The following is a 144,179-nucleotide window of genomic DNA, read 5'->3' on the forward strand; positions in this document are numbered from 1 at the left end:
CATGTGCAAAGGCAACTTCATATCTCAAAAGATGATTGATATAAAGCAAATCGAATTTATCGCTAACGCTAAAATAATGCTTTACACATCCGCCGGTCAAAAACTGATACTTTGATTCAATCACAAGTTCATATGAAGACTCTTGAGAATGTTTAGTACACAAATCTGAGGAAAAGTTGACTGTAACATGAAAAGTCGATTTTATGTGAATATTTGAAACATGCATGCTTGGCTAATTGCTAACGAAATTTTCAATGAAATGTCTCCCCTGCTCTTCAGCGCGCGCGCTCCACATTCTCACACACTCAGCCTTTCCCTTGACACACGCGCGGGCTTGGCGAGACGCATACACAACATTTCAGGCAATTGTGGGCTGACCAAGCCCCCACTCATTCCTTGGCTTGAAGTGAAGGCCCTTGTGGATCTTGATGGTAATGCATTTTAGAAAAAGTTCTCAAAATCCTGAAACATTGATAGTATAGGCCAGGAGTAACTACCACACCACAAATGACGCACCATTATCCATAGGTGGCGCTACGGCCAAGCCCCAATTTTCCATTTACAAAGTGATGCCATTCGCATCCCATTTGTCCCAAAATTCTGAAATTCATTAGATATGCCTTATTTCTCATGAGGAACAAAAAAGCCTCAATAACCTATAACGGCCGCCATATTGGATGTTTTTGTACAATAAAGATTTAGGAAACACGTTTTTTTGCTACTTCTCCTACAATTCTTGTCCAATCTTCCCCAGAATTGGCAGGTATCATCGTCAGAGCAACCCTCACTGAATTCTTTAACAGATTTTTGAATTTCAAAACCGTTTGTCCGGTACAGCCAATCAAAATCGTCAACAAAGCAACCAAACAGGAAGTTGGATCAAATCTCAGCAAATCTTTGAAATATCAACACCAAACTTGGTAAGATGACTCGGAACCGTCTTCTGAGGATGTCCAATCAATTTGGTGTCATGTGATCGTGTCATGTGATCGGCGTGGCCGCAGGAACCAAAAATGTTTTTTGGCCAATAACTGTTGATTTGTTTGCCTTTAGTTCATGAAAACTCTTGAGAATGTTTAGTACACAAATCTCAGAAAAAGTTGACTGTAAGATGAAAAGTTGAATTTTGGTGAATATTTGAAAAATGCATGCTTGGCTAATTGTTAAGGAAATTTCCAATGAAACGTCTCCCTCTGCTCCTCAGCGCGCGCGCTACACATTCTCACACACTCAGCCTTTCCCTTGACACACGCGCAAGCTTGACGAGACGCATACACAACATTTCAGGCAATTGTGGGCTGACCAAGCCCCCACTCATTGCTTGGTCTTTAGCAAAGGCCCATGTGGATCTTGATGGTATTGCATTTCCGATTTTGTATGCAATGGTAAAAGTTCTCAAAATCCTGAAACATTTATAGTATAGGCCAAGAGTAACTACCACACCACAAATGGCCCAATATCACCCATAAGTGACGCTACAGGCCACGCCCTGATACACAAAGATACAAGGCTTTCTGGAATGGGTAGGCTCAACCAAGCCCCCTCCCTTCACTCCTTGGCTTTAAATAAAAGCCCTTGTGGATCTTGATGGTATTGCATTTCATATTTGGTATCCCATTGGTAAGTCTGCGGCATGGAATTTTACAGTGACTATTTGTAAAGAATATACATTTTTCAGTGGTTTGCAATGTTTGGAGGAATCCGCCATTGCTGCTTGCAGTTATATTTAGGATTCCTCCGTAAGGAGGAAACCTATTGTTATTGTTAGTTTTATTATTATTATTATTATTCTAGTTCCATGGGAGTCAATGGCAGCCCCTAGAACCCTTGGATAACTTTTTGTTAAATTTGGCACACTCATTAAGGACAGTTCCTTCTATACCTACACCAAGTTTCATGTATCCCATCAGACCACTCTAGCGCCACCAATGGGTCAAAGTTGGACTTGTGTTTACACACGCAACTTTTGAACCGTATGACTGATTTACAAAAATGAGGTACCATTGGATTCCCTGGATGAAGACGAGTTCAACGCACCCTATGACGTCAATTTCCGGTTGTATAGATTTTCCGCTATTTCCGGTTGTATCAAAAACCTTTGAAAGCCTACTCCTCCTACAATTATTGTCATATCTTCTTCAAAATGACCATAGATGATCTTCAGACCAAGCCTCACAAAAGTTATCCCATGGCGTTTTGATTTTCTAAACCGTTTGTCCGGCACAACCAATCAAAATCAGCAAAAAAGTAACCAAACAGGAACTTGGGTCAAATCTCAGCAAATCTTTGAGATATCAACACTAAACTTGGTATATCGGTGGACGACACTACAACATGTTACCATGTGCAAAGGCAACTTCATATCTCAAAAGATGATTGATATAAAGCAAATCGAATTTATCGCTAACGCTAAAATAATGCTTTACACATCCGCCGGTCAAAAACTGATACTTTGATTCAATCACAAGTTCATATGAAGACTCTTGAGAATGTTTAGTACACAAATCTGAGGAAAAGTTGACTGTAACATGAAAAGTCGATTTTATGTGAATATTTGAAACATGCATGCTTGGCTAATTGCTAACGAAATTTTCAATGAAATGTCTCCCCTGCTCTTCAGCGCGCGCGTGCTCCACATTCTCACACACTCAGCCTTTCCCTTGACACACGCGCGGGCTTGGCGAGACGCATACACAACATTTCAGGCAATTGTGGGCTGACCAAGCCCCCACTCATTCCTTGGCTTGAAGTGAAGGCCCTTGTGGATCTTGATGGTAATGCATTTTAGAAAAAGTTCTCAAAATCCTGAAACATTGATAGTATAGGCCAGGAGTAACTACCACACCACAAATGACGCACCATTATCCATAGGTGGCGCTACGGCCAAGCCCCAATTTTCCATTTACAAAGTGATGCCATTCGCATCCCATTTGTCCCAAAATTCTGAAATTCATTAGATATGCCTTATTTCTCATGAGGAACAAAAAAGCCTCAATAACCTATAACGGCCGCCATATTGGATGTTTTTGTACAATAAAGATTTAGGAAACACGTTTTTTTGCTACTTCTCCTACAATTCTTGTCCAATCTTCCCCAGAATTGGCAGGTATCATCGTCAGAGCAACCCTCACTGAATTCTTTAACAGATTTTTGAATTTCAAAACCGTTTGTCCGGTACAGCCAATCAAAATCGTCAACAAAGCAACCAAACAGGAAGTTGGATCAAATCTCAGCAAATCTTTGAAATATCAACACCAAACTTGGTAAGATGACTCGGAACCGTCTTCTGAGGATGTCCAATCAATTTGGTGTCATGTGATCGTGTCATGTGATCGGCGTGGCCGCAGGAACCAAAAATGTTTTTTGGCCAATAACTGTTGATTTGTTTGCCTTTAGTTCATGAAAACTCTTGAGAATGTTTAGTACACAAATCTCAGAAAAAGTTGACTGTAAGATGAAAAGTTGAATTTTGGTGAATATTTGAAAAATGCATGCTTGGCTAATTGTTAAGGAAATTTCCAATGAAACGTCTCCCTCTGCTCCTCAGCGCGCGCGCTACACATTCTCACACACTCAGCCTTTCCCTTGACACACGCGCAAGCTTGACGAGACGCATACACAACATTTCAGGCAATTGTGGGCTGACCAAGCCCCCACTCATTGCTTGGTCTTTAGCAAAGGCCCATGTGGATCTTGATGGTATTGCATTTCCGATTTTGTATGCAATGGTAAAAGTTCTCAAAATCCTGAAACATTTATAGTATAGGCCAAGAGTAACTACCACACCACAAATGGCCCAATATCACCCATAAGTGACGCTACAGGCCACGCCCTGATACACAAAGATACAAGGCTTTCTGGAATGGGTAGGCTCAACCAAGCCCCCTCCCTTCACTCCTTGGCTTTAAATAAAAGCCCTTGTGGATCTTGATGGTATTGCATTTCATATTTGGTATCCCATTGGTAAGTCTGCGGCATGGAATTTTACAGTGACTATTTGTAAAGAATATACATTTTTCAGTGGTTTGCAATGTTTGGAGGAATCCGCCATTGCTGCTTGCAGTTATATTTAGGATTCCTCCGTAAGGAGGAAACCTATTGTTATTGTTAGTTTTATTATTAGGATTCCTCCGTAAGGAGGAAACCTATTGTTATTGTTAGTTTTATTATTATTATTATTATTATTATTATTATTATTCTAGTTCCATGGGAGTCAATGGCAGCCCCTAGACCCCTTGGATAACTTTTTGACAAATTTGGCACACTCATTAAGGACAGTTCCTTCTATACCTACACCAAGTTTCATGTATCCCATCAGACCACTCTAGCGCCACCAATGGGTCAAAGTTGGACTTGTGTTTACACACGCAACTTTTGAACCGTATGACTGATTTTCAAAAATGAGGTACCATTGGATTCCCTGGATCAAGACGAGTTCAACGCACCATATGACGTCAATTTCCGGTTATATAGATTTTCCGCTATTTCCGGTTGTATCAAAAACCTTTGAAAGCCTACTCCTCCTACAATTTTTGTCATATCTTCTTCAAAATGACCAGAGATGATCTTCAGACCAAGCCTCACAAAAGTTATCCCATGGCGTTTTGATTTTCTAAACCGTTTGTCCGGCACAGCCAATCAAAATCAGCAAAAAAGTAACCAAACAGGAACTTGGGTCAAATCTCAGCAAATCTTTGAGATATCAACACGTAACTTGGTATGTCACAAGGAAGACACTACAACATGTTACCATGTGCAAAGGCTATTTCATATCTCCAGAAATGGTTGATTTAAAGCAAATTGAATTTATCGCTAACGCAAAAATAATGCTTTACACATCCGCCGGTCAAAAACTGATACTTTGATTCAATCACAAGTTCATATGAAGACTCTTGAGAATGTTTAGTACACAAATCTGAGGAAAAGTTGACTGTAACATGAAAAGTCGATTTGTGGTGAATATTTGAAAAATGCATGCTTGGCTAATTGCTAACGAAATTTTCAATGAAATGTCTCCCCTGCTCTTCAGCGCGCGCGTGCTCCACATTCTCACACACTCAGCCTTTCCCTTGACACACACGCGGGCTTGGCGAGACGCATACACAACATTTCAGGCAATTGTGGGCTGACAAAGCCCCCACTCATTCCTTGGCTTGAAGTGAAGGCCCTTGTGGATCTTGATGGTAATGCATTTTAGAAAAAGTTCTCAAAATCCTGAAACATTGATAGTATTGGCCAGGAGTAACTACCACACCACAAATGACGCACCATTATCCATAGGTGGCGCTACGGCCAAGCCCCAATTGTCTATTTACAAAGTGATGCCATTCTCATCCCATTTGTCCCAAAATTCTGAAATTCAATTAGATATGCCTTATTTCTCACGAGGAACAAAAAAGCCTCAATAACCTATAACGGCCGCCATATTGGATTTTTTTGTACAATAAAGATTTAGGAAACACGTTTTTTCGCTACTTCTATTACAATTTTTGTCCAATCTTCCCCAGAATTGCCAGGTATCATCGTCAGATTAACCCTCACTGAAATCTTCAACAGATTTTTGAATTTCAAAACCGTTTGTCCGGTACAGCCAATCAAAATCGTCAACAGAGCAACCAAACAGGAAGTTGGATCAAATCTCAGCAAATCTTTGAAATATCAACACCAAACTTGGTGTGTCACGTGAAAGACACTACGTCATGTTCCCATGTGAGAAGTCAAATTAATATCTTAAAAAATGATTGAAATAAAGGAAATCTTTTTTATTTCTAACGCTAAAATAATGCTTTACACATCCGCCAGTCAAAAACTGATACTCTGATTCAATCACAAGTTCATGAAGACTCTTGAGAATGTTTAGTACACAAATCTCAGAAAAAGTTGACTGTAAAATGAAAAGTTGATTTTTGGTGAATATAAAAAAAATGCATGCTTGGCTAATTGTTAAGGACATTTCCAATGAAATGTCTCCCCTGCTCCTCAGCGCGCGCGCTCCACATTCTCACACACTCAGCCTTTCCCTTGACACACGCGCAAGCTTGACGAGACGCATACACAACATTTCAGGCAATTGTGGGCTGACCAAGCCCCCACTCATTGCTTGGTCTTTAGCAAAGGCCCATGTGGATCTTGATGGTATTGCATTTCCGATTTTGTATGCAATGGTAAAAAGTTCTCAAAATCCTGAAACATTGATAGTATAGGCCAAGAGTAACTACCACACCACAAATGGCCCAATATCACCCATAAGTGACGCTACAGGCCACGCCCTGATACACAAAGATACAAGGCTTTCTGGAATGGGTCGGCTCACCAAGCCCCCTCCCTTCACTCCTTGGCTTGAAATAAAAGCCCTTGTGGATCTTGATGGTATTGCATTTCAGATTTGGTATCCCATTGGTAAGTCTGCAGCATGGAATTTTACAGTGACAATTTGTAAAGAATATACATTTTTCAGTGGTTTGCAATGTTTGGAGGAATCCGCCATTGCTGCTTGCAGCTATATTTAGGATTCCTCCGTAAGGAGGAAACCTATTGTTATTGTTAGTTTTATTATTATTATTATTATTATTATTATTATTATTCTAGTTCCATGGGAGTCAATGGCAGCCCCTAGAACCCTTGGATAACTTTTTGTTAAATTTGGCACACTCATTAAGGACAGTTCCTTCTATACCTACACCAAGTTTCATGTATCCCATCAGACCACTCTAGCGCCACCAATGGGTCAAAGTTGGACTTGTGTTTACACACGCAACTTTTGAACCGTATGACTGATTTACAAAAATGAGGTACCATTGGATTCCCTGGATGAAGACGAGTTCAACGCACCCTATGACGTCAATTTCCGGTTATATAGATTTTCCGCTATTTCCGGTTGTATCAAAAACCTTTGAAAGCCTACTCCTCCTACAATTATTGTCATATCTTCTTCAAAATGACCATAGATGATCTTCAGACCAAGCCTCACAAAAGTTATCCCATGGCGTTTTGATTTTCTAAACCGTTTGTCCGGCACAACCAATCAAAATCAGCAAAAAAGTAACCAAACAGGAACTTGGGTCAAATCTCAGCAAATCTTTGAGATATCAACACTAAACTTGGTATATCGGTGGACGACACTACAACATGTTACCATGTGCAAAGGCAACTTCATATCTCAAAAGATGATTGATATAAAGCAAATCGAATTTATCGCTAACGCTAAAATAATGCTTTACACATCCGCCGGTCAAAAACTGATACTTTGATTCAATCACAAGTTCATATGAAGACTCTTGAGAATGTTTAGTACACAAATCTGAGGAAAAGTTGACTGTAACATGAAAAGTCGATTTTATGTGAATATTTGAAACATGCATGCTTGGCTAATTGCTAACGAAATTTTCAATGAAATGTCTCCCCTGCTCTTCAGCGCGCGCGTGCTCCACATTCTCACACACTCAGCCTTTCCCTTGACACACGCGCGGGCTTGGCGAGACGCATACACAACATTTCAGGCAATTGTGGGCTGACCAAGCCCCCACTCATTCCTTGGCTTGAAGTGAAGGCCCTTGTGGATCTTGATGGTAATGCATTTTAGAAAAAGTTCTCAAAATCCTGAAACATTGATAGTATAGGCCAGGAGTAACTACCACACCACAAATGACGCACCATTATCCATAGGTGGCGCTACGGCCAAGCCCCAATTTTCCATTTACAAAGTGATGCCATTCGCATCCCATTTGTCCCAAAATTCTGAAATTCATTAGATATGCCTTATTTCTCATGAGGAACAAAAAAGCCTCAATAACCTATAACGGCCGCCATATTGGATGTTTTTGTACAATAAAGATTTAGGAAACACGTTTTTTTGCTACTTCTCCTACAATTCTTGTCCAATCTTCCCCAGAATTGGCAGGTATCATCGTCAGAGCAACCCTCACTGAATTCTTTAACAGATTTTTGAATTTCAAAACCGTTTGTCCGGTACAGCCAATCAAAATCGTCAACAAAGCAACCAAACAGGAAGTTGGATCAAATCTCAGCAAATCTTTGAAATATCAACACCAAACTTGGTAAGATGACTCGGAACCGTCTTCTGAGGATGTCCAATCAATTTGGTGTCATGTGATCGTGTCATGTGATCGGCGTGGCCGCAGGAACCAAAAATGTTTTTTGGCCAATAACTGTTGATTTGTTTGCCTTTAGTTCATGAAAACTCTTGAGAATGTTTAGTACACAAATCTCAGAAAAAGTTGACTGTAAGATGAAAAGTTGAATTTTGGTGAATATTTGAAAAATGCATGCTTGGCTAATTGTTAAGGAAATTTCCAATGAAACGTCTCCCTCTGCTCCTCAGCGCGCGCGCTACACATTCTCACACACTCAGCCTTTCCCTTGACACACGCGCAAGCTTGACGAGACGCATACACAACATTTCAGGCAATTGTGGGCTGACCAAGCCCCCACTCATTGCTTGGTCTTTAGCAAAGGCCCATGTGGATCTTGATGGTATTGCATTTCCGATTTTGTATGCAATGGTAAAAGTTCTCAAAATCCTGAAACATTTATAGTATAGGCCAAGAGTAACTACCACACCACAAATGGCCCAATATCACCCATAAGTGACGCTACAGGCCACGCCCTGATACACAAAGATACAAGGCTTTCTGGAATGGGTAGGCTCAACCAAGCCCCCTCCCTTCACTCCTTGGCTTTAAATAAAAGCCCTTGTGGATCTTGATGGTATTGCATTTCATATTTGGTATCCCATTGGTAAGTCTGCGGCATGGAATTTTACAGTGACTATTTGTAAAGAATATACATTTTTCAGTGGTTTGCAATGTTTGGAGGAATCCGCCATTGCTGCTTGCAGTTATATTTAGGATTCCTCCGTAAGGAGGAAACCTATTGTTATTGTTAGTTTTATTATTATTATTATTATTATTCTAGTTCCATGGGAGTCAATGGCAGCCCCTAGAACCCTTGGATAACTTTTTGTGAAATTTGGCACACTCATTAAGGACAGTTCCTTCTATACCTACACCAAGTTTCATGTATCCCATCAGACCACTCTAGCGCCACCAATGGGTCAAAGTTAGACTTGTGTTTACACACGCAACTTTTGAACCGTATGACTGATTTTCAAAAATGAGGTGCCATTGGATTCCCTGGATCAAGACGAGTTCAACGCACCCTATGACGTCAATTTCCGGTTATATTGATCTTCCGCTATTTCCGGTTGTATCAAAAACCTTTGAAAGCCTACTCCTCCTACATTTTTTGTCATTTCTTCTTCAAAATGACCAGAGATGATCTTCAGACCAAGCCTAACAAAAGTTATCCCATGGCGTTTTGATTTTCTAAACCGTTTGTCCAGCACAGCCAATCAAAATCAGCAAAAAAGTAACCAAACAGGAACTTGGGTCAAATCTCAGCAAATCTTTGAGATATCAACACTAAACTTGGTATATCGGTAGACGACACTACAACATGTTACCATGTGCAAAGGCAACTTCATATCTCAAAAAATGATTGATATAAAGCAAATCGAATTTATCGCTCACGCTAAAATAATACTTTACACATCCGCCGGTAAAAAACTGATACTCTGATTCAATCACAAGTTCATATGAAGACTCTTGAGAATGTTTAGTACACAAATCTGAGAAAAGTTGACTGTGAGATGAAAAGTAGATTTTTGGTGAATATTTGAAACATGCATGCTTGGCTAATTGCTGACGAAATTTCCAATGAAATGTCTCCCCTGCTCCTCAGCGCGCGCGCGCTCCACATTCTCACACACTCAGCCTTTCCCTTGACACACGCGCGGGCTTGGCGAGACGCATACACAACATTTCAGGCAATTGTGGGCTGACCAAGCCCCCACTCATTCCTTGGCTTGAAGTGAAGGCCCTTGTGGATCTTGATGGTAATGCATTTTAGAAAAAGTTCTCAAAATCCTGAAACATTGATAGTATAGGCCAGGAGTAACTACCTTACCACAAATGACGCACCATTATCCATAGGTGGCGCTACGGCCAAGACCCAATTGTTCATTTACAAAGTGATGCCATTCGCATCCCATTTGTCCCAAAATTCTGAAATTCATTAGATATGCCTTATTTCTCATGAGGAACAAAAAAGCCTCAATAACCTATGGCGGCCGCCATATTGGATTTTTTTGTACAATAAAGATTTAGGAAACACGTTTTTTCGCTACTTCTCCGACAATTTTTGTCCAATATTCCCCAGAATTGGCAGGTATCATCGTCAGAGCAACCCTCACTGAATTCTTCAACAGATTTTTGAATTTCAAAACCGTTTGTCCGGTACAGCCAATCAAAATCGTCAACAAAGCAACCAAACAGGAAGTTGGATCAAATCTCAGCAAATCTTTGAAATATCAACACCAAACTTGGTAGGATGACTCGGAACCCTCTTCTGAGGATGTCCAATCAATTTGGTGTCATGTGATCGTGTCATGTGATCGGCGTGGCCGCAGGAACCAAAAATGTGTTTTGGCCAATAACTGTTGATTTGTTTGCCTTTAGTTCATGAAAACTCTTGAGAATGTTTAGTACACAAATCTCAGAAAAAGTTGACTGTAACATGAAAAGTTGAAATTTGGTGAATATTTGAAAAATGCATGCTTGGCTAATTGTTAAGGAAATTTCCAATGAAATGTCTCCCCTGCTCCTCAGCGCGCGCGCTCCACATTCTCACACACTCAGCCTTTCCCTTGACACACGCGCAAGCTTGACGAGACGCATACACAACATTTCAGGCAATTGTGGGCTGACCAAGCCCCCACTCATTCCTTGGCTTGAAGTGAAGGCCCTTGTGGATCTTGATGGTAATGCATTTTAGAAAAAGTTCTCAAAATCCTGAAACATTGATAGTATAGGCCAGGAGTAACTACCACACCACAAATGACGCACCATTATGCATAGGTGGCGCTACGGCCAAGCCCCAATTTTCCATTTACAAAGTGATGCCATTCGCATCCCATTTGTCCCAAAATTCTGAAATTCATTAGATATGCCTTATTTCTCATGAGGAACAAAAAAGCCTCAATAACCTATAACGGCCGCCATATTGGATTTTTTTGTACAATAAAGATTTAGGAAACACGTTTTTTTGCTACTTCTCCTACAAATTTTGTCCAATCTTCCCCAGAATTGGCAGGCATCATCGTCAGAGCAAAAACACTGAATTCTTCAACAGATTTTTGAATTTCAAAACCGTTTGTCCGGTACAGCCAATCAAAATCGTCAACAAAGCAACCAAACAGGAAGTTGGATCAAATCTCAGCAAATCTTTGAAATATCACCAACAAACTTGGTGTGTCACGTGAAAGACACTACATCATGTTCCCAAGTGAGAAGGCAAATTAATATCTTAAGAAATGATTGAAATAAAGGAAATCTAATTTATTTCTATCTAACGCTAAAATAATGCTTTACACATCCGCCAGTCAAAAAACTCTGATTAAATCACATGTTCATAAAGACTCTTGAGAATGTTTAGTACACAAATCTCAGAAGAAGTTGACTGTAACATGAAAAGTTGAAATTTGGTGAATATTTGAAAAATGCATGCTTGGCTAATTGTTAAGGAAATTTCCAATGAAATGTCTCCCCTGCTCCTCAGCGCGCGCGCTCCACATTCTCACACACTCAGCCTTTCCCTTGACACACGCGCAAGCTTGACGAGACGCATACACAACATTTCAGGCAATTGTGGGCTGACCAAGCCCCCACTCATTCCTTGGCTTGAAGTGAAGGCCCTTGTGGATCTTGATGGTAATGCATTTTAGAAAAAGTTCTCAAAATCCTGAAACATTGATAGTATAGGCCAGGAGTAACTACCACACCACAAATGACGCACCATTATGCATAGGTGGCGCTACGGCCAAGCCCCAATTTTCCATTTACAAAGTGATGCCATTCGCATCCCATTTGTCCCAAAATTCTGAAATTCATTAGATATGCCTTATTTCTCATGAGGAACAAAAAAGCCTCAATAACCTATAACGGCCGCCATATTGGATGTTTTTGTACAATAAAGATTTAGGAAACACGTTTTTTTGCTACTTCTCCTACAATTCTTGTCCAATCTTCCCCAGAATTGGCAGGTATCATCGTCAGAGCAACCCTCACTGAATTCTTTAACAGATTTTTGAATTTCAAAACCGTTTGTCCGGTACAGCCAATCAAAATCGTCAACAAAGCAACCAAACAGGAAGTTGGATCAAATCTCAGCAAATCTTTGAAATATCAACACCAAACTTGGTGTGTCACGTGAAAGACACTACGTCATGTTCCCATGTAGGAAGGCAAATTAATATCTTCAAAAATGATTGAAATGAAGGAAATCAAATTTATTTCTAACGCTAAAATAATGCTTTACACATCCGCCAGTCAAAAAACTCTGATTCAATCACAAGTTCATGAAGACTTTTGAGAATGTTTAGTACACAAATCTCAGAAAAAGTTGACTGTAAGATGAAAAGTTGAATTTAGGTGAATATTTGAAAAATGCATGCTTGGCTAATTGTTAAGGAAATTTCCAATGAAATGTCTCCCCTGCTCCTCAGCACGCGCGCTCCACATTCTCACACACTCAGCCTTTCCCTTGACACACGCACAAGCTTGGCGAGACGCATACACAACATTTCAGGCAATTGTGGGCTGACCAAGCCCCACTCATTGCTTGGTCTTTAGCAAAGGACCATGTGGATCTTGATGGTATTGCATTTCCGATTTTGTATGCAATGGTAAAAAGTTCTCAAAATCCTGAAACATTGATAGTATAGGCCAAGAGTAACTACCACACCACAAATGGCCCAATATCACCCATAAGTGACGCTACAGGCCACGCCCTGGTACACAAAGATACAAGGCTTTCTGGAATGGGTAGGCTCACCAAGCCCCCTCCCTTCACTCCTTGGCTTGAAATAAAAGCCCTTGTGGATCTTGATGGTATTGCATTTCAGATTTGGTATCCCATTGGTAAGTCTGCAGCATGGATTTTTACAGTGACAATTTGTGAAGAATATAAATTTTTCAGTGGTTTGCAATGTTTGGAGGAATCCGCCATTGCTGCTTGCAGTTATATTTATTATTATTATTATTATTCTAGTTCCATGGGAGTCAATGGCAGCCCCTAGAACCCTTGGATAACTTTTTGTGAAATTTGGCACACTCATTAAGGACAGTTCCTTCTATACCTACACCAAGTTTCATGTATCCCATCAGACCACTCTAGCGCCACCAATGGGTCAAAGTTGGACTTGTGTTTACACACGCAACTTTTGAACCGTATGCCTTATTTTCAAAAATTAGGTACCATTGGATTCCCTGGATCAAGACGAGTTCAACGCACCCTATGACGTAAATTTCCGGTTATATAGATTTTCCGCTATTTCCGGTTGTATCAAAAACCTTTGAAAGCCTACTCCTCCTACAATTTTTGTCATATCTTCTTCAAAATGACCAGAGATGATCTTCAGACCAAGCCTCACAAAAGTTATCCCATGGCGTTTTGATTTTCTAAACCGTTTGTCCGGCACAGCCAATCAAAATCAGCAAAAAAGTAACCAAACAGGAACTGGGTCAAATCTCAGCAAATCTTTGAGATATCAACACTAAACTTGGTATATCGGTGGACGACACTACAACATGTTACCATGTGCAAAGGCAACTTCATATCTCAAAAAATGATTGATATAAAGCAAATCGAATTTATCGCTAACGCTAAAATAATGCTTTACACATCCGCCGGTCAAAAACTGATACTTTGATTCAATCACAAGTTCATATGAAGACTCTTGAGAATGTTTAGTACACAAATCTGAGGAAAAGTTGACTGTAACATGAAAAGTCGATTTGTGGTGAATATTTGAAACATGCATGCTTTTCAAATTGCTAACGAAATTTTCAATGAAATGTCTCCCCTGCTCTTCAGCGCGCGCGTGCTCCACATTCTCACACACTCAGCCTTTCCCTTGACACACGCGCGGGCTTGGCGAGACGCATACACAACATTTCAGGAAATTGTGGACTGACCAAGCCCCCACTCATTCCTTGGCTTGAAGTGAAGGCCCTTGTGGATCTTGATAGTAATGCATTTTAGAAAAAGTTCTCAAAATCCTGAAACATTGATAGTATAGGCCAGGAGTAACTACCACACCACAAATGACGCACCATTATCCATAGGTGGCGCTACGGCCAAGCCCCAATTTTCCATTTACAAAGTGATGCCATTCGCATCCCATTTGTCCCAAAATTCTGAAATTCATTAGATATACCTTGTGTCTCATGAGGAACAAAAAAGCCTCAATAACCTATAACGGCCGCCATATTGGATTTTTTTGTACAATAAAGATTTAGGAAACACGTTTTTTTGCTACTTCTCCTACAATTTTTGTCCAATCTTCCCCAGAATTGGCAGGTATCATCGTCAGAGCAACCCTCACTGAATTCTTCAACAGATTTTTGAATTTCAAAACCGTTTGTCCGGTACAGCCAATCAAAATCGTCAACAAAGCAACCAAACAGGAAGTTGGATCAAATCTCAGCAAATCTTTGAAATATCACCACCAAACTTGGTGTGTCACGTGAAAGACACTACATCATGTTCCCATGTGAGAAGGCAAATTAATATCTTCAAAAATGATTGAAATAAAGGAAATCTAATTTATTTCTAACGCTAAAATAATGCTTTACACATTCGCCGGTGCAAAACTGATACTCTGATACAATCACAAGTTCATGAAGACTCTTGAGAATGTTTAGTACACAAATCTCAGAAAAAGTTGACTGTAAGGTGAAAAGTTGAATTTTGGTGAATATTTGAAAAATGCATGCTTGGCTAATTGTTAAGGAAATTTCTAATTAAATGTCTCCCCTGCTCCTCAGTGCGCGCGCTCCACATTCTCACACACTCAGCCTTTCCCTTGACACACGCGCAAGCTTAGCGAGACGCATACACAACATTTCAGGCAATTGTGGGCTGACCAAGCCCCCACTCATTGCTTGGTCTTTAGCAAAGGCCCATGTGGATCTTGATGGTATTGCATTTCCGATTTTGTATGCAATGGTAAAAAGTTCTCAAAACCCTAAAACATTGATAGTATAGGCCAAGAGTAACTACCACACCACAAATGGCCCAATATCACCAATAGTTGACGCTACAGGCCACACCCTGATGCACAAAGATACAAGGCTTTCTGGAATGGGTAGGCTCACCATAGACCCTGAAGCCGACGCCAAGTGCCACCAAGCGGTGCCATTTGAGTTTCAGCCAAAGCCAGCTAATATTTTGTAAGCCAAATTGAGCCACCATCTGATATTTTTTGGCTTAGCAAGATGAAATTATTTGCGTCAAACAATAATTATATCTATCACATAGAGACATACACACACAAAAAATCAATGATAAACTAAATCAATTTTGCACACCGGATTCGCCACAGTCTTGTGCTCGTTGCTATGATACACAGGACTCACAGTGAATTGATGACCAATTAAAATTGTGCGTTTTCCGATAGTGATGATCATAGACATAGACAGTAAAAGAAGCAATGCGTTTTTCTCTCACGCTGAGCTGAAATGGCGGAAACAACTAGAAAAGGTAATTGTGTTGTTCTCACATACTTTCTTAATTTCTATGTTGCATACTCAGACGTTTGTTAGATCTTCCGTTTTTGGAAGTAAGAATGCCGTTTTGTCAGGACTAGGGTTTTGTCGATATTTTTGTACTCTTTTAAAACTTGGAAATATTGAGATCTAGTAAATCAGTATAACATAAACATCTGTAGACATGAAGTGGCAGCTTCAGGCATTTGTAGCTATTAACATTTTGGCGGCTGCAGCAGCCATTTAGGTTTTGGCTGAGCTGGCTAGCCAGCCAATAACTTCATCAGCCAGCCATTATTCTCAAAACAAATGGCTTCGGGGTCTAGCTCACCAAGCCCCCTCCCTTCACTCCCTGGCTTGAAATAAAAGCCCTTGTGGATCTTGATGGTATTGCATTTCAGATTTGGTATCCCATTGGTAAGTCTACAGCATGGATGTTTCTTTACAGTGACAATTTGTGAAGAATATACATTTTTCAATGGTTCGCAATGTTAGGAGGAATCCGCCATTGCTGCTTGCAGCTATATTTTACAGTTGTTTTTGCATCCTTTTTCATCTGTAAAAACTATCACAATGCATAACAATGACAGATATACTTATAACATTTTTTAAAGCACATACCTCTTTTAAACATTTTGTAAAACCTTCTTCACTATTCAAGCCATCCAAAACAATCGTTTCGACTGCTTTCAGCAAACACACACATTTTCTTCAGGAAATGTACCTTTCTAGTTTTGTTTAGCACTTTAAACTTTAATACCTTAAAAACTTTAAAAGTTATCAATGAGAAAAGTAATAGCACACTAGAGCAGTTCAGACTTTATCAGTTTGAACGGTGTTTCTAGCTTAAACGGTGTGAAAGGAGTAGGCGATTTTTTTTTTTAAATAAGTATGCAGAATAACAATAGTGTTTTTGCTTGCAGCAAACAAACTAATAAAGATTCAAAGAACAATACTTGGAATGCTGAAGCAGCATTCCAACAATAAAGATTCAAAGAACAATACTTGGAATGCTGAAGCAGCATTCCAACCATAAAGAGAAACAGGAAAACAATAGTGAGATTCTCACAATCATATATATGTGAGAGAACAAAGGTTGTGCCCTTGCCGAAGGCAAAGCACACCCAATAATAAAGAATAAGCGCAGCTAGTTCAGGCAGAGCAATCGGGCAGCGCACGTCATCTGCTCATTACAACACCTGTGTTTGCCAGCACAAGCCCATTGGGCCATGTCCGATAAGACAGCATTAAAAGGCTGTCTTATCTTACCCCCATGCTGTTTGTATGTTCTATCCATCAGGGGGATTATATCTCTACCTGCCTCATATGTCATGTATGTATGTGTTGCATCGAAGAGGCAGGGAGTGCTTCCCTTAGATCATCCACTCCCCAAAGTCAAACCTACATGTCAATGTCATGTAACAATAAATGCTCAAATCTAATATGTGATTGTTTTGACTGAAATACAGTTAGGTCCATAAATATTTGGACATTGACACAATTTTCATCATTTTGGCTCTGTATACCACCACAATGGATTTGAAATGAAACAATCAAGATTTGCTTTAAGTGCAGACTTTCAGCTTTAATTTCAGGGTATTTACATCCAAATCAGGTGAACGGTGTAGGAATTACAACACATTTGATATGTGGCCCCCCCCTTTTTAAGGGACCAAAAGTAATTGGACAATTGGCTGCTCAGCTGTTCCATGGCCAGGTGTATGTTATTCCCTCATGGGAGTTCGTTATTTCATTGACAAGGAGCAGATAAAAGGTCTAGAGTTCATTTCAAGTATGGTATTTGTGTTTGGAATCTGTTGCTGTCAACTCGCAATATGAAGTCCAAAGAGCTGTCACCATCAGTGAAGCAAGCCATCGTTAGGCTGAAAAATCAAAACAAACCTATCAGAGAGATAGCAAAAACATTAGGTGTGGCCAAATCAACTGTTTGGTACATTCTTAAAAAGAAAGAACGCACTGGTGAGCTCAGCAACACCAAAAGACCCGGAAGACCACGGAAAACAACTGTGGTGGATGACAGAAGAATTCTTTCCCTGGTGAAGAAAAACCCCTTCACAACAGTTGGCCAGATCAAGAACACTCTCCAGGGGCCTGTTGCACAAAACTAGGATAAGGGATTAAGCCAGGATATCTTGGTGATCCTGGCTCAATTGATCCGTAATCCGGTTGCACTAAAGATGGATAGGGGGCAGGAGGATATGTTATGGTATAAATTACCATGGAGATTTATTCTGTGGAGCTAGCCTGCTCCAGACCAGGCTAAATTCCAGGATCTATTTAATCTCATCCCTAATGTCAGTCAGCAGTCACCACAAATGGAAACCAATAGTTATTTCACTGCTCACTATACATTGTTATCACATATAACTAGACCCACTGTCATTATTTAAACGTTTGTGATCATTAATTTCAATGATTTTGGATAAAAAATGATTTTTAGATGATGTTGCTATCATTAGATAATTTACAGTTTCCCATAGACTATAAGGCTATATATAAAATGATAGAATATTAGGGCCACAGAGGGGAAAAAAACACAAGTCATAATATTGTAACCAGTTGTTTTAAAGGAGGACAGTTGTTAAAATGACAGATGTGGGGCATTTCGTGAAATTGTACTTCAGTATGGTTTCATAAACAAAGACATGCTGATGTGCCAGAATATTAAGTATCACATTGTCATAAGTATCAAAACTGTAAAAACAATATGTAGCTTTTCTGCAGAAAGAACCAGCCTCATAAATTTATGACTTTATCCTTTTTCTTCAGTGTGGCCCTAGTACTCTGTCATATAAACAAATACACATTCCATATGAATATAAAAACACAATGTGTAACATTATGTTCCTTTATTGAATAAGGACAAAACAAAGCAGGTAAACCATCAGCTCCTTTCGAAACTGAAGTCACAGTGACTCTACAAGATGGAAAGCACAGAATCCAAGCATATTATACAAAATGATACATACACATTCAAAGGTCTGTATATAACACACCCTGCATGTCTGCACACTAAAATAAATGCAGGACAAATCCATACACATCAACTGAACAGACAAATGAATGGATGCAGTAGCCTCCCTGCAGCCTTGTATTACACACAGTATACCGCACAAACATCATAAGAGGCCAAATTCGTAAAAAAACGAACCCAAAAAAACCCAAATTCCTCTGCCACCGCAGGACATATTTAACCAAAATTGAAAGCACACATACTAACTAAAATAATTCAACACATATTGGTCCCTCAGCAGCCGACCACTGTCGTCATCAGGGAAGATTGCCGGATTGTCCCAGTCCATGGCTGGTGGCACTCTGGGGGCCCTCTCCTTCCTCAGGCAGGCCACATTGTGGAGGACAGCACAAGCCACAGTAATATCACATGCCCTAACAGGGCTGACCCTTAATTTGTGAAGGCAGTGAAAGCGTGCCTTCAGGAGGCCAAAGGTCATTTCAACTCTGGCCCTGGTCCTGGCATGGGCATGGTTGTAGGCCTGCTGTGCTTCCTGGGGGTCTGTGAAAGGTGTCAGGAGAAAACGCTGGCAGCCATACCCCCTGTCTCCCAGCAACACACCAGAGAATTCACCTGTCAACACAAAATCTCATCATTACTACCTCATAAACACAGTGATATTCTTGACACAGCCATGATGGTTATAAATAGGGGTTGTGTGGCTTACCTTGTGATAGGCACTGATAGATTTCAGAGGCCCGAAAGATTCTGGAGTCATGGACTGAGCCAGGCCATTTTGCCACAACATTGCTGATCACACAGTCAGCATTGCAGACCATCTGAAATCATAAGATGAGGAATATTACACCAATCAATGCACATCACTGGCAATGCAGAGTGTTCGTCAATGGACAATATCAAAAAGTTATGTTCACCTGAACATTAATGCTGTGAAAGGATTTCCTATTCACAAAATCGGCCTCATGGGCACCTGAGGGGGCTTTTATCCTTATGTGTGTGCAGTCCACTGCACCAATGACATTGGGGAAACCTGTCACACAAAGTAATGAGTATCCTACTATGTGTTAACAGTTGTCCTGTAATTTGTAGATCCTCTTACCTGCAATCCTATAGAACTCCTCTTTGATGTCACAGAGTCTTCTGTGGCCAGGGAAGGAGATGAAGACATCTGCTAATGCTTTGATAGCCAGACACACACTCCTTATTGTGCGGCAAATTGTGGCCTTGTTCAGCTGTTCTGCATCCCCCACTGAGTACAGGAAGGCTCCACTAGCAAAAAAGCGCAAGGCCACACAAACCATTTGCTCCACACTCAGTGCATGGCTCCGTGCAGTGCGGTGCTTAATCCTGGGACCCAGTAGTCTGCATAGATACCTGATGCCATCTGCAGAAAACCTGTATCTTTCATATAGATGGTCATCAGGGAAGGCCAGTGGGTCCAACCGGTCCCTGAAGACCCTTTCTCGCCTGAAGGCTCTCCTCAGCACAAGTGCTTCTTCATCCACCACATCTCGCACGAATGGGCATGCCATTGTCAGAGCAGAAAGGAACACACAATTTTGGGCCTTCATATAGGCTAGTGGCCACACCTGGTGCTGGGGGGGTGGGCAAAAGAGGGCGATGCCTTATAACGATGACTTGGTTGTACTGATTGCTGGGAAAATAAAAAAAACCTTAGAAAGATGCCACCGTCCTGTGTGCTCACAATAAGAGCTCATATGTCATGGCTCACTTGACTTTACGAGAATATACCTAATTTTTATTTTCAGCTGTGTCATCTTCTTGGAGCTGGGGGAGGAAAGAAAAATAATGATTAATACATTTGTGTTACAGTTAGCATACAGTGTACATTGAAGGCATATCTCACCTCCCTCTCAAGTTTTTTTATTTCAAGGTCCAGTTTCCTAATTGTCCTCTTTTTTATTTCGGACTCCAGTGCAAGATTTTCCATCTTTTTCTTCTTGTACTGAATGTCTATGTCTGCCAGTTCTATTTGGCGCCGGAGGTGGTTGCCATACAACTTTCTGATAGCTTGTGAGCTCTGTGAACACAATACAATTAGCGCAGCTGGAATTTGGCAGGATGTGGTGTCCTTTTATTAATACGCACTATGTTGCCAGGCTGGTTTTCCCACTGTATAGCATCTGGGTCCTGTAAAAGAAATTAGATTTTTTGATTTTGATGAGGACTCCTCACCATTGTAGAGTAAATAGTACTTTCACAGTCTTAACATGATACCTCATGCCTTCTGGAATCCAGAGAGATGGTCTCCTCCTCATCATCGTCTCCATCATGTGCTGTTGCTGCTGCACTGGGGCCTTCACCCTATCACATTTAATCGGATTCATATTGAAGCTAGTAGACAAGACATGCCAGGCCTACAGTATGCCTTTGATGGAGTACTCACTGGATCAGCATCGTCTGGTGCTTGTGCTGGTGGCTCTAACAGGAACACAGTGCTGCCAGACACTGCAAGGCAATAGGTAAACCAAAGTCAGACAGTCCAAATTGATTCAATATGAATGTGGTTGTATCCCATGTAGAGATGGAAGGACATACCTTGAATGAAGCGGGTGGCATCTTGGGAGGAACCTATGCTCGTCTCTTTCCCCCCAGGGATCCCCTCTAAGACGGGCCTGCCTTTATTTAGCTCCAAGGCCATGTCCTCTGCTGGGGTAAGGTCAGCCTTTGGTGACCCACCACCCGTGCCTTGTCTGTGGGTATTCTTTTTCACTGCTAAAACAGTACAGACAATGTGTGAGCAGGCACCTTCTGGGTACAATATATGCTTGTGCTTTGTTAAATATTAGTCAGGGACCATACCATTCTGCAGAATGTTCTTGTATTTGATTTTGACCTGCTGCCATGTCCGTTTTGGCCCGTTCATGTTTAATCTACACACACACACACATATTTAATGGAGTCACACTGCAAAAAATTACTTGGTATTTTTGTCTTGTTTTCAGTAAAAATATCAAAAAATTTATCATAGCTTTATACAGTGTGATGGAGTTACTTTACACAATTTCACTCATATCTGCAGTGCATTTCAATAAAAAATTTAACCGTTTCATAATTACAGTACAACTGCATTTTTGGAGATGTGAATTAAATATTTGAATTGTAATTGTGATGTTTCAGCGGAGCGGTGAGTATGTAATTGTGCACTACTTACGCATTCAGGCGGTCTGCAATACTTTGCCACGCTTTTTCTCTTTGCTTTATCACTGTGGCGGTGTTGCCTTTCTTCTTAATTATATCTTTTACCTCCTCGTATGCCTCCATGAGGATTTGTGCTTCCGACGGGGAAAAGTACGCGGCTCTAGTTGCCATGGTAAATCAGTTAATCTGTGATCTGTGGCGGGGTCTATTTGAGTGAGCCGTGAGCGCGCACCTATCCAGGATTGGTTTCACCTGGCTTAATGAATCCGTGTCTGCTCATCCTGGCTTGGTCTTTGTGCAACCAATTAAGCCTGGACGCACATGTTTTGGCTTCATTGAGCTCAGCTGAGTCATTTATCCCGGATGTCTTAATTCTACTTTTGTGCAACAGGCCTCAGGAGGTAGGCGTATCTGTGTCAAAGTCAACAATTAAGAGAAGACTTCACCAGAGTAAATACAGAGGGTTCACCACAAGATGTAAACCATTGGTGAGTCTCAAAAACAGGAAGACCAGATTAGAGTTTGCCAAAAAACATCTAAAAGAGCCTGTACAGTTCTGGAACAACATCCTATGGACAGATGAGACCAAGATCAACTTGTACCAGAATGATGGGAAGAGAAGAGTATGGAGAATGGAAGGAACTGCTCATGATCCAAAGCATACCACCTCATCAGTGAAGCATGGTGGAGGTAGTGTTATGGCGTGGGCATGTATGGCTGCCAATGGAACTGGTTCCCTTGTATTTATCGATGATGTGACTGCTGACAAAAGCAGTAGGATGAATTCTGAAGTGTTTCGGGCAATATTATCTGCTCAGATTCAGCCAAATGCTTCAGAACTCATAGGACGGCGGTTCACAGTGCAGATGGACAATGACCCGAAGCATACTGCGAAAGCAACCAAAGAGTTTTTAAGGCAAAGAAGTGGAATGTTCTGCAATGGCCAAGTCAATCACCTGACCTAAATCCAATTGAGCATGCATTTCACTTGCTAAAGACAAAACTGAAGGGAAAATGCCCCAAGAACAAGCAGGAATTGAAGACAGTTGCAGTAGAGGCCTGGCAGAGCATCACCAGGGACGAAACCCAGCGTCTGGTGATGTCTATGGGTTCCAGACTTCAGGCTGTCATTGACTGCAAAGGATTTGCAACCAAGTATTAAAAGTGACAATTAGATTTATGATTGTTAGTTTGTCCAATTATTTTTGGTCCCTTAAAAAGGGGGGGGCCACATATAAAATGTGTTGTAATTCCTACACCGTTCACCTGATTTGGATAAAAATACCCTGAAATTAAAGCTGAAAGTCTGCACTTAAAGCACATCTTGATTGTTTCATTTCAAATCCATTGTGGTGGTATACAGAGCCAAAATGATGAAAATTGTGTCAATGTCCAAATATTTATGGACCTAACTGTAAATGTATATGAGAGAGAACAATGGTTGTGCTCTCGCCGAAGGCTTGAGCACACCCAACTAGGGTAAGGTAATGCATCTGAAGTTTATCCCCATCTTCCATAGCTCTAAGTAGCAAATATAATATAATCATACTGTATAGCCAATCAATTGTTTTAGAACACAAAGGATGAAAAAAAAAATGAGCCAGGTGAACAAGAGGGAAAGACACATTAAATCACTGCGGGCATGGGAACATTTTACACAACAAAACCCTATGTTTAAAAAAAGGAAAAACAATATACAGATAATAACTCTTCATTAATCATCAGGTTAGGCAAATTTGGTCAATGGGGTTTTTCCCCAGAAACTTGAATCTTATGTTGGCATTTATATGCTCCCTACTTTTGTGTTGCCAATGTTCCTACTGTCGCAGTACAGTACCCCTCGAACCTTCATACTTATAACACTTATAGTCTAACATTCTCACCTATTCAGTGTTCTTCATTTAAAACTCCACAAAACTTTCGCTAGGGTTAGTCATTCTGGAGGAGAAAAGTGCTTTCTCTCGCACACACTGCTAACTAGTAGCTGCTACTGATGATGGCAACGGAAATTTAATACAGTAACTGAACACAAATACACATTTCTAAAACCAAGAAAAACATGAATACTTCCTCAGTCTCCTGTAACACGAAATACCTAATTTGAATTGAATAATATTACTAAAATGCTCACTTAGTATCACTCTTTCAGTCTCTGAAACAACAAACGTCACAAATGTTCTCAACACATTGAGAACACCCGGAGACGCTGAAGAGTCTTCACCCCCAATAATTCTCTCTGGATTGGCTGAACAGCATGTCAGTTCATACTGCAAAAGCTTTGATTGGTGGGAAGACGTCCTCCGGAAGTAGTATTAAATCATGTAAGCATGTCTATGGACGGGTGGTTCGGCCCACCATCCGCTAGGTTTTGTATTGAAGTCAATTCTGCCAGAGAAGGACGGAGGCTAGCTGTCCTCCTGATGCACCAATTGTACCATAGTTCTATCACAGACAGTGCTGTTGAGTTACCGTAGACCTTCAGTTCAATATTGTGTATTTTTATACATATTTTGGTTTCATTCATATATTTAGTATAGTTGTTTTATAAAAATAAAAAAAAGTTTCAAGTTTATTGGATGATAAAATATAAAATAAGAGGAAGATGACCATTCTCTTCCTCCCCTGACGAGTCTCCACTAACACACACACAGATTCCTGTCATTATTAGGGAGATGATGTAAAAGGGTATGGCTATTGCAATACTACAGACCAAGGAGAGGTGGAGGTGTATGCTTCGCAGAACTGGGAGTGTAGTGACAGATAAATTATGACAGTAGACTGGAAAGGAAATAATTTTCTGTTATAGGTTAACTGAGGTAATTGACTGTTATCAGCAGATGGATGGACCTGACAGATTCCTAATGGTGCAAGCTAATCAACTAGTACCAAAGTCCATCTTATTGTATGTATAGAAAAACTAAGGACACAGTATAAGGATCAGCAACCAAATAGAACTTGTACATATGGCTTTGTATGTAAGAGCCAAGAATGATCATGGTTAAATAACTTCCTCTGACACTCTTGTCCATTTTGTTGTGGGATAGTAGCTGACAGTGGATTGTAAAAGCCATCTAATTCCTACCCTTGTACAGTCATTCAGCTGTAGTACAACAATAAAACAGTTATCTATCAAATACGTGTATAGATGTGTTTTGTGAGACAGTGACAGTTGCCATGTGACGTCTTGAGATTGATCCTTGTACCTGTTCATGAGTACAGTAAAACCAGCCCAGTTTGGCAGATGGTGTGGGTTTTTTGTGAACCTGCACACTCGTTCCTCACTTTTTACTCAAACACCGTTTATGAAGTTAGGTTCTAATGCCTGGCCTAACAAACTAATACCATCAGACTTACTAACCACAGACAACTGGCTAACCAGTCACTGCCTACTATCAACATGGAGGAACTCAAATCAAGAGGACGCAAACGAGAGGGAAGACACAGGTATGTATGGTATAATAAATGTTTTTACTTTATTAGAGCAGTGTTCTCTGAATAAAAATCAGTACAAGCCACTCCACAGTTAATGTTACTACCTGTATCAAATTACTATCCACACCACTGCATAGAACAAGGAAATTAAAGAATTTGGTTTAGCTTCTCTTAGATGCTCCATTATTGGCATATAGAAACAAACATGTTTTTTTCATTGTGATGAAGAAAACATCCTCCCTACCTGAGTACTGAACAGTGTTGGGAACGTTACCGAAAATTACTAATTAGTTACAGTTACTAGTTACTTATTTCAGAAGTAACTGCATTACTTTACTAGTTACTGCATAGAAAAGTAATTAGTTACAAGGGAAAGTAACGTTTGCGTTACTTTACTTTTAATTCCTGCTTCTATTATCAAATTAACGCACACAGATAGTTATAATATTTTAGTGTGGGGAAAAAAAATGTTATATCATTGTACAGGGCTGCCAACTTTTCCAAAAACCTTGGCGTGAGATTTGGTAGCAATTGTTTAAATTAGATTAACAACAGGAAATTGGGGAATTCATGCAAGAAAAAAGTAACAAGTAACAAGCCCATTTAAATGTCATTAATGTAACTGCGTTATTTAATTGAAAAAAGTAATCAGTTACATTACTAGTTACCGCCAAAAGAAGTGGAGTTACAGTAACGCGTTATTCCCAACACTGGTACTGAAGGCTTCTTTCTGTAATCTGTCATTTGGTACATTGATTTAAGTAATGCGGTCTTATTAAGCAATATACTGTGTGCAAAGGGAAGAAACCGTATCCTCATGCATTAAGTTTTCTCTGCCCTCTTTATTTTTACTGCCCACTGTTGCTCACATATCAAGTATATGACATCATCTTGATTATTCTTAGGTGAACCTTAGCAGGAATATATTATCTTGACTGGCCAACGGTTGTGTTGATTTACTGCAATGTTATAATTTCAGCCAAAACTCATTCACCTTGCTGAATGATAGTTAAAACAGCTGAGGGCCTTAATTTAAATATTTTATTGTTTTTAGTCTTGATTTGTACCAAGTACAGACAGTCATATGTCTTCAGAATTTATTAACAAACAAATCCTAATCTTACGTGAGCATTATAAACATATAATATATACAACGCTGAGTGGTATTGACCAATGTGTGTATATAGCATTATACAGTATTTATTGTACATACTATGATAAACATATAACATGTACCACCCAGATTTGTTTTGTTAAACTTTTAAAACAAAGCTGTGTGGTATATTGTGTCTATACAAAAACTAAACATGTGTTCAGTTCACAGCATCTCTCCCAATGCCCCCTTCTTGGAATAGAGGCTATCAACTGAACACGCATGTTTAGTTTTTGGTGTTGTAATTTGCCTACAATAACACCCACAATGTTATAGTTTATTATGGATGTGATGATGATGTTGATGACATTATATTCCCTGCGGCCCTCTCAGGGACACATGGGACCCATTCCAGTTAAACCCTATCGGGGCGGAGAAGGAGCAGACAAGGCATTGCTTTGCACTGGCGCAGTACCTAGTAGCAGTGATAGTGGGTTTGCTGGTCCTTGCCAGTGCTGTCATCAGCAAGGTAACCTTAAATTATTGTTACTTTATTATGAACTGGCCAACACAGAACAATGACATTATTACTTGCAAGTGTAAGTTAGCCTATCTTTTATGTTTTCAACTGAAAGTTATTCTCGTTGTTAAGACTTTTTTGAAAGAATTGTGAGCATAGAAGGATTTGATCAAAAGACAAAAATATTTTTAATCTAGATGACTTGTCATGACAGTGTTTATAATTATCTCCAGATTGTCCTCCCTTCCTTATTGATGATGTTGTCATCCTCATGACAACCTGTTTTACTGGGTATTTGACTTACTACCCAATGGCACTGGTTTTATTTTCTGCTCTTTGTACTCTCTTATCTCTCTCTCTGTCTCATTAACATAAACACACAACCACTCACTAGGGCACTCTGCTGGTGCTGTCCACGTTGTCAAGCCCCTCCTCTCTGCGAAGACCTAAGCAGAGACAGTTCTACATGCTGATGCTTGTGTTGTGCCTCATTTTCCCAAACCTGCTTGTCTTCATAAAGTCTCTTTGGAAATGTGCATTCAAAAGCTTTGTCAAGCCCAACATGAAGACCTTGGGCCTGGTATGTAATGAATCAGAAAAACAACATGATTATGATAAGTTACCAAATACCTTGTGTTTTTTATGTGTTGTGGAAGTCATTAACTTTTTTCTCGATTGCTTGAGCACATTTGGCAACAGAACGGAATTTACTTTTCCAACCAGTTAACACCCAGTCCCAAACTGTTACACAAACAAAAAATACACAGATAACACTTAGCAAAACATACAAAAACTTCACATCCCAATATATCTAAAAGTTTGACAGTAAAATTAAGTAAATCTAATATCTGTGGGCATCGTAGGACTGTAATAAGCACAACAAATCATTAAGGTTGGACTGGCACTAATGATTGGACAGGCTCCTTGTCTGTCTCTGTCTACCTCCCGGCGGTAGTTAGGCAGTGCATTCATGTGTTTTGGAGGAGTGGCTTTTAAGGGAGGGGGTGGGATATTTTGTTTTGAATCGTTTCAAACTCGAGCTGAACTTGCTTAGGTTTGCAAAACCTATAATATATAAACTTATTATATAATGAGAAAAAGTTCAAGTCTATTGTCAGGTGCACAGAACAACACAAGGTCAGACTGGGCACTGAAATTCTTAAGACAAGACAACGCAAAGCAACCTGGCATAACATAACATATAAGTCTTCAGAACATAGATTACACCTATGATAAGCTAAAATATAATACGTTTCCTGAATATACAAAATAATATACAATACAGTATACTAAACCTATAACACACATAATAACCTTATTCAAAAAAACTTGAAAAAAGGATACCATTGCACTTGTTAGGTGATAATGGAGATAAAGTTGATCCCAGTTTCATTAAAAGTATGTCAAGAATCGAGAAAAACTGTCAAATGTTTCATTCAGAAGTGTGTAATAATTTCTTATACAAATTGTACCATAATTAACAACTCATCAATTGACCTATCGCGAAAGCCACGCCCCAAAACGGCTTTGACCAATCCTACCTTAACTACCGGTCACTACTTAAAGAAGCTCTGTCAAGCTTTCGGTCGTTATTGCCTTGCGGACGCGGTGTGGACTCAGCAGAGTTCTAATCCGTTGGAAGCAATGAGAGTGGCAGACGCGGAAACTGAATGTACGTAGTAAGTATATATATTCAAGTGTTAAATAGTAGTACAGTTGACAGCGTTTATAAAATAAGTAAACAAAGACAGCAAAACGGATTAATCTTCAACGCGTCCAGCCGGTTAAATAAAAGATCCGCTCCGTGAACGTTCTATTTCCGCATGGCAGAATTGCATGGTGTAGCCGTAGCGTTAAAGTGCAAAATGCCTTACGGAACATACAAGTCCGATAGCAAGTACCCCTGAAGTTTAGAGGGGAGAGTCAATTTTCCCCTTTCCACAGCCCAAAATCCAAGAGTGAAACAGTGTGGCATGCCCCATTCTCAGCTGAATATTTTATAGATCAACAAACATCTACTTTTGTCTGTTTCAACGTTCAGGCTGTTTATCAATCCGAAGAACGCTAAGAACGTACTTGCGTTCTTGAGAAGAACATGCTTAACAAGCGTCTTGTGAGAACGGTCTTGCAAGACCGAAAGGACGGCGAACAATTTGAGATGCATGTTCTTGCAATGACTTCTGGGAAGTCAGATGCGTTCTCGCCAAGCCCCCACCCCTCGGCTTGAAGCAACGGCCCCGGTGGATGTAGGTGGTATTGCATTTCTTGTTAGACTTCCGGCTCTTCCGGTCGTTTTCATTCTATTAAAGATCCTGTAAAGTGGAATTAAAAACGAGTTTCAGGTTCACCACACCAGAGAATAATGTGTTATTAACTACCCATCCATATTCAAATGAAAAAAAACCCAGACAAGTATGTTCAATTAGGCTTTGAAATCGTAAGAAAATCAGCAGTCTTCTCTGTTCGAGACTGGGGGGGCGTGTCGCCTGAAGGAGCTGAAGCTCGGCCCCCTCGCTGGAAGGCGCCGCCTCTCAAGTAAACTACCTACGACCCAGATAATGGACGCTACGTCAAGCCGAACAAAACAGTATAGAATTAGAATATATTTGTTCAATTAGTGAAACATACAGATGCATATAAATGAAATATTCCCCTGAGCTGTAACACAGCAGTAAACATTTACAGCAGACAGTGAGCTATCCAACTACTTCTAGCACATTAGCTACCATTTCACCAAAATACCATCATTCTACACCGAGTAGCCTAATATCAAGTTAGCGGTTTGCACTAATTATAGCAGAGATACCTCTGGAAAAGTTATCTAGTATAATTATAACAAGCACACAGAACTGATTGATGAACTGCTGGCGGCGGTGGATGGTCCAGGTGCGACCGGAGGATGAACGGCCGGGGGGCGATGCTCGGTACTTGCGCTGCAAGAGAAGCCGTGTGTTGGTGAACCCCGTCTGTCTCTGGTCCATGTTAAAACCGTCCGCCGTGAAATGGTCGGTGGCGCAAAGGCGGCTGTTGGAGTTTATCTGAAGCTTTCCATGAGCGTGGCTCTTCACAAAATCTATCAACCTATTTTTCCTTTCATTATCAACTTAAATCGCGTTCCAGTGCAGCTGGAGTTCTTGCATCCAGGGAAGATGCAGTTGCGGGTGGTGGGAGACATCCTGAAGCTAGCTAGCTAGCTGATGTAAGCTACAATAACAGTACAGCAGGAGGAGCCATTCAGTGATCTGACGTAGATGGGGCGAAATGACGTAGATAGGGCATTTTTTGGCTCCGCCCATTAAAACCTGATCTGAAAACTGAAGAGAAACTGTTCTTCGGTCTAACTCCACATTTCAGTGCGACAAAGTTTTAGCGCTTTGCACATGCTTTCAGGAACTAATTTCACACGTATATAATGTACTTACAAGCAAAACATGGAATTTACTTTACAGGATCTTTAACTCCAGTCAACATTTACAAAACTATCTCCCCCAATACTTTTTATTCGATTCTCGAACCTGGCTCATACTACTAGCTTTTTCATAGAATAATTTTTCCTGACTTTTGCTAAGTTTGAAACCAATCCGAAATGTTAAACTAGCACCCCATGTATTTGCTTACGTCAATAAAAGTTGCCTGCAAATGTGCTCGCGGATACTAACAGGGCACGAGCACAAAAGTTCACATTGGCCGATAGCCGATTTACCTGGAGCTGAAAGAAATGGCTTGAGTTGCCTGCCCTGTTGTAGCAAGTTTAGCAAATGGTTGTCACACGTACATGAAATGTTGATAATATAGTTTATTCCTGTTATTTTAAAGCAGATTAGATTTTTCATAAAAACTTTCATGACATGATGGCAAATATTATATTATGTTAAGCGTGAGCATAGATTGTTGACATGTCTATCTGGAGCAAAGACGAAGATTAATACTTTAACTGATAACCACAATAGGAAATGATATATATTTAAATAATATTAGTCTTGCCTTCAGAAGCTTTTGTTAAACACATTCATTATTCTTTTTTTGATTGTGTCATCAAGCCAGACTGCTTTTGTGGGACAATGAAGGTCCTCAGTGACTCTGTTTCACCCCCACTTATATCTGTGCGCCATGATCTGTGATGCGTCCTCTAAAGACCCGGCAATTCAATAAATGTCCCGGCACATTTGCAATGTAATGCAATGCAGACGTGCACACCGACCCCTACCGAACAAGATGGGTAGCTCGGTCAGCAGGGAGCTGAAGAAGAGCGGCTACTGACGTCACTCTGCTGCGCCGGTCAGATTGCTTTTTCGTTTTCGAATTATGGGCAGTACTCTGCGGGCAGACCACGAAAACGATAAAAGCAATTTCCGCTCTGTTTTATTTGCGATTATGGCATAAAATGTGCAGTCTTGAAGAAGAAAATGCAAATAGAATGATTGATTACTAATTGTATTTATGAGTCCAATAATGCAGCCACATTCTTGAAATGAAAAAGCATTTCTGCAAATGCATTTTAATTTGGGTCACGATTTGCTTCCATACTCGCTGGCCAAGTCACCACCGATGCATCCTCGATAAAAGGGCGGATCAAGAACACTTCTGGGTATTTTTGGTGACTTGTGTTCTTTGGATTGGAACTATACTTGGGCAATGAAAGATGACGTCAAACGTGTTTGCAAGAACAAGAACGGAAAAAAACGTGGATCGATAAACGGCCACTGTGTTGCTATTGTACTCTCTCTGAAGCCCTACTAGCATTAGATGTGAGACTACATTCGCAAAACTGGATTTAAAAATGATGGTTACTATTTACTAATAATATTAGGCCTACTTCTAATATTATCTTATTAGTAGCTAGCTTTTAGAGCTACCATTACCAACAAACTAAACTAACTGCTTGATCCTTGAGGGTTTAGGTTGGTTGAGGGGCAGTTCTATGGGCGTATGTGAAGCCCTCTGTGACATGCTTGCGTGTAAAAAGGGCTATACAAATAAATTTGATTCGATTAACCGCTGTAAAGTAAAGCTAGATAGAGCTAGAGGCCAGGTAGCTACTAAATATATCCACTGCATATTGCAATCCGTTTTCCCTCGATCTGGAGTTATTACTCCAAAAATAATCACTTACACTGACTAAGTGCAGCACTTATACAACAGTTTAGTACAAAGAAGCAACTTGACGGACTTACAATGGTAACTAAGGTGGGCGTGGCTTATGCCAAAGGTCATTTGATGATGATTGACAACATAATACTATTACATCTTTTGTCTCCTATAACATTGTCTCATCTGGCGTAAAGCTATGTGATCAATTCCTGATTTTCTTTCACTTTAGACATTTTTAAACTGTGCCTCTGATGTACCAGACTTGTGATCTATAAAGTGTCCTTCTATGTTCCAGATGTGTATAATCGAGTGTCTGGTGTCTCTGGGCACCTCTGTCCTGGTCTTAGTGGTGATGCCCCAGTTTGACGTCCTCACAAATCTGTTCATTTCTGGAGGCGTGTGCATCCTGTCCTCAGTCCTACAGATCATCTTCCGCCTGCAAAAAGAAAGCTGGAAGATCATCTTCCCAATTTGCTCCCTCATCCTGGTCCTGGCAGGTTACTTCTTGCTGGGAATTGACTACTACGTACGTGTGTCTTCCTACGTGGCCAATCAGGAAAGTGACTGTTTTGTGTATGTAGGTGTGGGTGTGTTTGCCTCCCTGTTGGTGTCTCTAAACTGGTGGGAGAACTCTCTGCAGGCCAGCAACAGCATCCAAGAGATGCTTACAGAGCTGGAGGGCTTCAGGGACTTTGTGTTTGTTTTGACCAGCATCCTGAGAACTCTGATAATAGCAGCCGTCTATTTAATCTACTACAAGCTTTTTACCGACACAATTGTTTGGAGCGACTTCTACTTGGGGGAAGATAAGGAGAGCCTGAAGATTGGCCTAATCGTCTTCTTCATGCAGGCTTTCTTTTCTGCTGCCTGCCATTGGTTTGGTGTTGTGGCATGTAAGATCCACGCCATCCGGATGAGCTTTGCATTACCAGTGTGTTCCACTGGTCCAGCTATGCTTATCCTGGGAATCATCCTTTTCATAACACAGGCAGATAAGTTGGATGGTGTAGACTCCACTTCCATCCAGGATTTCTGCTCCAGTCTTGTGGAACTGAGCACCAAGAACACCACCCCAGTGGTTCTGCTGGAGCTCACCAGAAGCATCTGTAGAACGTCTCTGAACAGTCCATATTTGACCTGGCCATTCTCCCTGCTGGCCCTGGAAGGCATCTGCATGTGGCTGGGCTTCTTAACCTGCACCTACTACGTCTGGAAGATCAAGGTGCAGCGGATCGAAAGGACCTCCCAGCTCTTTGTGCGCCGCCTCTATGAATCAGCGTTCATTGACCTGTCTCTGTTGCTCAACACCAAGATGAAGGTGGTCCGCGCCAGGAACCAGGAGAGGTGAGTGCACACCTATCTCACAAGTAAGAACATATTTATCTAAGGTTATACAGTATTTCAATTCTCCTCTCCCTGCTTCTAGTAATGATGATCTGGAGAACTGTGTTATCTACCTATGTGCCACCATGTGGCATGAGACCTATGATGAGATGCTGAAGATCCTGACCTCAATGTTTAGGTGAACTGAAACTTCATACACACCGTTCCAAAACCACTTATCATTGATATACTCTGAGGAAGAAGTTTTAATTTGTGGTTAATGTTTCAGATTGGACCGCTACAGAGGTGACCCTAAGGAAGAGCATAAAGACGTTTTTGACTTTGAGTGTCACATCTATGTAGACGACTCATTTATGATAGAGAAGGGGACAAGCAGGAAGCTGGTCAACAGTTACGTCAACGACCTTATTCAGGTCGTCATAGAGGTGTACAGGTAGCAAAGTAAAACACGCTACAGATGGTGGCCAATTACTTTGAGCAGAGCGTTGCAGCAAAAAATTTAAAAAGTGCCAAGATGCAACAATATCTATATTGTGTGTTTATAGGAGGAGCCACTGGTTCTGATTTACAGTTCTTAGATCATGTACAAGGAATACTGATCCCATTGTCTATAGCCTAATTAGATACAGTAGTTGTACACTAACCCCCTATTCACACCGGACCAATGGTGCAGTTTACACAGTTATACATCATGGACAATGATAGATCCATCCTAGAAGTTAAGCAACACTAATTGTATGACACCCGAAATCCACAAATAGTCTACACAAATTTGTGTCAACTAAACCTGGTCACGTTGCAGCCGTAAGGCCCCATAGACTCGTCCGGTGTGAATTTCGTTGAGGACAGAATAAACTCGTGTTGCAGCTGTAATGTACGGTGGCCGACATGTGCAAACACGATGCAAATTAAGAAAACACATGCAAATAGACAAAACACAAGCAAATTAAGAAAACATCTTCATTAATTTGACAACACATGCGCAGCATTCAGCAAACGCGCTGCAAATACACACAACACAACCAAATACATAAAAGCGCTGCAAAAACGAAAGCACGCAAACCAAAAACGCTGCATCCAGTTTTCACAACGGAAGTTCTCCAGGCTTCTAGGGGGAGCGCTAAGTGGATCAGCTTGATTTTCGGCCACACGGGGCGAGAGAGCATATAAGAAGTTTGGACCAACATCGAAGTAAAGAGGCGACTTAAAAAGGTTAGTATTCATTTTTACATGAATACATGCGATTTTGGTCCCATTTCCAAAACAAACTTCTCATATGCTCTCTCTCTCTCTCGCTCGCTCCGTGGGGCCGAAAATCCAAGCCCCCACCCCTCGCCCCTCGGCTTGAAGCAACGGCCCCGGTGGATGTAGGTGGTATTGCATTTCTTGTAAGACTTCTGGCTCTTCCGGTCGTTTTTATTCTATTAACTCCAGTCAACATTTACAAAACTATCTCCCCCAATAATTTTAGTTCGATTCTCGAACCTGGCTCATACTACTAGTTTTTTCATAAAATAATATTTCCTGATTTTTGCAATTTCTGATAAATTTTAAACCAATCCGAAATGGGTAAACTAGCACCCCATTTATTTGCTTACGTCAATAAAAGTTGCCTGCAAATGTGCTCGCCGATACTAACAGGGCACAAGCACAAAAGTTCACATTGGCCGATAGCCGATTTACCTGGAGCTGAATGAGCCATATTGAATAAGAAATGGCTTGAGTTGCCTGCCCTGTTGTAGCAAGTTTAGCAAATGGTTGTCACACATACATGAAATGTTGTGTTTTTACGTTCATGACATGATGGCAAATATTACATTATGTTAAGCGTGAGCATAGATTGTTGACATGTCTATCTGGAGCAGAGACAAAGATTAATACTTTAACTGATGACCACAATAAGAAATGATATAAATATGACTAGTCTTGCCTTCAGAAGCTTTTGTTAAACACACCCATTATTCTTTTTTTTAATCGTGTCATCAAGCCAGACTGCTTTTGTGGGACAATGAAGGTCCTCAGTGACTGTTTCACCCCCACTTATATCTGATGGAAACGTCTTGTATATAGGCCTAGTTCTGTTAATTTGCCCCTTTCAAAGGCAAATGTTAAATAAAGTATATTTTAGACAAACTTCTTAAGCTTTTATTTATTACATTATTTCCAAGTCTTGTTAGATCACGTTATATCCATTAATAGGCGTTTGGTTTTGTAGAACATATAATACACAGGCCACATTTCTACACTGATATGTAAATTGAAGGCAGTGTGAATTTCGTGGCATTTCGTTTGAAAATACAGTTGACAGTAAGCTATGGCAAGTCTGCATTATGGAAGATTTCTGTTACCAAAATAACTATTGACCTTTCTTTGCCTGGCGAGAATAACGACGGAGCTAGTTGTTCATGTTAACAGTTTATTTAATCCGATACAATGCGTTGGAAATTGTTAAGGATAGTGTATCTGGGTAGTGGAGAATAATACAAGGTTAAACATCGGACCAAGTTATTTGTAGTTTAATGTAAGTAATGATGCAATCACAAGATGCACAATGAAAACAACACACCAGGATGTTCGTAGTCTAGTACAATGAATCAGTCGATGATGCAACAGCAGTCTCACAGAAACAGAGTCTCAGAATAGAAAAAAAGGAAGGCCTTTGTTGAGAAAGTGGTCGTGACAGAGATCAGAGAGAGTTCTGCCCACACCAAGTTCTGTCTCCCTGTCCCTGTCCTCCCTGACAGGTCTTGTACCCCCCCCCCCCCCCCCCCCCCCCAGAGAGGGAGGTCTGTGACAGGCGATTGGTCGGAAGACCGTGGCGTGGGAATGTGGTTGTCCAATTAAATGTCCAGGGCGTTCATGGTGGCACAAGGTGGGCAGTCCAAGGATCTGGTGATGTTCGGAGAGGGAGGGGGCGGAGAAGACCCACAGGTCTACTCAGGGAGGGGGGCAGACAAGACCCACAGGTCCGAGGTAATCCAAGGGAGGGGGGCTCCAGGGAAGGGAGTAGATCGCCCCAAGGTCCTGATGGCGTGCAGGGAGATGGGAGCTGCGCCTCCCAGGAAGGGGGGGGGGTCGTGTCTCTAGGAGAAGGGGTGAGGCAGACCAGGCCGGAGTCGATGATGTATGGGGAAAGGTGGGGCAGGGTCTCCTAGGGGAAGGGGTAGATCATCCAGTGTGAAAATGGGGGACAGGGTCTCCAAGGGAATGCAGGTGGGGCAGGTGGTGCAGGGTCTCCAAGGGGAGGGGTAGTGTGAAAGGGGGGACAGGGGCAGGGTCTCCAAGGGAATGCGACCTCAGAACAGAGTATATCCGAACTGCAAGTCAGACCAGCCGGTCTGACTCATCCTTGAGCAGAGAAGAGTTACTGTCCCAGCATCACCTTATCTCTCATTTTGACACTGCTCCCCAGAGCTGAATAGCCCACTGTGCTCACACCAGACCCTGAGTGCCACAGACTCGACTCCCATGCAGGCCTGCTTGACCTCAGCATTCCACTTACTTAGAATCATCTTGAACCCATTTGTTCTTTAATGAATCAATTGATAATCATTGGATATATGTATATATTAGTATTAAGCATTACATGACGTGTGTATACATATACATACGAGGTAGTGATTGGTATAGCAGCATTGATCAGCAGTATGTTATCATTCCTTAACAAAATCATACTCAAATCACAAGAAAAAAAGCAACATATGTGATGAGTTCCATCTAGAATAGCCCTATATTTAGCCCTATAGCCTATTTCTAGCAACCAAGTGAAAGGAATACTATACAATGACAGCATACATTTACGTAAAGTTTGCATCATGTCTCTGATTCTTATCGGACTTGTACCCCATTCTGCCACTGCAATGCCTTAGCTCACACACTCGCAACCATATAAATCTATGCTCGCGACTGGCTGTCGCAAAGTATGACGTGTACAGCTAGTTGCAAGCGTGCACAAGGTCTCGGAGCGAGGGAAAAAAAGAGCTACTGTTTAAAGCTAGACCGGAAGAGTCAGAAGTGGAAAGATGGCGCGGTCCAGTTTTGTGCTCTCGCTTGCCTCACTGCGCCACTGAGCACTTTTCATAGAAATGAATGGGGACGCCATCTTGGAATACAAAAGTTGCTTGCTCTAGTTATATTAACTCTATGCGAAAATCAAGCTGTTCCACTTAGCGCTCCCCCTAGAAGCCTGGAGAACTTCCGTTGTGAAAATTGGATGCAGCGTTTTTGGTTTGCGTGCTTTCGTTTTTTGCAACGCGTTTATGTACTGCAGCATTTTCGGTTTGCGTGCTTTCGTTTTTGCAGCGCGTTTATGTATTTGGTTGTGTTGTGTGTATTTGCAGCGCGTTTGCTGAATGCTGCGCATGTGTTGTCAAATTAATGAAGATGTTTTCTGAATTTGCTTGTGTTTTGTCTATTTGCATGTGTTTTCTTAATTTGCAGCGCGGTTTGTGTTCCCATTGTCTGTTTAAAGTCTCATTGTTGTTGGTAACCTATAGCAACCATTTCTCGATAAAGCAAGCTAGGTAATGTTCTATATATTTATCTGGCTTGATCTGCCTAAGCCTTGGGAAAGCTTAGTTTTTTCACACTGTTAGAAACGACTTAAGAAAACGCTGTACTTTAATAAAAGGACGTACAAGTTCACGTTCACAACGGACTTTACGCTTCCTCATCATTGGAGCTACCTAGAGCTACTTCAGTCAAGATAAGAGTGTTTAGCTATGATGGACGCCTCGCTACGCGCTCAGGTGCCGGAATAATAGGGTGTAGCACTAGTATACTAACTGCCAAATGTGTGCATGTGAGAACGTGCAAAATCAGCAAGGGGTCAAATAATTTTTTCACTGTAAACCAACAATTAAGCCAGGAGCACAGGAAGTCACTCTACTGAGTTTCAGAAGTTCAACATAGGCTGACCATATCTTGATTTTGCAAGCTTCAATGAGCCTATGAACACTTGCCACAGAAACTAGAGGTACGCCATCTTTAAACAACTTGGATGCTTGGTCTACTTATTAATTGGTCTATGCCTGCAACGCCAGAACCCTCTAATTGATTGGCCAATATCTGTATATAGGCTGCAAGGTGAACCACGTAAAGTCTTTTAGAAAATGATTCCCGCTCCACAGTCTGGCATCTACACAATCTTTAGCTCATAAAAATGAACGATTCGTGCTAAGCTACCAAAAAAAAATTGTCACTGAAATTCCAGTCGATTATCGTTGCGTCTATGTTTTATGCAGAACTTGTTTCTTTAGAGCGTAATAGGATTTTGGTGGCACGGTTCGACACGTGATCGTTCTACACCAATAAGGTAGCTGCTTTTTGTCAACATGGATGGATATGTTTGGCAAATAGTGGATGGGACCTTGCACGTAACAGAAATTCGGCCCCTGACAGTGTTTTGCATGTGATACACTGCGGCTGCAAAAGTGCGTGTGAGACAGGCAGATGTTCATGTTTTTCTGCAGGACTGTGTTGCACAGACTTATGTCGTTGTTGTAATTGTGCCAACACAAAAGAAACTGAGGAACTGGGAGATAACTGTCCTGACACTGACAGTGAGGACTGAGTGTCCTTAATCTGTTATTCCTTATTCTGTTTTGTACAGTTTTATATATCATATTTAATATTTTTCATTACGATTGTTTTTATGGTTGATCAGTGTTTTCATTTGTGGAAGAATGAATGAATGTTACAACAACGACATAAGTCTGTCTCCCCCCCCCCCCCCTCCCCCAGGTTAATGTAATAGCCTAGTTTAATAACTAATGTAATATTGCACATATTTTCATACTATTTCCCCTAAAGCAATAAGGTTAGGCTACTTAGAGACCTTCCACTCATAAAGTATGTTCTAAATGGCTTAAATGCTGCCAATTATTAATTGACGTATTAATAATTGACGTTGGTCAGTAGCCTATCGATTAAGGTACTCGAAAGCATGTACACTGTCGGCTTCATTTGAGCTTGATAGGCTAAGCATTCTGTAGCAAATAATAATAATAAACCCACTATTTATTAATTAAAACTACTTCTGCATAGTAATGTACAGAAAATACAAACGTAAGCAAAGGCAGCAATCGCTATCGAATCAACAGACATGTGCAATTTAGCTAGCAGGGGAATAATACAGATCACCAGTTAACTTAATTTAAATTAGCAAGAATATATAGACTAATACAATAACAGGCTTAAATTAACTGACAAGTTAGCTATACGACTTCTCAAAGACGCACAATGTCAACTGCGGTGTGAAGCGCGTATCCATGCTATTCTCCGACATGCACTCTAACAATCACATAGACGTCCTACAATTTTGTACAGCCCTATTTCTGATACCATGGCGGCAGAAATGTAGTCGTGGCGGGCCGCCACGGCAAAATAAACATTGGAAACACTGACGTGCAAGGTCCCATCCTCTATTTGACAACCATATCCATCCATGTTGACAAAAAGCAGCTACCTTATTGGTGTAGAAGGATCACATGTCGAACCGTGCCACCAAAATCCTATTACGCTCTGAAGAAACTAGTTCTGCATAAAACATAGACGCATCGACAATCAACTGGAATTTCAGCGACAAACTTTTTTTTGGTAGCTTAGCAGGACTTGTTCTTTTTTATGAGCTAAAGATTGTGTAGATGCCAGACTGTGGAGCGGGTTGAAACGATAACAGGGTTCACCTTACGGCCTAATATGCATACCAGTCATCACACGTTAGATACATAAAATATCATGTATCCTTTGTTTTATTTCAGGGTGTTCACCAACAAGGAACCAGATGATGTGTCCATCATCGAAACGCCATATGGCGGACGTCTGATGTTTGTGATGCCTGAGGGCAACATGCTTTATGTTCATTTAAAGGACAAGTCTCTGATCAGGAATAAGAAGAGGTGGTCCCAGGTAGGTATGGAGGCAGGAAAGGGATCTGTGGCTGGCACAACCTGAAATGGAAAGAAACTTCCAGTTTACACATTGATATTGTATTTAGACAGATGCAACTGGTCTCTCTTACAGATCATGTATCTGTATTATCTCCTCGGCTGGAAAGGCTATATCGTAAAGAACCCTCAGAAGATTACAGTAAGGTTCACATACATCTCTTGACATAGAATGCACTGTAAGGTTGTAGGACAAATCATGAGAGGACTTTTGTCTTTACAGAGGCAGAACAACCCCTGCCGCGCAAGCCTAATTTCTCTGGATGGTGAAAGCTTTCTGTTGCCCCAATACGACAACGACAGTAAGAGGAAGCACATCACAGACGACAACACCTACATCATGGCACTGGATGGAGACACGGACTTTCAGCCCAAAGCTCTCATCTTATTGGTCGACCGTCTCAGGATGTATGACAATGTGGGAGCAGCATGTGGGCGGATCCACCCCACTGGGATGGGTGAGTACATACAGAACATAACTATCTTGACCACGGATCAGGGGGTCAAGCGAACCAGTTAAAGGGGTCCTTGACTGCAAAACCGAGTTTACCTTGTCAGTTGAATAACGACAGTTCGGTGGGTAAAATGGACGTACAGTGAACCTCAAGTCCCATTGACACCTCTTTCCTATAAAAATCTCTAAATCAGTAAAACGGTAAATCAGTTCAGTGGCTCCACCTTTTTTGGTTCTGGTCTGTACTTTTGTCATGTCCCAAAATTTAGATCTCAGACACTAGTTTAGCTGTGCGCTGCTCTGTGTACTTCCACGGGAATTACAAAGAAGAAAGTTTGGAAGTTTTTCAAGGATATTGAAAATGGACAACGGTTGTAAATGCAGTGTTCCAGGCTGTACAGGGAATGCTGCCACTTTTCATAGTCTTGACACGGTCTGTGTTCCAAAATTTTTGCTGGTGCTCACAACTTTGTACTACCAAGTAAAAATATTAATTTCAAGCCATGTGAATCGTTGGCAAGCAGCAAAGCTGTGATGGCACCTATTGTTTTTGTTAGTTTTATTGGTGGCCAAGCAGCGAAGCTGCGGAGCCATTTAAGTGTTTCTACCATTTCTTATTATTATTACACATCATCTTCCGCCATTGGAGTCTATGGCAGCCCCTAGAACCGTACGGTAAAAAGTTGTGAAATGTGGCACACTCATTAAGGACAGTCGCTTCTTTATTTACATTTACATTTAGTCATTTAGCAGACGCTCTTATCCAGAGCGACTTACAGTAAGTACAGGGACATTAGGGTAGGGTGAAGTGCCTTGCCCAAGGACACAACGTCATTTTGCACGGCCGGGAATCGAACCAGCAACCTTCTGATTACTAGCCCGATTCCCTAACCGCTCAGCCACCTGACTCCCCTATTTACACCAAGTTTCATGTCTCCCATTTGAGCACTCTAGTGCCACCAACGGGTCAAAGTTGGATGTGTGTTTACACGTGTAACTTTTGAACCGTCTGACCGATTTTCAAAAATGAGGTACCGTTGGATTCCCTGGATCAAGACGAGTCAAAACACTTTGGCGTCAATTTCAGGTTATATAGATTTTCCGCCATTTTGAATTTTAAGGAAACACGTTTTTTCGCTCAATCTTCCCCAGAATTGGCACAGATCATTGTCAGAGCAACCCGCACTCAAATTATCAAAGGATTTTTGATTTTCAAAAACGTTTGGCTGATACATCAAAATTGGCAAATAAGCAACCAAACAGGAAGTTGGGTAATATCTCAGAAAATCTTTGACAAATCAACACCAAACTTGGTATCTTGACTCGAAACCCTCTTCTGAGGATGTCCAAACAATTTGGCCATGGGGAGTAAAAATGCGTTTTGGCCAATAGCTCTTGATTTGTTTCTTTGTCTCATAATATATTGGGAGATCCCATGTGTGACAGATGATAATGCGTGACACTAGCCAAATTCATGCGGCCGCCATTTGAATTCATTAAACTCCTCCTCCTACAAATGTTGTCCAATCTTCACCAAATTTGGCAGAGATTATCTTCAGACCAAGCCTCACAAACGGTATCAGATGGTTTTTGGATTTTTTAAACCGTTTGATCGGTACAACCAATCAAAATCTGCGGCAAAGCCGGCAAACAGGAAGTTGGGTCGTATCTCAGCAAGTCTTTAATGAGTTCACACCAAACTTGCTGCATCTACTCGTAACCCTCTTCTATGTGTAAAATGCTTTCTGGGTCATTTGACTGCTTGGCCACCTCATTTCTGCTTGCAGTTATATTTATTATTATTATTCTACCATGGGAGTTTATGGCAGCCCGTAGAACCAAATGGTAAAACGTTTAGAAATTTGGCACACAGTCTCCTTATTAGGGATGGGTATCGAGAACCGGTTCTTGTTTAGAACCGGTTCCCAGTGAACCGATTCCTTGGAATCGTCAGCCAAATTCTTTAACGATTCTGCTAACGGTTCTCTGTGCCGTTGCGCATGCGCAAACTTTTATAGTTTATTCAGACTGCAGCAAAAATGGCAACTAGGCAGAAGCGTTCTAAAGTTTGGTTGTATTTCACACGACAAAATGACAACGCCACTTGTAACACGTGTAAAAAAGTATATTTCGTCGAAGGGAGGAAATACAACAAATATGAAGAAGCATTTGAACACAGCATGGAACGAAGTTACTGGAATGTCATGTGTTCGATGCATGCAGCAGCGCAGCTAACGTTCGCGCTTCATCTCTAACTATCCACGGTAGAACTAAACTCCTCAAAAGTGATCACAACCACTTGTCACTGTGTGAAGCAATTTGCCTTTATTGTGTATAGTCAATCAAGTTATCTTCTGTCCCGTCGTTTGAAGCATACATTTTAGCTCTGGCGTTTGTCTCCCATTATTGATCACTTCACGTTAATTATCGGAGGGCGTATCAGCAAACGTTCTCATTGTCGTGTTAACCCATTATTAAACTGAGCATATCGATTTTTAATCCATTATTAAACTTCGCATTTTAATTGTTTAACAGAATGGCCGATGTTTGACACTGTCATATTATATGATTTGACCTTGGCTGAAAACGGAAGATTCTATAGCTAAGCTAGCATAGCTAATAGAAGTGTAGAAAAAGAGCAACAAAAGCAGGAATTGATAAGGAATCGGAATTGTTAAAATCTTACAATACTCATCCCTAATCCTTATCATTGACACTGACTTTCATGTCTACCACTTGAGCACTCTAGCACCACCAAGCGGTTGGAGGCAGGAATTTACGGCATGAAGGTTTTTCCGCCATTTAGAATTATCTGAAAAAACTACTTTTTCAAACTCCTCCTAGGCCAAACATTTTATCAGATCATCTTCCGAGCATGCCGACCTACTGGTCAGAAAAATACGACAAATACTTTTTTTGCTTATAACTTCTAACCAAATATCACAAGATTTGTCTCTTTTATGTGGCATAAAAAGTCGAAAAATATCTCACATTCCCACGCTGGCCATTTTGGGCATCGGTCATTTAGAATTTTGTCACACTGAATTATATATTTAATGAACACATTGGTTTATCATTATAAAACTCGGTATACATTAGTGGCACAATGTCGTAAAGGTAATCAAAATGGTTTGGGGTAAAAAAAGCTAATATCTTTTGATTAGTTTTGCCTTGCTTGTTTAGATCCTCATTTAGCCTTTTTGCACTTTGCCCCTTAATTGGTGCTTGCAGCTATATATTTTAGACTGGAAGTTTAGGGCAGCGAGTTTCCCACTATTATCTCGAGAACCTGGCACTCTGCATCATATTTTGCAGGGGTCCTTTTTATAATCCAACAGGGCGCAGTTCGTCAAACGTCAATTTGGTGATGGATTATTTTCAGCCATGTTCACTTCACACCTTACACTTCACTAGCGCGTGCACTAGGAGGCTGTATGATACTTCAGTGAATTTTATTTAGTTAATTAACTAATTTGATTAACCAAGGCTTAAAATAAACTAGAAAGGTACATTTCCTGAAGAAAATGTGTGTGTTTGCTGAAAGCAGTTGAAAAAATTGTTTTGATGGCTTGAATAGTGAAGAAGGTTTTACAAAAATTTTAAAAGAGGTATGTGCTTTAAAAACAAAATGGTGAGGAAAAAGTGTTAAAAGTATATCTGTCATTGTTATGCATTGCGATATTTTCTTACTATTGAAAATGGAGAAAAAACTGTGATGAAAAGAGTATCTTATTGACTTTCATACATTTTTAATCGTTAAAAGTAGTGGTGGGCATAGATTAATTTTTTTAATCTAGATTAATCTCACTGTAATCTTGGCGTTAATCTAGATTAAAATGGCTCATTTGAATTCCACCGAAGGCATTCAGAATATGTGTGCTACCCAAATAATGACTAAAAGTAAGTCTTTGAGAACGGGTTTCTCAAGCCAGGTGGCGCATTAGACCAGGGGCTCATCTCCTGTTTCCAAAATGCATCACAAACTGCTTGAGAAAGCTGTTCTATATAATTGGTGATGAAAATAAATTATGTTCAATAAGATGTACTTGTGTTTATTAACTGTTTATTAGATTAGTTAGCTTGGCTGATAGAGCTGTGCTAAAATATCAAGGTGAAAGTCATTATAGTTTGCGTAGTACAGACCCAGCTTCCAACCCAACTTTGAGAATAGATTCACGGCGATATTTTTTTTATCGCCCGATAAGAGTCTCAGGTTAACGCAGCGCGTTAACGCCGATAATGGCCCACCACTAGTTAAAAGTATTAAAGAATGAAAGATTGAGAAACAGAAAAAAGTTTGAAGTTAGAAAAATGAGCAAATATAGTGATGAAGAGTATATTGCATAACAGTTATCAATATCATAGCAGACAAAAGTATGTCAGCAGTATGAAGGTGAACAAAGTGTTGCTTTGAAACCAAAATGGTGAGACAGTGTTAAAAGTATATTTGTCATTGTTATGCATTGCAATATTTTCTCACGGTTGAAAAAGGAGAAAAAAGAGTGATGAAAAGGGTATCTTATTTAATTTCATGAATGTTAAAGCGTTATGTTAGAGCCATTTTATTTCATTCTAAACCTTTTACATTTTTAAACCCTTAGTATTAGTTAGACTTGTACACTTCTTATTTAAGATTCTTATATGTTTAATGTGTGCACCTTCCTGACACAGTCAATTCCTTGTCTGTGTGATGTTTCTTGGCAAATAAAACCCATTCTGAAAAGTATTAATAATTGAAAGATGTAGAAACAGAAAAAAGTTTGAACAGTGGAACAGTGAAGAGCGTTGGCCAATCGGATTGGTTCCTTGTATCTTGTAACGTAGCATCTGTTGGTCATTGTCAACATTTCTAACCTAGAATCTAGGTTTTAGGTTCAAGATGAAGGAGAAACTAATCATGTGTGCCTGCACAACCAGTCCTGTTCAGACACTTAATTTAAAGATGACATCAAAATAATAATCCATAGTGCAGGGTTGCCAATGTTGTCGATGTCCCTGGTGAGTTTTTTTTTATTCAATCTCGTCACATTATGTGACTTTGTTGTGCAACTGGAAAAGCTAGCTACTCTAACTCAGAATGCTGCTGCAAAAAAAGCAGAACTATTGTGGGTGGTAAATAAGATCATGCTACATCTAGCCAGCGGATCATTTCTTGCAAGTGTGTCAAAGTGGTATTTTTACAGACTGTATTAACAGTGTAGGGAGTCAGGTGGCTGAGCGGTGAGGGAGTCGGGCTAGTAATCCGAAGGTCGCCAGTTCGATTCCCGGTCATGCCAACTGACGTTGTGTCCTTGGGCAAGGCACTTCACCCTACTTGCCTCGGGGGAATGTCCCTGTACTTACTGTAAGTCGCTCTGGATAAGAGCGTCTGCTAAATGACTAAATGTAACACCGTAGGCGTGAATAATGCATGCATCATCATTGTCGTCCATCTTTAGCCGAAGAAGCTAGAGAGGATGCAATGGGAGATTTCCTACAGTAAGCTAGATACTGCTTCAAATTGAAAACGGAGACGATCTTTTGATTAAAGACAAGTTCCTTAACCTCTGTTGTCAATATCGCCGTTAAAAAGTAAATACTGTTACGAAGCATTTGTTTGTAAGTAACGAACGATAGACGTAGCCAGTTTCGCCGTTCTATGGCAGCTACAGTACTGTATGATGACAGTCGTAGCTAGCGTTGTAAGCACTCGTCACTAGAATGGCCATAACTTTAAAACAAAAGATCATATTTCAAATCTGTCTGCTGTTCTACATTGCCCACACAATTATGTATCTATATAAACTCTAACATGGCCTGTATCTTGTATTGAAAGTGCTCGAAAATTAGCTTGTCTAATGTATGGTGGACTGAGAAAACATATTTGTCAAAGCAGAGCGAGCGGATGTCGTGGGAGAATTCCTACTGTTCGATTTACTGCTTCAAATTGGAAACGGAGAAGATATTTAGAGTAAAGACAAGTTTCTTAACGTCTGTGTTCAATATCGTCAACTAAAAGTAAAAACCTTTCAGTTACGAAGCTTTTGTTCGTAGTAACGCCAGCTGCAGTAAACCTTTCGTGACCCCGGTTTGGCTGTTCGTGACTGGCTGAGTCGGATATGACAGTGTTGAGCCTCGATTTTTGCAGATTTCTGTGAAACTCTTAAAGAAAAATTATCTAGCTAGATTATGTACACTTTAAATTCAATGTACATACCTTGTCCGACCCAATTAGGTCGATTGTGGAAAAAAGTAGAACCGTTTTTAGTTATGGAGAGCCATCGCGCTAGCTTGGAATTGCGTTATCCCACTCATTACTTCAGTGGTCATAACCTTTAAACAAAATAGTCTATCTTAAATCTGTCTGCTGTTCTGAATTCACGACAAAAGTACGCACATTTCATACGCTCTAACTTATCCTCTATCTTGTAGTTAAAGTGGTTAAAAATGAGGTTTTCTAAAAAAGTTATGCAGACGGAGAAGACTTTTGTCAGAATGGCTCCGTGAAATCGTCTTGATAAAGGATGATTTGCCTAACATTATCATATAAATATTTACATCATTAGAAAGCCCTAAATCTTGTCTTCAAAATGGCATAAACAGTTCATGTATATTATTTGAAAAAGTCTGCATATTCAGGCAGGAAAGCGTTAAAGTGTCAAGAATTTACGCAGTGAGAAACAGTTCTGTCAGTGCATGACGTCACAATTGAATTTGACTTGAACATTCTGAACCATTGAAACCCATTCATTGGGTGTGCTTTGCCTTCGGCAAGGGCGCAACCTTTGTTCTCTCACATATATATTATTGGGTGTGCTTTGCCTTCGGCAAGGGCACAACCTTTGTTCTCTCACATATATATTATTATTATTATTTTTATTCTTTTTGCCCCCCTAAAACTCAGTCAATATTTGGCCTACATAGACAACGTAGGTGTCAAAAGTTTCGTCTTGGTAGCGATTGAGTTGCTTCTATTGGAATTTACGTTCCGTTGCATGGTTTGGGCTTAAGTTAAGTTTTTGTGGCGAAAAGTGAAGCTAACGGTGGCTAATTTGCTAGCCACAGTCACTGACGTTACTAACGTCACTACGTCACGAAAACACGCGTGACTACCTTTGGCAGAACATTCGTTTCGCATCTGTTAACTTGGGGGATAGCTAGGCTAACTATAGCTTTACTGCAAGGCAGCTGCAGAAACGCCACAAGAAAAGAGGCCAGGGGGATAACTATTTACTCATTTTACTTTGTGATATGACACACAATTGTGATGTGTAATGTACAATATAAGCTGATATTATTAAGGGAGTACATCTACTTTCGGAAACAGTAGTCTACTATTTCACTGAAGTATTAGCATCATGACATTAGCCTGTGTTGCCCGGGCAACACATACTACAGTGGTCTATGATGTAGCGTTATCTGTTTTCAATCGTTAAAATAAACATTCCTCACATATACATTTTCGTTGTAGGACTTATTCTGACATTAGAAAACGATTTGTTGGTGAAATTACCATTACCTGTGGTTTCAAACCAGTGTAGCTCACTGCAACGCTGTAGCTTACGCGAGACACACTACAAAAACATCTACAGTACACAGCTGTTTAGGAAGTCAAACCGTAGGCCTAAACCGTACAACGGAACGTTAAATCCAATTCAACCAACCCAATCGCTACCAAGACGAACACAGCAGTAGTCTACTAGTACTGTACCGTAGTAGTACAATTTACCGGGGCAGCTTCTCCACACAGGGCTATATCGCATTTTGCGTTGTTACTGACAATGATCGCTACCAGTGAGCTTTTTATGAATGAGCGATTTTCCACTAAATAAATGTCAAGCTTATTTACGTTTTGGGGGGCATATTTTCAGTTAGCAGATGGGACTGTCTGAATCGCGATTCCATATTCTACTGCCGGGTAACGTCGTAGAATAATCTTCAAAGGGGGTTCTTTATTAATGAATGAATGCAATGAGTAGGCTACATGCCTGAAAATATCACGAGAAGGGAAAAACTTAAAATGAAGTTTAAGTCATAGAGATTAGGTCCATTTTTACACCGGTCTGCCAAATTTATTCGTTTTGATTCAACGATGAGGCTGCCTCTTGCAGAGGAAATGAGAAGACATCTATTTCATTCTACACTTCACTCGTATTTTCAGTTGTAAATGAGCAGCAAAAAAAAAATGCTTTTAAATCTATTTAATATTTATAAATAATAAGTATGCATTTTTATATAAAATATACAGAAATATCAGTTGTAAAAATGTCGGACCCCTGTGCAACCGACGCAAGCAAGCACACCCTACAATTTCCCCAGAAATTGTACCCTCTAGTTTGTTTTAGCACTTTAAACTTTAATACCTTAAAAACTTTAAAAGTTATCAATGAGAAAAGTAATAGCACACTAGAGCAGACTTTATCAAATGAAGTTTGAACGGTGTTTCTAGCTTAAACGGTGTGAAAGGAGTAGGCGACGGAAAAAAGTGGGAGGAAAAAAATAAATAATAATAATAATAAGTATGCAGAATAACAATAGTGTTTTTGCTTGCAGCAAACACACTAATAAATAAATAAAATAATAAGTATGCAGAATAACAATAGTGTTTTTGCTTGCAGCAAACACTAATAAAAAAATAATAAGTATGCAGAATAACAATAGTGTTTTTGCTTGCAGCAAACACACTAATAAATTAAATAAAACTAACCGCTCAATGCACCAGAGTTTGTAGTAAGGAAAATACATTTTGTTTTGTTATTTAGAAGCAAATTCGTTTTTACAACCGATATGGCCAGGTTAGTGCTGACTGCTGGCATGACATTGAAGCAGCTGCTTTCAAATGGGTTTCTTTATGGATGAAATGCTGGCTAGCTAACATAACTAGAATATACAATGGATACTTTCAGTAGATCAGTGAATTTAATATGAAAACATTGTTTACTGATGTCAACAGCTAGCTTTGCACAACTTGCCTACCCTGCCTTTAAGCCTCCTTTCAAACTACTCCTTTCCACAAACTGGCATACGACACAGACAATGTTTGTACAAATTTAGTTTCCCCGGTCATGTCTTATTTATGCGAAAGGGATACAGATAATACAAGACTATTTTACAGCATTGCATAGCACAAAGGAAAAAATACAAACGTTAATGTAAACATATCAAACATCCCTTAGGCAAAACTGTACATGCAAGTGCTGAATGGTGAAGTAGGCCTACAATTATGACAACTGGCTGAACCATTGTGCATGTAATGACTTCTGTCATGTACTAAATGTCTAGATGTTTGTGGTGGTAAGACAATTTAACAGAGAACCAATATAATACATGTTGATCAAAATATCATAAGCAATTGATAACGTAGGAAACAACAGACAAATGAAGGCTACCTAATCAGTTACATGAATGTACCACAGCTTTGGCAATTAGTTTAAAATGATGAGAAATTGCTTTTATAATGTGCATAAGTGACTAGAATAGATTATGTGGAGGTTGAACAAGTACTTCAGAGATGACAGAGAATTTCAATTGTGAAATATAGGTACAAAAGCCACTGAGAAGAGCTGTCATCACCAGCTGCGTCACGGTCATCTGTCTTTAATTCCAGAACTTACTTGTAAGTTGTAAGTTACTTACTTGTAACTACAAGTAAGTTTGCACAAACAACAGTTTTACTATGTCAGGAGTTTTAAATATAAAATGTAGAAAATATAAATTTTGAAAATCTACAACAGTATCTAAATAATTCTACTAATAATGCAACTGCCCTGGACAAGCCCTGGACAAGCCCTGGACAAGCCCTGGAGTAGGAAGATAAATTAGGGTCAAAAAGATTTGCAAGTGTAAAACTGAATATGAATGCAGAATATAGATTTGTATCTTCGAAACCTGATTTTCAAAAGAAGAGAAAATATTTGCATCTTTGTAACGCAATTTATAAAAGAGCAGAAAGGATTTGTAGCTTGAGCCTTTAAATTTTGTGAGCTCACTTTGCTCCTTTCAATTTTGTGTCCATTCCAGAACCCTGCTTTCTTGACTTTTTCTAGATCTTTGTGTTTTGCCACTCAGTATTAAAGGTCCCATGACATGAAATGTTCACTTTAGGAGGTTATTTAACATTAATATGAGTTTCCCTAGCGTGCCTTTGGTGGCTTTTTTTATATATATTTTTATTTTGGTTTGAATCATGTCAAATAGAAGCAAAAATATTTAGCGGGGTATACATGTTTAAGATTAGGAATACTTAATCTATAATTAAGTATTTAGTTGACGGGACACCACCCTAATATTGGTTTAGGATATTAGGGAATGCTATATTTAACATGTAACAGTCAAGTGTAGAGCCAATCGTAACATCAGTGAACACGCACGTCAAAATATCTTTACAATGAATTTATTCAAGTAAGGTTAACAGATCGTATGAACAAGTTAGATTATGGGTTTGATATTAGAGATTGGTTTCAATGAACAGAATGAAATGGTCTAACTTAAAGTAAGACAGAAATCGTTAGCCATAGTTACGTTTGATCAGGGGTTGATCAATGAGGTTGAGGGCGGTTTGCGCCAAAGGTCCATTTGAAGAATCTGAAGTCAAAGCGCGGCTGCGCTGGGTCATGTGACTGAGTCTGCGGGATCTCAGTCAAGTCGCAATTAGAATTGCGTTTTTGGTTCTTTCTGTTGAAACATCCAGATAGTCGCGATCACTATAAAGTTGAATCTCAGGAGAAGCTTGGCGACATCCTTTGGAACTCCAATCCTGATGGCGTTCATGCCATGGTTGGTTTCGCTGGAGTCAGAGATTGATGGTCATCTTAGTGCTTTATACAGTTCAGAGTTCTAGGGAGGACCTGTCTGGGGTCAGACATTGATTGGGGGAAGCTGGGGTCTCAACTCCCCCCTCCTTCCTTCACACCTACCAAAGGTGTGATTTGGTCTATGGCTGGTTCATAAGATTGTTCAAATATTGTTCTGGACATCTTGGTACAGTTACAAAATATAGTTGAATGATTGTTTTATTATGATAGTGTTGTGTAGATACCAAGAATGACATGGTTATCTTTCAGGAAGAAGGAGTAGTTACTAGAATCAAGATTTCAGTGTACACAACATTAAAACAAAGTAACAAACATGACACAAATACCCCTGTCATAATTCTTCACCTTTTACTCTTGTGGTAAAGGTGAAGTCTCAAGAACATTCTTCAAAAGTTCTGATCAATATATGATCTCTGATGTGTTCTTTGTTCAAATCGCTGCCAAAACGGATAGAAAATGGTTGCTGGAGACGTGTTGTCTCAAGCAGGCCCTTTGAAGCTTGCAAGCTAGCAGGAGGGCTGATTAGGTAGATTGGGGAGGTCCCCCCCCAATTCTATGGTTCCTTTGCATTGTCGTTTGGTGGGTAATCAGCATACTGAGGGTGTCACGAGGGCTGATTAGGTGTGTCTGATGTGATTGAATCACTCTTCAGGTGTGGCAAGATGTTGGCTCTGTGTGGTCTTGCTGACCTCACTACAAATAGCTAGCTTCACAACTAACTTTAACTTTAAGCAAAAATGTTCTTCCAACTCACTAGTTCTCTCAAACGCGTCATGAATTGTCATTTTTGAGTCTTTGGCGAAATTACTAGATAGCTTTTGTTTTGTTTACCAACCACAGTTACATCTTTTGTGAGGTTTTCCTGCACTACAAGCGAACAAACCACAATTTTGTAAGACAGCCCCGCCAAGTGCAAAAAGGATTTATGCAATTTTTATCGATGTATCTACAACAAGGCTGCACAACTATAAATGCTGAGCATGTCTCCGCACACCCTTACATGCCATTAAGATCGCAGACCCGCAGAAGCATAAACCAGGTCTTATGCATATCGACACACCACACCTCTTCTTTCTCACGCTGAAAATCCCCCAAAGTTCTTTAACTCTCTAAATGTTGTCTGAATAATAACATGGTATTGTGCCTGTTAATGCCTGTAATGCAGTGAAGAAAACTATATGACAACAATAATGTTTAATGTAACTGGCCCCTCTAACAGTATAACTGTCCCTGATTGCCCCCCCTCCAGTTGAATTGGTCTAGAACCGCCACTGAGTTGTACACCGGACAAGTATTCTAATAAACACAAAGGAGTTACTCCTCCTTACATCTTAAATTAAGTTTTATTTATGTGTCGCTTTTAATAAAAGTGTGACAATTGTGCTTTGTTAGTTGCAGGTTGCATTTGCGTGATAAAGATAGAGCCCATATTATTCCAATAAACATTTGTAGCGCCCCTCATTCCTTGGTTTTTGGCAAAATACAAAATACTTGGTAGGGCGCCCTGAGTTCTTTTTAACTAATATAAAATATGAATTCGTAAGTTGTTCTTTTCAAAGGTGCCAAAGATTTTATTTGACTATTTCAAATAAAATATTATGCATCTGCATCCAACGTAACAAAAAACATCTTTACATTTAATATATAAAAGATCACAACTGGATAGACAAAATCAATGGCCCTAAATTATTATTTTTACTAATTGAAAATAAAAACCCAGTCTGTTGAATGCCCGCTGTAGTGTGGCTCAGGTACGTTGGCCCACAGCATGAGATGGCGGCTGCCGTCTATGGGCAACACGCGGCACAACCAGTTACCTCGTGGCATGGTGATGTTAGGAAAGTTGGTTGAGCAGATAGACGGCGTCCAGGAAGAATATTAACAGAGTTTGACAATCAAAGTATTTGATTGTCCAGAAGAATGGAAAGTTTCATGAATTTGGCTATCCATCATTCTGTCCTTTTCCAGTCAGACGCAGTCCCTTAATGAATTGTAACCAACATCGGAGTTGCCATCCGACAGCTCACCAATTACATTCATAATATGGTCATCTAGTTGATAACACATCCAACTCACTGAACTTTAATATCCTAAAGTTTAAGTTTTACAAGGACTGCAAAACTTATATAAAATAAAATAATATATAAAAACTCGATACACAAACTCTGATCTGCTCTCCACCATCTTCTCTCTCCTTCTGTTTCCATTCCTCCCAATATCCGACAACAGGTCAAGGGTCAAAACTAATCAACCAATAAGCTTACATAAACTGAAATCCAAATATTACATAATTATTAACATAATTATATAAAAAATATATGTAATTTAACAGCATTCGTTTACCACATTGGAATAGAAAAAACGAATAAACAAATGTAAATGCAATATCAAATTAAATCTCAGCAAGGTGCTTAACATTTGAGAACATACAAAAAACAGCACACTTTGTGTGATATGGTGCTTGATATCAGCCTCTAACGCAATTGCCCTCCTCCAAAGGTCCAATGGTGTGGTACCAGAAATTTGAGTATGCTGTAGGCCACTGGCTCCAAAAGACAGCTGAGCATGTGTTTGGTTCGGTCCTCTGCTCGCCTGGTTGCTTCAGTCTGTTCAGAGGTTCTGCCCTCATGGATGACAATGTCTTGAAGAGATACACGACCACAGCAACAAAAGCCTCGGAGTATGTCCAGTACGACCAAGGTAACCAACTAACCATAAACTGTAACTCCAACTTAAACCTACATTCAGGTCTGATATGGAAAGCCATCACCAAATCAGTCCAATCTGGTTTGACTTACTGGAAATATAAAGGAGTGCTTCATAATTATATTACACATATCTACGGAGTCACTATAATGCAATTAGCTACTTTCTCCTAATCAGTCAATACCTCCCCCCCCCCACACACACACCCCTCCCCCCACACACCTCAGGAGAGGACAGGTGGTTGTGCACGCTGCTGTTGCAACAGGGATGGAGAGTGGAGTACAATGCAGCATCTGACGCCTACACTAACTCGCCCCAGGAGTTTAAGGAGTTTTATAACCAGCGACGTCGCTGGGGTCCATCCACCTTGGCCAACACCCTGGATCTGCTGCACAGTGGAGGAGAGACTGTCAAAAGGAATAGCTCCATCTCAAGACTCTATATTTTCTACCAGATGTTCACTGTCAGCTCCTCCATCCTTGGACCAGCCTCCGTCTCCCTCATGATAGCAGGTGAAGCTCTGAACTCTAGACTTCTCTTCCTTTTACTACTCTTAATTTTTCTATTTACGGCTTAGCTCATATCTACTTCCATTAGTAAGCAGCTCTACTGTTTGGTTCTGTTTTCTCTTCCAATCCCATTATTCATGACTTTTTATATCGTTTGGCAGGCACTGGGCAGATAACATACTGTTAAAGAGTGCCAAATGGAAACAATCTTAGCTCAGCTGATCTCTATGAAGAAACATTAATTAACATAATAATTAACGTTGCTACTGTCACGTTTCAGTCATCAGTAAATTAGGTTCTATACCATTATGTTACGGTGGCCAACATGTGCAAATGCGCTTCTAATTAAGAAAACACACGCAAATAGACAAAACACAAGCGAATTAAGAAAACAGCTTCATGAATTTGACAACACATGCACAGCATTCAGCAAACGCGCTGCAAATACACACAACACAACCAAATACATAAACGCGTTGCAAAAACGAAAGCACGCCAACCAAAAACGCTGCATCCTGTTTTCACAACGGAAGTTGCCCAGGCCTCTAGGGGGAGCGCTTAAATGGAACAGCTTGATTTTCGGCCCCACGGAGCGAGAGAGAGAGAGAGAGAACATATGAGAAGTTTGTTTTGGAAATGGAACCATAATCTTGTTGGTCCAAACTTCTCATGCTCTCTCTCTTTCGCTCTGTGGGGCCGAAAATCAAGCTGTTCCACTTAGCGCTCCCCCTAGAGTCTTGGTCAACTTCCGTTGTGAAAACTGGATGCAGCGTTTTTGGTTTGTGTGCTTTCGTTTTTGCAACGTGTTTTTGTATTTGCAGCGTTTTTGGTTTGCGTGCTTTCGTTTTTGCAACGTGTTTATGTATTTGCAGCGTTTTTGGTTTACGTGCTTTCGTTATTGCAACGTGTTTATGTATTTGCAGCGTTTTTGGTTTGCGTGCTTTTGTTTTTGCAACGCGTTTATGTATTTGCAGCGCGTTTATGTATTTTGTTGTGTTGTGTGTATTTGCAGCGCGTTTGCTGAATGCTGCGTATGTGTTGTCAAATTCATGAAGATGTTTTCTTAATTGGGTGTGCTTTGCCTTCGGCAAGGGCACAACCTTTGTTCTCTCACATATATATTTATTTATTTTTATTATTTATTTTCGCCCCCCTAAGGATCAGTCAATATTTGGATTACATACACAACGGCGGTGTCAAAAGGTTCGTCTTGTTAGCGATTGCGTTGGTTGTATTTTTATTTACGTTGCATGGTTTAAGTAGAAATTGCGTTTTTGTGGTGAAAAGTGAAGCTAACGGTGGCTAATTTGCTAGCCACAGTCACTGACGTTACTAACGTCACTAACGTCACGAAAACACGCGTGACTACCTGTAGCAGAACATTCGTTTCGCATCTGTTAACTTGGGGGATAGCTAGGCTAACTATAGCTTTACTGCAAGGCAGCTGCAGAAACGTCACAAGCAAAGAGGCCAGGGTGATAACTATTTACTCGTTTTACTTTGTGATATGACACACAATTGTGATGTGTAATGTACAATATAAGCTGATATTATTAAGGAAGTACATCTACTTTCGGAAACAGTAGTCTACTATTTCACTGAAGCATTAGCATGACATTAGCCTCTGTTGCCCGGGCAACACATACTACAGTGGTCTATGATGCATCTGTTTTCAATCGTTAAAATAAACATTCCTCACAAATACATTTGTTTTCTTTGTAGGATTTACTATGACATTACATTACAAGTAAACGATTTGTTGGTGAAATTATCATTACCTGTGGTTTCAAACCAGTGTTGCTCACTGCAACGCTGTAGCCTACGCGAGACACACAACAAAAACATCTAACTTACACAGCTGTTTAGGAAGTTAAACAGCGACAGAACATGTTCGGCACTCCCCTTACTTAAATCAAACTGTCTGACTACTAACCTGAACTTCATTGCCACAGCCTAAACTTTGTCAATCTGTTCATGAAAATAATTAATTTCAGCCTAAACCGTACAACGGAACGTTTAATCGAATTCAACCAACGCAATTGCTACCAAGACGAACACAGCAGTAGTCTAGGCATACTGAAGTAGTAGAATTTACCGGGGCAGCTTCTCCACACAGGGCTATATCGCATTTTGCGTTGTTACTGACAATGATCGCTACCAGTGAGCTTTTTATGAATGAGCGATTTTCTACGTTTTTCGGGGCATTTTTCAGTTTGCAGATGGTAATGTTTGAATCGCGATTCCATCTTCTACTGCCGGTAACGTCGTAGAATAATCTTCAAAGGGGGTTCTTTATTAACGAATGAATGCAATATGAGTAGGCTAAATGCCTGAAAATATCACGAGAAGGGAAAACTTAAAAGGACGTTTAAGTCATAGAGATTAGGTCATTTTTTACACCGGTCTGCCAAATGTATTCGTTGATTCAGCTACGAGGCTGCCTCTTGCAGGGGAAATGAGAAGACGTCATATTTCATTCTACACTTAACTCGTATTTTGAGTTGTAAATGAGCAGCAAAAAAAAGATGCTTTTAAATCTATGTAATCTTTATAAATAATAAGTAGGCCCTATGCATTTTTATATAAAATATACAGAAATATTAGTTGTAAAAATGTCATTAAAAAACGGACCCCTGTGCAACCGACGCAAGCAAGCACACCCTACAATTTCCCCCGAAATTGTACCCTCTAGTTTGCTTTGTGTTTTGTCTATTTGCATGTGTTTTCTTAATTTGCAGCGTGTTTGCACATGTCGGCCACCGTATTATGTAGCAGCATTAAACTCTGATAGAAAAGGGTGCTTTGACATTAAATTTATTCTGACACCCAGAATTAGATGTTAAATCATAAAATGGTATACATACATAATTGTTCTTTGTGTTTCTTGTTTCTGAGTGTTTCTTGTGTTTGCATTGTTTTCTTTCTAGGAGCTTTCCAGTTTGTGTTTCAGATTCCAGGGACGCTGTCCATCGTCATCTCAGTGATCCCCCCTGTATTCTACATGTTTGTGTGCTTTGTGGCCAAACCCAACCTCCAGATCTCAATTGCAGCCATTATGAGTGTTCTCTATGCCTTCCTCATGACTGCTTCCTTATTCTCCATTATTGGTGAGGCTCACCCGTTAGCTGACTGGCTGGCTTTTGGTGGCACATACAGAGCTACAACAGTTCCTCGATTGCAGAGCATATAAAAATCTAAAGGCTCACTGCATAAAAACACATACCAAACACAAGCTAATTCTTTACCGCAGAAGCCAGGGTTCAATTCCAGTCCGGGCCCTTTGCTGCACATGATCCCCACACGCTCTCTCCTGGAAAGGTCCTGTCTCTCTCTTACTGTCATTATCATTGATAAGCAGAAATGCCTAAAATTGTGCAAAAGTCTTAGGCACAATATTTAATTTTTATTTAAAAAAAGCTAAAATTATCTAAAAAAAAAAGAAAAAAAAACAAAAGCAAAATTGCACTTTTATACTGCCAAATACAGAAGACACAGTGCAATTCTTTAAAATAAAAATTAAGAATTTCTATAACGGGTTTATATTGTGGAAGCTTTATTGTTTGTGATGTTTATAGAACAATTTGGAAAGAAACACTTTGACAAAGCTTTGTCTGAATCATCAATTACAAATGTATACATTGACAGCATTACGTCAAGAAGTTGTACGGTAAACCGGTATTGGTACCATATCACAGTACAGATATTTTTGGCAGCAGTAGGCTACTGGCACTTTGAAAAACAACTGTAAGCCTAGTAGGCCGATGTGCCGAAACAGGCTGTCGGAACGCAGCAATAAATGCTGTTCTATGTCTTTAGAGATATTCAAGATTTCAATATATTCCACAATATTGCTTTAAAGAAGTGCATATTTAAGCACTATGGGAAGACAAATAATTTTTTAATATTTTTATTATACAACATTTTTTGTAGAGGTCCCAGAAGTAGCCGATCGATTCCCTAAGTATTGATGAGGAAAGATTATGCGACGTGACAGTGTTATGGAGCATTCACACCAACACGAACAATGCGTCGGGGCAACGCATTGCAAGACATTGCCAATGAAAATTAGATGATGGGATTTTACAGTCCACAACGCTCTGTTAAAATATGTTGATAAAGCCTGCAGTATATTTTTACATTTTAAAGGTCCCATGACATGAAAACGTCACTTTAGGAGGTTATTTAACATTAATTCCCTATTGTGACGTCACAATAGGGAATGTTACCTCCCCTCTCTCTGCTTGCCCGCCCAGAGAATCTGGCCCGCCCATAAGAAACTGAGCTACCACCGTGCAAGTGTTTTTATCCTCGAGAGACATCATGGCTTGCAAAAGAACGAAGCATTACATTTGCTCAGTTTGGATGTACAAAGGAAACACGGTCCGGAAAACTCTGACGGAATTTGCAAGACCACGTCTGTTACATACTCGTCACATCTGCGCCAAACATTTCAGCCATGACTGTTTCCTCAACTTGAGCTAATACAAAGCTGGCCTTGCTAAAATTAAATTCTGGATCAGTACTAACTCTCCTTGGTCCAGCTACAAATCTCGGACAAGAAAGTTAACTAACGCTATATAATTGTGTTGCTTTACTGTATATGGTTACCTAGCTTGCTACCCTTAGAATGTGGCTGTAACATTATCTATGCAGATAACAGCTGAGTTACTGTTGCTAATGTAAAGGTAGCATCAAGTATGTGTGTGAATACACATGCTGTAACCCGAGTGTTGTACACTTCTTTGTTATTTGGATAACCGTTCTGCTGTTGGTGTTATGGCGTGCGCGATATCCGCTTTTCCCCTCATTGAAATTACTATGAGTGTGCACCTCTGCAAACCAGGGTGATCAGATGAGAAAGGGCAAATTCGAGGCATCTTACAGCAACGGGGCTACGAGCCATTGCGATACATCCACTGTAAACATTAGCGCATGGTGCCGCCTCTCCATCTCATTAGCATTTAAAGCATTGTGGGACTGCTCGTAGTGGCTGTAATTATGCACCAAGGCTGAATTTTGGAAAAGAGACTTCAGATACAGTATTAGGGGACCACTAAGGCCTATATAAAAGCATCCAAAAACAGCATGTCATGTGACCTTTAACATCATGTCACTGTATGTCATTCCTCTAGGTGACATGGTTCAGCAAGAAACATTCCTCACACCCACAGGGCTATTCCTGGTCTCCATGACAATCATGTACCTGGTTACGGCCATCTTGCACCCAGAGGAGTTCAGCATGATCTTCTACGGACTAATGTACTTCATCTGCATCCCATCGGGCTACCTGCTACTTACTATCTACTCCCTGGTTAACATGCACATAGTGTCTTGGGGCACCAGGGAATCGAGCAAAGAGATGGAGGAGAAAAAGATGCAGAGTGTCCTCTGTGACCGTAATTGCAAACTCTGCTGTTGGGACGTGAAAATACAGGTTTGTATGGATATGGTGGGGAGCTGTGCTTAGGAACGACGTAAAATAAAGATTGTATTCTAATAGACTATCATTTTCATCTCATTACAGGTGACTCAAGAGACAGATAATCTGATTCTGCAACAGATGCAGAATGCCATTAGTCAGAAGACCCAGGCAGTCCCTCCTTCATCTACATATGAGGAAGTACTACAGATCCCACAGGAAGGAAACAAACACCACGATGCCAGAAAGGAGATCTATCCAAGTGGCAAAAGGTGTTTCTCTGATAACAAACTACAGCATGAAGATGGAGACTCAGCATCAGGCTATAGGTACACTGATAGGACCTCAGGATTGATTATAGTCTGAATGACACTTCAAAATTATATCAATATAATAATAAACTATTTCAGTAGGAGTGACGACAGCATCTCTAAGAATGTCAGTACAAACTCCAGCCTTGACAATGAAGATGACAATGAAGATGACGATGACACTATGACAATGTTTTACGATGACACTATGCAGGTGGAGACAAAGTTGGTCCCTGATAGTGGTGGGTGGTACCACAGTCCAGCTCAGCTGTTTACATAATATAATACCTATCTTAGTTTTCACGAAGGTTTTACTTTTGGACACATTATTGACACAACTATTGTTTCAAATTATAATAGCTATTAATACTAAATGCAGACATTATTCTCTTCAATTTGCCATACCAGACTGGGTGGAACCAGTCAAGACTGAGTTCTTAAAGAAGTTGACCTATGCCAACATGAAGAGGAATCTGCAAGAGCAGATCAGGTAGGCCTTACATCCAGTTAAATGTTAGTTCTACTATTATTGTTCTATTATTTTTGCTCTACTGTATATCCAGTTATAGGTTAGTTCTGGACCTGGAGTTCTACATCCAGGTACAGGTCGGTTCTATAACTCTAGTGCTATATATAGTTACAAAGTTAGTTGTATAACAATAGTTTTATATCCAGGTACAGGTCAGTTCTTTAACAAGCTCTGTATCCAGGTACAGATATACATAACTCTTTCTCAGGTACACACTGCGTAACAAAAACCAGGAGGATGTGTGTGAAGAGCTTGTTATGATGCTGACGGACACAGTAAATGGTGAACTGAAGGACAGGGTGGGACCAGAAGATATCCTTTCAGAGAGCAAGCTAGAGGAACTGCAGTATGCTCTGGACGAGCAGGCACGACGGATCCTGAAGACCAATCGAGCTGAGCGACTCGAGAGGAGGGTGAAGCGAGCCATCGAGAAGACACTTATTGCCCCTCAGGTGGAGAAACTGACAGAGGTAAGGCATATTGTGCATGTTTATACAACTGTAACTGACAAATGTTTACTCCAGAATAGTCAGAATAGGGTAGGTGGTCAAGCATTAAGGCATTGGGACCTTTGGCACAATATGTTGAGATTTGAATTCCACATCTACAATGGTATTTGTGATTCTGGGGCCTCATTACAGAAACATCTGAAATCTTATCTCAGAATTTTTGGTATCACAGAAACGTGTTTCCTGTTGGAAAAAAATCATATTTAATTTTAGGATAGGACTATTACTATTACAGAACCATCCTAACCTAGGAATTTCCCAAGTTAGGATTCCTAAATTGGGATGGCATAGACCAGGGGTGTCGTTAGACCCTTTTTACTGGGGCAGGTGCCCCAGTATAAATCTGCTGTGCCCCAGTAAAATCTAAAGTTTGAGTTTTAACAATTTACTTTATTAGTGCATTAATTTAGATTGATAATCCCGGAAAAAAATAAAAGCAATATCCCAATCAACGCTTGTAAAATCAAAGCAGTTTAACCAAAAACACAAACCGATGCACGCATAATTCCATGTCAGCGCGCTCTTCTGAGCTTGCCAAATAGTCACTGCTGCACGCACACAGAAGTCCAAGTGTCGGACTCGGCAAACAAGTTCGTATTGAGGTAGGCTAAGAAAACATTCCAAACAAAAGAAAATCTCTAAAATATAGGCCTACCGATCATCTTATTTTTACTACAACATAAAAACAATATTACATGAAGCTCCAAAAAACATTATTTGCGCTCAAATTAATGCGAATGAAATGTGCACGTTCGCATTAACTATTGATGTCCCTGCAGTGCCGGTCCGAGCACATTTGAATTTGGCGCTCTAGGCAAGATTTATCACCAGCAGGACCGGCCCTGTGTCCCTGCCAAAGCTGATATCAAACTTGCGTCCCTGAACTGTTGTATAGTGAGTTAAGCAAGGGGAGTTTTCTATATCCTAGCAGTGCATTGTGCGCAACAAGCTTGAAAGAAAAAAAAGGGATATGAATAGGGGCCTGTGCCTCAGTAGAGTTGTATGTCAAACAACGCCCCTGGCATAGACCCTGTTAAAAAATAAATAATAATTGCCAAAAATTACAGCAGCACTCCTTTGGTCTGTATGGCAATGAATATGAGGAACATGAACACAGAAAATTGATGATTGATAGGTTACTCAAACCAGAAACAACTCAATACAAACATATTTCACTATAAAATTCAGTAAGTTAGACTTGAATATTGGACAATGAAATTGCATTTGATTTAAAACATTCAATTCAGGAATAAATACATATATTAAAACATAGCTGCAAGCAGCAATGGAGGGGCCAAGCAGTCCAGAGCAGGACATGGCCTCCATAGCACTTGTGCAACAATTAAGTCACAACAATCTGTTGCACTCATGCAACACACCAAGTTTGGTTGAAACATCTGTTTGCATTCAAGAGTACTGAGTATTCAAAGTGATTTTTCTGGTATAACACTTCAGGCCTACTCTGCTCCTCTTGGGAACGATGAAACCCAAGTTTGGTTGCTGAGATACCCTCTCACGTCTCGTTTGGCGGATTTGCCTTTGATCGGCTCTACCGAACAAATTGTTTTGAAAATGCAATGCAATTTTGGTCATATATGGAGTAAAACACTTGATTTGGCCTTGATGTGCTTATTAACTGTTGTGTTTGTGAAGAAAAGAAGGATGGCCCTCAGCACTAACAATGTAGGCTATGGTACTTTCACTTTCAATTGATGGTTTGAAAACATTTTATGTAATGTTCTGTTCTAAAATTGCACATTATATATTTATAAGGGTCTTACATGTCATATGTGACATGTTTTATTTTGTTATTGCATTTGTATAGATTTGTATACATTTTTATAGATTTTTCTTTAATTAAAAACAAAATAGTTTTGGATTTATGACCCGTTGTCCTATTTTCACTACATGGGAGAGATCCCCCCTTCCCCCGCCCCGTTTGACAGGTTATTTTTTTTACATGTAACTAATTAACTTTTACTTAAAGTACATTTTAAATGAACTACTTATTACTTTTACTTGAGTATTTTTTCAGATTGGTAATTTCACTTGTACTTGACTAATATTTCATCAAAGTATTGGTACTTTTACTTGAGTACAATATTTTAGTACTTTTTCCACCTCTGATAGGAAGATAAGATTGTTCCTATAATTCAGGTAAAAGACAACCCAAAAGTTTTTTGGGGGATTTGCAGACCTCTCTTCCTGTATCTGGGACAAATGTGAATGCTTCCACAATAAGAAGAAATCTCAATCAACATGGCTTTCTAGGAGGGTTGCTAGGAAGAAGCCTCTGCTTAAAAAAAAACAAAGCTGCCATACTCAACTTAGCCAGAGAGTCCCTGGAGAAACCTGAAGCTTTCTGGACAAATGAGTCAAAAATGTACCTTTTAGGTCACAACTAAAACCGTTTTTTCGTTTAGCAAAAAAGTCAACTCTGTATACAACCATAAGAACCTTCTCCCAACAGTGAAGCATGGTGGTGGGAACATTGAGATCTGGGCTTGCTTTTTATCCTCGGGACCTGGACAACTCCACATAGTCCAGAGAATCATGAATTCGAAAACGGTTTATGCAACATAATAATGATCCGAACAAAACAACCAAAGAATGGCTGAGGGAGAATAAGATATGTATTTTGGATTGGCCCAGACCTGAATCAAATTTAAATGCTATGGCAGGATCTGAAGCGGGCAGTTCATGCAGACGCACATCCAACCTCACTCGACTGGCTGCATTCCGCAAGGAGTGGTCAAAAATTTGATAAAAAAAAAATAAATTACATTTGATTTGTCGCTACAAAAACCTTTTGGTTGAGGTTATTGCTGTGAAAGGAGGTGCGTGTGATACCCTATTAACTTATATTTTTTCACACATGAAATCAGAGTTTTTGTTAAATCACCCACTTTTGTTAGATAAACAAAGAAATATCATTTTCTTTTGAGTCCATTATTTATAATGTCAGTATTATGAATTGAGGTATAAATTTACTAAGATTTTTTCTTTTTTACAAAAATACTATCTCTGTAGGGTTTCGCAAACTTTCGAGCAGCACTGTAAAACGGAGCTTGGGTGTTTACTATCTTGTGTTGTCCTGTGTGTCTGAAGGATGAGACTGACTTCTGGATAAAGCTGCTTGAAAGGTACCTGTCTCCTATTGTCGATGACAAAGCTCAAAAGGAAGTGGTAACCAGAGAGCTTAAGTCCCTCAGGAACAAGGTGGGATTTCTAACTTCCTGTCCTAATTCAGTAATTGTCGATAATTCTACGTATACACAAAACGTTAATTGTTTTATGACAAAAACTTTTGTTGTTGTTTTTTTACAGGCTGTGTTCCTGTATTTCATTGTTAATGTTCTGTGGGTTGTGGCTACATTCTTCCTCCAAGCCATTGGAAATGATGTGATCAGCATCAAGATTCCCAAGTTCTACCCAAATGGAAGCCAGGCTGAAGATTATCTGAAGGTGGAGCCTCTTAGTTTGATGTTCTTGCTGTCCTTTGCTGTTCTGCTGATCATCCAGTTCCTGGCCATGCTCTACCACAGGTCAAACATTTGCTCTCCTTCATGCACACAGCCAAACATATCAGACAAGGAGTAATATATCTTTATAAATAGTATGAGAAACACTGATGTACTGCACCATCCGGCATGCTTCCTGTTCTAGTAAGAACACAGACCAGACTTCAAGTTCTTGTAACCTGTGACTGTGTATTGTCTGCATTTCCCCAGGATCTACACTCTGATCCACGTGGTGTCCTACAGGAGTTCAGAAAAAGACTACAAGGAAAAGAAGGACGTAAGTGACCCACATAATTAATACTGCTACAGTGTAACAAAAGAACATCTGCACTGTAAGAAACACCTTACTGTCATTATTAGCTGACAACACCATTAAACAATTACATTGTTGTAAAGCAAATTTTTTAAATGACTAGAATGGAAATATACAGTATATCCAGTTAAGAATCCAGCTCCAAGTGAGCAATGGAGGAGTGGTATGTGTTTGTATCTGTATTGATAAATTAATAATAAAGAAAAGTTTTTTTATTTTTATAAATGTATTTATAATTTTTTTGTGATGGTTATGTTTGTTGCTGTTTCTGATTTAACGTTTGTGCAGGAGGATGATGAGGGGCTTATTCTAGAGAACCAGATCGCCAACGGGCTAGTCATTACAAGTGACGACCTTTAACTAACTGCAACCGTCTGGTGACAATAAGGATTACCTTGTGACCATCTATTAATTAGGTTTGTTACTTTACTGAATGTTGATGAGTGAAAGCACTGCATTGTATGCACATTTAGTATGTGTGGAATTAAAACTCAACCACAGTGTGATGTGTAATGATTAGAACGTATCATTGTGTACAATAGTGTAATTGATTCTGAACTAAAGTAAACAAAGCCCTTTTAAACATGTCATTTATAATAATTGTGTTTATAATATTATTTTGGAGATTACCAATTGCCTTTATAATTGACCGCTTTCAGGGACTGAAATTAAATGTGTGTACTATCCTGTCAAATTCAAGTTACCAATAAAATGTATTGAAACAAACTAGCACTGGACATTCCTCAAAATATTTATTTCATCATTAGTCATACAGTAAGTGGTTACACAGGCAATTCCAGAAGAGAAACCAAAAACATTGTAATTTTCATGTTTATCTGGATTAAATGTTTTACTAGTAGTAACTTCAGAGATTGTGTGGAAATATTATAGCAAATAAATTAATCAAATGACAAATTACCATTACATGCAGTTAACCATTATCTTCGGTCAACTGTATAAGTACATGTTTTTCCATCTTTAATCTCGTTAACTTGTGTGTGATGCTGTAAAACAATTAAAACAAATTTTCTGCATGAAACTTGGATGATTGATTTCAGAGACATCAATAATTAAGTAAAAAACATTTAGGTGGGAGTGACATGTTTTGGTAGAGTAGAACATGTGTACCCAGGAAAATACTGGAGTCCGATGCTTTGGAGCTAAGAGGCCATCTTCTTCTCCATGCTGTAAAAGAACATATTAATTAAATATCGGTATTTTGACATTGCAATAGATGGGACTTTGAATAATTTATTGCGTTGTTTAAAATTAATGACTGACAATGATAGGGAGACATTGAGTTATGCATATTTTCACCAGCCATGATTAGGTGAACTTGATGATACTGATTATAACCTTGCACCAATGAAGTTACTTGTTTAACACAGAGTTGAATGTAATATTTGCAAAGCCAAAATACAAGGCTCTCTTCAAATACTTGACCTCCATAAACTAGTAAGACTGAGAACTTTAGTGTGGGCTTAATGGGGCCAGTTTTTTATATTTATCGGATGAAGCAGTCACTGACAGCACAGAAACAATTGGTTATACTTGTATTTAATGAGTCGGCCTCCCTGGATGAGCTGAGCAGTCTCATTGGTCAGATGGCACGCAAATAACAGCCAATTCCTGGGTTGGACCTTGTAAGCAAACCTCATAAAAAGCAGCGAGTAGCAGGTCAGGGCTGCAGAAGAGGAATTAAGGAGTGAGTTACTTAAGAGAGTGTTTGTGTGTGTGTTTATGCATTTGTGTCTTGAAGTCATCTCACCAAAAGTCATCCTGCCACTGATGATCTCTGGGCTTTTCTTCATGTCTGAAATGGCAGCAATAGGCAGCCCCCAGTTGGCAACAGGGCCCCAGAAGTGCTGCAGAGGAGTGAACAGTAACACTTTAGAAGCCTTGTTCCCTCCATACTATTTTGTAGATAGTTAAACTCATGACTATCCTGGGGCAACTGTACTTACAAAAAAAATGCATACATGTACAACAGACTAATATAATAGGCTTGAGGTAAGTCAACCAATCAGTAGATTGTATCGAATGACATTATTCTGTAACATGGCTTAAACTTGTGGAAGGAGATCAGAATCCTTACCGTGCTAATCAATATGATTTGTCAAGGTTGCAGTCAGGACACACAAACAAGAATGAGAAAAGAAACATTGTTAGGGCTTGCATGAAATACAGTACCATCTTCCCTTGAAAATGTGTCCAAACATTTGACTGGTACTGTACATGGGGCATTTAAGTGCATAATTGGATGCTAAGAGCTAAGACAGTATAGTCCAGTCATTTTATGAAAAAAGGTAGGACAAATTGCAACAGAAGCAAACTCAACTGATGTATCCTCAATATGTCCTGAGTAAGGAAAAAATAAAAGCCCAAAAGAATCACATTAGGGGAAAGTTTCAAAAAAGACCCAGATATAGGCTATTCATTCATTCTTTTTCTCACGTGAATAGGGTAAAGATTTTTACCTTTAGATATCACCAAGTAAATTACTGAGTTGACATCAGGACAAACAAAAAATGTATTCCAAGTTTTTTGAAATTGTTTGTTAACATGGGCAAACAGTGAATAATCTAATTAGGTATGTGCTAATTTGCATGAATACCACAACAGATCTAAACGTTGGGTATAGCCAGGTGAAAATGTCTTGTTGCATCTTGTTGACATATGTGAAGGAATTATATCTTTTCTGCTAATCCAATGCTGCTAAAAAAATCAATACCTCAATAACATCAATTGTGTAATGCTTAATACTAAACATATATCCTAATGTGATCAATTGCTTTAATTAAGAACAAATGGGTCTATGCCACAGGATGCTTCTGAGTCTGTGTAGTAAATGTGTCATGCTGAATTGTAACTCTGGTGTGTGTAAGAATGCAGAAGGTCAGCACGCAGACTTTGGAGGCAAATGGTGATGCCTGGGACTGGTGTGAGCACAATAGGGCACATCAGGACCTTGGTATGATCTACTCCCTACCTTGGAGAACCCCCCCCCCCCCCCCCCCCCCTTGATTGCATCAGACCTTTGGGTCTTGTCTGCCCCCCCCCCCCCCCCTTCTCTGAACATCATCAGGTCCTTGGACTGCCCACCCTGTGCCACCACGAACACCCTGGACACCTAATTGGATAACCAAATCCCCTCCCCATGGTCTTCTGAACAATCACCTAACAATCACTTCCCTCTCTTGGGGGTTACTAGAACTGTCTCCCGAGGACAGGTAGAGAGAATTGGGACTGGGCAGAACTCTCTCTCTCTGACTTCCGTCAACTATTCTCCCAAAGGCCTTTGTCTACTCTACTCTATGAAGCGGGACTGGTAACATTGACTGGTATCACCGATCTAGACTGAAGACATCCTGGTGTGTTGTATTCATTGTTGATTGCATCATTTATTATCAATAAACTTTAAAAAACTTGGTCCGGCATTTAACCTTGTATCCTTCTCCTCCTGATTTGAACCTCAACACATAACAGTAAAATACTTAATGTTAAGGTCTGAATGGAACCCATTTAGGCTACCCATGGGCATTAATACATAGAGGCAGGAAGAAACCAGCTTTTATCAATTATTATTGCAGAGATGGGGTTTGGAGGTGGGTCGTTTCACCGATAATAATCATACCACAGCTCAACACCCATCCAGATGTTTCCAATAAATTGTAGTTGATCACCAGGTACGTTTTATTAATGTAGGTTGAATAATCCATATAGGGGAAAGAAAAAATAAAATCTTTCTTACCTGAGTGACAGCTTAGTGACAGTTGATTGACAGTTGCGTGTACCTTGAATGAATGACTGAATCTCTGCCCCTTATGGTGACATTTGTTTGCCTCTGTCTTTTACTGTAAGATGTCAACAAGATTCTACCAGACATTTGCTCATTTAACCCAAAAACATCGTAATAAATTTTTTGTTTGTCTTAATGTAAGTAATCAACTCAGTAATGTTCATAGTGATATCTAAAGGTTAAAAGTTTTAGCCTATTCACATGAGAAAAAGAATGAATAGGCGTATGAATAGGCTATATATCTGGGTCCTTTTCGAAACTTTCCACTACTGTAATGGGATTCTTCTGGGCTTTCTTTTCCTTACTCAGGACATATTGAGGATAGAAAATCTGTTGAGTTTGTTTCTGTTGCAATTTGTCTGGACTAGTAGAGCTAAAACGGTAAACATACATGCAACCATGGCACTCAGATATTAATCTAAATAAATGCTGGTTCTCAGCCCAGTTCAGATTAAGACATTCACATTGACGTTACCTTGACCTAACTAGCTTGTCGAACAAGTAGTTGAGTTTACAGACATGTGGTGCAAGCCTCTAGCTATACAGTAGCTATTAACTGTAGAAAATAAACGCACGTCCAGAAAAACGAACCGTTTCCCCCTCTTCACTGTCTGAAAATACAAATATGCTAATACTAACGCAGTGGATTTTGCTCAAAAGAAAGATTCTTGTCCTCACAAATGTTGCCTTCTTAGCTAGTCTACAAATAATTGTCTATTTTTCTGACAAACCAGTGTGCCCTCTGTAGGGAGGCTAATGAACATACCGAAGGGGTTTGACACACCAAAGTAGTGCACAGCTAACGTTAAAAAACTATCGTGCTAGCTAGGTTGCGCTAAGTGAGACTTACCTAGGTTGGCATGTAGCCTTACAGTACAAAGTAACATTTGAGTAATATTGACGGTATTAAAAAGGTCATAGGTAAGCTAAATCCTTACTTGATAAAATTCCAGCTAAAACAAAGAAGAACCTCTACAGTAGACTAGCTAGCTACTATACCAAAGATGACACGTTGGGTAGAAGTCTTATTAGTACTGTACAGTGACCTACATTGCACAGCTCTAGACATTCATTGTTGTCGAATTAATACGACGGTTTAGGATTAGTTACTGAACAGTACAGGTCGGCTAACAAATAGCTAGTGTAGGCCAAACTAGCTAGGCAAATTGGCTAGACTAAGAAGCCTATAGCAGGCAAAAATGTTGAACTAAACAAACAGTTTCCCATACCTTGTTAAATAATCCCTGAACTCCTTGCTTTTCAGGTGGTCTACCGCCTTTCGTGCCAGTGTTCCAGCCATTGCTTCCTATTGTAAAAGTTCAGTTTGAGCAGAAATTGTATTTGGTATTCTGCTAGAGATTGTTAGAGGACAACGGTGGTCAAACCTAGCCCCAGATGGATCTTGTAGGTATTGCATTTCCGTTTTGGCACCCGGCTCCCGGTGAATGTATCTCTCTAAACAGCTGACTAGAATAGATGTAGAGGTTGAACAAGTAGCCTACTTCAGAGATAACCAGGGCTCTCAAGTGTCACGCATTGAGCGTGAAAGTCACTCATTTCGGTCTTTTGTCACGCCCTCCCACCACACATAGTATTTCTCACGCAGAAAAAAAATATTTATAATATATTTAATATGGCGCAGCACCCTCTGGCCGCGCCACTCTCACTATGGAACCGGCAGGAATTAAGCGCGTCTCCCCTGGAGTTCTTAGTCGAGCCTGCCACTTATCAGCCAAAAAAATAAGCCGGGGGGGGGGGGGAGGGGGGGGGGGGGGTTGATTGGTGTGCGTGTGGGATAGGCGGCAGTGGCATTAGTGTAATAATAAATACAATGCTATTATATATTTGTTTGTTTGTTTTTATTATATTTCTAGGCACAAATTAAAAATAAGTTAAGAAATAAATATAATAAAATAAAAAATAAAACAACAAGAAATAAATATAGCCTACATTTAGGCCTATACTGTAGGCCTAGGGTACCTTTTAATTTAGCAAAGAACATTGCATGGAAAAGACAGAGGATATGTAATTCAAATCTACAACCATCCCTATCTCTAAAAAACAGAATTGCAGCAAGGATTGGGCCTACTGGTTACAAGAATTGTAGATCTAGATAATAGCCTACCCCATGCAGAATCGGTATGCCAGAAAAACAAGAAGAACATAAAATGTAGCATACATATAGGCCCAGTATATAAGAACAGATGTTAACATAAACATGGAAGTCAGGTGGCTGAGCGGTGAGGGAATCGGGCTAGTAATCCGAAGGTTGCCAGTTCGATTCCCCGTCATGCCAACTGACGTTGTGTCCTTGGGCAAGGCACTTCACCCTACTTGCCTCGGGGGAATGTCCCTGTACTTACTGTAAGTCGCTCTGGATAAGAGCGTCTGCTAAATGACTAAATGTAAATGTAAATAAATAAATAATCTTTTTTGGTTGTGTCAACAAAAACCAACAAGATCCTTCAGTCCTCTTCAGCCGTTTGGGATCCATTCAGCAACAACCAGACCTATCAAACGATATAATAGGCTACAGATTCAACAAATAATACTAGATCTCATTTAAACAGAAATGTAGGCTACAAGGTGAACAGTAATAAGTTATGTCTGTTGATTTACCTATTTTGTATTTGTATTGTATATCTTACCTATATTTGTCCGGGTACGCTCGCTGACGCACTCGCTGCACACACACTCGCTGACGCACACGCACTCACCCTGGACTCCGTCTCCCTTCCTTGCTGCAGTTCCTTCCTATACAGATTATTTTTAAACAAAAGCATTTTTAATTTTTTCCATTTATTTAGCCTATGTTTTATTAATATTATATCCATTTCAGCAACTGAACACCGACATTTCTCACCTCTTTCTCCATCTGTATTTCTCGTCCCTTTTAGCTGCTTTCAGAAGTCCCTCGATGAAATGTTTAAACTCCATGCAGGATAACTTAAAGTTCAGTCTGACCTGCAGTTCAGCTTTCACCAAACCTACTGCCAACCTATTTCTTTTGTCTGACCAGACATCCTCCATGTGACTAAAGACGCGTTCGGCATATGCGTTACTGACAGGTATCGACAAAACGAAAGACACCACTTTAAGCAATTCTGTTGCTGTTCTCTCGCGCTTGAAAAAGAATGCCCATTTTTTATCAGGGGCCAGCACTTCTGGTATACTTTCAAAAACACTGTTTAGTACAGTGTAGTCTTGGTAGAGCTTATCAATATCAACGCCTCCCAGATCCACTTTCTCAACTAATTTCTCCAACGCGTTCCATTCGATGGGAGCGCACAGTTGAAGACAGCTGGAGTAACATATTAATGGGTCATCAAAATCAAAGTTATCCTCAAGGTACATGATGCCCTTTTCAAAGAACCCATCTGCCAATCTGACAAACTCTGTTTGCTCTCTTGCGCTCAGTTGTCTGTATGCCTGTTTCGTCTTACTACCATAAAACTGGTCAGTGCGACGCGAGATTAATTGGCTGCGCAGTCGGTTCATCACTTCATTAACATCCAGTAAACTAACACTCTCATTTTCCAACTTCCGAATTGCGCTTTCAAATTCCTGCATGACATTATGCATAAGCAACAGAACACACTCAGACACTGTCACGTCATCACTGCTGTCTGCTGCATCATCACCACCTGAGCACAAAGCCCTCCAGACAATGACAGGGCAATCTCTCTTTCCCAACGACAAAAAATAGCATTTCAGGGCAGGCCAACATTCTAAGACTCGTTGGATTGCGGGCAATAAGGACAACCACCGGGTTGGTACATGCCTCAGAATCTCTTTGTATTGTACTGAAGTGAATTCGCAAAACTCCTTCAGAGACTCTACCTTCTTGGCAGAGCAAGAGAACTCACTGTAGATTTTTAGAATGATGCACTCCACATCATAGCCTTCCGCGCTTAGAATCCTGTTTGCATGTTTTAAGGTGTTGTGAATCAAGTGACATTTGCAGTTAGCTTTTACGATATGCGGGTTAACTTCTTTCAGTTTTTGAAAAACAGAATTATGCTTGCCATAATTGACAGAGGCATTGTCAGCACCGTATGCACTGATTTTTCTGACACTGAGGCCACTTGATTCTGTGATGTCAACTATTTGTTCGTAAATGGCTCTACTTGTTTCGTGGGGGTCCTCGTAAAATTCCAATAGCCCGTATTTAACACCCTCATCTACATGAAAATATTGCAGTGTGTAGGGGTACACTTTAACATTGCCTGAATTTGATGCGTCTGAACAAACAGAAAAGTACGGGGTATTCTTCAGCTCTGTAACTAAACGCTCTTGACTGTAGGGGGCTAGAACATTTTGAACTAAAGCCTCGCTTTTAGTGCGTCCACACGCCACTTTTGGTGCTATACAGGAGTCATTAAAAAGTTTGGTATTGAGCTTAATGCCGCAATCCGTAGATAGGTAACTATGGCCATGAAGCACTCCGTGATAAACACTACTGAGCTCTGCCACTGCTATCCTGTCTTCCTCCGGGGACCCCTTTTTTGTCATAAAAGAAGCGATGGCTCGATTTTTTCTCTTATTTAACATAGCAGTCTGGTGCTTCTTTGTTTTCTCGTGGGTGTCAAGAGCAAATCTCCCTTCATGCTTGACCACAATTTTGACTGGGCACAAAATACAAGTGGCAGAGAACGGATCACCTTGGGTAGGCCTTACCCACTCCGAAAAGTTACCACTTTTCACCCAGTCGGCGTTGTACACTGTGTGTCTCTTTTTCTTCGCCGCTGGCCGTGAATTTGATTGTACATCCTCCTCATCCGTCTCGCCCCCCATTTTAGCAAACGAAATCGAACCTAAATGTATTTTTTTTACTAGGCAGTCTCCTATCTGTAGCCCACCAGCACTCACTCACTCTCTTGGACCTGTTGCGCGTGGCGGTAGTTGCTAGGTGATGCTGATGGTTAAGGTAAACTTTCGTTTCGCAGGTCTGCATTAACCAATCAAATAAGCGCATGCCTGCCTCCGACAGCTGGATTAAGATAACAAGAAAAATGGTAGGATTGTATGAGCAGCAGAACGTAGATTTTATTACAAGTGAAACTAGGGAATGGGCCTACTTAAAAAAAATAGAAGTGCCTTTGCACCAAAAAAACGGGACATTTGGTGTCCCGGGAAAGATTATCCATTTCCCGGGACAGACATTAAAAAAAGAGAACAATCCCGGGAAAACCAGAACGTGTGGCAACCCTAGTCTTAACCAACAGTTTTACAGCCTGTTCACTGACAACACCTGCTCAGAACAAGTAGTTCATAGATGTAGCCGGTGTGTATCGGTGAAACTCACTCCTCAGGTATGTAAAAGGCCACCCGCTTCGACGGTTAGCTAGCTTTTCGTTGGCGTAGTTGGTAGTGTTGGCGCTTGGAATGTCAAAGGCGGCGGGTTCGAACACAGTGCGGGACGAACATATAGGCTGCAAGGTGAACCACGAAAAGTCTTTAAAAAAATTATTCCCGCTCCACAGTCTGGCATCTACACAATCTTTAGCTCATAAAAAAGAACGATTCGTGCTAAGCTTCCAAAAAAAAGTTTGTCGTTGAAATTCCAGTCGATTATCGTTGCGTCTATGTTTTATGCAGAACTAGTTTCTTCAGAACGTAATAGGATTTTGGTGGCACGGTTCGACACGTGATCATTCTACACCAATAAGGTAGCTGCTTTTTGTCATCTGGATGGATATGTTTGGCAAATAGTGGATGGGACCTTGCACGTAACAGAAATTCGGCCCCTGACAGTGTTTTGCATGTGATACACTGCGGCTGCAAAAGTGCGTGTGAGACAGGCAGATGTTCATGTTTTTCTGCAGGACTGTGTTGCACAGACTTATGTTTTTTGTGCCAACACAAAATAATCTGAGGAACTGGGAGATAACTGTCCTGACACTGACAGTGAGGACTGAGTGTCCTTAATCAGCTATTCCTTATTCTGTTTTGTTCAGTTTTATATATCATATTTCATATTTTTCATTACGATTGTTTTTATGGTTGATCAGTGTTTTCATTTGTGGAAGAATTAATGAATGTTACAACAACGACATAAGTCTGCCCCCCCCCCCCCCCCCGGTTAATGTAATAGCCTAGTTTAATAAGTAATGTAATATTGCACATATTTTCGTACTATTTCCCCTAAAGCAATAAGGTTAGGCTACTTACAGACCTTCCACTCATAAAGTATGTTCTAAATGGCATAAATGCTGCCAATTGTTAATTGACGTATTAATAATTGACGTTGGTCAGTAGCCTATCGATTAAGGTACTCGAAAGCATGTACACTGTCTGCTTCATTTGAGCTTGATAGGCTAAGCATTCTGTAGCAAATAATAACAATAAACCCACTATTTATTAATTAAAACTACTTCTGCATAGTAATGCACCGAAAATACAAACGTAAGCAAAGGCAGCAATCGCTATCGAATCAACAGACATGTGCAATTCAGCTAGCAGGGGAATAATACAGATCACCAGTTAACTTAATTTAAATTAGCAAGAATATAGACTAATAAAATAACAGGCTTAAATTAACTGACAAGTTAGCTATAAGACTTCTCAAAGACGCACAATCTCAACTGCGGTGTGAAGCTCGTATCCATGCTATTGTACAGCCCTATTTCTGATACCATGGCGGCAGAAATTTAGTAGTGGCGGGCCGCCACGGCAAAATAAACATAGGAAACACTAACGTGCAAGGTCCCATCCTCTATTTGACAACCATATCCATCCATGTTGACAAAAAGCAGCTACCTTATTGGTGTAGAAGGATCACGTGTCGAACCGTGTCACCAAAATCCTATTACGCTCTGAAGAAACTAGTTCTGCATAAAACATAGACGCATCGACAATCGACTGGAATTTCAGCGACAAACTTTTTTTTGGTAGCTTAGCAGGACTCGTTCTTTTTTATGAGCTAAAGATTGTGTAAAGCCAGACTGTGGAGCGGGTTGAAACGATAACAGGGTTCACCTTACGGCCTAATAGGCCTGATACATTTGACGGAGCTTGCAATAATTCTCTCGCAATAATATTCGTCTGATACATATAATAGGCCTACTCATATTTTCGTTATCACACGATGACTGACATATTGTCACATTATAAACATTTCTTTCCAAATACGCGTAATAATTGGGTGTGCTTTGCCTTCGGCAAGGGCACAACCTTTGTTCTCTCACATATATATTATTATAGGGTGTGCTTTGCCTTCGGCAAGGGCACAACCTTTGTTCTCTCACATATATATTATTGGGTGTGCTCAAGCCTTCGGCGAGAGCACAACCTTTGTTCTCTCACATATATATTTATTATTATTATTTATTTTCGCCCCCCTAAGGATCAGTCAATATTTGGACTACATACACAACGGCGGTGTCAAAAGGTTCGTCTTGGTAGCGATTGCGTTGGTTGTATTTTTATTTACGTTCCGTTGCATGGTTTAAGTAGAAATTGCGTTTTTGTGGTGAAAAGTGAAGCTAACGGTGGCTAATTTGCTAGCCACAGTCACTGACGTTACTAACGTCACTACGTCACTAACGTCACGAAAACACGCGTGACTACCTGTAGCAGAACATTCGTTTCGCATCTGTTAACTTGGGGGATAGCTAGGCTAACTATAGCTTTACTGCAAGGCAGCTGCAGGAACGCCACAAGCAAAGAGGCCAGGGTGATAACTATTTACTCATTTTACTTTGTGATATGACACACAATTGTCATGTGTAATGTACAGTATAAGCTGATATTATTAAGGAAGTACATCTACTTTCGGAAACAGTAGTCTACTATTTCACTGAAGTATTAGCATCATGACATTAGCCTGTGTTGCCCGGGCAACACATACTACAGTGGTCTATGATGTAGCGTTATCTGTTTTCAATCGTTAAAATAAACATTCCTCACATATACATTTTCGTTGTAGGGTTTATTCTGACATTAGTAAACGATTTGTTGGTGAAATTACCATTACCTGTGGTTTCAAACCAGTGTAGCTCACTGCAACGCTGTAGCTTACGTGAGACACACTACAAAAACATCTACACTACACAGCTGTTTAGGAAGTCAAACGGCGACAGAACATGTTCGGCACTCCCCTTACTTAAATCAAAAGTCTAACTACTAAGCTGAACTTCATTGCCACAGCCTAAACGTTGTCAATCTGTTCATGAAAATAATTAATTTAAGCTTAAACCGTACAACGGAACGTTAAATCCAATTCAACCAACGCAATCGCTACCAAGACGAACACAGCAGTAGTCTATTACTGTACCGTAGTAGTACAATTTACCGGGGCAGCTTCTCCACACAGGGCTATATCGCATTTTGCGTTGTTACTGACAATGATCGCTACCAGTGAGCTTTTTATGAATGAGCGATTTTCCACTAAATAAATGTCAAGCTTATTTACGTTTTTGGGGGCATATTTTCAGTTAGCAGATGGTACTGTTTGAATCGCGATTCTATCTTCTGCCGGTAAAGTCGTAGAATAATCTTCAAAGGGGGTTCTTTATTAATGAATGAATGCAATATGAGTAGGCTAAATGCCTGAAAATATCACGAGAAGGGACAACTTAAAAGGACGTTTAAGTCATAGAGATTAGGTCAATTTTTACACCGGTCTGCCAAATGTATTCGTTTTGATTCAGCCTGTCAGCTGCCTCTTGCAGGGGAAATGAGAAGACATCATATTTCATTCTACACTTCACTCGTATTTTGAGTTGTAAATGAGCAGCAAAAAAAAGATGCTTTTAAATCTATGTAATCTTTATAAATAGTATAGCCCGATGCATTTTTATATAAAATATACAGACCCCTGTGCAACCGACGCAAGCAAGCACACCCTACAATTTCCCCAGAAATTGTATACTCTCTAGTTATTATAATTTTTTTTCTTTTTGCCCCCCTAAAACTCAGTCAATATTTGGCCTACATAGACAACGTAGGTGTCAAAAGTTCCGTCTTGGTAGCGATTGAGTTGCTTCTATTGGAATTTACGTTCCGTTGCATGGTTTGGGCTTAAGTTAAGTTTTTGTGGCGAAAAGTGAAGCTAACGGTGGCTAATTTGCTAGCCACAGTCACTGACGTTACTAACGTCACTACGTCACTAACGTCACGAAAACACGCGTGACTACCTTTGGCAGAACATTCGTTTCCCATCTGTTAACTTGGGGGATAGCTAGGCTAACTATAGCTTTACTGCAAGGCAGCTGCAGAAACGCCACAAGCAAAGAGGCCAGGGTGATAAATATTTACTCGTTTTACTTTGTGATATGACACACAATTGTGATGTGTAATGTACAATATAAGCTGATATTATTAAGGAAGTACATCTACTTTCGGAAACAGTAGTCTACTATTTCACTGAAATATTAGCATCATGACATTAGCCTGTGTTGCCCGGGCAACACATACTACAGTGGTCTGTGATGTATCTGTTTTCAATCGTTATAATAAACATTCCTCACATATATATTTTCGTTGTAGGATTTATTCTGACATTAGTAAACGATTTGTTGGTGAAATTACCATTACCTGTGGTTTCAAACCAGTGTAGCTCACTGCAACGCTGTAGCTTACGTGAGACACACTACAAAAACATCTAGCTACAGTACACAGCTGTTTAGGAAGTCAAACGGCGACAGAAAATGTTCGGCACTCCCCTTACTTAAATCAAAAGTCTATCTAACTACTAACCTGAACTTCATTGCCACAGCCTAAACGTTGTCAATCTGTTCATGAAAATGATTAATTTCAGCCTAAACCGTACAACGGAACGTTAAATCCAATTCAACCAACGCAATCGCTACCAAGACAAACACAGCAGTAGTCTACTACTGTACCGTAGTAGTACAATTTACCGGGGCAGCTTCTCCACACAGGGCTATATCGCATTTTGCGTTGTTACTGACAATGATCGCTACCAGTGAGCTTTTTATGAATGAGCGATTTTCCACTAAATAAATGTCAATCTTATTTACGTTTTGGGGGGCATATTTTCAGTTAGAAGATGGTACTGTTTGAATCGCGATTCCATCTTCTACTGCCGGGTAACGTTGTAGAATAATCTTCAAAGGGGGTTCTTTATTAATGAATGAATGCAATGAGTAGGCTACATGCCTGAAAATATCACGAGAAGGGAAAAACTTAAAATGACGTTTAAGTCATAGAGATTAGGACAATTTTTACACTGGTCTGCCAAATTTATTCGTTTTGATTCAACGATGAGGCTGCCTCTTGCAGGGGAAATGAGAAGACATCTATTTCATTCTACACTTCACTCGTATTTTCAGTTGTAAATGAGCAGCAAAAAAAAAAATGCTTTTAAATCTGTTTAATCTTTATAAATAATAAGTATGCATTTTCATATAAAATATACAGAAATCAGTTGTAAAAATGTCATTCAAAAACGGATCCCTGTGCAACCGACGCAAGCAAGCACACCCTACAATTTCCCCAGAAATTGTACCCTCTCTAGTTTTATGTGTTTTGCATAGTCGATGTTATAGGTCACTTTTAAAATAGTGTCATATTTTATAATTATATCCTGGCCATGGATGCATTAATCATTGCTGCCTTTTAAAGACGTCAGGTAAAAAGCAATTAATTAATTATTTAATTAATTTTGACCCCCTGGTGGGGGGGGGGGGTATGGGGGGGGGAATGTCAGTCTTGCCTGTTTTCAAAACTTGAGAGCCCTGGATAAAGTAGAATTTCAATTGTGATCTGAGAAATATAGCCTGGGTCTGCCCTGCTACGTACTTCCGCTCAATTTTGATTTTGCTTCTGTAGTACATAGATATATACAAAGGGTAGATGTCTCGTCCGCATTGCCGGACAACGGAGTTGAACGTCCGCACATGGCGGCCATCTTGCTACAGTCAACTCGCTCACCCATAATGGATATTCGGCAGCGTTGCCACAATGGACCGAATGGCTTCGCTCGCATCTTTCTCCGCCGCCATTACGGAACTGCAACACAAACTAGCGCACAACATCAACGTCATCGTTCTCAGCCACTCTCTCTGTTCGCTGATTGGCCGGTTGGAAATCAACCTGAAAAATCTGACTTACGTACCGAATGGCCAGACCTACTATAGCATAGATATATATAAAGACTACATGTCTTACGGCGGAGTCTAGAACGTCCGCACATGGCGGCCATCTTGCTACAGTCAACTCGCTCATCCATAACATTGTGTTGATTCTACATGTACTTTTTAAATGACCATAACTTGCTCAATTTTCAACCGATTTTTAAACGGTTTGGTTTGTTATCAACGTCAGAGTTGCCGTTATGCCACTGCATACTTATGAATAATTATGTTATTTAAAAAAAAATAGAATATAAGTATGCATCGGAAATATTTAGAACTCGCACGTCTAAAATACTTGAAAAATATCCAAATGTCATAACAAGACATAAAAACATGTGCAATATAGCATAGAACAACATAATAAAGTGCAATTAATGGTCATAGTGCAACAAACAGCATACGCTTCGGGGGCACCGAAGCGTATGCTGCCCCCATTAGTTCCGGAAGAGGCGCAATGCTGCTAACACTGGCATTGTCGCTAACGGTGCCTACGGTGCTTCAAAAAATGGGCATCGTCGGTGTTTTGTCATTTTAGAACCGGAAGGTGTCGGTAGTATCGGTTCTCGTGACATCCCTAACATAATGCTCCCGGAGTTATTTTTACGACCTTACAAGTGAAACGGAAGGCTTCCCTGACCTTCTGTATCCAGATATTTACAACTCTCTATCAACTTTCATTCGTCCTACTCTGGAGAGTCTTTGAAAGCCTACAAAAGCCTGGAAGGATATAAAGACGCAATCAGATGGATTAGTGATTAATATTCTGCTTTGAAGTCTACCGGCTACAAATTGCTATATGTAGCTAACGTTAATGCAGTCAGTTGTATAACTTGTATAGCTAGCTAGCGTTAGCAACGTTCGTCAACGGTTAGCTATTAACGTTGGCTAACGTACATTATATCAGTGCACTTTTCATCACAAAAATGCCATTACATATACATTACATACAGATAAGTCATTCCAAGAGACTGAATGATCCTCAGTTGAAGCCATGGGTTGTTGTCAGGAATGATAGGGTTCATCTCTCTGGATCGTAGGAATCCTATAAAATGCTCTCCCTTTATCTTTTCCCCGATGGTTCAGGCATCCCGGCGCACAGCAGCTATACACCAAGTTGAATCAACGTTTTTTGAAATAGGCAGCAAATTAAACTATGTATAATATGTATGTAAGTATATATGTATGTACACTCTGGCGCTCCACTTGGCTCTCCACTTTCCTGCCAAAATGGCGATGACCGGTGCATGCTGGGATTGCGTGACGTCAACTCCCGGGCTCTATAGGGGGGAAAAGATAGGTAGATTCCAAAAAACAGGTAAAAACTCATATGAAATTATATATATTATATATCATATAAACCATCATCGAGTATATATACATTTCAAATATAATAATACAATTAATGATCTCTTTGTTTTTACTTGTGTTTGGCAATAAAAGTTAAATATCCCCTTTGACCAAAAAGTAAACATCCATATTGACCGATCACCCCCCTTTATCGGCATGAAATGGTTTGTTCCTGCCTTAGCGCACTTATCACTGACGGTGTGTAGTTGCAGTCAGTAGATGCGCTAGTCGCCAGAAATACTGATCACAATGTCACCTAAGATTGGTGATTCGGCCTTTGTCAATTATGCCCCAAAACTATGGAACAAATTACCCATAAATATTAGGGAAGCAAACACTCTAGACATTTTAAGCTAGACATCTTAAAACCTACCTTTTTACCGAAGCATTCAAGTAATTTTATCTCAAAAGGGTTTTCCTACTTTTATTAGTTCTATTATTGTAGAATCTTGGTTTAGTAAATTTGGGTCATTATTTGACTTGCTAATTTTACTTTGTCTAGGTCAGAGTTGGCGAACTCTGATAGCGTACAAGAACTCTGGTCCCGTGAAGTATTTAAACAAATATGTAAAACAATCTGTATTCTTGATCTGAGGCAAAGGATCTGTTAACAGAGAATACGGCCCATACTCTTGACCTGGGGAAAGGATCTGTTAACAGAGTGTATGGTTTTATATATACCGACCAGGGGTGAACCAAATGTATATGTTACTTTTAAGATGCATGTTTAAAGTTGTTTTCTCTCTTGAACAGAGATCTTATTGGGATTTTTATTTTTGTTTGAATTGTTTATCACTTGTATTATTGTTTTGATTGATTTTATGTAAAGCACCTTGAGCTACAATGTATGAAATGTGCTATATAAATAAAGTCTTACTTACTTACTTACCTAGTAAACATAAATCAGGTTTTCAAAAAAGGTCAGAGGAAAATAGAGAGAAAAGACAAATGAGAGGTTTTCAATCTGTAACCCAGTTTTTCACCAAGAAAGGTGGGTAGCCAGTATTCTGTGTGGTATTAAAGGTTTTATTGACTGAGTTTTTGGGGTATTTCACACTGTTCCTTAAGGTCTCTGAATAGGGTATGTAACATTGGTTGGGCTGGAAATGGCCCAGATGCCAGTGAAATTTTCCCGGGAAAAAACGCTAGGTTTTCTCCTTTTATGGTATGCTCATGAATATATAGATGAGCTGCGCGCTGATTGGTTGGTTCACAACGAGTGAAGCTGCGGAGCAAAGACACACGGCCAACAGCATTCACTGAAACAACGAAGGTGGAGACTTGAAATAAAAACGTACAAATAAATCTATTGTGTCTACACAACACTGTTTTCAACAGATTGACTAGATATCATTTGAAATGATTACGTTAGTTGTTTCCACTTCTGTTGTCGAAGCAAACATGATCGCTTTAGGTGGGTAACGTTAGCACTACAGCTTAGCAAACAAACTATCGTGATTTAATCAAAGAGTCAGTTAGCTCTAGCTATCTTGCTGAAAAATAGATCTGGACAAACATGCATCTTGAACTGTAGATTTAGGTTACATGACAACACAGGTTATTTATTTGAATGAAACACAGTCAGGAACATGAAATAACCTTATCACCATTGCCAATAAACTAGGCTAAATCATCACACATTCTACCTATGCTCTTGCGTCAGCAAGCTAAACTAGTTCACATGCCTACAGTATAGGTGTCTTCACTATCTAGCTGTTCTTGCATTCCTTGCAAATCAGCGTTAATAAGACCCTCCAGGAATTCGCGATGTTGCGATCGCACCAATTCACGCGAATTCAACGATTCCCCGCGAATTCAGTGCAACGTTGCAATTTTAACCAATCACCGCAATTTTCCCGCAACTTTGACCAATCATCGTCATCTCCCACAACTCTCTCCAGTAGGGGTTAAATCCAGTGTTGCGCCTGAACGCGTTCATTGAACGAAAGTTCATGAACTCGTTGATCATTTTGGTGAACGTGAACTGAACGTACTGTATTACTGCCAGATGAACGATACTGTGAACGTGTTCATTCTGGTGTCTGAACTCTTTCACTCTTTTTAATTTTGTTCAATAAGGTGCCAGATTTCTAGAGACTTCCAGGCGAAAAACACACCGTTAACAGTCCTGTATCCAGGGTTGCCCAACCAGTCAATTGCTGCGTGTGATTTCTTCTACTGTCTATGCCTGGCAAGCATGAGAGCGCCGAGTTGCTTAGAGGCCGAGAGCGGTATTGCAGACAGATAGAGATTTCAATCTTTTTTGTTAAAAAAGGGAGATTCCTCCCTTCAATGCATGCGAATGTAAATCCTGGTTGGATAAGGATTAAAAATGGGATATGATGAAAATTGGCATGTTGGTAAGGTTATTTAGGGGACCATTTCTCAATGGTTTTATTCTTTGATGAATGTTTGTTAATTACTTAATTTTCAACCAATAACTCAATTAAAATTACACAGAGGGAAATTCGCAACTTTTTATCGCAACTTTCACTTGCTCCCGCAATTTCAACACCTAAAAAACACTGCAACTTTCATCGCAACTTTTTGGAAAAGCTCCCTCGAAATCAAGAATTTTAGCCCGCAACTATCACAAAAAAGGCCCACGAAATCCTGGGGGGACTGGTTAATAAGCAGATGAGCTAGAGTCTAGCTAACAGTGACTGGACGGGCATGGCTGATGTTTGTCCATACTGTAGAAGATTCCTGTGCAGTTCGACCTTCGACACAGTTGCGCGAACCATTTCACCAAGGACGGTTTCTAAAACCTGGGGAAATGTAAAGCAGGATATGAAGCTGTTGCTGAAAAGAGGTGCGTTCCGACCTTATGGTCATCACAACCGTAAGCTGTAGTATGATTTTGTCGGTAACAGTTATTAGCAATGCTAACGTATCCTGTATCTAGCACCTGCCTTTCTCCAGTTCTTTCAAATAGATAATCTAGACAGGCATTAGAAATAGGCTAGACTGCTATCTATCTATTTTTTCGGAAGATTCCTTTCTAATGCCGGCTACAGCTATTCTAGCTCGAGTTATTTGCCAAGTAAGGTATGTTGATGTGTTTAGAAACGTATTTAGCATTCTACCTATGCTAGATACAGGAGACGTTAGCATTGCTAATAGGCTAAATGATAGCGAAAAAATCGTACTTACAGCTTGCGTTTGTGATGAGCATACGGTTGGAACAGCACCTCTTTTCAGCAACAGCGGCTTAGAAAATCTTCTTTAAATTGTCCAAGGTTTTCATTCAAAACTGTCCTCGGTGAAATGATTCGAGCAAATGTGTAATTGAGGGTCGAACTGCACAGGGATCTTCTCATAGACAAACATCACAGCCCGTCAAGTGTTTGGATCCTTAGGAAGACTCAGAAAAGTGTCAGCATTCCCTGTACAGCCTGGAACAATGCATATTTTCAATATACTAGAAAAACGTTCTTTTTTTAATTATGTGGAAGTACACAGAGCAGCGCGCAGCAAATTTTGGGGCGTGACAAAGGTAGCGTAGGGGGCCCCATTATCGTCCACCTAGCTCTCGACTCTCGACAGAAATTTCACGGAAAATGTTGATAAAATACCAATTAAAAACGTCAAGTCACAGTATTATACTTTAATATATAGATACACACGTATATTATAACATTCCGGTCATAAAATCCAATAAGGATATGCCAAAAACAAAATATATGGGTATTTTCCAGAATTCGGGCCCATTTCTGTCCACAGCGTGTAATTATATTAAAAACAAATTAAATCTAATACATTTTAGCACCATTAATTATTATAAACAAAAACAAGCCTAGACCTTTTTTATGGTTGCTCTTACTAATGATTTTAACACATTTTATTGGTGTTTAGTGGTACAATATCTGTGTTTTGGTGTAAACATTATTTATCACAAATTAATAATAAAAAATATGAATTTAATATTATTTGAACTAATAAACTACATGCCCAGATTAAGTATATATATGCATTTTCTACTTTATTTTGCTTAATTTCTCCCTGTCCCATGGTTTAGCCGTCATTACCAACACACTCTGCATAAAGGCACTTTCCTACAGTTTTTTCATCAAATGTTTATTTGGTAGCCATGGTAACTTAATATCATAGTGGAGCACATGTATTTCAAGCTGCAAGACTGATGCCTTGATGTCCAGAAAAGTAAGTAAATCTACTCTTTATTCTTTGTGTTGGGCATGTACACTTATTATGCGTCATTATCATATGTGTTGTATTTCTGTATTTTAGATATTTTTTTGATTATTTGTATCACTTTAATAGTTAAGATGGTGTACATTACATGTACAAAGCTAGCTACACTTGCTTAGCCATCATCTTTGCTAGTAAAGCTAGTTTTTTGACAAAAATGTCATTACCAGGACAGTCATTACCAGCACATTACAGCTTGTGTTGGTAATGACTGGTTGTGGTGTGGTGTTGATGTCGGCAGATACATTAAACATGCTGTTCTTTAAAGAATGTATGTTGAATTTGTTATCTTAAATGAATTAATATAATAATATAATAATACCAATCAAAAGTCACCATATTTTTTATATAGTAATTCATTTGTTTTTAAAATACTAAATTAATTAATTACAATTGTTGTGTTTAGGTGTGACATGGCTCCAAAAGCAGCTGCCCAAAGGTCCAAATCATACAGAAAACGTCTAAAAGATAATCCTGAGAAATATGCCCAGTATCTGCAGAGTGAGAAAGAGAGATATCGTAGAAGAAGAGAAACAGGAAAATTGAAATCTGTTTCCCTATTGAGCACGCGAGAGCACAGATATGAAAAAAAGAGATGGAAAGTTAATCAACAAAGGAAGAGAGCTTAGGACAGAGAAAACAGAAATACAAAATTATCTTTCAATGAATAGTCCTCCAGAATCTCCTGATGTCCAGACACAAGATAATCAGAATAGGGATGTGCCAAATGCAAGGAATGAAATAGGAGGTATGGCGGATTCCGTCCAAACCCCAAAGCAAAGAGGACGCAAAAAAGTAAATAGAAACAGAAGAAAGGTCTATCATGATCTTCAAAAGTCTCAAAAAAAGCTGGAAAATGCTTTGCAAAAGGTTGATAAGTATAGGAAAAGGTTATATAGGCTGACTAAGAAGCATACCACTGAGCAGTCCCCAAGAACAAAAGCAAGAAAACAGATGAGGGGAGGACATGGTAATCTCAGGAAGACACTTGTGTTCCATAACACATTAGTCTCACAGCTGCGACAAACCTACCATCAAAAGAAAATTAAAGAAAAACAAATCATATCAAAGGTCATTGCTGGAAACAGTTTGAAGAAGTACCGTTTAGTGTATGCGGCACACAAAGAACTTGGAATATCCTACAAAACAATGAGAAAGAACATAATGACACCTTGTCTTCATTATTCCAGAAAAAAACATAGTAATGTGGTGAGCAACACTACAAAAGAGAAGATTAAAGAATTCTTGCAACGTGACAACAATTCACGAGCTACGACAGGAAAGAAAGACACCATAACTAGACAGAAGTTCAAAAAGCAGAAGAGTTACCTCAATGACTCTCTTTTCAGACTGTATCAAAGTTTCAAGGAAGAATATCCCCAGGTGAAAATCTCATACAGTAAATTCTGTGAGAACCGTCCTTTCTGGATCGTCAAACCCTGCATAAAAGACAGGGAGACCTGTTTATGCAAGACCAAAATCCAACTCATGGCCGAAAAGTTGCTTTATCTGAACGTAATTAGTACCAACAGAATTGAAAACCTAATGCACTCACTATGTTGTGAAAGTCCAACTAAAGCCTGCATGTATAGAGAATGTGTCCATTGCCAGGACAAAGTACAAACTGCTGCATTTGAACCTGGTGAGCAAACACAGAGGATGGAATGGCGGAACAAAACAGAAATCAGGGAGAAAAAGAAAGGTGGTGATAAGGTAACATTCACTGCTCACTTAACAGTGAAGGAGCAAATCCAAGGAACCATTCAACACTTGTTGGAAAATTTCACAGCAGCACTAAAGAACAAATTTGGCAAACATTCTTTTAACATTGCACATCAGTACTCAACCCTCAAAGCTCTGAAGGAAAATGTTCAAGAGAATGAGTTAATTCTCCATGTGGACTTTGAAAATTATCTGTGCAAGTATTCTTTGGAAATACAAGCTGTACATTTTGGAGACTCTCATAAGCAAGTATCCCTACACACAGGAGTTGCTTATACGGTTGATGTTGCTCTATCCTTCTGTTCTGTCTCTGCTTCAATGCGAAATGATGCCTCAGCCATATGGACACATCTGAGCCCTGTACTCTCTCACTTCAGAGAGCTCATCCCGGTCTCTGAACACACTGCACATGATAAGTGATGGACCAACGACGCAGTATCGTTCAAAGAAGAACGTCTTCTGTCTCAGTTCTGTTCCATTTAAGCTAGGATTTAAAAAGTTCATATGGAATTTCCTAGTGGCAGGCCATGGAAAGGGTGCTGCTGATGGGGTTGGCGCAGCCTTAAAATGGAGGGCAGATGGTCTTGTTGCAGGTGGAACAGACATTCCAGATGGGAGGATGTTCTTTGAGAAGCTGATAGAAGAGAAGTCAAAAATCAAGCTCTTCTACATCACAGAAAGTGAGATAGAAGAACATGACAGATCTATACCAGACCAGCTTGAAAGTGTATGTGGTACAATGAAAATCCACCAGGTAAGCTTGAGCACACACCACATAAGCAGGACAACAGTCCAAAATGTTGGTTCTTTTTTAGTTTATATTTGTGTTGTGCAAAATGATAATGACTGTTGTCCTTCTTGTTTGTAGATTTTTACCACCAAGTCCGGCCACATCAACTGCTCAGCTCCTGAAGATTGCCTCTGCTTTGCCCCCGAGTCTGTGGTCGTCAACAAAGCACAGAAAAAGAAAACCACCATGGAGACAGAGCCATGCCAAGGGATGCTCAATACAATGCCTGAAATAACCATGTCTTTGGTGGGAGAATGGTGTGTGGTATGTTATGTAGTGAGGTCGACAAGACCACACGGAGCCAACATCTTGCCACACCTGAAAAGTGATTCAATCACATCAGACAAACCTAATCAGCCCTTGTGACACCCTCAGTATGCTGATTACCCACCAAACGCCAATGCAAAGGAACTATAGAATTCGGGGAGGACCTCCCCAATCTACCTAATCAGCCCTCCTGCTAGCTTGCAAGCTTCAAAGGGCCTGCTTGAGACAACACGTCTCCAGCAACCATTTGCTATCCGTTTCGGCGGCGATTTGAACAAAGAACATACCTTGATCAGAAATTTTGAGGAAAGTTCTTGAGACTTCACCTTTACTACAAGAGTACAAGGTGGAGAATTATGAGAGGGATATTTATGTCATGTTTGTTACTTTGTTTTAATGTTGTGTTCACTGAAATCTTGATTCTAGTAACAACTCCTTCTTCCTGAAAGATAACCACGTCATTCTTGGTATCTACACAAAGCTATCATAATAAAACAATCATTCAACTATATTTTGTAACTGTACCAAGATGTCCAGAACAATATTTGAACAATCTTATGAACCAGCCAGAGATCAGATCACACCTTTGGTAGGTGTGAAGGAAGGAGTGGGGAGTTGAGAACCCAGCTCCCCCCAATCAACATCTGACCCCAGACAGGTCCTCCCTCGAACTCTGAACTGTATAAAGCCCTAAGATGACCATCAATCTCGGACTCCAGCGAAAACCAACCATAGCATGAACGCCATCAGGATTGGCGTTCCAAAGGACGTTACCAAGCTTCTCCTGAGATTCAACTTCATAGTGAACGCGTCACTATCTGGACGTTTCAACAGAAGAACCAAAAACGCAATTCTAATTGCGACTTCACTGAGATCCCGCAGACTCAGTCACATGACCCAGTGCAGCCGCGCTTTGACTTCAGATTCTTCAAATGGACCTTTGGCGCAAACCGCCCTCAACCTCATTGATCAACCCCTGATCAAACGTAACTATGGCTAACGCTCTTTCCTCCTCGACATGGCATTGGCGCGAGCTCTGTTTATGATTTGTTAGGATGTAATCATTGACTGTACAATTTCTGTCTTTCTTTAAGTTAGACCATTTCATTCTGTTCATTGAAACCAATCTCTCATATCAAACCCATAATCTAACTTGTTCATAAAATCTGTTTACCTTACTTGAATAAATTCATTGTAAAGATATTTTGACGTGCGTGTTCACTGATGTTACGATTGGCTCTACACTTAGAACGAATTCATTCCTAAAGATGAGACTGATTATTACATATTAAATATAGGATTCCCTAATGCCCTAAACCAATATTAGCGTGGTGCCCCGAGACTTTATGATAAATTAAGTATTTCTATCTTTAAACGAGCAAACCCCGCTACAGTTACGATAGGGAGGCCTACCCAGGTGTGGTCCAGGATGTAGATGAAGAGTCTGTCCAGGTGAAAACAATGTGTATAATTTGGGTTAACCGTTTTTTTTCCTGTGGTACAGGCATGAACATTTCCTGGGGCTCGTGCCAGAGCCAAAACCACCAAGAGGCATATGATGCTTGATATGTCAGTCTGGAATAAAGAATTGTTCATGATGGATGAGAAGATGACAAGAGGATGACAGTTTTTGTCTGTTTAGTGGAAGATTTGGTATCAATGACATGTTTGTAGTGTTTCTTTTTTTAAGCAATTGCTGAACAAAAAGTTTAAGTAAACTGTCAGATTAGATTCTAATTGTTTGGGATACTTAATATGAATATTGTGTTTTTTATTCAGCATTTTTCCTGTTCTTAACTGCTCTCCTGTTTCATGTTTGGTCTTCCATAATCAGATTAAACAAGATTTTGATGTAAACAGATTACTAGCTGGTGTTTTTTTTTTCACTTAGGCTCTTAAATTACAATAAGTTGTCATCACCGCATCACCGTCATTACTGCAACAAACCGTCATTACCAGAACTTTAATGTCATCACTGTCATACATACACATACATATTTTTTGCCAATATGTATAAATTACAAAACATCCAACAATAATCTATTTTTGACAATGTTGGACAGAATAAATGATCACTGTATAAAAACTGTTTTGATATATGGCATTTACTTAAAATAAGCTTATATTCCAAGCCAGGGTAAATTGAAAAATCAGAAATTTAGATACTTAAAGGACTATAATTAATCTTACATTTACATTTAGTCATTTAGCAGACGCTCTTATCCAGAGCGACTTACAGTAAGTAGAGGGTCATTCCCCCGAGGCAAATAGAGTGAAGTGCCTGCCCAAGGACAACGTCATTTGCACTGCCAGGGAATCAAACCAGCAACCTTCTGATTACTAGCCCGATTCCCTTACCGCTCCGCCACCTGACTCGCTGGCAATATTGGTTAAGAGTGTGGTATAGGCTAAAAACGTATGATTTAAATGGTGTTTTGTGTAATATATATTAAAGAGGTAGCCTATAGACAATATAGTAATAATAAGTATTAATTTTCTTCGAATTAGAAAGCAAGCATTTTGTTTTAGACATCAACTATTATTGAAGCTTATAATAGATATTCATATGACTGTTATGAACTTTAGATAACAGAATAACATAGTCGTTTCTTAATTTATGGTAGTAACAGATATCAACATGTTATTTAGATGAGCCAGATTAGGAAAAGGAAAATGTGGAGGGAGGAAGACATGCTAAGGGCTATGAGAGCAGTGGAGGAGGAGGGAGTATCAGTGAGGTAGGCAGCCAGGATCACCAATGTGCCACGGATGACGCTGTCGGATAGGGTGAAGGGCCGGGTAACCCATGACCACAAGTCTGGGCAAGGGCTCCTGTTATCAGACCAGGATGAACAAACCCTTGTCCAGTACTGCCTCTACACCGCAGGCCATGGGTTCCCTCTCACCAAGGCCCAACTCCTGGCATTTGCCACCGCCATTAGGTATGTTTAATATTACATATGCACCCCCCAAAATACTTATTGTAAAACAAATTCATATATTTGAATTCTGTTAAAGGAGGAAGAGAGACCCTACCGCCACCAAGTTCCTCTGCAGGAGATTACATTTACATTTATGCATTTAGCAGACGCTTTTATCCAAAGCGACTTCCACGAGAGAGCTTTACAAAAGTGCATAGGTCACTGATCATAACAACGAGATAGCCCCAACATTGTGAGCAACCAAAACATGAAGCATACATTGTGAAAAAACAAATAAGTGCCAAAGGGAAGAACCATAAGAGCATGCAGTTAAACAAGTCACAATTAAACAACATGAAACTCAAAAATAGCAAGAGTGTACCTGCAGAAAAACAATCAACAGTAAAATATTTCACAGCGAGTACAACATCCGTTACAACTAATCAACAAGAGCAACAACTTTCTCAATAAGAGTCATTGTGATCCTGGAGGAAACTAACATCAGGTCCAGCCGAGCATTCCTAAGTGCCAATGTACTCCCGGAACAAGTGCGTCTTGAGCCTTTAATGCGATGGTGGTGGAACTTCCGTCAGCGTCACTGTGGCATTCTAACCATGAGGGCACCGGACAACATCGACAGAGGTCGAGCCTCGTGTGCCAGGGAGAAGAATGTGGGGCAGTTCTATGAACTCCTAGGAAAGACACTGCAAGAGAACGGGCTGAGGGAGAAACCCCGACAGATTTACAACTGCGACGAGTCGGGGTTTCAGATGGACAAGAGCAGGGACAGGGTGCTGGTCAAGAAGGTGCAAGCACCCCTACAAACAGGAACCAGGGACCACATCACAGTGCTGGCGTGCCTGAACGCGGCTGGAGGCGACATTCCCCCCTTCATCATCTATGGGAATGGTTTCCCGGGGGGGCCTACACCACAGGAGCACCCCGAGGGACCTTATTTGGCAAGGGTACATAGACTCAGAACTGTTCAGGCGTTGGTTCCAGGACCACTTCTTAAAGCATGCCGTGAGGGAGCGCCCTCTGTTCCTGATATTCGATGGACACAAGAGCCACCTGAACCTGGAGGTGATAAACACAGCCAGAAGGGAAGGTGTCGTGCTCCTGTGCCTGCCACCACATCTCTCCCATGTCCTGCAACCACTCGACGTGGGATTTTGTTCCCGCCTAAAGGCAGATTTTGCTAAGGCTGCCAGCAATCTCTACCTCTACAATAATTTGTTTATATTAAATAAGGCCAATTTTTCTTTTGCCCTAGGCAGCCCGTATGAGCGGTGCAGAGACCGGAGATTTGTGGTTGCAGGTTTCAGGAAGTGCGGCATCTTCCCCTTCAACCCCGCCGCAGTGGACACCACCCGCCTCCTCCCACTGACATCACCTCCAGGTCCTCCCCTCCCCTGGACCTCACCACCTCCCCTCCTCTGGAAAAAAAAAACAGCGGCGGCTGACTGGCTGCAAGGCTCATTACTGGAGAGGACTACCAGCGGCTCCTCCGGGAGCGTGAAGAGAAGGAGCAGGCGGCAGCAAAAGGCAGAGGAGAGGAGCGAGAGGGCCCGGTTAAAGGCGGACCGCCCCACCATCCGCCAACGGACCGCCAGCAGGAGGAACCCCCCCGCAACCTCCTCCACCACCACCACTGGTCCTGGAACCACCGCCGGCAGGAAGAGGCCCCCCCCAGCCTCCAACCGCCGTGCCTCTGCACCCCCAGCACCTCTGCTCTGTCCATCTCTGGCAACACCATCGCCAGCCCCTCAGCCCACTGCCCCACTCCTGGCCACGAGGCTCCCTCAACAACAGCAAGGGTCCGGCGCCCTTCCACTCGACTGCCTGCCTCTACATTCCAATTGCCCTCCTCCACTCTAAAAAGAAAAAGATCAGCGTGTAATATATTATTGTAATGTAATCATTATGTTTTGTATTAGCACAGTCTAGATTTTTTTCTTAGATTTTTTCTTTTTTCTTAACAAAAATTATTTCATGTCTTGAAACTTATCGGATCTCCAAATCTTCCCCCTGTAGCCAGTACACCTCCAACCCATTGATGAAGAAAATCAAAGTACTAAGTCCTTGGGTTAATTTTTCTAAGTTTGAAAACAGCACAAAAACTTCCAGAGTTTGATGCAAAGTGTTTAATCAGAATCCAATACAAACATGGTGATTCCTTTCAAACGTGAGCCAAATTCTGCAGAATCAGACTGAGAAATATTCTCCGGACATTACATTTTATATCAAAACCTTATCAGTTCTGTAATTTTGCTATTGGTACAATATTGTTTATCACAAATGCATAATTCATTTTACACTCTATTGGTCTCTCTCTCTAGAGGCTTCAAGTTACCGGTGCAAAGAGAAATCCCCTATTTTTTTTAGACTTGCTCTGACCTTGATGGCCAGGCACACTGGGCGCCTTGATGTTTACTATGGTGGGAACCTAATCTTGTAGCCTTCTTTCACACCCAGCTCCAATCATCAAAAATAACACTTTTGGGGCTTCATTTTCCTTCTATATCTTAGGGGAAATACTAAACAATCAAAGTGGTTTTGCATCAGGCTTTTCCAGTAGTGTAACATATAAAAGTATAAAAGTACAAAGGTGATTAAAAGGCATACTTCAATAATATAATCCATACTCAATCTCCATCTTTCATAATTACAGCAGTGTGATATTATTCCACTTCAATCCCCCCTGTGAGACTTAGAAATCTCACACAACTCATACTGTGAACACTACCGTAATTATACAACAGAAACAATTATTGGAGTAAATAAATGCTGATAGTATATTCAATAGTCAAAAACACATTAGACAAAAATTTGGTGTGACAGTATAGAATCATAAAAATAAAAAACAAATCACTGTTAATTTCGACCTTACTCAATATATTTCATCGTGTGCGAAGCTCATCCTAGGTGGCCTGGTGGACTGTTCTTCTTTTCAATACTCGCTTAAGCTTTCAGCTTAATTGCAACACATAGCAGGGGAGTACAATGATACGGGTATGGGGTACTAAAACTAGAAACTCCCCGTACATTTAGTCATTTACATTTACAGTCATTTACATTTAGCCAATGACACGCATAACGCGAGCCATCGGGTTTAACTATGCTCATAATGCGACATGAGTATCCGTTCCAGCCTCTACCTAAGTATATGTGACAGACTGAGTCATCGCTAGTCGCCATACTGTACCTCCCTACTCATTCACCATCCACACTGAGGAGCTTCGCACTGAGGTCCTATTACTTATAAAAAATTGGTCTGTTTCATTAACATAACACAATAAGTAATAGACTACTGCATATGTTCTATATATGATTATATGTTGGTTATACCCATCTCCACATGGTCGTCGTCTCCCCTTTAACAGCAAGCGTTCACACATACACAGGGACTGCAGGGCATTTGATGAGCCAGTGAGCGACGGGGTCGAGCCCCATTACTGTACTGCAGATGTAAATTGCAATGGATAGAGAACCTTCTACCCATCCCACATAACCCTACATCCATATGACGAAGACCCAACTTTAAAGCATCTCCAAACAGTATGCGAGACAAAATAAACCGAGCAATGACAACAATACAACACACTAGAATGTCATTGAAAACAAAGCAATGAGGCGACAGCAAATTAAAATAAGGGTGTACGTACAGGGTGATGATATCTTTCTAGTTTAAACTGTAAGTAGTGTTCCATGCAATACATGGTTCGTGATACAGTGTGACTTATTACATTTACATTTATTCATTTATTTCATCAGACGTTTTATCCAAAGCTTTATTACTTTATTATTAGATGGTTAAAATATATGTCTGATAATGTCCAGGGTTATGACAGATGAGCAGGTGTCCGATGATGTCCAGGGAGAGGGGCTGGTGTTTGGAGGTGTTCTGGGAAATGGGTTGATGTTTGGTGATGTTCAGGGGAGGGGATTGGATGTGTGAAGATGGTTGGGGACATGGGTTGATGTTTAGTGATGTTCAGGGGAGGGGATTGGATGTGTGAAGATGATTGGGGAAAGGGCTGGGTCTCAGCCGATGTGTCCAAAGGAGGGCAGTATTTTTTTTATTTTTTCAACGGGGGACAGAATAGTCCAGGGTTAAACCGGGTCCGCGGTAGCTCCGTAACTATCCTGTCTAGGTCTAAATCTATGGGGTGGATCCGCCACTGCCTTAATCTGGGGTCGCTGGGAACCTGACCTGCGTCTTCCCCTACTGTATTGATTCTATCCAATGGTATGAGAACTGGTGGGATCATTTCTGCCCTACTCTCCACTGGGGGTGGACTCGCTGGACTTTCTTGTTTGGTCATAACTGAGCCATCTATCTGCTGTGGCTCTACTCCTGGTGGTGGGGGATCCTGACTTGTCAGGTGTGGCATGCATGAAGTCGATATCTGCGGGGGGTTTGGTTTGTCTTGGTCGTTCTTCCAATGGGGGTCGTCTGCCGTGTACATCTAGTGACATAATACAAAGTTAGTTGTCGCCCAATCCCTCTTGGCTCAACTCATACAAACTTGATTTACGCTTCAATGTTTGTAATTCTATCATCTCGATGTAAGCCCCTTCCTGTGTTTGGTCGTTGGTTGGACCCTCATACAATGACAGAGTGCTGTCTCCTCCTTCCGGAGCTATTTGTAAAGGAAACTGTCCTGTTATTACCTTTGACATCTTTTTAATTAGTTGCCCCACCAGCGGCAATATACAGCATGCAGTTACTACTACTATTATCAATTTTATTGCTATGGCCATCGCTATCCCTCTCAGTAATTTAGGCCAAGTCAAATTCATCAACCAGCTCCATAACGCATTTGTTCCCGTTTTCCAATTGGACTGTATTACATGTTCCTGTCTTAGTTCCTTTAGATGCTTTAGGGCCTTAGTGAGATTTCCCCCCTCCCCAGTATGCATGGGAATGATAGTGCAACACTCCTCTCCTATCAGTTCGCAAACTTTTTGGTCTTCTGCTAACAAAGTTTCTATGATGAACCGGTTTTGCAGGGCCATCAGTGATGTGGCATGTAACTGTTCTCTCACTCCGTCTAGTGCAGCTATGGTGTGATTTATGAATCGTTGTTGATTATACCATAAGTAATTTATCCATTGGCTGTTGCGTTCTATGGATTGAGCATTTATAAACTGGCCAACAAGGGGCACTGAGCCTATTATTCGTCCTGTGAGTATCCAGTCTTTACTCATGGCCAAATGTTCATCGGGCATACCGTAAGGTACTTGGTCGTAAGTGATGTATACCTTGTCATCTGTTTTCCACTGAGTTTGAGTGTCTCTTTTATCTCTGCTTGGTAAGCTTCTTTGAGGTGCCAACACTGTTACTTTCCCAGTTAGCATAGTTGGCGCGCAGATACCCACCCATCCCGGTTCTAGTTTTATTTTAAGATTTGGGTCTCCTTCACATACCCAAAATATATCTCCCAATGGAACTGTTCCCTCTGCATAACTTGGAATGCGATATTGTTCAGCGTTCGTGGACTCTATTTTATAGATTATGTATTCTCCGTCTAATACAAGCTGTTCGCACTTTATTGTGGCCTTGTCTGTTGTTGCGCACCGTCGGCCAAAAGCTTCCTGCTTGCATCTCACCAATCCCTTGGAGTCAGTTGAGGCATAGTATTTAATCACACCCTCTATTTCCGTTCCCCTTACTATACAAAATGGAAGGATAAGAGACTGCGGGATTTTGACCATGGGTGGTGCCATATAGTCGTTTTCTTTTTGGGTTTCATCTATTTTGCGCGGGCAGACCGTCTCATCTATACTCATACTTTGGTATTTACTATTCGCCATGTACATAGTACAGTAAGCAAAGCACTCGTCTAGGTCCGTACAGGACCCTAATGCGCTACCTGGAATGGGCCTGATCTGTGGAAGCCTTTTTGAATTATAACATGCCACACAGGTTTCTTGACTTACTTGTTTTGCTGAGTACTTCAGCCAGTCATAGAACATGTTGGATTTTAGTTGTGCCGTTCTTAACGTATAGCCACTATCCCGGCTACGTTTGACTCGACGGGTCACAGAGTATATTTTGAGCAGGCTGATAGCTGTTTGGTTATTCATTACTCTTTTTGCGTTTACATCAATACATTGAGTTTTCAAGCATTTTACAATTATTCTTATTGTTCCAATTTTCTTGCACTTTGTGTTCCGGGAATAACTGTAGATTATTAGTTTACCGGGGCCGGATGTTATTATCACGTTTCGGTCTGGTGGTATGCTGTATGTTAAGTTGACGTCTTCAGCTAATGGTATATACCCTAGATTGGCCATCTGCACATCTTCCTTTGGTGTTTTTGATTCATTGATGGGTAAAACATATTGTAGGGTTGGGTCGTGTTGGGGATGTTTGGTGGGTAAGATATGTTGTGGAGTCAGGTTTTCTTGGGGATGTGTGATGGGTGAAACACGTTGTTGGGTTACGTTTTCTTGGGGATGTGTAGTGGGTGGAACATTTTGAGTTAGATTTGGTTGGCGATATATGGGGGGTGTCAGGTGTCGTATTGTCCACATCACGCTGCCTGCCAACACTATGGCTGTCCATATTAGCATTACCCCTACCCCTGGTCGTATCTTAGCACAGTCTGGGGGGTCCCTATCCTGTCTCGTGGTGGCCCTAACACTTGGTGCTCTCTCAGTTGTCTGCTGTATCTGGCTTTGGTGATTTCTTAATAGCTGGGCAGCTATTGTTAGTGTTTCGGTTGTTTGCGAGTCTCTGCTGGACCAGTCTGTGAGAACGTCTGGGTCCCTGCGGGGAGGAGTGTCCGTCCCCATCCTGGAGTCCCTGCGGGGCGGTGACACCTGCCCCTTCTGTTTCCGGTCGAGCTGCTCCTCTCCTATGTGTCTCATTTTGTTCTGGATCTTCGGCTCTACAGCAGTGATTGAAATGGTACCAAAACTTCTTACCGTCAACTTTTAGGGCTGTTTGAGTTGTTAGACGGACTTTGAAGGGACCTTCCCGTCTGGGCTCGTTCCACTTTCTTTTGAATACCTTTACGTAAACCCAATCTCCAGGCACAACCGTCTGTAGGTTATCTGGAATCTCTGCTTCCCTCTCCTCCGTGGCACCTTTTACCTGTGAGAACACTTCCTTATGTACTTGTGTTAAATGTAGTAGGTAGCTTTGCAGCTCCCTTTCCAACTTTTCAAGGGGACGACCCTCAACGGGTCCTCGTAAATACGGAACTGGAAGTGGCCTTCCAGTTGCCATTTCATGCGGTGTTAGAAATGTTAGTCGGTTAGTACTTGAGCGCATTGCCATTAGTGCCAGCGGTAAAGCCTGTACCCAGTTTAACTTACCATCAGCCATGATTTTTGCTAATTTGGCTTTCAAGATACCGTTGGCTCTCTCGACTGTCCCTTGTGACTGAGGATGATAAACACAGCCAAACCTTTGTCTAATACCTAACATTTTCAATGCCAATTTAAATGTTTCAGCCACAAAATGCGGTCCATTGTCTGAGCTTATGCTATCCGGGATTCCAAATCTCGGAAAGACCTCTCTACACAGAAATTTTGCAACTGATCGGGAGTCTGGACCTGCAGTTGGTACTGCCTCTACCCATCTACTGAACCGACATATTACTACCAAGATGTATCTCAGCCTTCCTATACGTTGCGTCATGTCTACATAATCTATCATCAGATGTCTAAATGGTCCGTCTGGTGTTGGAATGTGTGAGATGGGAGCAGAAAATGTCTTCCTAACATTGTAATGTGCACATACTTCACATTCGTGTAACACTCTATCAACTGTGGCAGTTAAATATGGTGACCACCACACGCTTTGAAGACGTCTTACAATCTCCCCCCTGGCGCAATGGTCAACACCATGCGCATTCCTTATAGCAAAGCGTAACAACGTACTAGGCAAAACGAAATGTCCATGACTACTCCTCCATAGACCTTTGTGGGCTCCATCTTGAGTGTTCTGCATGGCTCCCCGTTTCAACCACATATCTTTTTCCTGCGGACTAACCCGGTCTTGTGCTAACACGAGAGACGATAAGGTGGTGAGTGGGGCAGGGTCATCAGTCACTTGAAGGGGTCCCATTACTGCCCCTGTGCCTGTTGCTGCTTGCCTGGCTGTCTCATCGGCCATGTTGTTTCCTTTGGCAATGAGAGTGTCAGTCTTTTGGTGGGCCGGGCATTTAATAATGGCCAAGGCTGTTGGAGCATGCATGGCATCTAACAGTTGTGAAATAGACTGTCCATGGCTGATTGCTGTGCCATCAGCTCTGCGGAAGCCTCTCTGCTTCCATATGTTGCCATACACATGACACACGCCATATGCATATGCAGAGTCAGTATAAACATTAAGACTCTTACCCTTTGCCAACAGGCATGCTGCTGTAAGAGCTTTGATCTCAGCCAGTTGGGCTGAACATGGTTGATCAACCTTCACAGATTGGATGGTTTCAAATGTGGCGTCATCTTTGAGCTGCACTACGCCGTAGCCCGCATGATTGCCCACAGCATCTCTAAAGCAAGATCCATCCACAAACAATGTGAGGTCTGCTGCGATTGGTTCGTTGTGCAGGTCTTGGCGTGCACGCATAAAGACGTCAGTGTCGTGGACACAATCGTGTGGTGTCCCATCTACTGGTAACACCATCTTAGTTGCTGGGTTTACTATGTCACACCTTTGTATGGTGAGTTCAGGGGCAGACAGTATCACCTCGTAGCCAGTTCTCCTGGCCTGTGTCAACACAAATCGTGGGCTTGTCAGTAAGGCATGTAGTTGATGGGACATGTACAGAGTTACTGGGTGTCCCATTGTCAGTGATGAAGCTTTCTTGAACGCAAAGACAGCGGCTGCCAATCCCTGATAGCAGGGTGGCAATCCTGCCTCTACATTGTCCAGTTTTGTACTGTAATAAGCCAATGGTTGTTTCCCTATGGGCGTGTCCTGTAACAGTACTGCAGTAGCATATCCAGATCGTTCTGCAACATATAGATGAAATGGTTTGGAGTAATCGGGATTGCCAAGGGCGGGGGCTGATTGCATGTCACTTTTAAGAGCTAAAAAAGCTCCCTCCGCCTCTTCGGTCCACTGCAATGTAGCAGCATTACTAGTCTGCCCTACAGCCCTAATAAGGGCTCGCAAAGGTGCTGATTTGAGGGCATAATCACAAATCCACGGCCTGCTGTATCCCGCCATTCCCAACAAGGTAAGCATTTGCCCTACCGTCTGAGGTTTCGGTGCCTTGACTATGGCTTCTATCTGTGACAAGGCTATCTGTCTCTTGTCCCCACTAAGCCTCCTGCCCAGATAATCTACTGTCATCTGACAAAACTGTAACTTGTCTTTTCTGACTTTATGACCTCCCTCTGCCAGCTGTGTTAACACCGTGACAGAGTCTCTCTCGCACTGCTCTTTCGAGCTGCTGCAAATTAAAATGTCATCTACATACTGTAATACGGTACTGGCAACATGCAGATTTTGCAGGTCTTGGGTCAACACCCGATTAAACACCGCGGGGCTGTCCAGGAATCCCTGGGGTAAACGAGTATATGTCATTTGTTTACCTTCGTAGGTGAAAGCAAACAGATATTGGGAGTCCTGGTGTAAAGGCACTGAGAAAAATGCGGAACAGAGATCTATAACTGTATACCATTTTGTGCCTGGTGGGATATTTGTGAGTAATGTATGTGGATCGGGCACGATCGCCTTTGGAACGTTCACAATGGAGTTAATTGCTCGCAGATCATGTACCAAACGATAATCATTAGAATGTGGCTTCTTTATCGGAAAGATGGGTGTATTGCAGGGGCTTTTAGTTTCTATCAGAACTCCTGCGTTCACTAAACCCGTAATGGTGGGTCTAATCCCGTCTATGGCGTGTTGTCGGAGTGGATATTGTCTCTGGTAGGGTAATCTTACTCCCTCCCTTACGTTTATATGTATGGGCTCTGCTGATTTTATGTAACCTACATCTGTCTTATGTTTTGACCATAATGACGGGGGCACCTGTTCTAACAAATCTTCATGTTCTGATAGTAAGCATAGTTTGGTTGGTGTTTGTATGTTCAATATCACTGTCTCTGCTATCCCTACGTTATAATTCTTTGTAGAAATTCTATAAAAACGTGTGTCAGGGGATATGTGTATGTTCTTATTGTTTGTGGGTCTCCATTCTAATACATGTAAAGCTGCTTTAACCATTGGTCCTAATTCTCTAGTCCTATGCCCTTCAGTTGTCATTAGTGTAATGTGCGGGGCAGAATCTTGGATTTGATACCATTCTTGCAAATCTGGTGGGAGTGTTACAGCTGCGGCGGCTCCCTCAGGGCCCACAAAAATATCCTGGCTGATGATAGAGTACTGTTTTTTATTGATCAACTCTATCCAACAGTCAGCATAGTCTGTGTGGCTTTGATGTTCGTCATATAGAAGAGTACAGTGAAACGGCATGTGTTGTGGTTTCGGTTTTCCTACTAATACTTGGGCCCACGGCTCCCATGTTTTCCATGTTTGGATCAGCGAAGATTCTTGTGGGACCAATTGTAGCCAGTACACCAGCGGTGGCATCTGGCTGTGGGAGTTTTCTGCTGTTGCATTCATTAGTGGACTTAAAACGTTTTGCAGCTCTTTTTCTACCATCACTGGCATTATCTGGTTTGTTGTGGGATCTTCATGAAACTCCACTCGCAGGCCGCTTTGGGTACACGCAATATTGGCTTTTAAAATGCATAAAATGTCTCTTCCTAATAGATTGATGGGAGTGTGTGCCGAATACAGAAGAGGCGCTACAATGGTTTTTCCTTCGATTTGCATCGTGAGTGGCTCCGTAAGAGGTATTACTTGTGTTTTCCCAGAAAAGCCAACAGTTCGGATGGATGAACTTGAGAGGGGGAGATTGAAGCCATCTTTTCCAATACATGAGTACGTCGCTCCCGTGTCCACCATGAAGGCATGTTCTCGGCCTTGCACTGTAACTGATATGGTGGGTTCTTCTCGTGGTTGTAATTAGATAACTGGCGACATTTTTTCCCCCTCAGGCTTTTCTGGGCACCTCTATTGCCAGTCTGCAGCTGGCGCCAAAAACTGATTTGATGGACAGTCTACTTTGAAATGTCCTTGTTGTCCGCATCTCCAGCACACCCCTGCTTGCCGATTGTCCATTGGATTGGGGTTGGACTGCACTTGTCTGTCCTGCTGTTGGGGTGGGCCTCGTCCTCCTCCTCCACGTGGTCTCCCTCCACGTTGCGTGGATCCACCCCTACCCTTCCAGTTGGAGGAGTTAATGTGTACATGGATTGGTGGCAGGGCGTGAGCTGGGGGGTTGATTGGTGTTGCCTGTACTGGCCCTGCTGGAGCAGGAGGTTGGGGTGGTGATTGGAGCACCACTGGGGCCTGGAGTGTCGGGTTCTCGTAAACCTGGGCCTGTGTTGTTATAACTGGGGCTTGTGTTTTGGCTTTGTCTTTCTTTTGCTTGCACAGTTCTCCCAGTTGTAGTTGTGTTAGTTTGTTGACAAGCTGTTTGTTCAGTTCATCTGCTTCTCGTTTTTCTTTTCTGCTGTTATCAACATGGTGGACTATATGTTCTGACAACAATGGCCAGTCCATTTTCATTAGGCCCACTACACTGTCCAGACATTTTTGTACATTTGGTGGCATTGCTTTTTTTACCATGAGCATAAACAGTCTCTGGGTGGTGTTGTTTGTGTTCCAGGTGCCCCCAGTCTCATCTCTCCACCTGCGTTGAAAATCATGCAGAAATGTTGTCGGACATTCGTCGTCTTTCAGTATTACGCCATCTAGCTTGGAGGGATCCATCTTCTCTGGGTAGTGTTTTCTTAGCTCTGCCCATATTAGGTTGCGGTGACCTCCGAAACCTACACTGTCCACTTGATTTCCGGTCACCACCCTTGGCAGGTGTGCACTATGGAAAACTTCTTCTGTTATCTGTTTTCCGGCCGTGTGCATTAGCAGAGCCTTTATGTCTCCCAGAGCCAATGTCACCCCTGCTGTGCTCTCTTCTACTGCTGTTATCCATTTGTTAGCTCCATCAGTAAGCGTAGGCAGCCTTCCTGCCAGGCCGATCATGTCCATGAATGACCATGGTACGTACAGGGGATCTTGTCCGGTTCCTTTTACCACTAGGGGGTATATCGGGACAGGATTGTTTCTATCCTCTGCCTCTCTTTCCTCCAGGTGGTCACTTAGGCTGAGTCTTCTCCCCAATCTTCCTCCATCTCTCACCCATTGCTGTGTTCGTTCTTCTTGTTTTGTTACCTTCCGTTTAAGGCCTTCTCCACTTCCACTGCCTTGTGGAGTTATCATGCCGTTTAGGCTTAGATGCATTACCCCCCTGCTGCTGGACTGTTGCCATGCACTGTGGGGGTCCTCGTTTGGTTGATCCTCAGGTGTTAACCTGGGAGTTGATGTCTTGTCTCTGTGGTCTCTTAATTTTGTTGATAGGTTGTGTATCTCACTCTCCATTCTGTCTATTGACTCCTCCCAGTCTTGGCATTTTTGTTTGCCCCACTCTTTTAGTGATTGATCTCTGTTTTTTTGTTTTGGGCGTGTCCCAAATGGCGGATCTGATTGTGGCATTGGAGGTGCTGCGTCAGTGTCCTCATACTCCTTTTGTCTGGTGCCTTGATGGTCATGCTGTTTTTGTTTCCTCCACTCTTCTTCGGTGGATTCTTTTATTGTTTTTTCCAGGTAATTTAGCTTGTCAGCCAAAACCGCCAATTCTGCTTTTTCTGCAGTTTTCTTCTGGTATTCCAGTCTGTCTAGATAGTCTTGTGATTGTTCACTACTGCATGTTGAATTCTTGTCCTCTTGTCCCATGCCAGTCTCGACCAGTTCTCTTCTGTTTGATATCTCTGCTTTTCTGCACCCAGTGTAGATTTCTGGTACTTTGTCTAGAGTGAAAGTGAAATCTCCTTTCAATTGTCCTTTCACTTTCTCTCCCTCAGGGTCAGTGTTCAGGAGTGGATATTGTCCCATTCTGAATGGGTTTTTACTGTCCAAATATGGGGGTGGCTCCACAGGCCACGCTGGTGCGGTGGGGCTCTGTTCCTGTATTTCCTCTGTTCCGTAGGATTGGTCAATTTCCTCTGTTCCGTAGGATTGGTTACTTTCTCTGTCTTCTCTTTTCCTTCGTCTTGTATATTCCGCACTGTTCTGGCCACCTGTCGTCTGTATCCCTCCCTTCTAAACCAATTCAATACTTCTCTTTCCCTAGTCTTCTTACCCAATCTCTTGTCGCTGTGGTCTTCAGATTTATGGTGTTTTATATTGACCTCCATCTCCTCACAGCACGCCAAATCAAAGGATCCTTCTTTTGGCCAAAGTGAGTTGCGAGCATGCCATCTTTTCATAAACCGTTGAATTAACTTTTTATCTTCTGGGTGGCGTTTTATTATTAGCTCCATTGGAACTTTCACCAGGCTATCCATAGCCTTCCCACTATACTTCCCGTGAATGATCCCCATGTTAATTTGTTTTGCTCTGTTGACCAAGGACCTGGAAAACCCAAGCTGATTGTCCGTTTCCCCGATTTTTTTAATCTCTATCAAATAGCTCATTAGTTGTCCCAGTTGGTTTACTGAAGCCAGGCCTGGGGTATTACACCAGCCTTTCTTTGCCTATTATTTCTTGGAGGTCTGGTTATTTTAATCCCACCGTCCTACCTTCACTTAACCCACTGGGAACAACGGTAACTCTCAGCGATGGATTTGTGGATGGCCTATCCCGTACTGCTATTTGTTTGGCCTACTGGCACTTTTGGTTGGATAGTGGCTACTGCAGTCTGCTCCAAAACTCTGGGCCAGACTGTAGAATCTACCCAATTATATAATGCTTGTTGCCAGGATGCGCCAGGGAAAAAACTTGGGGCTGGATTTAGTCATTTTTTGGTGATCTGCCAAATTTTGAGTCTATCAGCTGAAAAGTCTCAGCTTTTCTGAATATGTGTGTGTATTTGTATTAATCAAAATAGAATAGCGGGGAGTAGAGTATTATTGCTCTAATTCAATATATCAATTAAACGTCACATAAATCAATGGATGTCTCCGGTTTCTGAAATGCTCAAGAATAGTATTTTGTTTTAGTTTTATGCTCAATACTTTGCACAAAACTTTGCCTCTGATGCCTCTGCTCCAGCTCGTTAACAACCGCCTCTAGTTCTTTTATCTACTGCAGATAATGAAACAGTGAAAGTGACTAGAGGCAAAACACAGAGAGAGCAAGAAAATGTGTGTGTGTGTGTGTGAGTGAGTTGGAGAGAGTGTGTGTGTGTGTGTGTGGGAGAGTGTAGTTGGGTGGTGTGTGAGTGTGTGGGGGGTGTGAGAGGGAGGAATGTGTGTGTGTGGAGGAGAGAATAGTATTGAGGGTGTGTGTGTGTGTGTGTGTGTGTGTGTGAGTGAGTGTGTGTGTGAGTGTGGGTGTAGGGTGTGGGTGTAGATGTGTGGTGTGTGAATGTGTGTGTGTGGAGGAGAGGTGAGACAGCGTGAGTAGGGTGTGTGTGGGCGAGAGAGAGAAAGAGAGAGACTACTCCAGTCTTAGGACAGAGCTGGGCGTAGTAGGGAGAGTGGGAAGATGGTGTGAATGTGTGTGTGTGTGTGTAGTTGGGTGGTGTGTGAGTGTGTGGGGGGTGTGAGAGGGAGGAATGTGTGTGGAGGAGAGCGAACGTAGTGTGTGTGTGTGTGTGTGTGTGGGTGTAGGGTGTGGGTGTAGATGTGTGGTGTGTGAATGTGTGTGTGTGGAGGAGAGGTGAGAGAGCGTGAGTAGGGTGTGTGAGGGCGAGAGAGAAAGAGAGAGAGAGAGGGTGTGTGAAAGCGAGAGAGAGAGAGAGAGAGAGAGAGAGAGAGAGAGAGAGAGAGAGAGAGAGAGAGAGAGAGAGAGAGAGAGAGAGAGAGAGACTACAGTCTTAGGACGGAGCTGGGCGTAGTAGTGAGAGTGGGAAGATGGTGTGAATGTGTGTGTGTGGTGGTGAGAGGTAATGTGAAACGGGAGAGAGTGAGAGAGAGAGAGAGAGAGAGAGAGAGAGAGAGAGAGAGAGAGAGAGAGAGAGTGTGTGTGTGTGTGTGTGGGGGGAGGAGTGGGTACTAAGGAATTAGGAGACAGGAGTGAGAAGAGGAGAGAGGAGGTATGGGTGGCGAGAGGAGGGGTCTCAACTCAGCTAGGGGGAGCAAGATGGGCGTGCCCACTTGCTTGGTGGCAAGAGCGAGTGGGAGAGAGAGAAGGAGGGGGAGACCGGAGGGGTCCGCGAGTAGAGATAAACAATTACGCAGATGGGAGCTGAACGCCGAAGGTCAGACAACCTCCCCACACAATTATTTTCTGTTTTCAAATGTTCCAGTGAACCACTTCTTATATGTCCGCTCACTTGGACCTCTCGGACTCATGAACCACAGAGTAGTGGTTTTCTACCGACTTTTTCAGACCTCTCTTTCTCGATCCCACTCCGTCTCCCAGCCCGAGTGTCGCGGCACGTCTGCCCTCCCCACGCCGCACGGACCAAACTTCACAGATACACCGAGTAAAGATTTTAGAATTCTATATATGCTCCCCAACTCGGGACACAAGAAATTATAAAACTTTGGTCTTGAGTTTTCCGTAGGCTCGCACAAACCCGCTCCCCTGTCCTTTATAATGTTATGATTTTTCTGTGATTTCAGTTTTCTTTCCCTGACAACCCCACTTTATTTCCAGATTTATTTATTTTATTTTCTCCGGTCTTAGTGGTTCATTTTTCTGTCAAGCCTTACGGACTCACAGAAATTCCCAGTTTTAGAGGCTTTTTCCCACCTCCCTTTTTTATCCCCTGCTGCCCAAACGACAAACCGATTGCGTCCGTTTCTGCCGGTCACGTCTGCCACGGTTAGGTGGAGGCGCAAAGTTCCAGGAAAGGTACGCAAATCTGTCCCTCGTCCAGTCCAACAGGCAATTTTAAAGCCTTTTTCCCCCAGCTGCCCAATTGGAAGGTAAGCAGCGCTCGTCCTTACCGGTCACATCCACCCCACTTTGGGTAGGCGTGAAGATCCAGGGGAGACACGCTGACCCACTCTCCAATCAGTCCAGCAAATAAATCTCAATCTATTTGTCTTTCCTTACTCTGTCAACAGCCTATGTAGGCTACATGTGGTGTAGACCTCCCTTACGCCTGTTGCTCTTTGTTTACAATAACATACAATTATATATTTATATGATTTTTGTCTAATATCTACTCATTTTGTTACACAAGCAAATTTACAAGCATTAAATTCTGGCCAACGGTGTTATCTATCGCTCTTCCCGCGACGCGCGTGTTTTTATCTAAAATAAATAACTAAGTACTTTCACTCCCTCTTCACCAAGAGAGTCTGCCGGCTTGGTCCGAGAGTTAAACTCACTCTCTGGGCAACAATGTGCTCCCGCACTGCCCTCAACTGTCGTCCTTTGATAAACTCTCGTCAGGAGACAGATATATATATATATTACATACTATGTTTTCCTTTGATAAACTGTCGTCAGGAAACAAAGTATATTAATCCGCTTATATGTCTTCTTCAGATAAACTGTCGTCAGGAGACAATATATATATATATATACTGTATAAATATATTACATACTATGTTTTCCCTTGATAAACTGTCGTCAGGAAACAAAGTATCTTAATACGTTTTTATGTCTTCTTCAGATAAACTGTCGTCGGGAGACAATATATATATATACTGTATATATATATTTACATACTATGTTTTCCTTTGATAAACTGTCGTCAGGAAACAAAGGATATTGAACTAATTTCTACACCCCGCCGACCTGCGGTCTCCGTCTATGCGCCTCGAGAGCGCTCACAAATCAAAATATGCACTCCAGCGCTCAGCGGCAGATAACTCCAAGTCAAGCGCTCAGCAAAGTTGATCACACAGCCTTTGTATCTACTCTCGGAGTTTTGCAGCTATGGCAAGCCAGATTAAGCCAAGTGCGAATATTAAACAAGCGAGAAGCCAGCAAATTATAGCCGAGCGTGACATATTAATCATTCAGTCTTTCTGCGCCATGGCTTTTAACAAGACATACGAAATACATATAAACATACAAATGTTTGCATCAAACTCCGTTTTCCGTGCGCTAAACTTTATTAATCCAGTTTTTTAAGAAATAGGGTATTTGACAAGGAGGAGACCAGTTATCTGACCCGGGCGGAATTCACACCTCAGAAACGCACAGAATTAAGCAGATGCTAAAAAGAAAAACTCTGCTTACCTTATAATTTTATAATTTTTTATTTTTAGTGGCCACTGCGTTTATTTGAGGTGCTCCCCCCTCCAGGACAGGACCACCGGTTCTCTCCCCCTTGTCCCTTCGTGGTCGCCAATTGATGAAGAAAATCAAAGTACTAAGTCCTTGGGTTAATTTTTCTAAGTTTGAAAACAGCACAAAAACCTCCAGAATTTGATGCAAAGTGTTTAATCAGAATCCAATACAAACATGGTGATTCCTTTCAAACGTGAGCCAAATTCTGCAGAATCAGACTGAGAAATATTCTCCGGACATTACATTTTATATCAAAACCTTATCAGTTCTGTAATTTTGCTATTGGTACAATATTGTTTATCACAAATGCATAATTCATTTTACACTCTATTGGTCTCTCTCTCTAGAGGCTTCAAGTTACCGGTGCAAAGAGAAATCCCCTATTTTTTTTGACTTGCTCTGACCTTGATGGCCAGGCACACTGGGCGCCTTGATGTTTACTATGGTGGGAACCTAATCTTGTAGCCTTCTTTCACACCCAGCTCCAATCATCAAAAATAACACTTTTGGGGCTTCATTTTACTTCTATATCTTAGGGGAAATACTAAACAATCAAAGTGGTTTTGCATCAGGCTTTTCCAGTAGTGTAACATATAAAAGTATAAAAGTACAAAGGTGATTAAAAGGCATACTTCAATAATATAATCCATACTCAATCTCCATCTTTCATAATTACAGCAGTGTGATATTATTCCACTTCACCATCCTCCCTCCACAGCTTCCTCGACCCATTGGGATCATCACTCGTCTGGTAAAAAGTCGAAATCATTTATTTTTTCTGAGTGCAACAAGAAAAAAAGCTGATTGTTTAAGAAACTTCTTTTACTTTTTTTTGTGACAGAGCCAAGAAACCGTGCCCCGTCTTACATTTATGCATTTAGCAGACGCTTTTATCCAAAGCGACTTCCAAGAGAGAGCTTTACAAAAGAGCATAGGTCACTGATCATAACATTGCGAGCAGCCAAAACATGAAGCATACATTGTGAAAAAACAAATAAGTGCCAAAGGGAAGAACCATAAGAGCATGCAGTTCTTAGCTGGACCATCAACAGTGGCAGAGGATGGGGTCAGTCTCTGTCGGTCATGTTTGGAGACTGACCCCCCTCAAGAAAATGTAGAGGTGTCATGGGTCCAGTGCGAATACACTTATTTGCACTTATTATGTTTTTCACAATGTATGCTTCATGTTTTGGCTGCTCGCAATGTTTGGGGCTATCTCGTTGTTATGATCAGTGACCTATGCTCTTTTGTAAAGCTCTCTCTTGGAAGTCGCTTTGGATAAAAGCGTCTGCTAAATGCATAAATGTAAGTCTGCTAAAAGGAGCAGGGAGTCGGGACAATGATTTAATATGAATATCTTGCTAAACGTTTACCTGTACTGATTAAATGTTGATGGTAGTAGTAGGCTAACACTAGTCTGTAGATAGCTAGTTTCATAGTTCATATGGACATTAAGCCAACAGGTTAAAGGGGTCATTGATTGCGAAACCGATTTTACCTTGTTATAGTTGAATAACGACAGTTCGGTGTGTAAAATGGGCATACAGTGAACCTCAAAGACCATTGACCTCATTGAGTAATATAATATTACTAGAGGCAGCAACTTTTGTCTTCCAAGATGGCGTCCCCATTCATTTCTATGAAAAGTGCTAAGAAATGCAATACCACCTACATCCACCGGGGCCATTGCTTCAAGCCGAGGGGCGAGGGGTGGGGGCTTGCTATGGTCCCAGTTCTTGGGACCAAGCCCCGGCATTGCATTTCTTGTTAGACTTCCGGCTCTTCCGGTCGTTTTTATTCTATTAACTCCAGTCAACATTTACAAAACTATCTCCCCCAATAATTTTTGTTCGATTCTCGAACCTGGCTCATACTATTAGCTTTTTCATAAAATTATTTTTCCTGATTTTTGCTAAATTTGAAACCAATCCGAAATGGGTAAACTAGCACCCCATTTATTTGCTTACGTCAATAAAAGTTGCCTGCAAATGTGCTCGCAGATACTAACAGGGCATGAGCACAAAAGTTCACATTGGCCGATAGCTGATTTACCTGGAGCTGAATGAGCCATATTGAATGAGCACAGGGAGAAATGGCTTGAGTTGCCTGCTCTGTTGTAGTAAGTTTAGCAAATGGTTGTCACACATACATGAAATGTTGTTAATATAGTTTATTCCCGTTATTTTAAAACAGATTTGATTTTTCTGTCAAGAACGTTTTTACGTACATGACATGATGGCAAATATTACATTATGTTAAGCGTGAGCATATTGTTGACATGTCTATCTGGAGCAAAGACGAAGATTAATACTTTAACTGATAACCACAATAAGAAATTATATAAATATGATTAGTCTTGCCTTCAGAAGCTTTTGTTAAACACACCCATTATTCTTTTTTTTAATCGTGTCATCAAGCCAGACTGCTTTTGTGGGACAATGAAGGTCCTCAGTGACTGTTTCACCCCCACTTATATTTGATGGAAACGTCTTGTATATAGGCCTAGTTCTGTTAATATGCCCCTTTCAAAGGCAAATGTTAAATAAAGTATATTTTAGACACACTTCTCAAGCTTTTATTTATTACATTATTTCCAAGTCTTGTTAGATCACGTTATATCCAATAATAGGCGTTTGGTTTTGTAGAACATATAAAACACAGGCCACATTTCTACACTGATATGTAAATTGAAGGCAGTGTGAATTTCGTGGCATTTCGTTTGAAAATACAGTTGACAGTAAGCTATGGCAAGTCTGCATTATGGAATTTCTGTTACCAAAATAACTATTGAGCTTTCTTTGCCTGGCGAGAACAACGACGGAGCTAGTTGTTCATGTTAACAGTTTATTTAATCCGCTACAATGCGTTGGAAATCATACTCAAATCACAAGAAAAAAAGCAACATATGTGATGAGTTCCATCTAGAATAGCCCTATATTTATCCCTATAGCCTATTTCTAACAACCAAGTGAAAGGAATACTATACAATGACAGCATACATTTACGTAAAGTTTGCATCATGTCTCTGATTCTTATCGGACTTGTACCCCATTCTGCCACTGCAATGCCTTAGCTCACACGCTCGCAACCATATAAATCTATGCTCGCCACTGGCTGTCGCAAAGTATGACGTGTACAGCTAGTTGCAAGCTTGCACGAGGTCTCGGAGCTAGGGAAAAAAAGAGCCACTGTTTAAAGCTAGACCGGAAGAGTCGGAAGTGCTTGCCTCACTGCGCACTTTTCATAGAAATGAATGGGGATGCCATCTTGGAAGACAAAAGTTGCTTCCTCTAGTTATATTAACTATGCTTGGGACACCACCGGATAGAAAATCAGGAAATGACGTACTCTAATGAAGAGAGTTCGTGCAACTTCGGCTCTTTATGGGGGAGCGTGCCAAGATGGCCGAGTGAGTAGACGCTTTCTGCCGAGCTCTGCAAGAGAAAGTTATAAAATTGTAAAAGTGTACTAATTTATTAGCCAAACACCAACTGCGGTTATCGTAAATCATACACAGCCAAGATAAAAAAGAGGAATGGACCAATGTCGAGCCAACGCGATAGAAAGAGAGCCACGGAGAGCACCAGAATGAAACTTCAGCTAGCTACTAATACTGCTAAGGCTGGCAACGTGCTGATTGACAATTGTCATGACTATGCTTCCACTGCCACACCGCTACCCACCGTCGAAGAAGATATGGATGAGTTTCCGCCACTGTCTGAGCGGCCTGACACTCCAAGTAAGCCACCAGCTCTGAAAAAGATGCTGTACACACCCGGATCCGAGAAAGCTGAGCTAAACGATATCGTTGCTAGCCTTGCTAGCCTTTCAGCCCTAATCAACACGAGATCAGATAACATTGAAAGCATGGTCAGTGCCAATGCACTGAAAATTGAAGGGCTCAAAAAGACGATTGACTTTGTGTGTGCAGAGATGAGTGATGTTAAGGGAAGAGTGTGTACACTCGAGAAGAAAATGGCTAAAGAAGGTGAGCGTGGTGATGCCTGTCAGCAAAGGATCTCAGATTTGGAAAGATACTCCAGGAGATGGAACCTTAGACTTAACGGAGTCAAGGAATCAGAAAAGGAAAACGCACGGAGGGAAGTTATCGAACTCTGTCAAGCTGTCGTGCCGGAGGAGAAGGGCAGGCTGGCCGACGCCGTCGACACTGTGCACTGTCTCGGTGCCAAGCGGCAAAGTGACAACAGACCCAGAGGCATCATTATCCAGTTCATCTCACGTGTCTGTAGAGACTCCGTATGGAAAGCTGCCAAGACATCATCATACTTGCGTGACAACGGATTAAGATTTTCGTAAGATCTCTCAAAGGAAGACAGAGAGCAAAGAAGCAAGCTGTGGCCACTAGTGATGGGTCGTTCGCGAACGATCCGGCTCTAAGAGCCGGCTCTTGTAGGTGAACGTCGGGAGCTGGCTCGCATATCTGAGGAGCCGACTCTTTAAAAAAAAAATATATAGCCTATAGATAGCAATTAAATGCTTATGTAATAATGAAATTATGAATTATTTTTATTGCATTTAAAATAATTGACTAATTCAAAGAACAAAAAAATAATTAGGCCTAAAGGCGCACGCATACTCGACTGTCTGATCAGCCTCACATTCGGTTCCTGTCAATCTACACGCAATGTCAACCAATTAAACATGAGGGAGAGCCGAGCCAAGTCAGCCAACTCACACACGTGTTGTCAAAACTCGGATTAGAGGAAAAACATCTCTGAAAACAAACGCAGAAAATGAGTCGGAAGCACAGCAGCATTTGGAATCATTTTAATGATTTAAACAATGTTAAAGCACAGTGTAGAATTTGCCAAACCAAAATATCATATAAAGCCAGTTCTACGAACAACCTACACCGGCATATGCGAATTGTGCACCCAACTGTGAAACTATCGGAGCTTCGAGAAACTAGCGGTCCCGCTAGTGATAGTGGTGGAGCGACTGGAGCTAGCACCTCCACAAGTGGAAATGTATCCACTGATTCTACTCAGTCAAGGCCTACTCCGCGACCCACAGCAAAGCAGACTTCTATAAGAGACCAGTTTTTGCAAAAGTCAATGTCTGTAGCAAAACAAGGCCAAATTGATATTGCATTGGCTAAAATGTTTGCCACCGACTTCCAGCCATTTTCGATGGTGGAGGACAGAGGTTTTAGAAATTATAGACATAGTCTCAATCCAATGTAAGCAATTCCAAGCAGAAAGGTAATTTCAAATTCACTTATTCCAGAACTGTATGAGAGCACAAGGGCTTCAGTGCAGGAAAGAGTCAAAAACGCTACTCCAGTTTGCCTTACCACTGACTGCTGGACATCTAGGATAACAACTAATTATATGGCGGTTACATGTCACTTCATTGAAGATTTTTCAATGTTTAGCTGTCTTCTAGACTGCTTTGAGTTCAGCGACAGACACACCTCAGAGAACTTGGCAGAGGAACTGTTGCGAGTGGCAAAAGAATGGCAAGTAGATGGAAAAGTGGTCTGTTGTGTTAGTGACAATGCAGCTAACATAACCAAAGCCCTGACAATTTTAAAGTGGACCCATCATCCATGTCTTGCCCACACAATCAACCTGATTGTAAGAGATGCTCTGAAGGTGCTGAAGCCAACTGTGGACAAGGTGAAAGCAGCTGTGGAATACTTCCACAGGAGCACAGTAGGTGCTGAAAAACTAAAGTCTACACAACGCCAGATGGGAATGCCTGAGCTAAGGCCTAAACAAGACTGCACTACAAAGTGGAATTCAACATTTCATATGTTGAAACGGTTTCTTGAATCGAAGAATGCCATCATCTCTACCCTGGCCATTGTCAATGCACCTGTTGACCCTCTGACCCAAGAGGAATGGGAGGTGGTGGAGGAGGTGACCAGAGTCTTGGAGCCCTTTGAGCAGGTTACTGTGGAGATCAGTGGAGAGAGGTACAGTAAGCAGTTATTTCAACATTTTATCCTGTATTTTATATTATATTATATATATATAATCTGTTCTCTCTTTTTAGCTATGTGACAGCCTCAAAAATGATACTCCTATGTAAGGGTCTGCAGCGAATCACAGCCAACCGCCAGAGAGAAGCAAATGTAACCACAAGACAAGTGACAGAGTTGATGGACACCCTATGTTCATCAATGGACAGAAAGTTCCATAGAATGCAATATAATCACATGCTATCAGAAACCGCTGCACTTGACCCCAGGTTTAAGAAGTTAGCCTTCAGTGATGCCAGAGCGATTGATGAGGCCCTTCAAAGAATCACCTCAGCAGCAGGGAGGAACAGCCCCAGCAGTCAGCTGGCTCAGACACCAGAGCAACAGGAAGCGGAACGATCAGAAGGAGCAGAAGCACCACCAGTCTGCTGTTTGGATGCTGTTTGATGAGAGAGCAACTGGGGATGTAGCACGAAGGAATCCCTCAGCAGATGCCATAATCTGCTGAGGGTTCGGGGGAACCCAACTGTCCGGACGGGACGTTCGCAGCTGGCTACACGATGGACACGTGGGAGAATTGGCGTGTCGTATGTCTAGCGCGCTTTCCGTGGAGGACATTGAAGACATCTTCATATTCGGAACCATGATTACAGGTTTCTGCTGTTTGGAATAGGCGCTGGCTTTGTATATCGGAAAATTAAGGAAACGGCTGCAGCCATCAAAAGCCCCGTTAGGCTGCCCGATATGATTGATGCGGTGGGCAGAGTTGTTGGAGCTCAGACTGTGAACTTACAACGCAGCATTGATTACAACAGGGATAAGTTTGCGGCTCTGCAAAGGAAGATGGAGGACATGGAGACCTTCCTGAAGGGTGGACGTGAAAATTGAGTTGCGGCTACTCGTCAAAACAACTACCCCAATCTTATCCACTTTCGGCCTCGTAACCAGCACAGGCCCTGGCCAAGGCCATTGCTGGAAAACAACTCCCCTGGAGAGCGCTTAAGCGAGACTATCTTGCTCCTCCCTTCCCCCCCCCCCCCCCGCCAACCCAGACCTACTCACACATTAATTTTCACCTACTACAGATATCACCACCCCCCCACCCCCATCCAACGCCTTCGCCTGCTTGTTTCCCCAGGGTGGCTGGCGGGTCTGTGTCCAGCGCCTACCATGGCTGCAGGTCCAGATGCTGCTTGTCTACCCCCCCCCACTCCCCGTTGCAAGTCACGTGTTTTTGTAAATGTTGTTGTGCTTATTTGCTGAGGTTTTTGTCTGTTCCCACACTGTACTCCTCTAGGAGCATTGTCTGGGTGTTGCCTTTTTCTCTCCTCCTCTCTCCTCATGTTATGCTGTAACTTTCTAGTTGGCGCCGAAAATGGCTGCCTAGGTAGGCTCTCCTGCCAAAGTAAATTCCTTGTCTGTGCAAACTTTCATGGCGAATAAAAACCCATTCTGATTCTGATTCTGATAATGGAGGTCCGATCCTACTTGCAGGGGGTGTTCCTCCAATTACCATGTAGAAGTGGCACACCAGGGTTGCCACTTCACAGAAGGTGCCATCCGGTCTGTTGGACTGTGGATAGTGTTAAGTAGTTGATTTCCAGACAGATCCACTAGTGTGTCACACATCGTACCAGAGGCAGCGCCGTCCTATTCACATGTTTTAGCACTAGAGCTGTGCATATTTAAATAATAGAATCAATGTCCACTTCTAGTTTAATTTAAGCTTTGAGAAGATTCACATCCATCAGAGGACCAGTGAAACAGTTCCACTCAGATCAAGGTACTAATTTAATAGGAGCCTGCAAAGAGCTGAAGATAAATACAGAATACACACAGTTACAGACCTTCAAGACCAAAGCTGTTAATAGATCTTCAATTCCCCCATGTGTCACATATAGGAGGAGCATGGGAGAGAATGATTGGAGTTGCCCTTCGCATCTTGGATGCCATGTTACTTCAAAAGAGCTCTGCTCACCTCACCAGTTCTTCCTTTAGAAGTTACAATCGTGAGACGGGGAGCTTCAACAGTACTCACTAGCTAGGCTTGTTTCACAATAACTTTTGCTTCTGTCAGAATAGTCATAGTGGTATAGGCTACTGTAATGACACATTATACCAGGCGAGGAGTGTGCTGTCTATTCATTTAGACTGGAAAAAGTCAATTGCAATGTATAATGCTTATACCTGTGTTGTATTGATGTGTTTTGTCACTGTGGTCTTGCACGTAGTTCAAAAGGATCTTAATAGAACCTAGAATATTTGGAACCCCAACTAGGCTATTAGGAATAGCTTGGTCAGGTTTCAGATGTGTTAAGTGGGGTCTTTGTCTCATCATTCTAATAAGCTGTTGGATCGAGGTTTGGCTAATATGGTTGCATTTTTATTCTATCTCTGATTAAATAATTGGACATAAATGTTAAAAATTATGCTTTATTAAGATGTTGTTGCTGCAGAGCTGCTGGTGAAGGTCTCCCTGGCTTCTTCAGGGCTGTTTGGGAAGCTGACCACCTCCATTTCTATATCATTCTGAAAAACAACACAGTGAGTAAAAGATAAAACAAAGAATAGATTAACAGAGATACTAAATTCATTAAAAACTAACCTCCTGAGTCAAGCCATAATAACTATTATAAGAGTTGATGATCCCTCACAGTGTTGATGCAGTAAACATTCCCCTGTTTTCACCTAAGGAATTTGAGAGATTTTGCAATGCAATGTCTCCATTATAAAAACAAAAGGCAGATAGCTGTATATGAACTATTATTGGCATACTTTAATTTAATCAACATATTTACCACTGTAGCTGTGTAAGGATGTACCAGACGGGGTGGGATCCAAGTGCATATTTATTAGAATAGTCGGACAGGCAAAGATCGGTACACGGTAGACACAGAAATACAGGAGATCCAAAACTGAGTAAGACAAATAGCTAAGGTCAGTAACAGTAGACGTATTCTTAAGGCTCGGGCTGAACTGGAAAACAAGATCAAGACTTTGCACCAGACAACCCACAAACAGACACATATACTAATACTAAACAACACACAGGTGTAGCCGATTTTCCTAATATTCCGTGGATGCCGAGCGTGGCAGCCAATTACCAGCTGCAGAAGGCTCTGGCATTACAGGCTGGCAACCAGTCCTGTACTGGCCTTTCTGGACATTATTTTCTTGAGCTAACAAAAAGGCAATTGTTACAAAATTATGCAATCACACAAACATCATGGACTGTAATTCATTTGAGAGTGGTTAGCGGTTACAACATCGGTTACTGCATCCAGTGCTGGGACCAGCGCTGGATGCAGAGCAGGAGGTAGGGGTAGGAAGCTGGGACCAGCACTGGATGCAGAGCAGGAGGTAGGGCTAGGAGGCTGGGACCAGCGCTGGATGCAGAGCAGGAGGTAGGGCTAGGAGGCTGGGACCAGCACTGGATGCAGAGCAGGGGTTAGTGGTAGGAGGCTGGGCCCAGCACTGGATGCAGAGCAGGGGTTAGTGGTTGGAGGCTGGGCCCAGCGCTGGATGCAGAGCAGGAGGCTGGGCCCAGCACTGGATCCTGAGCAGGGGTTAGTGGCAGGAGGCTGGGACCAGCGCTGGATGCAGAGCAGGAGGCTGGGCCCAGCACTGGATCCTGAGCAGGGGTTAGTGGTAGGAGGCTGGTCCCAGCGCTGGATGCAGAGCAGGGGTTAGTGGTAGGAGGCTGGGCCCAGCGCTGGATGCAGAGCAGGGGTTAGTGGTAGGAGGCTGGGCCCAGCACTGGATCCTGAGCAGGGGTTAGTGGCAGGAGGCTGGGACCAGCGCTGGATGCAGAGCAGGAGGCTGGGCCCAGCACTGGATCCTGAGCAGGGGTTAGTGGTAGGAGGCTGGGCCCAGCGCTGGATGCAGAGCAGGGGTTAGTGGTAGGAGGCTGGGACCAGTGCTGGATGCAGAGCAGGAGGCTGGGCCCAGCACTGGATCCTGAGCAGGGGTTAGTGGCTAGGAGGCTGGGACCAGCACTGGATGCAGAGCAGGGGTTAGTGGTAGGAGGCTGGGCCGAGCACTGGATGCAGAGCAGGGGTTAGTGCCACGCCCCTGGCATGGACATTGTCAATAAGATGCTTGCATTTGCCTTACTGTACTGATCCAAGTTATCAACTATTGTATGTCTGGCAGAATAATGTCTCGGAGCCCAAATCTCAATCAACCTCCTCCCTTGATGTATCATAGGCTACTCACTCATCATGTCTTTGCTTTATCAAATCTTTCTCAAAAGATTGCTACCAGTGCTATAGGCCTGTTGTAGATGTTGACAACACCTGTCTTGTGTCTTAGAAGAGGTAACTTAAACCTTAGAAATGTGTACTGTATAGGTACCATCACTACAGTTACACTGGTGTCTGTCTAGTGTGTGATTTAAAGTGTAAATGAGAGTCGTTTCCTAAGCAAACTAATACACAGATGTACTGTGTCACTATTTAAGCAAATCCACCAAAAAACTCAAACGTAGAATTCCATGGTTGTTTAGGAAGCTATAGCACGGACAAGCTAGCACCCCCACTACTTGAGTCAAAAGTCCCAGATCAGTTTTTCAATTGATGTAACAAACTATCACTCAGATTAGAGCCAATGCCTGTGTGAATACCGTTCCGTATGTGGTACTGGGGTTTTAACAGTTTAAGACGTCTGTAATTAGCCAAGTGGTCTATACACCCTTAGCTACTAACCTGAACTTCAATGCCACATCCTTAACTTGATGTCAATCTGTTCAGGAAAATGTCCTCTACAGGACTGTAAAACTGCTAAAATTTTCCAGTTGGCACTTCTGAGATATTTGAGATTATGCCCGATGAGTGGCCGCACCCATTCATTGCAATGAAAAGCTTAATGGAACTCCGACTCGGAATTTGAGCTTCAGGGACGCTTGACAAAAAATGACAACATTTGGCGTGTCGGACGTTTTAGAATTGTTTATGTGATGTGTTCCCATCGTATTTAAGACTACGTATTTCACAAACAAGAGGTTTGTTAATGTAACGGTATACATATGTCACTCGTAACGGCTAATCAGCTAACATGTTAAAGTAGGCTACATCCCAAAGTCACTGTCGTAAAACTAGCCTTTTTTCACAAACTGCTGATTAACGGAAGTAGCTTCGAGGTAAAATTAAAAACCTTTAAAAACGTCTAAATTGAGCAAATATTTTTGATATTATTGTGCACACGCATTTCAGTATAGTTAATATGTAATTTAATTCCATAATTTCCCCAGGAATAACTATTAAAACGTATTTCAGGAAAAACGCTCAAACGGGTTTGTCCGCTACAGTCTAGCTCCAACTGCATTTAGAATCTAACAAGCTTAAGATAAACTTTAACTAAAGCTGGCTATATAAAATACTACTAATAACAATTGTGGTGGTCGAAATATGAAAAAATGCAGGACTTTCGTGAATTCACCAGCTAACTTCCTTCGGACCACTTAATTTGCAATTCATTGTTGCTAGCTCTACTAACTAGGCTAATAAGAGCTATATATAGACAAGTTTATGAGCCGTTTCCGCTCTACTTCCTAAACTCCTCCCTTCGATGCAATTCACTTCCGTTCTGGCGGGCTGGGTTTGTTTAGCTAGCTAGCTCCGTTGTGCCGACAAAGCACTGATATCGCAGTGACAAAGAGGATATACAATTTACAACATGAAGAAAAGTGGTTCGGGAACGATGTGTGCGGTAGTTGGTTGCAAACACTCGAGAAAGCACCTGAACGAGTGGTTAGATAGAGTGCTACGACTACCAGTTTTAAAACCTAGAATCGCCTCTAGCCTGTTACAGTTATACTACAGTAGTATGCTTATTGTTTGTAGGCTATTCACATTTTGTTGGTGTTCCTTTGTCCTATTGTTGCAGTGGATTTAATAATTATACATTGATATGTGGATATAATAATTCAAACCTTTCAAAGTGCCAATACACACATCTGTAAAAGCCCGGCATGAGGTGTGTAGCCAACCGGTGCTTGTTTAAAGCAGTCATAACCGGGTTCATAGGAAGAATAGATAGATAAGTAGGCACTTCAGGCAGTGACAAGCCACTTAAATAAGGATAACAGTGTACTGCCTGTCTTGTCCTTCTGAAGTTGTTAAATTGAATAGGCGGAACATGTAACATCAATAGCCTAGAAATTCCAAACGAATTAGCTTTCAATGTTATGTATACCTAGGCTACTTGGACCGTGTCCTGGCAATAAATAAAGAACATTATGCTACATGTTTTGCCAGGATAACTGGCAAGACCATTGAATGTTCATGATGTTCCTGTGTGTTTATTCCTTTGACTGGGTACAACAACGCGATCAGTCAACCGACTATAAATGTTTTTAATGTCGGGCTACAAATTTATAGAACAACTTCTGTCTGATACGTGTGGCATCCTTTAGCCAAATAATTAGCCTACATTTTGCTGAGAGATTGAAGAGCTAGACAACAAATGTTCTAATGAATCGCCGACTAAAGTCATCTTCTGACATTGCCTTTGCTTCATGTTAAAAGCTACAAAATGATGGACTGGCAAAAGCTTTATAACAATAAATCTACTCTAAAATGTACTTAAAAGTATGGCGACGACGTTGGAAACTTATCCAGTAGTAAATGTCAAACGACAAGTATGTCAAAGTAGTAGAACCGTGATCCCAAGCTAGCATCAACATCGCTGTGTTTACACCGGCAGACGCTTTGCAAACCACTTCCGGCGGAAATGAAATGCATTTACATTTAGTCATTTAGCAGACACTCTTATCCAGAGCGACTTACAGTAAGTACAGGGACATTCCCCCCGAGGCAAGTAGGGTAAAGTGCCTTGCCCAAGGACACAACGTCATTTGGCACGGCCGGGAATCGAACTGGCAACCTTTGGATTACTAGCCGGATTCCCTCACCACTCAGCCACCTGACTCCCATTTGTGTAGAGTTATGGCGGCCCCCTGGGATTTGGCGCGTAAACTTGTCTATAGAAGACTTACTTTGTATGCCAACGAACACCAATAATTAGAACTAATTTGACAGACTATAAGCCAACTGACTTCTGGTTATGATACACGTGCTCTCTAGGTAGCTTCAGTAAAAGTGTTGCTTATGTTACTAGCTAGACCAACAGTCTAGCTCTAACTGCGTTTCGAATCAAACAAGCTATAATCTTACGATAAACTTTATCTAAAGCTAGCTATATGAAATACTACTAATAACAATTGATATGTGGTGGTAAAAATATGAAAAAATGAAGGATTTTCATCAATTTACCAGCTAACTTGCTTCGGAAACACTGAAAATGAATGGGGTTGAACGGTGGAAAATGCAATGTTTGGAACTACAGGTCGCATGTGACACGCTTTACTTCCGCATTCCTCGATAACAATGGGAGTCTATGGAAGTGTCGCAACTCTCTTTTTCTATGGCTCTGGGGCCAGTTCTCCGTACGTCGCTAACTCAGTTAGCTGGATTTGATTGTTGACGATTTGTCATTATCTTGGATTGTTCGGTTCTTCGAAGCTCATCCTGGACTTGCTGTCATAGCAACAGGTGGAATTCAACATTTCATATGTTGAAACGGTTTCTTGAATCGAAGAATGCCATCATCTCTACCCTGGCCATTGTCAATGCACCTGTTGACCCTCTGACCCAAGAGGAATGGGAGGTGGTGGAGGAGGTGACCAGAGTCTTGGAGCCCTTTGAGCAGGTTACTGTGGAGATCAGTGGAGAGAGGTACAGTAAGCAGTTATTTCAACATTTTATCCTGTATTTTATATTATATTATATATATATAATCTGTTCTCTCTTTTTAGCTATGTGACAGCCTCAAAAATGATACTCCTATGTAAGGGTCTGCAGCGAATCACAGCCAACCGCCAGAGAGAAGCAAATGTAACCACAAGACAAGTGACAGAGTTGATGGACACCCTATGTTCATCAATGGACAGAAAGTTCCATAGAATGCAATATAATCACATGCTATCAGAAACCGCTGCACTTGACCCCAGGTTTAAGAAGTTAGCCTTCAGTGATGCCAGAGCGATTGATGAGGCCCTTCAAAGAATCACCTCAGCAGCAGGGAGGAACAGCCCCAGCAGTCAGCTGGCTCAGACACCAGAGCAACAGGAAGCGGAACGATCAGAAGGAGCAGAAGCACCACCAGTCTGCTGTTTGGATGCTGTTTGATGAGAGAGCAACTGGGGATGTAGCACGAAGGAATCCCTCAGCAGATGCCATAATCTGCTGAGGGTTCGGGGGAACCCAACTGTCCGGACGGGACGTTCGCAGCTGGCTACACGATGGACACGTGGGAGAATTGGCGTGTCGTATGTCTAGCGCGCTTTCCGTGGAGGACATTGAAGACATCTTCATATTCGGAACCATGATTACAGGTTTCTGCTGTTTGGAATAGGCGCTGGCTTTGTATATCGGAAAATTAAGGAAACGGCTGCAGCCATCAAAAGCCCCGTTAGGCTGCCCGATATGATTGATGCGGTGGGCAGAGTTGTTGGAGCTCAGACTGTGAACTTACAACGCAGCATTGATTACAACAGGGATAAGTTTGCGGCTCTGCAAAGGAAGATGGAGGACATGGAGACCTTCCTGAAGGGTGGACGTGAAAATTGAGTTGCGGCTACTCGTCAAAACAACTACCCCAATCTTATCCACTTTCGGCCTCGTAACCAGCACAGGCCCTGGCCAAGGCCATTGCTGGAAAACAACTCCCCTGGAGAGCGCTTAAGCGAGACTATCTTGCTCCTCCCTTCCCCCCCCCCGCCAACCCAGACCTACTCACACATTAATTTTCACCTACTACAGATATCACCACCCCCCCACCCCCATCCAACGCCTTCGCCTGCTTGTTTCCCCAGGGTGGCTGGCGGGTCTGTGTCCAGCGCCTACCATGGCTGCAGGTCCAGATGCTGCTTGTCTACCCCCCCCCACTCCCCGTTGCAAGTCACGTGTTTTTGTAAATGTTGTTGTGCTTATTTGCTGAGGTTTTTGTCTGTTCCCACACTGTACTCCTCTAGGAGCATTGTCTGGGTGTTGCCTTTTTCTCTCCTCCTCTCTCCTCATGTTATGCTGTAACTTTCTAGTTGGCGCCGAAAATGGCTGCCTAGGTAGGCTCTCCTGCCAAAGTAAATTCCTTGTCTGTGCAAACTTTCATGGCGAATAAAAACCCATTCTGATTCTGATTCTGATAATGGAGGTCCGATCCTACTTGCAGGGGGTGTTCCTCCAATTACCATGTAGAAGTGGCACACCAGGGTTGCCACTTCACAGAAGGTGCCATCCGGTCTGTTGGACTGTGGATAGTGTTAAGTAGTTGATTTCCAGACAGATCCACTAGTGTGTCACACATCGTACCAGAGGCAGCGCCGTCCTATTCACATGTTTTAGCACTAGAGCTGTGCATATTTAAATAATAGAATCAATGTCCACTTCTAGTTTAATTTAAGCTTTGAGAAGATTCACATCCATCAGAGGACCAGTGAAACAGTTCCACTCAGATCAAGGTACTAATTTAATAGGAGCCTGCAAAGAGCTGAAGATAAATACAGAATACACACAGTTACAGACCTTCAAGACCAAAGCTGTTAATAGATCTTCAATTCCCCCATGTGTCACATATAGGAGGAGCATGGGAGAGAATGATTGGAGTTGCCCTTCGCATCTTGGATGCCATGTTACTTCAAAAGAGCTCTGCTCACCTCACCAGTTCTTCCTTTAGAAGTTACAATCGTGAGACGGGGAGCTTCAACAGTACTCACTAGCTAGGCTTGTTTCACAATAACTTTTGCTTCTGTCAGAATAGTCATAGTGGTATAGGCTACTGTAATGACACATTATACCAGGCGAGGAGTGTGCTGTCTATTCATTTAGACTGGAAAAAGTCAATTGCAATGTATAATGCTTATACCTGTGTTGTATTGATGTGTTTTGTCACTGTGGTCTTGCACGTAGTTCAAAAGGATCTTAATAGAACCTAGAATATTTGGAACCCCAACTAGGCTATTAGGAATAGCTTGGTCAGGTTTCAGATGTGTTAAGTGGGGTCTTTGTCTCATCATTCTAATAAGCTGTTGGATCGAGGTTTGGCTAATATGGTTGCATTTTTATTCTATCTCTGATTAAATAATTGGACATAAATGTTAAAAATTATGCTTTATTAAGATGTTGTTGCTGCAGAGCTGCTGGTGAAGGTCTCCCTGGCTTCTTCAGGGCTGTTTGGGAAGCTGACCACCTCCATTTCTATATCATTCTGAAAAACAACACAGTGAGTAAAAGATAAAACAAAGAATAGATTAACAGAGATACTAAATTCATTAAAAACTAACCTCCTGAGTCAAGCCATAATAACTATTATAAGAGTTGATGATCCCTCACAGTGTTGATGCAGTAAACATTCCCCTGTTTTCACCTAAGGAATTTGAGAGATTTTGCAATGCAATGTCTCCATTATAAAAACAAAAGGCAGATAGCTGTATATGAACTATTATTGGCATACTTTAATTTAATCAACATATTTACCACTGTAGCTGTGTAAGGATGTACCAGACGGGGTGGGATCCAAGTGCATATTTATTAGAATAGTCGGACAGGCAAAGATCGGTACACGGTAGACACAGAAATACAGGAGATCCAAAACTGAGTAAGACAAATAGCTAAGGTCAGTAACAGTAGACGTATTCTTAAGGCTCGGGCTGAACTGGAAAACAAGATCAAGACTTTGCACCAGACAACCCACAAACAGACACATATACTAATACTAAACAACACACAGGTGTAGCCGATTTTCCTAATATTCCGTGGATGCCGAGCGTGGCAGCCAATTACCAGCTGCAGAAGGCTCTGGCATTACAGGCTGGCAACCAGTCCTGTACTGGCCTTTCTGGACATTATTTTCTTGAGCTAACAAAAAGGCAATTGTTACAAAATTATGCAATCACACAAACATCATGGACTGTAATTCATTTGAGAGTGGTTAGCGGTTACAACATCGGTTACTGCATCCAGTGCTGGGACCAGCGCTGGATGCAGAGCAGGAGGTAGGGGTAGGAAGCTGGGACCAGCACTGGATGCAGAGCAGGAGGTAGGGCTAGGAGGCTGGGACCAGCGCTGGATGCAGAGCAGGAGGTAGGGCTAGGAGGCTGGGACCAGCACTGGATGCAGAGCAGGGGTTAGTGGTAGGAGGCTGGGCCCAGCACTGGATGCAGAGCAGGGGTTAGTGGTTGGAGGCTGGGCCCAGCGCTGGATGCAGAGCAGGAGGCTGGGCCCAGCACTGGATCCTGAGCAGGGGTTAGTGGCAGGAGGCTGGGACCAGCGCTGGATGCAGAGCAGGAGGCTGGGCCCAGCACTGGATCCTGAGCAGGGGTTAGTGGTAGGAGGCTGGTCCCAGCGCTGGATGCAGAGCAGGGGTTAGTGGTAGGAGGCTGGGCCCAGCGCTGGATGCAGAGCAGGGGTTAGTGGTAGGAGGCTGGGCCCAGCACTGGATCCTGAGCAGGGGTTAGTGGCAGGAGGCTGGGACCAGCGCTGGATGCAGAGCAGGAGGCTGGGCCCAGCACTGGATCCTGAGCAGGGGTTAGTGGTAGGAGGCTGGGCCCAGCGCTGGATGCAGAGCAGGGGTTAGTGGTAGGAGGCTGGGACCAGTGCTGGATGCAGAGCAGGAGGCTGGGCCCAGCACTGGATCCTGAGCAGGGGTTAGTGGCTAGGAGGCTGGGACCAGCACTGGATGCAGAGCAGGGGTTAGTGGTAGGAGGCTGGGCCGAGCACTGGATGCAGAGCAGGGGTTAGTGCCACGCCCCTGGCATGGACATTGTCAATAAGATGCTTGCATTTGCCTTACTGTACTGATCCAAGTTATCAACTATTGTATGTCTGGCAGAATAATGTCTCGGAGCCCAAATCTCAATCAACCTCCTCCCTTGATGTATCATAGGCTACTCACTCATCATGTCTTTGCTTTATCAAATCTTTCTCAAAAGATTGCTACCAGTGCTATAGGCCTGTTGTAGATGTTGACAACACCTGTCTTGTGTCTTAGAAGAGGTAACTTAAACCTTAGAAATGTGTACTGTATAGGTACCATCACTACAGTTACACTGGTGTCTGTCTAGTGTGTGATTTAAAGTGTAAATGAGAGTCGTTTCCTAAGCAAACTAATACACAGATGTACTGTGTCACTATTTAAGCAAATCCACCAAAAAACTCAAACGTAGAATTCCATGGTTGTTTAGGAAGCTATAGCACGGACAAGCTAGCACCCCCACTACTTGAGTCAAAAGTCCCAGATCAGTTTTTCAATTGATGTAACAAACTATCACTCAGATTAGAGCCAATGCCTGTGTGAATACCGTTCCGTATGTGGTACTGGGGTTTTAACAGTTTAAGACGTCTGTAATTAGCCAAGTGGTCTATACACCCTTAGCTACTAACCTGAACTTCAATGCCACATCCTTAACTTGATGTCAATCTGTTCAGGAAAATGTCCTCTACAGGACTGTAAAACTGCTAAAATTTTCCAGTTGGCACTTCTGAGATATTTGAGATTATGCCCGATGAGTGGCCGCACCCATTCATTGCAATGAAAAGCTTAATGGAACTCCGACTCGGAATTTGAGCTTCAGGGACGCTTGACAAAAAATGACAACATTTGGCGTGTCGGACGTTTTAGAATTGTTTATGTGATGTGTTCCCATCGTATTTAAGACTACGTATTTCACAAACAAGAGGTTTGTTAATGTAACGGTATACATATGTCACTCGTAACGGCTAATCAGCTAACATGTTAAAGTAGGCTACATCCCAAAGTCACTGTCGTAAAACTAGCCTTTTTTCACAAACTGCTGATTAACGGAAGTAGCTTCGAGGTAAAATTAAAAACCTTTAAAAACGTCTAAATTGAGCAAATATTTTTGATATTATTGTGCACACGCATTTCAGTATAGTTAATATGTAATTTAATTCCATAATTTCCCCAGGAATAACTATTAAAACGTATTTCAGGAAAAACGCTCAAACGGGTTTGTCCGCTACAGTCTAGCTCCAACTGCATTTAGAATCTAACAAGCTTAAGATAAACTTTAACTAAAGCTGGCTATATAAAATACTACTAATAACAATTGTGGTGGTCGAAATATGAAAAAATGCAGGACTTTCGTGAATTCACCAGCTAACTTCCTTCGGACCACTTAATTTGCAATTCATTGTTGCTAGCTCTACTAACTAGGCTAATAAGAGCTATATATAGACAAGTTTATGAGCCGTTTCCGCTCTACTTCCTAAACTCCTCCCTTCGATGCAATTCACTTCCGTTCTGGCGGGCTGGGTTTGTTTAGCTAGCTAGCTCCGTTGTGCCGACAAAGCACTGATATCGCAGTGACAAAGAGGATATACAATTTACAACATGAAGAAAAGTGGTTCGGGAACGATGTGTGCGGTAGTTGGTTGCAAACACTCGAGAAAGCACCTGAACGAGTGGTTAGATAGAGTGCTACGACTACCAGTTTTAAAACCTAGAATCGCCTCTAGCCTGTTACAGTTATACTACAGTAGTATGCTTATTGTTTGTAGGCTATTCACATTTTGTTGGTGTTCCTTTGTCCTATTGTTGCAGTGGATTTAATAATTATACATTGATATGTGGATATAATAATTCAAACCTTTCAAAGTGCCAATACACACATCTGTAAAAGCCCGGCATGAGGTGTGTAGCCAACCGGTGCTTGTTTAAAGCAGTCATAACCGGGTTCATAGGAAGAATAGATAGATAAGTAGGCACTTCAGGCAGTGACAAGCCACTTAAATAAGGATAACAGTGTACTGCCTGTCTTGTCCTTCTGAAGTTGTTAAATTGAATAGGCGGAACATGTAACATCAATAGCCTAGAAATTCCAAACGAATTAGCTTTCAATGTTATGTATACCTAGGCTACTTGGACCGTGTCCTGGCAATAAATAAAGAACATTATGCTACATGTTTTGCCAGGATAACTGGCAAGACCATTGAATGTTCATGATGTTCCTGTGTGTTTATTCCTTTGACTGGGTACAACAACGCGATCAGTCAACCGACTATAAATGTTTTTAATGTCGGGCTACAAATTTATAGAACAACTTCTGTCTGATACGTGTGGCATCCTTTAGCCAAATAATTAGCCTACATTTTGCTGAGAGATTGAAGAGCTAGACAACAAATGTTCTAATGAATCGCCGACTAAAGTCATCTTCTGACATTGCCTTTGCTTCATGTTAAAAGCTACAAAATGATGGACTGGCAAAAGCTTTATAACAATAAATCTACTCTAAAATGTACTTAAAAGTATGGCGACGACGTTGGAAACTTATCCAGTAGTAAATGTCAAACGACAAGTATGTCAAAGTAGTAGAACCGTGATCCCAAGCTAGCATCAACATCGCTGTGTTTACACCGGCAGACGCTTTGCAAACCACTTCCGGCGGAAATGAAATGCATTTACATTTAGTCATTTAGCAGACACTCTTATCCAGAGCGACTTACAGTAAGTACAGGGACATTCCCCCCGAGGCAAGTAGGGTAAAGTGCCTTGCCCAAGGACACAACGTCATTTGGCACGGCCGGGAATCGAACTGGCAACCTTTGGATTACTAGCCGGATTCCCTCACCACTCAGCCACCTGACTCCCATTTGTGTAGAGTTATGGCGGCCCCCTGGGATTTGGCGCGTAAACTTGTCTATAGAAGACTTACTTTGTATGCCAACGAACACCAATAATTAGAACTAATTTGACAGACTATAAGCCAACTGACTTCTGGTTATGATACACGTGCTCTCTAGGTAGCTTCAGTAAAAGTGTTGCTTATGTTACTAGCTAGACCAACAGTCTAGCTCTAACTGCGTTTCGAATCAAACAAGCTATAATCTTACGATAAACTTTATCTAAAGCTAGCTATATGAAATACTACTAATAACAATTGATATGTGGTGGTAAAAATATGAAAAAATGAAGGATTTTCATCAATTTACCAGCTAACTTGCTTCGGAAACACTGAAAATGAATGGGGTTGAACGGTGGAAAATGCAATGTTTGGAACTACAGGTCGCATGTGACACGCTTTACTTCCGCATTCCTCGATAACAATGGGAGTCTATGGAAGTGTCGCAACTCTCTTTTTCTATGGCTCTGGGGCCAGTTCTCCGTACGTCGCTAACTCAGTTAGCTGGATTTGATTGTTGACGATTTGTCATTATCTTGGATTGTTCGGTTCTTCGAAGCTCATCCTGGACTTGCTGTCATAGCAACAGGTCCGTAAGCTTAAACCTGCTCGGGAGCAGGTTTATTTTATGTAAACACGATTAGATTGAGGCTTTACAAGCAGAGGTGATACAGGAAATATGTCACAGACATGTCTTGTCCGTTTTTACTACAGGAACCTGTTGCAGAAGGTGCAAGAATAATTAGCAGAATTTAACATGAAACCGAATGAATTGCTCATTGCGTGAGGCTCCTTAAGCACAGCGCAATATGCTAGCCTATACTGTTTGAGAGGATAGCCTATTTTTAGCCTAGTTTTTTTGTGAGGGTGTCATTTACATAATACATTTGTTGAAACCACATCATATGACATTAAAGATGATAAATGAAAATATGAAAGTATGAAAATAAAAAAAACATAGGCCTATAGCTTACTGTAATAAGCGATAAAACGTGTCACTCCTCTACATTTAATTTGGTGTGCTTTGCCTTCGGCAAGGGCACACCCTTTGTTCTCTCACATATATATTATTTTTATTCTTTTTATTATTCTTTTTGCCCCCCTAAAACTCAGTCAATATTTGGCCTACATAGACAACCTAGGTGTCAAAAGTTTCGTCTTGGTAGCGATTGAGTTGCTTCTATTGGGATTTACGTTCCGTTGCATGGTTTAAGTGGAAATTAAGTTTTTGTGGCGAAAAGTGAAGCTAACGGTGGCTAACTTGCTAGCCAGAGTCAATGACGCTACTTACGTCACTAACGTCACGAAAACTCGCGTGACTACCTCTAGCAGAACATTAGTTTAGCAGCTTGTTAACTTCTGGGAGATAGCTAAGCTAACTGCTTTACTGCAAGGCAGCTGCAGAAACGCCACAAGCAAAGAGGCCAGGGTGATAACTATTTACTAATTTTACTTTGTGATATGACACACAATTGTGACGTGTAATGTACAATATAAGCTGATTTTATTAAGGAAGTACATCTACTTTTGGAAACGGTAGTCTACTATTTCACTGAAGTATTAGCATCATGACATTAGCCTGTGTTGCCCGGGCAACACATACTACAGTGGTCTATGATGCATCTGTTTTCAATCGTTAAAATAGATTTGTGGGTGAAATTATCATTACCTGTGGTTTCAAACCAGTGTTGCTCACTGAAACGCTGTAGCCTACGCGAGACACAGCTGTTTAGGAAGTCAAACGGCGACAGAACATGTTCGGCACTCTCCTTACTTAAATTAAAAATCTATCTAACTACTAACCTTAACTTCATTGCCACAGCCTAAACTTTGTCAATCTGTTCATGAAAATAATTAATTTCAGCCTTAACCGTACAACGGAACGTTAAATCGAATTCAACCAACGCAATCGCTACCAAGACGAACACAGCAGTACTGTAGTCTAGTACCGTAGTAGTAGAATTTACCGGGGCAGCTTCTCCACACAGGGCTATATCGCATTTTGCGTTGTTACTGACTGATCGCTACCAGTGAGCTTTTTATGAATGAGCGATTTTCCACTAAATAAATGTCAAGCTTATTTACGTTTTTGGGGGCATATTTTCAGTTAGCAGATGGTACTGTTTGAATCACGATTCCATCTTCTACTGCCGGGTAACGTCGTAGAATAATCTTCAAAGGGGGTTCTTTATTAATGAATGCAATATGAGTAGGCTAAATGCCTGAAAATATCACGAGAAGGGAAAACTTAAAAGGACGTTTAAGTCATAGAGATTAGGTCCATTTTTACACCGGTCTGCCAAATTTATTCGTTTTGATTCAGCTATGAGGCTGCCTCTTGCAGGGGAAATGAGAAGACATCATATTTAATTCTACACTTCACTCGTATTTTCAGTTGTAAACGAGCAGCACAAAAAAATGCTTTTAAATCTATGTAATCTTTATAAATAATAAGTATGCATTTTTATATAAAATATACAGAAATATCAGTTGTAAAAATGTCATTAAAAAACGGACCCCTGTGCAACCGACCCAAGCAAGCACACCCTACAATTTCTCCAGAAATTGTATCCTCTCTAGTTTGGTCTGCTACTTTTTGCCAGCCCTCTTTCTTGGATTTTGCAGACTTTGAGGTGTTCCCTGGCGTTCTGATAAAATCTTCAAATTCGGAGTAACCTTCGAGCAAGCTGTTGCTCTGTTGGCTCTGTTGCGGAAAAAACAGGGCGCTCATTTTGGCCACTATGAGCAGCCATAGACTTATGTGAGCAGCCAATAGCAGCGTTGCTGATCAAGGTTTGTACTATCGATACATACCCCCTTTTAGACCAAAGTATAACTCAATTGAGTTATACTAATCATAAACAACAAGTGTGTTCGAAGAACCGAATTAGCCAGATCATGATAAGCAAGATGATGTCATCTTGGATGTGTCATTTGATCTCGGATGTAATAAGCGACGTACGGAGAACGGGCCCCTGGTCTCTACTAGCTAGCTTTCGATCTCAGTGTCACTGTCGAGTGTAAGCAAGACAAAGGGGGCGGGGTAATGGCTGCACAGACGTTCATTTGGAATAGACCAACCGGCCTTGGGGAAATGGGGGACGGCCAACCGTGCCGCTCAATCTTCTGCCGACATTTTATTAGTGATTCAAAAATATATAAGGCAAGCTGCCCTCCGGCCCAGACGCCTCAGCCCACCGGGAATTCTCCCGGCCAGTGGATGGCCAGTCCGCTACTGGTTGAAGGACTTTTACACGGCACCCCTGCTTTCATCAGATGGCACCCATGGGGGCCGCGGCACCCCGGTTGGGAAACACTGGTCTAGATTATCTGTTTGAAAGAACTGGAGAAAGGCAGGTGCTAGATCAGAATACGTTAGAATTGCTAATAACTTACCAACAAAATTATACTACAGCTTGCGGTTGTGATGAACGTAAGGTTGGAACGCAACTCTTTTACAGCTTCATAGCAAATCCTGCTTTACCTTGTCCCAGGTTTTCAAAACTGTCCTTGGTGAAATGGTTCGCGCACATGTGTCGAGGGTAGGGTGACCAGACGTCCGGTTTTCCAGCCTTTTGTCCGGACCGCTGTTGCGTGTCAGTCTTTTCGCCCTTTTGTCCTCCTTTTTGACCCTTTCTGCCCACCGTCGCAATTTAGCACTCGCGCGGGCTTCAGACAGTGCCAATTATTCTGTAGGCTTTCAGATGCCGAAGAGAAAGACCTCCTTCAACCATACGTGGAGTTCAGAACTCCCCTTTGTCAGTAAGAGCAGCAAAGACCAATTCCATGCCTTCTGTAAACTCTGTGATATTGACAGACGTGAGTAGTAAGGGGAAAGGGGCTGTAGAGCGGCATGCCGCTACAGAAAGGCACAAAGATAACACTAGTTCTGCCGGGCACTCTTCGTTGACATCGTTTTTTGCTCCGAAAACAACAGCGGATGATAAAACGACCGCTGCTGAGCTGACGAAATTATTTCATACTGTAAAACATCACCACTCTTATAGGAGTTTAGACTGCAGCGCAAAAGTTGACAAACTTATTTATGAAGACTCTGTGGTAGCTAAAGGTGTGACCCTAGGCAGAACCAAAGCACAAGCATTGTGTGAAAATTTATTAGCCCCATACTCCGTACACACACACGTGGATTACATAAAAGAAAACAATCTGCATTTTTCGATAGCGAGTGATGCATCGAACAAGGGTGCAACTAAGTGCTTTCCAATACTCCTGAGATATTTTAATTTTGAGAAGGGAGTGCAAAATCTGTTGCTCGACTTCTACAAGGATATAGCGATGAGACGTCTGAAGCAATAGCCGGCCAGTTACTCACAAAGCTAGACGCAGCTGGTCTAGATTTGAAAAAAGTGCAAGTGTGAACTATGGGAAACACAAGAGTGTCTATCAGAAACTAAACTGGCTCAAAATGACAAATTCTTGCTAACGTATTGCACAATGCATCCAAATTTGCAGCAGCAAAAATGGATATTGATGTTGAAAATATTGTGCTCAAGATCTATAGCCATTTCAGCATCTCAGCCAGCAGGACAGCACAGCTAAAAGAATTTTTGGAAATGGATAACTGCAATCTTTTGCGACATGTTGTGACAAGGTGGTTGTCATTACTTCCAGCAGTTGACAGAATAGCAAAATACTGGGAACCTCTCACCAGTTACTTCAGGAGTTTAGGAGAGGATGAATGTACCAAAGTGCTATGGGCATGTTTTGGCGAGGAACATGCCTGTGATGTGCATGAGATTCACTTTTTCTTCCTCAGTCATGTTTTGAAGGTATTCACTGACTGTATCGAGACACTGGAAGCAAAAGCTTTTTGCATCACCTCAGTTTACCAGCTCATGTGTGATCTGAAAGGCCAGCTTGAGAGAAGACAGAGGGACAAGTTTTTTGGCTTCACTGTCAACAACAAGCTCAAAGAGCTTACTCCAGATGTAGCCAAGAGATGTAAGGCTGACTTTACTGTTGTCTATGAAAGGTCCATGAAGTACCTCAGTGACAGATATGACTTCTCTGAACATAGCTTTCACAGCCAAATGGGTCAATTGAGTCTAAAAGGTACAGTCCCCTTTGAGAAATTCTCTGAAGCAGCACAGGCCTGTAAGTTGTCAGATATTGACATGGATGGACTATATGAAGAATATGGCTTTGTTGAAAAGATTCTCAGTGGCTCTGCAGAGTTCGAGAATCTGAGCAGTGAGGAGAGGTACTTAAAACTCTTTACTCAGTCTGATGTCCCTCTAAAGAATCTGAGGATCATTAGTGCCTACATATTCTCAATCGCATGCAGTAATGCGCAAACAGAGAGAGTTTTCTCAATGATGACCACAGCATGGAGAAATGAAAGGAATCGTCTAGAGATAGACTCAGTCAAGGCAGAGCTCCAGGTCTGCATCAACCTTTCAGAGGGATGCACAGAGATGTACCACAGGTTCCTGTCTAATAGGAAACTCATGGAAGCAGCTAGGAGGAGTGTGAAATATAAGAACTAGAACATCCTTGGTGAGTAGTTATGGATTTCATTCATCAGTTAGTAAAGTGTGGGTTGATATAAATATATCTAAATGTCTAGTTTTTGTTTGTTGGCATCTTGTTTGGTGTGGTCCTTGCAGGAAAGGATAGATGCTAGAGGAATCACTGTTAAGAGGATCAGCAGGGAGGCAGCCCAGGCTTAAGTGCCCCCTTACCCCTTCCCAGCAGAGGCACAGACACTGGGCCTGAGTGCCCCCTCACATTAATGAGTAATGTTATCGTTCTGTTTTCTGTTTTGAACTAAAAATCTGTTGGAAGACCATGCATACCAGAATTTGTACTACAATTGAAATAGTTTGGGCAATGGTACTGCCTTATTTTCTTCTTTGTATTTTGACTATACATATCACCATCATATCACCAAAGACAACAGCAAATTGCACTTGTATTGAGTTTGTATTAAAATACAAATGTTGACTTGTTATTGTCTTAATTTCATACTTAATTTCAGGCCCCCCCCCCCCCTCTTTTTGGGAGTGTCCTCCTTTTTGATCATTTGTCCTCCTTTTTGGACCCAAGTGTCCTCCTTTTCAGGGTCATGCTTCCGGTCACCCTAGTTGAGGGTCGAACTGCACAGGGATCTTCTACACTAGACAAACATCAGCCATGCCCGTCTCGTCAATGTTAGCTGGACTCTAGCTCATCTGCTTTTTATTAACACTGATTTGCAAGGAATGCAAGAACAGCTAGATAGCGAAAATACCTAGACTGTAGGCATGTAAACTAGTTTAGCTTGCAAGAGCATAGGTAGAATGTGTGATGATTTAGCCTAGTTTATTGGCAATGGGGATAACGTCATTTCATGTTCCTGACTGTGTTTCATTCAAATAAATAACCCGTGTTGTCATGTAAATCTACAATTCAAGATGCATGTTTGTCCAGATAAAGTTTTCAGCAAGATAGCTAGAGCTAACTGACTCTTTGGTTGAATCACGATAGTTTGTTTGCTAAGCTGTAGTGCTAACGTTACCCACCTGGTGATCCTGTTTGCTTCGACAACAGAAGTGGAAACAACTAACGTAATAATTTCAAATGATATCTAGTCAATCTGTTGAAAAGTGTTGTGTAGACACAATTTATTTGTACGTTTTTATTTCAAGTCTTCACCTTCGTTGTTTCAGTGAGGCTGTTGGCCGTGTTGCGTCTTTGCTCCGCAGCTTCACTCGTTGTGAACCAACCAATCAGCGCACAGCTCATCTATATATTCATGAGCATACCATAAAAGGAGAAAACCTAGCGTTTTTTCCCGGGAAAATTTCACTGGATGCATCACGGGGAATAGAACAGCATCCGGGCCATTTCCAGCCCAACCAATGTTACATACCCTATTCCGAGACCTTAAGGAATAGTATGAAATACCCCAAAAACCCAGTCAATCACGCCTTTAAGAACATTTAACATACATACCGAAGGCTGTTGACAGGGCCGGATGCAGCCTGCTTTGTTTGGAGGGGCAGTGAACATTTCTGGGGGGGCATCATGATTACGGAAGGGGGTCGTATAATTTTTTATATAACCATTATGTTATCATTTTTGAGTCTGCTTAACATTCCGAGTGTTAATAAGGCACAGAGCCAGACGTTATGCACCTTCGGGGCTTAACCCAAACCCATGACATATCCTGGGTTTGATGTGATGCTGGATAGGATCCTCCACAGTGTGAGCGTGCACATTTTGGGGCATTCATTTGAGCGCAAAATAGTTTTTTGAGCTCTATGTAAAATAAACCGCCGCCGTTTTCCAATTGGTAAAAACCTTGTCTATGAATGTGATGTCTTTATCATTTCTGCCTCCAAATTGTCGACAGGGGAAGCAGAAACATGCATGTAGCTTGGCTGAGTTCTCTAACCAAGTTTGAGAGCGATGCCTATAGGACCTTGGCTGAAAAGGTGCATGGGGTACGTTTGCAGAACAGGCTGCATTGGATTGCTGTCATTCAAACCATGCTCGCCTTCACACACAGCAGCGGTAATGTTGGTACCGAGAGACAGGGAAGTGCTTCCACTAGGACCAGCACGCTCTGCCTGCTCTGGAGTATGAGTTTAATATCCCTTGTCGCAGGGGCAGTAGTAGATGGTTTGGGGGTCAGAAATCAATGCATGATAAAAGGTTTTTCTTTGTAGGTACAAACACGCACGCAAAGAACAATCGATGGCTAACGAAGGTAAAAGACTACTGTTAACGTCTTTAACCCGTGTATCTTCTTTGAAAACAAAGAAAGAATATAGCTGCAAGCAGCGATGTGGGTTCCTCTGCAAAATGGCAAAATATTACAAAAATTTACATTGTAGAAGGTCAAGAGTTGGACCACAAGAGAGCAAAACTACTTCATGTTTGGCCAACAAAGGCTGAATGGGGATTTGAACTCATGAACATGAGGTTACAAGTCAGTCTCTCTATCCTCTCTGCTACACACCAACTGTTGTGATTTTATGAATAGAAAGGGCAGAGTATTAGCTTTGGTCAGCTTTGGGACAAGGGTTAAGAAACGGTTGACATATAAGGTAAAATTGCAAAAAGCTGCGCATGGTACATCAGAAAGATGTCACCTGAAGCCAATAAGGTTTGAAAAACCATCAGTCAAAATTATATTTGATTTATTGACACAAAGATATTGAGGCAATGTGGACACTTACATAAATACACCCCTTTCAGACATTTTGTATTGCATTTCTCATTCCATTTCACCCTATATAAAGACACATCTGCCCGCACACTATCCCCATCCATGCTGTTTCCCTCTCCCAGCGCAGGTCATGCCAAAGCAGAAATGCTGCAGCAGCCACATGAGGTTTAGATGTAGTCCAAAATTTCCTCCCACAATCAATACAAATCAACCGCAACATTGTTATCTAACTTTCTCAAAGATGGCTTGAAATCCATGTCTATTCACTTTCTTCTTGAGTAGATCTCAAGTATAGCCTCATAGGCAACTGGCTAAGGTACAGCCCACATCCAGCTCCTTCAGAGTGTAGCCTCTGATAGGGAAATAGCCGACTCTGTCTTCCCATTAAACTACACGACATGCACACTCAGGGTGACCAACAGGATTATATTAACTAACAAACAATAACATTACAAACATCTAACTGAACGAAGACAACAACTGAAATCCCTCGCATGGCCGTTGTAACAACTATTTTCCACAAGTCTTTGCGTTTTCTGACATGCCGCACTGCATGCTGGGTACTCTGATTATTTACGCTGATTATTTAGCTGTGCTCCGACTGCGTGATATGATGAGATGCTAGTGACGCGTGAAGGACTGAAATATTTTGTGTCTATTCCAATATGTAATGATAGTATTCAATGACACAAATGTGTGTTCTAGAAAGAGTGGTCTGGAGTCGCAGAGGTCCGATAATATCAGCTTTAATGCAGCAGTTGGAAATCAACAAGTACAGAGCTCTGGGGTTGTCTACGTTTTCCCTACCCACAACAGAGTTTGGGCTGGTTCACGAAGTCCAACTGGCTATCTGTCCCTCCCCAGCATATATTTATACAGTGCAATTAAAAACAGAAAGATAAAAGAGGGTTGAGCTTGTTCTCTCGTGCATCAGGGAGTTGTTCTTGCCTACGCGTCCCACCTGCTTGGGTGCCGTCTCCACCCGGTTTCAAGGTTGTTTCTGAAAATGAAGAGATAGAGACACAAAGAACAGCCTGCTTCCCACACCCTGTGTGAGACACCATGTTTAAGCCTGAGCACACTTCTAAGTTTCATAAGACATAACTTTAATAAGCACAATATATTCTTTACACGCCAAGGTCTCTGAGTCTCCTGCATTAACAAGTTCTGCTCGATTAGCAAGCTATTTTTACTAATGTTTTGTTAGCTATTGAATGGTAATGCAAGCTAGCTAAAAACAATGTTAGTTAGCTTGGCTAAACTGGTTTTCATAGCAACAGAAATCAACAAATCAGATCAGTCGAACTTTATTCAGAAAGGGGGGATCTGTATTTTTTACTCTACTCTTAATGCATGACTATGTTTAACTTAATGTCTGCACCTCTCTGTCACCAACTGTCTCTGGAGTGGAGGGTGGGGGCTTCATATCCAACAAATTACACCCCTGAACTTTTAAAACAGATCTAATGGCCTACTACAATTGTAAATATCCTATGGCTTCTTCTCCAATTGGGCCTCAATACAATGTCATCTAATATTTTCTGCCCATTCTGCACAGTTTTTTGGGACTTTCCACACCAGCACCCTTTGCCCAGTCCCTCTATTCTGCCCTAGTATGTGTTTTCCAACACCAGTTACAATCAACCCTGGGCAGGGACGGCGCCAGAGAATTTTTAATACAGGTGCTGAGGAGGTGCTAGATCATTGACAGGGGGAGCTGTGCAATTATATATACATAAATACAATTAATAAAGAAGCAGTACTTCTCTTGAGTGTTTTTTATTCAGATGAATAATCATTGGATTCAGGTCAAAAGTCTATCACTTGAACTGGTTTCATCACTTAACCCTTGTGTTATCTTCGGGTCATTCTGACCCATCAGTCATTGTGACCCACCGTCGTATTGCGACAAATTTACCTCATACAAAAACAAAGTGAAGCATTTTCTTTTAACTGTCGGGCTGTCTCAGACCCCCCACATTGGAATGGTTAAAAGAAAATTATTCTTATTTGTTTTTGTGTTGGGTAAAATTGGGTAAACACAACGATGGTTCGTTATGAACCTTTGGGTCATGTGACCCGAAGGCAGCACGAGGGTTAAGACACTCAAAGTCAGCAGCTTGGCATACTGGGACGTGGAAAGGATTAAACATTTAGACTTTCATCAAAGTAAAAAATGCTGGTTTGTCCTTTTTCATCAATGTCCTCAAAAAAGCAGTCTGCAGAGCTACTGTGTCTGTGGGGTGACTGTCTGTCTCTGGAGGGCTGGCAGGCAGGGGCAAGCAGGGCAGGCAGGGCAGGCCAGCTGAATGAAGTTGTCCAGCTAGCGAGGGATAGTCCAGCAAGGGGTCTGTGATGCTCTCAGCATCCTATATTGAACTCTGTTGAGCAGGCCTCTGCATGACCCTCCAGACCTGTAAAAGTGAAGAAAGGATCCATGTCAGTTCAGTTGTGAAAAACTAAGATTTTTCCATCTACACTTGACATAAACTACAGTTTTGACTGTGAAATGCAGTGGCATTACTTGAACTTGAATCCAGATGTGTTGACCTGATGGAGACCCATGCAAAGTCACTCAAAACACGGGTTCGATTCCAGGCTCTGGCAAGAGTATTTAGCTCTAAACTATTCAATATACACATCTGACCAAAGACCAGCTCGACCTTTGCTTGTAATCAGTGATTCTGAGTGCCAGAGACCTTTAAATAGACTGACCGAGTGAAACTAGCCTGGCTAACGTAGATTGCTTTCTCAGGCAAATGACGAAGGAAACAGGATTGCTTTGAAAAATGAAAAAAGCAGTCCTCCCTGACGTTTTTGGAGTAGAATTGAGTGAAATAGTCACTGCCAGTGAGCGAACCAAATCTAACTCTGAGGCTAACGTCAGAACAATGCACTCTCACACAAATTGCAAGTTTTCCACAAATCACAAAATAATAGGACCATCTGGCTAAAAGCACAATTCCCACATCTCCTAAAGGCTGCCCTCCTCAACCTTTTTCGTGTATACCTAACTGTAAAATGGTGAACTTATGAACATGACGCGACCAAAACATGGCTGCCGCCTAAGTGCCTATGCGGTCTCCCTGGCGCATAGGCTTATTACAAAGACTTTCACGACCCAAATCAAAATTCTGAGCCTACAGGTCTGTGGGGAATCGCATTTTCTCCGAAAGGCTGCCCTCCTCAACCTTTTGGGTGAAGAATTCGCTGAGATGCAAAATGATTCACTTATTAAAAACACAGAGGAAAAAGGTTAGAGCTACAGTAGCTACTTTTCGAGTTCGGTTTTCCGTCACTTCAGACTCACGATCTAAAGGTCTAAAAGTGCTAAAACCTTCACCATAATTCAAGAGCAGTGTACTTTCCAGAACCCCATCATTGATTCTAGCTTAAAATGTGTAAAAATAAGACTTACCGAACGTGGCTGCCTCCAACACGGCTATCAGGCGATTCCAGTTGAAAACAACAATGGCCGCCGAAAAATAATTTATATTCGTAACGGCGTGCTGCGATTGGAAGCGAAATGAAACAGGGGCTAAAAACCGAGGGTGGGGGCTTGGTCAGCACCCAATTTCCAGAAAGGATGTGTGTGCGTCTGGCCAAGCTTGTGTGTGTGTCAATTAGGGTGACCACCTGTCCCGCTTTGCGCTGTATCGCACAGCATTTTCAATATGGGACGTGCGGGACAAGAGGTGAAAATGCTGTGCGACACAACGCAAAGCGCGACAGGTGGTCCCTAGTGTCAAGGGGCAGGATGAGTCTGAGAATTTGGAGCACGCCGCTGTGGAGCAATTCAATTGAATTCAATCATATATTGACATATCAAGGTGAAATTGCGTATGGTACTTCAGAATGATGTCATCTTGAAGTCACAAAGGTTTAAAAAACCATCAGTGAAAATTATATTTGATTTATTAACACAAAGATATTGTGGCAATGTGGACATTTTACATAAATACACTTCTTTCAGCCATTTTGTATTGCATTCCTTATTCAATTTCACCCTATAGATAGACATGTGTTCTACAAATCTGGAACAATTTTCAAGTCGATTGGATCTATGGTTCATGAGGAGAAGGGTTTTGAAGGTTGTACCAAATTTGGACAGTACAGCAAAATCTATCATTGTGGACCTTATGGGTTCTTGAGGCTTTATTGTTCCCCATGAGAAATAAGGCATGTATACCAATTTTCAGGCATTTTGGAATAATGGGGCGCTGGGGAAATCACGTAGACTTTGGGCGTGGCTTATAGCGACACCTATGGGCGTACATGGGCCATTAGCGGTCTGGGAGTAGTGAGTGACCTGGTGTATCATTGGGCCAAATTTGAAAAAATCGGGTCAAGGACTTTTTGAGCTATTGAGCCATTTAGCGGAGAAGAGGAAAAATAATAATAATAATAGGAATACTAACAAAAACAATAGGTTCCCTCCTACCGGAGGAACCCTAATAATAAGAATACTAACAAAAACAATAGGTTCCCTCCTACCGGAGGAACCCTAATAATAATAATAATAATACTAACAAAAACAATAGGTTTCCTCCTACCGGAGGAACCCTAATTAGAATTAAATAAAATATACAATAAAATACAAATATTACAAAAAATACAAATGTACAAGATACAATTTTGTAATGCAGTGCAAAAAGCAGTGTGTTTTAAGCAGGAAGTCATTAGAGTCAGTGTGGTCCCTTGGCCTTGTTGAAGAGGCCAATAGTGGAAGGGAAGAAACTGTTTTTGTGGCGTGAGGTATTGGTGCTGAAGGACCGCAGCCTTCTGCCGGAGGGGAGTGACTGAAACAGGGAGTGTCTAGGGTGGGAGGAGTCGGCCACAATCTTCCTCGCTCGCCTCAGGGTCTTCGAGGTGTGCAGGTCCTCGAGGGTAGGCAGATTGCAGACAATCACCTTCTCAGCTGTGCGGATGATACGCTGCAGCCTGCTCTTGTCCTTGGCAGTGGCAGCAGCGTACCAGACGGTGATGGAGGTGAGGATGGACTCAATGATGGCTGAGTAGAAGTGCACTTTGTGCCCACAAAATACTAATTTTTGGCCACAACATACTAATTTGTGGCCACGGAATGGTATTTAGTGTGCACATTATACCTATATTGTGGCCACAAAATGCTATTTTGGGGATAGCGACATAGCCTAACTATAATGCGGGCAGAGCAAGCTAAAGGTGCAGTCATGGACAGATATGATTTGATTGAATTGTATTTTAGGCTGGGAATGAGTTACAAAGACATTCTAAAAAGCCTGGTATTGCAAGGAATCGTTATTCCCGAGAGGCATTAAACCATTTGATACACAAGCTATGCTTACGCCTTCTAATGCACAACAAGGGTCCAAAATGACCCACATTAATTTCCTATGACATTTAATGTATGGCTGAGTGTTTTTTGCTATATCTTTTTAAATCAATTCATTTCATTATTTAAAATTCTAATTATTATCTCGTTTCTTGTTTTTGATTACCACAAATCATTATTTCAATCAAAAATGACCCGTATGTATTCACTATGGAATTTGATAGAAACTTTTGATGTTTGCAATTTGGAAAATATTTACTGTGGATAATATTCACATGCCACACATTACACAATTCAACACGGCTGCTTTTAGGCTGGGATATGTTCATCAGTGACATCATTGAGGAGGTTCTGAAATGCATTTACGATGTTTGGCATGTAACTTCTGACTGAATGGTTTTCTTGTTACTTTAACTGTTATAACATGTTTCTGTGGCTGGTTTATACACGGTGTAGCGACTATCCAGTCCTACCATAGCAGTCGCTTCTGGGTGCGGGGGATCCAGTTTATAACACGCTGTACAGAACCAATGTCCAGATTGAAGTATGTTTGTTTGGTTGTTCCCATTAATTAAATATAAAACCAAATTATGAATGATGTAGGGAGTCAGGTGGCTGAGCGGTTAGGGAATTGGGCTAGTAATCTGAAGGTTGCCGGGTCGATTCCCAGCCAGGCCGAATGACGTTGTGTCCTTGGGCAAGGCACTTCACCCGACTTGCCTCGGGGAGAATGTCCCTGTACTTACTGTAAGTCGCTCTGGATAAGAGCGCCTGCTAAATGACTAAATGTAAATGTAATGTAAATGTAGTCCAGGATCCGGGTGGTGGTTTATGGCAGGAGTAAAGCCTGTAACATTAAAGCTGTAAAAACAGTGTGACCTCCCATCACCCTAGCCTCACGTACAATGGCGCCTGTGTCCCTATAAAGCCTTTGACCCGCCACCGCCACCTATGGCCGAGCCGAATATAGGTCACCTGTGCCCAAACATAAACGAACCACCACAAATCACCACCACCACATGAAACAAGACCAAGCCCTATTACCAATAGGAGAACAATAATGGCTCTTACACACCGGCCCCAATTGTGTAGACAGCAGAATTCACCCAAAACCAAAATAGGAGCCCTTAAAGCCCCATGCATCTTCTAATCTCCTTCTCTTCTTCAAACAGCTTCTCTTCGACACCAGATCTGAGAGATACTGCACCTGCTTCCAGCGCTTCCAGATGTACTGGTCACTTTCTTCAAAGGCACCATGAGCGAGCATAGGTGACTGTAAGGCAGAGTTTCTGGGTACATGTAAAGCTTGTGTCTCGGTAAGGTCAAGAGGTCATGCAGCGAGGC

At 41.4% G+C, this 144,179-nt stretch overlaps 2 protein-coding genes across 4 annotated transcripts; one reads left to right on the forward strand and one right to left on the reverse strand.

Moving 5' to 3' along the window:
• The first annotated feature begins 25,115 nt into the window (after positions 1–25,115).
• Positions 25,116–66,000, forward strand: chs1 (chitin synthase 1). 3 transcript variants are annotated; one of them, XM_067236120.1, is made up of 21 exons: positions 25,116–25,224; positions 26,699–26,834; positions 27,220–27,405; positions 32,212–33,260; positions 33,343–33,438; positions 33,529–33,693; positions 40,022–40,169; positions 40,284–40,349; positions 40,431–40,665; positions 53,954–54,154; positions 54,388–54,672; positions 57,597–57,776; positions 59,802–60,103; positions 60,194–60,417; positions 60,499–60,641; positions 60,808–60,889; positions 61,137–61,398; positions 64,546–64,656; positions 64,765–64,982; positions 65,169–65,235; positions 65,560–66,000. In XM_067236120.1, exons 1-21 carry the CDS (start codon positions 25,178–25,180, stop codon positions 65,629–65,631), a joined length of 4,275 nt encoding a protein of 1,424 aa, XP_067092221.1. In that variant the 5' UTR covers positions 25,116–25,177; the 3' UTR covers positions 65,632–66,000. The 3 variants fall into 3 exon arrangements, with proteins under 3 accessions (XP_067092221.1, XP_067092222.1, XP_067092223.1); XM_067236121.1 differs by having other exon boundaries at positions 60,502–60,641; XM_067236122.1 differs by having other exon boundaries at positions 64,765–64,902; positions 65,560–65,625.
• Positions 66,001–66,004: 4 nt separating this feature from the next.
• mpc1 (mitochondrial pyruvate carrier 1) lies at positions 66,005–70,478 on the reverse strand. The gene is made up of 5 exons (XM_067236123.1): positions 70,300–70,478; positions 67,367–67,370; positions 67,040–67,136; positions 66,823–66,955; positions 66,005–66,456 (listed from the first exon to the last, which is right to left on the reverse strand). The coding sequence occupies exons 1-5, from the start codon at positions 70,368–70,370 to the stop codon at positions 66,432–66,434; spliced, it is 330 nt and encodes a 109-aa protein (XP_067092224.1). The 5' UTR covers positions 70,371–70,478; the 3' UTR covers positions 66,005–66,431.
• Between the last annotated feature and the right edge of the window lie 73,701 nt (positions 70,479–144,179).

Source organism: Osmerus mordax, chromosome 5 (assembly GCF_038355195.1).
Source record: "Osmerus mordax isolate fOsmMor3 chromosome 5, fOsmMor3.pri, whole genome shotgun sequence".
Classification (NCBI taxonomy): Eukaryota; Metazoa; Chordata; class Actinopteri; order Osmeriformes; family Osmeridae; genus Osmerus; species Osmerus mordax.

Coding starts and splice junctions, on each gene's coding strand:
- mpc1 (XM_067236123.1), bottom strand. CDS start 70,370: ATGGCTGGAACACTGGCACGAAAGGCGGTAGACCACCTGAAAAGCAAG. Junction 66,956..67,039: donor CAGTGGCAGGATGACTTTTG/GTGAGATGACTT, acceptor CCTCTTCTGCAG/CCCTGACCTGCTACTCGCTG. Junction 66,457..66,822: donor GGCCGACTCATTAAATACAA/GTATAACCAATT, acceptor GTTCTTTTACAG/CATGGAGAAGAAGATGGCCT.
- chs1 (XM_067236120.1), top strand. CDS start 25,178: ATGGAGGAACTCAAATCAAGAGGACGCAAACGAGAGGGAAGACACAG. Junction 54,155..54,387: donor GTATGTCCAGTACGACCAAG/GTAACCAACTAA, acceptor CACACACCTCAG/GAGAGGACAGGTGGTTGTGC. Junction 54,673..57,596: donor CGTCTCCCTCATGATAGCAG/GTGAAGCTCTGA, acceptor TTTTCTTTCTAG/GAGCTTTCCAGTTTGTGTTT.